We start from the raw sequence: 144,179 nt of genomic DNA on the forward strand, positions 1-144,179 counted from the left end.
GAACCATGCAAGCCGGAGAAAACCTGACTTGCTGCTGAAGGAAGAGGTGAGGTCCAGGAAGCCCAAAGAGTCAAGCATTCCTCAGGAATGATCTCCCTCGTAACAGTAGTGATACAGAGAGAACCACAAGTAAAGTATTCCTTGGGAGTGACCTCCCTCATCTGAGTGGTGATATTAGTCTCCTAAATTACAGGAGTAGTCTGCAAAGTAAAGAGTGTGGCAGGAGTGATCTCCCTCGTCCCGGTGGTGATACGAAAAACCATCAATCTCAAGAGTGCCTCAGGAGTGAACTCCCTCATCACAGTGGGAACTCAACCGTAAAAGATACCAAAAGGACCAATAACTGTCAGGGAGCAATCTCCCCAAAAGTCAAAATATTAAAAAGTCCTGATAAAGAGCCAGCACTAAGAAGAAGAGTTGATAAAGCCTTACCCCTGTCGTTTGCAAATCCTTGGGAGGAAATAAAGAGACTTCTAAAGAACTGTGCAAAAGACTATCCAGGTTAGTCTTTAAAACTCTTGCAGACAGACCAGGAGAAGGGAGTCATTCTCCTGGTCTAAGGAATTGGTAAATCAGAACCTATTGCAAGAGATTGCTGTTAAATCGGCCTAAGACTCGATTGTTTCACCAGGAGAAGGGAGCCATTCACCTGGTGGTTTTGATAAGAAGTTCATCTAACCCTTTTTGTTTTATTTCTTAGCGGCTTAGAGTAGTTTGTTTTGGACAGAGGACGGCATATTGGTTTTTGACTTACATTCTGACGAGCACTTGAGTTAGTTGTGTTGAGGTAGGAAAGACCCCTCTAGAAATAGGAAAAGGCAGGTTCTTTTCTTTATTTGAATAACAGTCTATAGCCAAAATGATACCACTTCATCAGCACCCCTACTCCACCTCGGCACATGTGTCAGGAGTGGGATCCTCCCCAACTGATATAGATTGGAGACCCCATAAGTTTAGCAAGCTGAGTGTTAGAGCCTCCAGCCCAACTGTTGCCACAACCAAATAAATTCTTTGGTTTCGACCTTCACAGCAGTAGCGACATTACCAACTGAGGGAGGAGAATGAGAATTAATTCCCGTGGGGTTAATTCTATCTCCCCCAAAAAGCACATACATCCAGCTGGTCTCCAAGTCAGGGTTGGCCTGGAAACACGGCCTGGATGTTATGCCAGGTGTGATAGACCCCAACTACTGGGGAAACATACAAATCCTACTTCATAACAATGGGAAGCAAGCATATCATGTAAGAACAGGTGAAAAGATTGCACAAGGGATTCTGGAGTGTGCAGTCTTTCCCAAACCCCTCGAAGTTCAAGAGGAGGAACGCATAAAGAGGGGCACCAATGGTTTTGGGGAAGCCAACATAAACCTCTGAGAAAGATCAGGACCCTGAGGACTCAACTTCTTCAGAAACACTTAGACTGGTAGCTGACGAGGCAGAGATCATTCCGGATTTGGCCTCTGCACAGTGCAAGCATCCGATCCTGATGGAAACCTTTTCCAAAGTCCTCTCGGAAGTGCCAGGGTACGACACAAGGTGGACCTTTCTTTTTTCTCAAACAGATGCTCTTATATTGAGGTGATAAAACATCTGAAGGGGTATCTAGATCCCAACTGGTGGTTCTCCATAGCCACAGACGGATAGTCCTAGAAATGGCCCATGACCATTTAAGATCAGTACATTCGGGAATCAAAAAAATGTAAAGTTGTATCCTCCTTGTATCTCGTTTTTATTTGCCTGGCGTTCATGCTAACATTAAGAACTTTGTTACTATGTGTGCCATATGCTAAAAGACAGCTAGCTACCCATTCGGTACCACCAATGCCTTTACAACCCTTCCTATTATTGAGGTGCTCTCCTTGAGAATAGGAATGGATATTGGGGGTCTGTTGAAGTCTTCAAAATTGGGGAATATATATATATATATATATATATATATATATGTCATTTGAGATTGTTGTGAGGATGAAGAAGGAGACTGACAGGGAGGGGTCATCTTGTGGGCTACAAATGTTTATCAAATCAATGAAGAAACCAATCTCTCCCTACTTGTAGGGGGCTTGCCTGCCACAAACTAGGACAGCTTTGATGAGTTGTCAGAATGTCAGTCAAAATTAAATGTTCTCTGTCCTCTTTCAGAAACTGACTAATCTAACCCTAACACTATAAACAAAGACTTTAACTAAAGTTAAATTTGTGTTTCCTTCACCGGGATAATGACTCCCTTCTCCTGTTGTCTTTCTTCCGACTGTCAATGTTCCATCCCAAAGGACCAGGGGAATGACTCCTTTTCTATCAAAGTTCTCCACAGTAGTCTTTGAGCATTCTTCCAGATAACATGGATAACTTCCAGGAAATAGAAAAGCTCAAAGCCTTATTTGGCTTCCATTTACCACTCTTGTGAGGGACATGGCTCCAATTCCACTCTACTTGGGCAGCAGTATTGGGTAGACCACTGTAATGGGGTAGATGACTCCTGACCGGCTGCTTGCTCAGTGGTATTGGGTTGACCACTGCGGTGAGAGAGATGACTCGGTATGCTATCTGCTTGGGCAATGGTGATTGACTGATGTGAAGGTATCATGAAGTAAGACACAGACAACAGGTTCAAGATTGGTTCTCTAAAGACTTATTTAACTTAAAGGTCAGGATGGAGTAAGGCCTAACTTGCCCTATGCTGAGGTGGGATTTCCCTATCCAAAGAAAACTATGGACAGTCTATGTCAAGACGTCCATCTCAAAAGTCTGTCTGTGTCCACAACCTATACTTGCCCTCACAACTAACTGTTCCGAGCTTCTTCCAGCTTCTGGCTTGTAATCAGCTTCCCCTTCCCGAAGTTTAAAATAGTTCACATGGTATTGGGGTTCCCTTCCCCAAGAGGTCAAATATTCCAGCTTTTCAAAACACCAGTTCAAATCTTCCAGCTTTGCCAAACAATACCAGTTCAGATCTTGAAGCTTTCCAGCTCTTTTGTCATCAGTACTTTTCACTGGTTCACCAAAATCGGTCTGTTTTTTTACTTCAAAATCACATAAGCAACTGTTGTAAAACACAAACTCCTTTATGGATACTTTAGTTGGCTGTTTCCATGAAGGGGGGCACTCGGTCTTGGAGCAGTTATCAGACCACACGGTCCACCCATTACAGGTCATGCAACCAATACCCCTATGCACTTTGTTACACTTTATGCCTTCTTTTGGCGCTTGCCAATGCAGGTTTCCTCTTAACCTGCAGTTCCTTGAACTGATTTATCTTTGGCCAATACTTAGTTTCTCATGTTATACCCTTCTTGGTATTCTCTTGGCTTTGCCAATACGTTTATCTCAAACAATTCATTCCATTGTATCGGCTGCTTGCACCACTTTGCTTTTATTCCATTCACAAGTATTTATAACTGACTTTTGCTCTATGCAGCATTCAAAAGTGATTATAACAATTTACAGTTCATTCAGTATTTGAAACCACTTGTTTTGGCATTCAGAATTGCTCATAACAACTTTCAGTTCATTCGATATTCAAAAGGCATTTGTTTCAAGTTCCTGGGCTCTCCGGTATGAGTGTTCCCTGTTTTCACTCACTGGCTTCATACGGCAGCTCCTGTCGGCTTCTTTCAGTTCCTCGTTCGTCTCTCAACCTCCAATACCTCTGCTCTTCCCTCGTGCAGGTCAGAGAGAGGACCACTCACTCTCCTGGAGACCTGCAAGAACTGGAGTGCTTCCGTGCCCCACATCTCCTGCTGCTTGCGCCTGACACAGAGAGCTTGCAAGACCTCCAAACCCTCTTGTGGCGGAAGTTAGCCCGGCATCTTTTTCCCCTGCTTGACACGGCTTCCCCAACCTGTGTGTCCTGCTCCTGTCTCTCCAGTCCAACTCTCTGCAGCCTGCTTTGCTCCAGCCAGCTCCAAGCTCCAGCCTGCTGTCTCTATCCTTTTGTGCTGAGCGGCCCGTATTTTTATATCCATTGCGATTGTTAAATCACTTCAGGTGTGGGTCATTCAGTCCAACTGCCTGACCATAGTAAAGCTCATTAACGGGACATGCCTGGCTGTTCCATCTGAAATCCTGCATAGCCCACTACTTTGTATCAGTACCAGAGAGGTGTTTGGGGACGTTTGAATTTAAAAAAGTGGGCCTAACTCTGTGTTGTCTCCTCCTAGTCTTGGTACTTCACTGATATGTGTCTGTAATAACATTATAAGGCTGATATGTGTCTATCTCACCAAAATGAGAATGTGTCCCCCTAATTGGTCTCTTCCTCATCCCAGTGTTGAGGTGGTGTTTCTGGGGGATATTTTTGAGGGAAGAAAGTGAAAAGGCTGACTGTAGCCTATGAAGGCTTGAGGGATAGAAGGTTCCTTCCGAAAAGGGAATGGGGGATACCATGTCTCACCTAAGGATGTCCTCTTCCTACTCCCTAAGTTCCCACCAACCAGGTGATCCTCTCGTGCATATCCACCCCCAGGGTCGGGATCCAATAGTGACAGCCTTTCCCTGACCACATGAGAGGAGGATTAAGGGGGAAAAGAAGTGATGAAGCCCTCAGGTCCCTCACACTGACAACTGCGATGAGGGAGATGATATCAGTTACACTGTGCTTGAGCAGTGATGTTTGGTTGACCACTGCAACGGGGGAGATGATTCCGGATACCCTCTGCTTTAGCAGTGTTGTTTGGCTGACCACTGCGACGAGGCAGATACTTCTTGGTGCACTCTGGCTCCTTGGCTTGGCTTCCTGGACCCCACCCGGTCTACCTGCCATACCCGTAACCTTGTTCTCTGTTGGGACATGGCTCCAGCTCTTCCTGGGGTCGCAGGTTCCTTCCTCTGTTATGCACATTGTATATGGAACCACAGATAGACCCTTATAGCATGATATAACAGATATATACAGTAACAAACTAAAATGATCAGCTACAGAGTGGTGAGTCGTGAAGAATCCCCTAAGACCCCAGAGCTCCCCTTCTTTGTAATAGAATGAAGCAGGAGATACAACGGCTGCAGGTAAACCCTCTGGGGAAGAAAACCCTGGTATCGGGTACTGCAGGGCTTCGGAATTGGGCCTATCATTTGTGGTACCGCAAATTTGGATGCTAAGCAGGTAGGCTGTTGGAGCGTCTTTCTGCCTGATTGTTCTAATCTTCATGCAGCGTTCGGCTCCTGGAACGAAGCCTGGCCGTGTCACGCTAAGAGAAAGAAATAGCATATAGGTAAGGAACAGAAGACAAGGAATGAAAGGCTAAGGTCGGCTTTCTGCACAGAAGCCAACCGAATGGTTTGCAAGTTCAGCGTCATGCGCGATATGGACGGAGATCTCTAAGGCTCTGATGGGGTTCTAAACGAGGAAAGAAGAAGGGTAGTAGATGTAATGAGCAACAGAAAACAGGTAGGTATAGAATCAAGGATACAAAGAGTAACGAACTTATGGACCGTCCAGAGAAAAGAGTAGTGACGTGCCGGGTCGCTGGAGGAGACTGCATAAGACTTGTTCTGATGCTGGAACGAGGGGAAACCAGGAAGTCAGCTGCAGAAAAGACTAGACCTGCACATGGCACAGCAAGTGCCATCTTGGGTGAAGGCAGACAAACGGCCTGGATTCCTCTCCACCTATTCCAAACAGAATGCCGCCATACCAGGATGCTACGTCCTCTGCGAGTTCTCACCTGGCTGGCTCCGCGACAGGCTCCAGCTGGTGGTCTCTGTACTGTTTCCAGACCTCACGGCTCACCTTTCTGTAGTCGCGCCACCACATTGCTTCTTCCTTCTGTTGAGTTGGCTGCCAGCCGGCTCCTGGGATGTTGTACCCACGTCCCCTTTTTTGCAGCCTCCGCCTGAAGGAACAGTCTCTCCATGTCCCTGGTCCTCCCGGTTTGAAATTCCCGGGTAGCACTTGGGTGCTGCTGGCTTCCACTGTGAGAAACCAGTGGAAGCCAGCAGCACTCAAGTACTTCCCGGGAAGTAGAATAGTGTGTTCTTTTTTTTATTTTTATTTTTGACTCATCCCTCATGTAACATCAACATTTCTTCAAAAGTCTCTTTGGCACGCTTCCTGCCTCCAGTGAGACACCATGTTACAGTACTTGGCTGGTTTTGCACATAACTTCTTAGGTTCTTCTTTGTCCCAGTATGATCTACATTTGTCACAGTCATTGCTTTACAATAACACATGGTTCCACTATCAATGGTGGGAGAAAAGGGTGACCGTGAGCATAGGGGGTTTTGTGACAGGGTTGCAGGGAAGCTTTTTCCGAGTTGGACGATCCCCAGGATGGGAGTCCCTCCCTATGAGGTTTTCCCGCATATTACCACCCCTAGGGTGACTATTGGGTAGCAGTCTCATCTTCCTTGACTTATAAGAAAGGGCTCTGCATCATCTTACTTCCAAGATGGGCACTTTGCCCCTGAGCTATCCTCCCAAGACATGCTCAATGGTGAAACAAAAACATTAAAGGTCTGAGAACCAAGGATTTATCGAGGGTTTATATCATTTCTTAAGCTAAACCATGTTAGAGGAGAACGGTTCGTCACTAATTTGACATTAAAACCAGTTAGATAATATTGTAAATATCCTGCCGCCCATTCGATGGCAAGGGCCTCCAGTTCAATGGTGGCATTGTTCTTTCTTCTCTAGGGAGAAAGAGCTTTCTACTTGTATAACGAACCAGATGTTCTATGCCATCATATTCCTGGGAAAGCAACTATGGCTGCATCGGACTGTAGTGTAAATTGTTTAAATTAGGAAGCTTCAAGACTGGCTCACTACAGCGGATCTGTTTTAAAGTGTCAAAGCTGGACTAATGTTCTTTTTGCCAACGCAACTTTTGGAGCTCTGCATTTTTCAACTTATTGGTTAAGCAGGATGTTAATAGCCAAATAGTTTGGGATTCATTTTCTATAAAATCTGGTGAGCCCCAAAAATGCCCGAAGATCTCTCTACAATTTCTGGGAGGTGTCTCTTGAACTGCCTTGACATTTTCAAGTTGGGGTTGCACCAGACCTTTGCCCACAAGGGACCCCAAGTTCTTCACAGCTGACTGTGCCAAATAGCATTTTTTTGGGTTGGTGGACAAATCGGCTTGTCTAACGGCGCGTGTGACTTCATATAAACGGAACAGAGATTTGGCTGTGGATCAACATATCATCAGGGTGTGCATCACAGAAATGTTGAAATCAATCGTCGAAATGTTGCACATGTGCCATGAAGCCAGAAGAGAAGGACTTTATCTGCCTGATTCATGGAATTATTTGCATGAAAAACGCAGATTTGCACACCTTTATGCACGAAAATCCACATACTTCAAACAGGGATTTTTGGCCAGAAAGGCACGCAAATCTGCGTTTTTCATGCAAATAATTCCATGAATCAGACTGTAAATTGGAATAATCGCGGGGAGTGGAGAAAGCTGTTTTCTCTTTATCAGTGGGATTCAATGGTACCTGCCAATAGCCCTTTGTCAGATTAATCGTGGAAATAAATAGAGTAACAGCCTCTGCCAATTCATTGCAAGCAGTAGTTCTTATAGCACAATTATTTATTTATTTAGATGAATATACTTACAGCAATTAAGCTTTGCATATACGACATAAAAACAATAGTGCATTATTAAAAACAAGAATAAATATGTAAGTTACAACATACAATACTATATAAAAACAAGCAACATTAAAATCCGATATCAACAAAATTCGTAATCATAAAATCTCTAATATCTCTTTGTACTTCCAATAAAATTTTACAATAAAATACATAGGATTTGGGTTATTTTCCTGCATAAATTGTGACTATATTAGAGACTAATCAGTGCAGTCAATTTGATTGTTAAACGATTTCATATAACGATAGCACAAGCCCTTTGGGTATTTCTGTGACAGTCTGGAAACGGTTATGGCAGCAATCATTTGGAGACCAAACCCGTGAAGCCTGGAATGCTCGTTGTTGCAAATGCTCTAAAATTGAGTCCTGGAGAGGAACGTCCAAAAATAATGTCTTCAAATGTGTGCCTTTGCCCTTCAACCTAGTCTCTGGCTGGTGACAGCAAGCATATGCTTCTTTCTATTGGCCGAACTCATCCTGACAAACACGTGTCTGCCATCAGTAAAGCCATTTTCTATTGGTCCTTCTTTGGGCTGCCATGTCAAGAGTTCACAGTCCATGGCTGAGGGCTATTTGCGGTCTCTGCCGTGCATGTACAGCTGTTGTGTTCATGCACGTGTTGCTCAACGCACCCGTGACAGGAGGGAAAACATAGATTGTTCGTGTAAAGCAAAGAAGTGAGGCTTAGCCCTTAATGGAGCGGGCCTTCCTCATTCGCTTGCGTCTACATCTGGGTGACTGCTGAGCAGGTTGCGTCCTGACTCTTGAGAACGTGGTGCACTTTCCACTTTTGAAGCACCATACATGAGTACATTTGGAGGGGAGCATTGCACTTTACATGGCAAACACAGCAGAGGTAACACTACTAGAGTGGACACGGCAGGCTGCTGAGCCCTGTAAATCGGCCCCAGACAGGGCAACGATGAGCCATATTTGGGCAACCTTCTAAATTGAGCATATATGAACATCCTGTAAAATGTAAATATCTTTTGCCATGGAACGGGTGTCTCTTGCAAAATAGAGCTGAGAAAAACATGAAACACACAAATAGGTATTCTAATATTATTCTTAATTACTAGGTTTACACATACATAGCCTTTTCTGCACTAGTGCATAGGCGGCCCGGCTGAGGGCTGTTTACAGCATTAACACTGCGGGGGACTCTGCTGTGCACTCACGTGCTCTGCATTCTCCTCTTGACCCCTGGTCTTTACCCTGAGGTCCCTCTGGCACCCACCCACAGTACTGCTGGCCGAATGGCAAGGACTGGCTGAAGGTGGCCTCCATGAGATGGGCCAGTTGGCGGCCCTAGGCCCTGCAAACCTCTCCAATGTTTCGACAGTAAATACTTTGCATTTTGGGAATGAGGGACCAGTGCTCTTTAATCTTTAATTGTATTTTAACCCCCCTCTCGCACCACCAAGCACAGAGCCTCGTCGCCCTCTCCTAGACACTCCTGATGTCCATTTGACCCTCGACCCCTCCCATGCAGGAGCATGTTGACTCCTAGAGCAGGGGTCTCCAACCTCTGGGATCCAGATTTTTCTGACTTTTACTCTTCGGGCCTGGTTCAGAGAAGCGTTTTATAATGGCGCAATCCCATTGAAAAACGCTCTGTAAATCAGGCCCTTAGTCTGCACCGTCAAGATTGATTGATTTATTTTATTTATTTATAATAATTTATGTAACGCGTCCACTGACCGGGGGCTTAAGGGCGCTGACATAAACAACAAACATGTCCAGGGACGGAAAAACCAAGTAAGGACAAAAGAGAGACAGGAGAGAGAATAGAGTTTAACTCAGGACAAGATGTTGACAAAACGCATTAGTTAAACAAGAGAGTTTTTTTAAAAAAAAACCTTTTCTAAAAACTCTGCTAGAAGTCTCTTCTCTAAGTTTGCTCTGCAGATTGTTTCAGACAATAGGAGCTATTGAATAGAAGGCTCCAAATTTGACCTGTGAGAGTCTGCAGGCGGGAATAGTTAACAAATGGCCTTTATTAGATCTAAGACTGCATTTGTTACTTTTAGTCATCAATTCATCCTTGAGATAGCCAGGGGCAGAATTTTGTATGCAGTTAAAGGATATCGACAGTAGTCGAAACAAAATTCTTTCTCTAATAGGAAGCCAGTGTAGTTCCCTTCTGGCGTCTGAGATATCATGGGATCTCTTACGGTCTAGAACGACTCTGACTGTATTATTTTGCTGCACTTGCAATCTGTTAAGATCGCAGTTAGATATACCGATCAGAAGACTGCTGCAGTAGTATATTCTTGAATTTATCAAGGCCCTTGCTAGTGTTTCCCTACTACTTTGAGGTAGGAAGGGACGAGCATGGGACAATAGTTTAATGTAGTATGTCGATGATACCAGGAGGCTGTTGATCTGCGCCTTCATGTTAAGATTACAGTCCAGATAGACTCCCAGTGTCTTGACCTTTTTTTTATTTCAATAGGACAATCACCAATTAGAAGTTTAGTATACTCAACTTCAAGCTTACGAATTTTAGGGGTAGTACCTACAAGCATAAGCTCGGTTTTACTAGCATTCAATGCCAAACCATTGAGGCACATCCAGTTTTGAATGAGATCATAGATCCTATTCAAATTCATTTCATCATTTGAAAAGACACCTTTAATAGGAATGATACATTGGGTGTCATCGGCATAGTTTGTAAATTCTATGCCGTTGCTGTTCAAGAAATCTAGAAAAGGCACTGTGAAGAAGTTATAAAAAAATAGGGGGGAGACAGGCTCCCTGTGGAACTCCCTGGGTCAGTTCCATGGCGTTAGCATCTGTCAGATCACTGATTAATGAGAGCCGTTGGTTGCTGTCCCCTGTCATAGAAATCTGTACATATAAAAGGGGCGGTGCGTTACCTGAGAAACGGCGCGTGATGTTTTTATGCCTCCATTTCACGTACTGCTCCACTTTGGAGCAATAATGAGAAAGAGGAGGGGCAGGAAGCGGAGATGAGATGAGACCTGCTCCCGGGGTCATTTTATCAGAAATCAAAAGTACATGCAGGGGACAGCCAACATTAACACTCATGTGCGTGCAATTTTAAGGTCCACCGTCCACGAGACAGAGTGGACAAGGAAAGAGTTAAAGCGAGGTGAACTTTCTTTTACTCTGTCCATTTGCCACCCCGTCTAGTGGAAATGTAAACGCTGCTTGCAGTGTAAATGCTTTGCAGGAGGTGTTTATGAAGGGATTCCCTATGGAATCTACCTGGTCTCCACCATGTGCAAAACCGCTGTGGATTCCGTAGGAATCCATTCGTTGTGCACCTGCATTAAAATCTTATGCAGACGTGCAAGGAGGCTCACGAGAGAGGAAGGCAGAGAGCTTATCTCTTCTCCCTGCCCTTCCTTAGTCTCGTGGAGACCTTATCTCGTCTCCCTGCCCTTCCTCAGTCTCGTGGAGACCTTATCTCGTCTCCCTGCCCTTCCTCAGTCTCGTGGAGTCCTTATCTCTTCTCCGTGCCCCACCTCCTTCTCCCGAAGATGTTATCTCTTCAACCGTGCCCCTCCCCCATCTCATGGAGACTTTAACTCTTCTTCTTGCCCCTCATCAGTCTCGCAGCGACCTTACCTCCTCTCCCCACCCCTCCTCAGTATCGCGATGAATTTATCTTGTCTCCCTGCCTCTCATCAGTGTCACAGAGACCTTATCTCTACTCCGTGCCCATCATCAGTCTCATGGAAACCTTATCTCTTCTCCCTTCCCCTCAACAGCCTCGCAGAGACCTTATCTCTTCTCCCTGCCCCTCCCCATTCTCGCAGAGACCTTATCTCTTCCCTGTGCCCCTCCCCAGTTTCACAGAGACCTTATCTCTTCTCCCTGCCCCTCATCAGCCTCGCAGACACCTTGTCTCTTCTCCCTGCCCATCATCAGTCTTCCGGAGACCTTATCTCTTCTCCGTGCCCCTGCTCAGTCTCCCAGAGACCTTATCTCTTCTACCTGCCCCTCCTCTGTCTCCTGGAGACCTTATCTCGTCTCCCTGTCCCTCATCAGTCTCCTAGACACATTATCTCTTCTCTGTGCCCCTGCTCAGTCTCCCAGAAACCTTATCTCTTCTCAATGTCCCTCCTCAGTCTCCCAGTGAACCTATCTGTTCTCCCTGCCCCACCTGAGTCTCGCAGAGACCTTATCTGTTCTCCCTGCCCCTCACCAGCCTCACAGAGCCCTTTTATCTTCTCCCTGCCCCTCATCAGTATCGCAGAGACCTTATCTCTTCTCCCTGCCCCACCTCAGATTTGAGGGGTCCTGATCTCTTCTGTCTGCACCTCCCCAGTCTCACACAGACCTTATCTCTTCTCCCTGCCCCTCCTCAGGCTCGCAGAGGCCTTACCTCTTCTCCATGCCCCTCCAGAGTCTCACAGAGACCTTATTGATGTATCCTGCCTCCTGCAGGATCTACCCTGAGCCAGTAATAACAAGGAGCAGGAACCAGGCTGACTCAGGTATGTAGAAAATAGGAAGTACGCTTTATTGTCTTAGTTACAGGTTCAGTTCAGAGTATAGGAGAGAGAGACCATCAGTAGCTTCTTCCCTGGTTCCCTGCCCAGCTCCAAGTCCTCAACCGTCTCCCTTGGAATCCCCAGGTGCCCCAACACTCCAAGCTCCACTAGCATTCCATCACAGCTCTTACACTGACTCAGACCCCACTCATACATATGCAGGATATAACACATCCCTCCCTTTTCCAATCAAAAGAAAACGCACAAACTCTCAACCATGCTAGGACTAGCAACCACAAAATTACTATTGCTCCTTCCACCTTGGCCTGCCACACCAAGGTCTTGGTGCCGCCACCACCAAGCACAAACCTTGCCACATGGACAAACAAAACAAAACTACAGACATCGACCCTCCTAAACTAAACACCTTCCGCCAAGACTGCCACTCTTGGCCTCAAGTCTGCCACACTTGAGCACAACCCAAAACGCCCCAAAAATAGGCTAACTACCTTGCCAAAACTGTGTAGCCACGAATATTGCAAACTTACACAGGGCCATCACAATGGTCCTAAACATGCCAACAAAGATCCCATTGCACTCTAACAAATATCCCAACAGCATGCCTCATCCTTCTCTCCTAAAGAAAACATGAAAAAGGAATGAAAAACCTAGGAAAGAGACATACAACACAAAGATCACAGAAAACACAACCACAAAAGAAGAGTTTGTGGCTTAAAAATTGTATAGCAAGAGCTATGAAAAATGTTAACATGCAATTACTACCAAATGACAAAATTAGTAGTGCATTGCACATTCACCTTTGCAAAAAAAACAAAAATTGCGATGTAAAATTGTTAACACTACCAGATGAAAAGAAACCAGTAGTGTAGTGCAATTTCAAAATTTTGCAAAACCCAAAAGCTCCGACACACCACTGGGATGAAAAATCAAATGGTGTGACCTGAAAACATTGAAAATATTGAAAAATGTAATTCAAACTGAATTTTAAATCCAGTAACCCATGCCAGTGTATTGTCCACAACTACAATACTAAATAAACACTGGCTAAACACTGTGTGCCCTCCACTACTATTAAATACCACTTGCAAACTGGCGTGCAAAAACAACAAATATCCTCCTCTCACATGCACCGCCTGGCATCACAGAACTAACTAGGGAAAACCCTAAACTTAACAAAAGGAAGCATCTTGCCGTGCGGTTACCTACAACGCAGACAAACTAGTGTAGCCCCGATTATGTAAACATACACTACTAGAGAGAAAAAAAAAATCTCCTTTCCCTTCCTTTTACGCACCACTGCGTTGTAAATCCACATTACAACTCCGAAGAGGGCCCATGCCCTTAGGTCAACTTCACTGGAACACCCTTCTGTGTCCAGCCTCCTCAAAACAAAACTTGGGGTTCCTCCTGAAGGTTTTATACTACTGCCAATACACCTGGCCAGGGTGTATAAGCCTAAACCCCATTGCATGCATGCAAATCCCATTTTTGCGCAACTACTCCAGTCCAAAACATACACTTCCACACAACTTCACATGTAACTACAAACATGCACACATCAGCTACCCGTGCACCACTACTAACACGCAATTGCACTCCAATTGCTAAACCTGCTGCTTCTCGTACGCACACTTGCGTCACATACTCCCACCCAATCACACTACATTTTGTGCTAACATGTGCAACTCCCAGTGTGTTGTTCACAACACACAAACTTTAACACTAAAACTTGCATTAAAACCTCCATCTTCTTAATTAAATCATGCTGCGCTACCAACCATGGTGGTGATCAGTCACCATGCTGGGGCGGTTTGAAATTGCATTTCCTCTCTGCACATGTCAACATCCCTACAAGAATGCATATTATATAGAAACATTTATGGACAACTCACTCAGTTTAAAATGTTTTCCCAAAATTGTGCTCACTAAAGCAACCACTTCATTAATGAATCAAAAGTTCATTTTGAACACTTCGTCTCCTATAATTCGTATAATTCGTTTATAAATAATTCCATTGCTAGCCTCCATTTATCAGTAACACTCACGCCGCACTACGCTCCTATATACCCTTATTTATCTGCCAAAATCTCCAAAGATAAAACCTGTTAATAATGCATTTTTCATAATATTGTAATGCAGCTGACAATGCAGTGTTACAACGTCCTCCTATAAGAATGTAAACGTTGATACCACATGAAACGTTTCAATTTCGACTTATACCAGTCACATACTATGCCAGTAGCAATATGCCAATATCAGGTTCTTTGCGAAACTGTCATCCAAGCATTGACTAGATCAAAACAAATGCTTTGATTAATTAATCCCAAAAATACGGTGCTCCAATCTGTAAAACAAAATTCCAAATGTTCCTTAAACCTTGAGCGCGGATCTCCTTGCCTCCCAAGTTTTCTTTTAATGTAGCAGCGATGGTTAAATAAATCACAGTATCATTTCTTCCCAAATACGTTTCTATAATTCGTCACCTTACATCCAAGTAACTCCGGTGGGAAACACGGCCGCCTGATTACCATGTACTTCATTTGCTTTAATATATTCACCCCCACATTCCAAAATGTATGTTACGAGCCGCTGCATTCTTAAATCAAATATTGCTTTGCTTTCATTAAGTCGCCTTATTCACTCCGCTGCACAGGGGCACATTTCCATACAGCAGCCCTCCCTGCATACGTTTATGTGCAAGTCCTCATTCCGAAATCACTTGCACAGTCAGCGTCAACATAGAACTCCGTCTCTCCATAAAGACGGATGGCTGACGTCCCGGTGGACTGGATTTACTTCCTCCATGTGCGTCGTCACGGCAGGGCACGTTGAGAGGGCCTTTCCTCTAAGCAGTGAAGGTAGCTCCGGAGCTCCGAACACGGAAGAATGAAAGCACAGGGCCGACTCCATGCGTTCCAGCAACGGCGCGGCTGGAACGCAGGGGTGCTACTGGGCGCGCGCCACCCAGGACCCCTTGGGACCCTCAAAATCCACCCAGATCACTGCGACCAGGGGTTTTTTTTTTTTTTTTCACTGTACCTGGAAAGCCACTCTGCTCGAACACCGGACTACAGGTCCCATAAGCCCTTTCTGATGTGAGCGCAACGGCGCTCGGCCCATTTGTGATTGTGCCAACAGATCACAAATGTCTTCTTCCTGCTATGCAGCCCCAAACCTTCACCAGGGCTGACTCTTCTCCAGCCCCATGGGTGGGCCATAAACTCCATTGTCCGTGTGATGCCTCTGATGCCACAGCCATCCTCTTAATCGGCACAAGCTTTAGTTTACGCCGCCGGATCAACAAAGCAGCTCCTCTCCCGGCTGTTATATGGCATCATGATTCACTACTCCCTCGCTCTCCTACCAAGCTCTTAAACATCCTCGTCGCCAAATGATGTATCCTGCCTCCTGCAGGATCTACCCTGAGCCAGTAATAACAAGGAGCAGGAACCAGGCTGACTCAGGTATGTAGAAAATAGGAAGTACGCTTTATTGTCTTAGTTACAGGTTCAGTTCAGAGTATAGGAGAGAGAGACCATCAGTAGCTTCTTCCCTGGTTCCCTGCCCAGCTCCAAGTCCTCAACCGTCTCCCTTGGAATCCCCAGGTGCCCCAACACTCCAAGCTCCACTAGCATTCCATCACAGCCCTTACACTGACTCAGACCCCACTCATACATATGCAGGATATAACACTTATCTCTTCTCCCTGCCCCTCCTCAATCTCATGGAGACCTTATCTCTTCTCTGTGCCCCTTCTGATTCTCACAGAGACCTTATCACTTCTCCTTGGCCCTCCTCAGTTTCCCAGAGACCTTATCTCTACTCCTTGGCCCTCCTCAGTCTCGTGGGGACCTTATCTCTTCTCCCTGCCCCGCCTCAGTCTCACTGGGCCCTTATCTCTTCCCTGTGCCCCTCATGAGTCTCAGAGACCTTATCTCTTCTTCATGTCCCTCCTCAGTCTCCCGGAGAATTTATCTCTTCTCCCTGCCCCTCTGGAGTCTCGCAGAGACCTTATCTCTTCCCTGTGCTCCTCCCGAGTCTCGCAGAGACTTTCTCTCTTCTCCATGTCCCTCCTCAGTCTCCCGGAGACCTTATCTCTTCTCCCTGCCCCCATCAGTCTCTCGGACACCTTATCTCTTCTCTGTGCCCCTGCTCAATCTCATGGAGACCTTATCTTTTTTTCCATGTCCCTCCCCAGTCTCCCGGAGAACTTATCTCTTCTCTGTGTGCCCTCTCAGCCACGTGGAGATCTTATCTGTTCTCCCTGCCCCTCCTGAGTCTCACGAAGACCTTATCTCTTCTCTGTGCCCCTCACCAGCCTCGCAGAGAGCTTATCTCTTCCCCCTGCCACTCATCAGTCTCGTGAAGACCTTATCTCTTCTCCCTGCCCCTCACCAGTCTTGCAGAGACCTTATCTCTTCTCCCTGCCTCTCCTCCATCTCATGGAGACCTTATCTCTTCTCTCTGCCCCTCGCAGAGACCTTATCTCTTCTCTGTGCCCCTCCTGAGTCTCACAGAGACCTTCACTCATCTCCATGTCCCGCCTCAGTCTCCCGGAGAACTTATCTCTTCTCCCTGCCCCTCCTGAGTCTCGCAGAGACCTTATCTCTTCTCCCTGCCTCTCCTCCATCTCGTGGAGACCGTATCTCTTCTTCCTGCCCATGCAGAGACCTTATCTCTTCTCCGTGCCCCTCATCAGTCTTGCAGAGACCTTATCTCTGTCCCTGCCCCTCCTCAGTTTTACAGAGACCTTATCTTTTTTTCCACGTCCCTACCCAGTCTCCCGGAGAACTTATCTCTTCTCTGTGGGCCCTCTCAGCCTTGTGGAGATCTTATCTCTTCTCCCTGCCCCTCATCAGTCTCGTGAAGACCTTATCTCTTCTCCCTGCCCCTCATCAGTCCCGCGGGGACTTTCTCTTCTCTGTGCCCCTCCCCAGTCTCACAGAGACCTTATCTCTTCTCTCTGCCCCTCAGTCTCACAGAGACCTTATCTCTTCTCCCTGCCACTCCTGAGTCTCGCAGAGACCTTATCTCTTCCCTGCGCCCCTCCTGAGTCTCGCAGAGACCTTCTCTCTTCTCCATGTTCCTCCTCGGTCTCCCGGAGAACTTATTTCTTCTCTGTGCGTGCCCTCAGCCTTGTGGAGATCTTATCTCTTCTCCCTGCCCCTCCTCAGTCTCGCAAATACTTTTTCTTCTCTGTGCCCCTCCCCAGTCTCACAGAGACCTTTTCTCTTCTCTTTGCCCTCCTCAGTCTCACAGACTCACAGCGACCTTATCTCTTCTCCCTGCCCCTCCTCAGTCTCACAGAGACCTTATCTCTTCTCCCTGCCCCTCCTCAGTCTCACAGAGACCTTATCTCTTCTCCGTGCCCCTCCTGAGTCTCAGAGAGACCTTATCTCTTCTCCCTGCCACTCCTCAGTCTCGCAGACACCTTATCTCTTCTCCCTGCTCCTCATCAGTCTCACAGAGACCTTATCTCTTCTCTGTGCCCCTCCTGAGTTTCACAGAGACCTTATCTCTTCTACCTGCCCCTCCTCAGTTTCACAGAGACCTTATCTCTTTTCTGTGCCCCTCCTCAGTCTCCCAGAGACCTTCCCCCTTCTCCCTGCCCCTCCTGAGTCTAGCAGAGACCTTATCTATTTTCCCTGCCCCTCTTCAGTCTCCTGGAGACCGTATCCCTTCTCCCTGCCCCTCCTGAGTCTCACAGAGACCTTATCTCTTCTCCCTGCCCCTCCTCAGTCTCCTGGAGACCTTATCTCTTCCCCCTGCCCCTCCTCAGCCTCCTGGAGACCCTATCTCTTCTCTGTGCACCTCCCGAGTCTCGCCATTGCTCCACAATGGGGCGGCACGTTAAATGGAGGCGTAAAAACGTTACGCCTCGTTTTACACCTCCATTTACTACCCTGCCCCGTTTGAAAATGCGGCTGCCCGTCTTGTCAGTTCCACCAATTAATGGCAAAGGAATGGGGAAGGCAATTGGCCACCTTACGTAGCCCTTTTTCATTTCCAATCTTGCAAAGCTTCATAACAAGTGCTAAGGTTGGGACTATTACCTGCAATGAGCCATATGCATTTTAAAGTCTTGCAGCTCACAGCACCTGAATAGTTAATTTGGAGAACCCAAATGTACAGAGCTGCTGTTCATATAACGCAATTCACATGATGAAACAAGGACGCTGCCTTGATTGATAACACCCCCAGGCCACAGCAGGCTATGCAAACATGTCTTGTTGTCCCAGTGTTCCGTGTGAAGAGACATCTAGCCCCGCCTCCTTTTCTTGTTTTGCTCTGCATTTATAATAGACAGACCTAACTAGTAGCACCAGAATGTGCGCACAGCTCTGGGCGCGCCACTCACACCTGACCCGCGGCATAGTTACATCGCTGGCTTAGAGCTGTGGGTGATATGAGGCGATTGCCACCTAAAGCACATCACACAGCAAATAAATAAATAAATCCGCCCGAGGCACACACCACCATTTTAGTTGTGATCTGCTCCTTGACGTGTGAATGCCGCAGATGACGCAAGAGGTCTAGGGTCACGTGTGACCTGCTCATACAGTCCTGTGCATTGTGACACCTATAGTGTGGGTCTAATAGCAGAATGTGCATATATGCATACAGGAATGCAAAGGAACACTGCGCCTGCGCAAGACCTCCACAGATCACCTTTGTGTAAGGTGACCAGACGTCCGGGTTTTCCCGGGACAGTCCGGGAGTTTTTTCATGGTTGGGTGGCTACGGTGATTAAAATCCCAATTATTTTTCACAACACTTCAAGAATTTTGAGGATGGAGGTTTGACTCGAACCCCCAACCTATCAGGTATAAGTCACAACACCTACTGACTGTGCCACAGAGACTGACTTGGAAATTGCTGCACAGCAAGCCATGTGATATCAATTAGAGCTCACGCTCCTTTTGAATTAACATTTTATTTTATTTTATTTTTTACATTTGTATAGCGCGCAGGCAGCCCAGGGGCATTTTGGCGCTGTTACTTGCAGAAAGCTTAGTTACATTATGCATAGGTTACATCATTTGGCATTGACATTTAGGTGTAACAGATATTATGCATGGAGGCATACAAAGGTCAGGTATACATGTGGCGAGTGTAGGTGATAAACGGTAGGGAATCAAGCAAACAGGGTGGTTTTCAAGGTTTTGCGGAAGGTGGTCAGGGAAGGTTCTTAGACAAAACTGCACAAATGACATCATATACAGTTCATAGAAAGGAGAAGTGCTGGAAATATGGTTGGGGTTGGGGGATGGGCGTGTTGGGGGAGGGGCGGTAATTGGTGGGCTGCGATGGGGTAGTCCCTCTTTTATGTTGTTGGTCGTCCCGGTTTTTTGTTTTGGAAATCTGGTCACCCTACCTCTGGGAGAAGAAGAGTTCTTCCTGCGCCGGCCAGACAACACCACTGGGCCGCCTTCTGCCATCAGGCCCACAGACACTGCCTATCCTATGCCACTGCACACTGGCCCGCAGACGCAGACGCCTGGTCCGCTCTGGCCTTGAACTGCAAAACAGCTCTGCAGCTCAGCGGCTGCACCACCCGGCCTGCAGGATTCGCCCAGGCCGAGGGCAGCGGCCACCTACCTGGATGGATGTCTCTTCTGGAGGGCAGTAGCTCATCCACTGCTGCCCCCTCCCAGCAGCCAAGACTACCTCGTTGCCAGTGAAGTAATGAGGTTCTCAGGCTCACACAGCACGCAGGAGTCAGGAGGAAAGATTAGTGTGAGTTTGATATTGATATTGATATTTTATTTGTATTGCGCTTGTACAAAGTGTTTCAGAGCGCGGCAAGGGAGGGGGACAGAGGAGAACAAAACAGCGATCTTACTAGGCCCAGTGACATTGAGAACGCGCAAGTGCCTGGGAGAGGGGGAGGGGAAAAGTGCATGGAAGGGGGGAGAAGTGGAAAGTGCGAAGCAGAGGAGAAACAGATGAATAACAATAAATAAATAATAAAGGCAACAAACAGTGGTAGTGCAGCCAGCAATTTGCAAGTGCTAGGTTTAAGGCAAAGATAAGATTAATGGACAGAGTAACTGGAGCATGCATCCCAGCCAGCACAGCAACTCTAACTGTCACTGTCAGAGCACATAGAACCCAGTCACTCACCAACACTCCTGACTCCATGTGACATCACACCATTCTGCACTCACACACAAATGCACATTACAACACACTGCACATATTTCAGAGGTCAGTGCAAATGAAGTAGTGAAGTTCGGTGACAAGAGCGTCCACTGGTTTCTCAACATCACTGGCCTTCAAAATGGCCTTACAGAGAAGCTACTTTGTACTTAGACTACTATGCCACTACGCAAGCCAATGTAGTCCACCTCACCATATTGCTAGGTGGGAAATGTGGTCAGAGGTTTCTGGCTATTGTCTGCCCCTGGCGGTAGGTTATAAGCCAATAGGCTGTGATCGATCCTGCATGACCGGAGGGGATAGGGACTAGTAGATGGCATTTTGTCGAAAGCAAACCTTTCGCACGAGTATAGTGGCAGATCAGAGCTCATTTTTGAGTCCCCCATATTTTGGCAGCGTGGACCTGTTACGTTTGCACTTTTACGTGTCCCCACCACCGAATCCTTCTTATTCGCACGATGTAGTGTGAAAGGGGAGAGTAAAAAGGCGATTTACATACTTGTACGCCACCCTTTTGCACTCCGCCGTGCAAAATGAGTAAATGTCGCCTGCCATGTACGCATAGCAGGCAGCGTTTACAATAGATTCCTATGGAGTTCGTCTGCTCTTAGCTGGTGTAAAAAGGCAGAGGACTCCACAGGAATCCACAGCTTTTGTGCCAGCATGCAAATGCATGCTGGCACAAATGCTAGTGTATTTGTATGGAGGAGAGGAAGGGAGTGGCGGAAAAGCTCCTCTTTGCCATTTTAATATATGAAAATGAGCCATGATGTGAATGAAAGGCACGAAAGCCTTACACAGGGTCTTCCCACCATTCATTAATGTTACATTTATTTATTTATTTATTTGTTTATTTGGATTTTTAAAGCGCGCGATCAGCCCGAGGGCATCGTGGCGCTGTTACAGTCAGGAAGACACTTGTCTGGTTACAGAGAGGAAAGGTTGATTAGGGTACAGGCATTTTGAATTACAGTCTATGCATACAAGGTAATATTTACAAGGCATTGCGTTTACAGTAGCGTTACTTTGTTACACTGTATTTGTTGCATTTCCGTCAACAGAGCGTTTGCGGTACAGCTTAGGTGGGGGTGGAGAGCGCCAGTTAGGTAAAGAGTTTGGTTTTGAGAGATTTACAAAAGGATAGCAGGAATGGTTCGGCTCTGAGAGAGATAGGGAGGTCATTCCAGAGCTTGGGGGCTATGTGTTGGAAGCCAATGCCTCCAGCTTTAGCTCTTCTTATAGAGGGAACTTGGAGTTGGTTGTCATATTGGCTTCTTGTTGGGCGGAGCGCGGATTTCCTGTTTATGGTTTCTGATAAGTATGACGGAGCAGTGTGATTGATACATTTGTGAGTGAGGGTGAGTATTTTGAAATTGATTCTTTCCTTGCCTGGAAGCCAGTGCACGTCTCTCCGGGCCTGAGATACATGGTCGGATTTAGGGATGTGCAGGGCAGCGCGGAGGGCATTGCTTTGCACTATTTGGAGCTTTTTTAGATTTTTTGCAGATGTGCCGGCTAAGAGGGCGTTACAGTAGTCTAATTTGGCTCCTATGGTTGCTCTAGTGACGGAGAGGCAATTAGGCGTGGTGAGGTAGGGTTTTATGGCAAAGATGAGTTTAGTGGTCATGGCGGATGAAGAGGAGATGGCATTGACTTGTCTTGACATAGAGAGTGTGGTGTCCAGGTAGACTCCTAGAGTCTTGACGGCAGTAGAGACCGGTATGTTGATGTTATCAATGGTCATGTGTGAGTATTCTTGCCTGAGTCTGGAGAGAATTTCGCTGGGTGCTAGGATGATGATCTCCGTTTTGTCACTGTTAAGGCAAAGACCATTGATTGCCATCCAAGTCTGGATTGTGGAGTAGATGTTGAGGAGAGCTTCTGTGTCTTTGGCATAGTCTCCAGAGAGTGGGAGTAGGACTTGGGTGTCATCGGCGTAGTTGGTGTAGGCTATGCCGAGAGCATCCAGTAAGTCAAAGAGGGGTTTAGTGAAGAGGTTGTAGAGGGTCGGTGCGGTGCAGGAGCCTTGTGGGACTCCAGGAGCGTTGGCCTGGTCAGAGTAGACTTTCATGGCCCTGCCTTCAAGGAATGAGGTGATCCAGGTGGTTGCTTTGTGGGAGAAGTGGGCTGCATTGGAAAGGTGAGAAGTGAGGATGTTATGGTCGACTAGGTCGAATGCTGCGGAAAGATCTAGTAGAAGGAGGAGAGCAGGTTCGCATGTGTCCATTATTTTGGTGATTTGATTTTTCAGGTCTAGAAGGGCAGTTTCAGTCCCATGTCCTTTGCGGAACCCCGATTGCCTTCTGCCAAGGATGGCGTAGGTTTCAAGGTACTGCTGGATACATATTCATTTACAATGAGCTCCTAGGAGTGGAGATTATAAACAGACCCCACGTTTTTATTATCTCTGTGTATCATTGTATCATTAATGTGTTATGATTATTTTACAGGCTATTTGTTTATTGACCTCATCGACGCTGTGTCCTTCATATCAAGAATTGAATCGGTGCGCGCGCGCATGTGCGGACACCCACACACACTCGCGCGCGCGCACACACACACACACACACACACACACATACACACACTTCTCTCTCACTTTATATCACTCAATCATTCTCCACTCCTTCTCTTTATCAATCTCTTTATGCGCAGCGAGGCCAACATTATTGGCAGAAGGGCGCTATATAAGTACAATTTGCCTTTCATTACTCTCTGTGAATCTCATACTGGGAGTGAGTATAGGAACAACGTCTCCTCCCACTCCGCGACACGGCCACCCACACCACCGTGATCCATCTATCAGGTGCCAGTACACCCCGGCACTCAGGGAACCTTTCCACCAATGATCCCCCTCTCTTGGTAAAACCCCTGGATGAGTGATGTCACTCCTCTCAGCGCTATGAATATACTCCTAGTGCTAGATTGAGACTCTCCATGGGGAATAGGAGAGTGCAGGAATTCCTGGAAACTCTAAAGCTCTCAGCTACTCACCAGGGGCGAGGATGGAATAGTTTCTCCATAATCCACCAAACGTGCAAATATTAGCTCACAATTTCCGGTACACAGTGATTTTAACTAATGAATACAAAATAAAGAATACAGTTTAAAAGAAACAAAAATAATGAGAAAATACTGAATTAAAAAAATATATATATGTGGGGGTGGGGTAAGGGGTTAAATCTGGTGCCGAGGGGGTTGGGTGGGATTTTAAACATGGAGAAATGGGGGCTTGGATGCCCCCCCAAGATTATTTTTCCTTGTTTTTGTTTTGGTAAAAATTAATTCTTTATTTTTTTTATTCGTTTAAGTCACATAGAACCCACTTTCCAGTGGCTCAGGCACCCCCAAGGATAGGGCCCGCGCCGGAACTCTCGCAAAGTATGGCCATCACGGGGAGCAACTGGCTGTTCCCCCAGTAAAGCCACATACCGTTTGAGCAAGCCTTACAATGGTCTTTGGGCACAGGCAACACAAGCATGTTTTACTTGGGTAAGGCTGGCATATATTGTTTAGACAGAATGGAATAGAGACACACTGCTGTTCTCGCTCTGCCTGTTCATGAGTGCAGCATGCCCTTCTGACAACAGAAATGAGTTTCAAAATGCAGCCAGAATGACTGGAGGCCATGCCAGTGACGTCATCAGAGCAGACCCCGTGTAAAGCAGTACACCTCAATTAATGAAATGACGTCTTTAAGGCAAAACGTGACCGCCTCGTGGATCTTAAGCCCTCTTTGAAGGTTAGCAAAATCATTTCGGTATTTTTGGCCACAAGAATACTTTTGCAACTTGCCAACTTTCTAAGACATTCAGACTAATAAAGTGTACGAGAACTAAACACACTAAATGTAAGTAGAAGCAGATTTAGGAACTCCTGCTGTGCTCCTGCTCTTCCATCACAGACATAATGTGATTTTTACATGTTATGCGGTCCAAGCCTTTAAATCAGGTTTGTGACACACGTGACCCCCTGGTGGATCATATCCCCAATTTCATGAACCCAACGGCTCACCTCGGTGTGGCACCTTTTCATATTGGTGAGAGCCGCCAGTGTGCCACCTGCACACCCACAGAAGCAGCTCTGCGTCTCGCCCCTCCCCCGTACCTTCACTTGTTACCTTTGGGTCAATCGATGAACTCCTTCCTGCTTCCGGTACAGTGTAAATGGCGGCTGCCATCTCCCCTGCAGATGGAACTTCCCCATAAGCCCCCTCACTGAAAAGGTCTCCCCGCCACTGGGTGGTGTAGGGAAGATGACGCTGGCTCACCTCCAATCGGCTGAGCCGGCGCCTGTGCTTCATCTCTTCCTGTGGTGGCCTTTTTAAAGTCCGGTCAGGGGTCTTCAGGTATAATTAAGGACTCCAGTTTTCCGTTTTTACTGATTTATATTCACAAGTACAGACGGAAATCAATCTGCTTTCTTTCATATACTTTTTCATTTATAAAAATTGAAAAGTATGATGTCATTCGTGCATCGCAGGCCGATCACAGGGGCATTGCTAGGGGGGGCTTAGGGGGTTATAGCCCCTGATCTTTTGGTTGTAGCCCCGGATAGAATCTCAGGAGCCACAGCCAAAAGACTAGCCATCCCCGAGTCCCAAGAGTTCTGACATCAGCGTAGCCCCGGGTCTTTTCCAGACCTAGCAACTCCCCTGGCCGATCACATTGAAGATTGGCAGCACGGAGAGTGTAAAAGTTGTATAAAAATAACATTAAAGTTCTTCAAATTGCTGACAGCGTATATCTCAAAAACAGCTATCTAGAGCTACAGAGTCCTCTTTTAGGGGCTGTATGGATGAGGACAAATTTGCACAAAATATACAATATCCCACAGACCAGCCTCCTTCCTTTCTGTTACTGGTGAGTTCTCAAATGCCTCTAGACATCGTCATGTCCACCCCTTTACCACGAATGAGGGCACGTTACCATGGATTATCCAAAAATATATACATATTTTAATATTTATCAAAATCACATCAATTGACAATACATTTGTTTAAAAACAACATGATCATAATTCATCTATACATTCATATACACATAGACGTATGACTCGTATGACAAAGAAAGAGGCACATCTAATTCAGCCCCTTTGTCGGGGGGAAATTCTGCCGGGGTCGGCCGGGCCGTCCGCAGACCTCTGGGCAGGGAGGCCCCAACTCCTCCCGTATATCCCAAAAGAGATAGAGTATGAGACACACGCAAGAAGCAAGGTGACTCTGCTGTTTATTAGACAAAACGGCAGGGATGGGTCAAGGAGCGTACGCGTCCGTCCTGACACACACACAATCGTGGGGCTCGCAGGCCCTTTTTACCTTAGTATGACGCACTACTTGCGTCACTTGGAAAGTTTAGCAAAAAACCTATCTCCACTCTGGATTGGTTACTCGAGTGGTAGGGTTAGTATAGCGCACATATAGAGAACGGTGTTAGTGGCTGAGGGTTAGTCAGGTGGTATACCTGGGCTGTCCCTTCAATTTGATACATGAAAATTGTTACATGAAGACCTCTGAGGATTGGTCAATGTGAATGGCGTCAGTGATAAGAACCCCATGTTCTAATTGGTCCGCTCGCGAGCCTCCCAGTCTGGGACTATCGCTGTTCCCAGCTCGCGGTGCACCTGTCATTTGCAACAATGTTTTAATATGGGTAGGTGTAAACAATGTGAGGATTTATTCATATGTTGGGAGGTCGAATACTCCCACTGCTGCAGATGTCCAATGAGTCTTTTAATTGTATCTGCCTGTGTCTTGAAACGTGGGATTCAGGCGTCTCCTTCCTCCTGGGCTTGGCATCTTGTCAGGTTTGGCTTTGTCACGTGAGGTGGGACCGTGTTTGAGGCAAAATTTAACACAATTAATATTGTTTTTCCTACTGTGTGCCTGGTTTATCTTGCAGGTGCGACCTTGGCGTTGGCTTGCAGCGTGCGAGATTGCAACATCGTGCCCTTGGCGGTGTGCTTTCGCCGGGCTCATTTTGCAGGGTCAGCAACCCAGTTCTTGCTCATTCGATGTTCATGGAAGCTTTTGCCTGCGGCCTGCTTGGGCCTGGTGCATAGGTGGAACCGTTTGATGCAGGGCGCTTTAGGTTACGGTATCATATTGCTTTATCCTCAGTATCGTGTCCCCGTTATATTCTTCATTATGGTACATGGCTCTTAGAAGAAGCGTGAGCAAGCCTTTTTATATAAGTTCATGATGCGTCTTGCGTTTCTGCATTTTGAGAGCCTATGTGGAAAATAATAAAGATGTACGTCCGTGAATATGTCTGTCGCCTACGTCATAGCACTGAGTATATTCTTCGTGTGGATTGGTGTGGGAGTGTCCGGTGTGCATGTTTGCACGGGTGTGCTGACCGTTGGCTAGGTTATCATGGCATCTCTAACGACGTGTAGGTTTAGTCGAGTTGATCCGTGCCGCAGGTGTCGGCATGGACAGGGCGGGCTGCTGGGCAGGTAGATGGGCACATCCGTATGTTCCTGTACCAGGGTATTTGGTCGTCTGGCAGATAGGCAAACTCCTCTCGTGGCGGATGTCTAGGCCGTGATCCTCTAGGCCAAGCGCGAGAGGGGAAGGGCGGGAGCCTGTTCTTCCATTCTCCCACTTCAGTCCCCCCTCTGGTCGACTTGTCGACCACAAACATATCCTTTTCTTTATCTCCTCTTACTCTCCATATTTTAGTTATTCCTCCCAAATGTCCATAGTGGTTAACATGGTCTTCAAATGACCAATACATATATTCACATGTTCCTCCAGGAGTGCAGTATACCCATTTCCCTATGTAGCTCCTTGGGTTTCTTGGGTTTTCGAGCTTCACAGATGGTGGGTCCAGGTGGTTGGTGATGATCTGGTTGCGCAACTTCTCTCTCTCCTTTATGATTGTGCCTGTGTGTTGGCCGTCATCTGTTGGCATCAAGAGGTGTATACCAACCATTTCGATCATCTCGTCTGTGGTGCGTGCCTTCCGGGCCTTCCAAAATCTTATTATGATCAGTGCAGCTCCAGCCAAAATAGTGCATCCAACTATAATCTTCAGTCCATCTGACAGCCAAGATGGCATCCATGACCATAATATTGAAAACCAGCTCTCATCCTTTTTGTATTTGTATTTGTATTTATTTATTTATAAAGCGCAGCCAGGCCCAGGGGCATACGGGCGCATAAGTTAGATCTGGTTACAGTTGCAATTGAAAGCAGTCAATAAGGGTTACGTTACATTGCAGTTACAGGTGGGTACAAACTTAGTCGTGCAAATGCATATATACATAGTCTAGTATAAGTACATTATTTACAAAAGTGTGCCAGTGACAGTCGATCATGCTGGGATCAGGCGGTTAGGGTGTCAAAGAGTCCATGTTGTGAAGCCAACACTTCGTGTTATGTTTAAATAGGTTAAATGAAGGTTCTGCACGCAAAAGCGCAGGTATTGTGTTCCATAATTTAGAGGCTTGTACAGGGAAGCTAGCACCACCCGAGTTATGAAGTTTAAATCTCGGTATGGACATAGTGTTAGCTTGTGCTGCTCTAAGTGGTCTTGAAGAAGTGTGAGGTGTAAGTTGGTTGGTGAGGTAGGCTGGTGCAAGGTTGGCCCTGGCTTTATGTGTAAGGGCCAGAGTTTTAAGGGATATTCTGTGCTTGACTGGAAGCCAACGTAGTTTGCGTCTGGTCTCCGCGATGTGCATCTTTTTGGGGATGTTGAGGGCAGCTCTGATGGCATTATTTTGAATTACTTGCAGTTTGTTGATATTTTTGTGGCTAGTGCCTAAGTAAAGGGCATTACAATAGTCTATCTTGGATAGGACTAATGCTCTAGCAAGAGTAATGCAATTGGGTGAGGAGATGAACGGCCTACATGCAGTGATCAGCTTGCAGGTGTAAGCGGCTGATGATGCTACTGCATTAGTTTGTTTGGAGAAGGATAAGGTGGCATCGATGTAAACCCCAAGGGTTTTGGTGTTATTTGACACGGGGATGAGATTGCCATCTATGGTGAAGGATTTAAATGCGGGATTGAGATTTTTGAGTTTGGCGTGAGTGCCAAGGATGATCAACTCGGTTTTTTCGTCATTGAGACAAAGTCCATGATGTGCCATCCATGCTTGAATTACTGAGTAGATTTCATTAAGGGTTTTGCGATCTGTTTCATAGTTCCCCGAGATAGGAATGAGTATCTGGGTGTCGTCCGCGTAATTGGTATATGTGACACCCAGATAGTCAAGGATATCAAAGAGGGGCTTTGTGAATATATTATAGAGTGTCGGGGACACGCAGGAGCCTTGCGGGACTCCACAGGGTACTGGTGAAGGTTCAGCAGAATCAGTGGGAGAGAAGACCCTCATGGTTCTGTTTGCCAAAAAGGAACTGATCCAGGCTGTGGCTGCGTCTGAGAAGTGTGCTGCAGTTTGCAAGTGGTGACATAGTGTTTGATGGTTGACCAGGTCAAAAGCTGCTGACAGATCAAGCAATAAGAGGAGTGCAAGTTTACCATTGTCTTTCAGGATTTGGATCTGGGTAGTGAGATCTATTAATGCAGTTTCCGTACCGTGTCTAGGTCGGAAACCTGACTGCCTAAGTCCTAGGAGATTGTTTGATTCTAAGTAGGCCTGTATTTGTAAATAGGCTGCTCTGTCCAGTATTTTTAATAAGAAAGGTACAGTTGTTATCGGTCTATAGTTAGACGGGTTGGCTGGATCAAGAGTAGGTTTTTTAAGGAGTGGGATGACCCACGCATCTTTTAGGTTATCAGGCACTACTCCAGTTTTGAAGGAGGCATTGATGAGGTTGGTTATGAATGGTGCCAGGTCGTGCGCAGCAGCTTTGATGATCGGGGCAGGGCAGGCATCACCTTGGCAATTTGAAGGTTTAAGTTTCCTGATGATGTTTTCTACTTCCCAGATTGAGAGGGGTGAGAAGCTGAAAGGTTTACAAGTTGACTTAAAGGTAGGTGATTTGTTAGGTAATTGTTTGTAGTCCGAGTCAGCAAGTAGCAGGGATTTTTTTGCGTTGATTTTAGATTGTAGGCGAGCTATTTTATCTAATAAGGCCTTCTGAATATTACTACACCATAGTGCATCTGTAACATATTTGTCTATGGGGGCAATGGGGGATTCTAGTTCTTTCAAAATCTTAAAGAGTTCCTTTGTGTTGGATTCCGCTTGTGTAATCCTTTTGTTATATGTGTCCTTTTTAGCAATAAAGATGGCTTCTTTGTAACTAGAGGAGGCTAGGGTTAGCTCAGTCTTATTGGATGCTGTGGGATGTTTTTTCCAATGTGCCTCAGCGGTTCTCTTGGTTTTGCGTAATTCTCTTAGCTGCGGCGTGAACCAAGTGTTAAGGTGACGCTGTGGTTTGGGTTTCCGCAATTTTAGGGGGGCAATGGTGTTCAGTGCTTTAAGTATAGCCTGGTTGTAGATATCCACTGAGACTGTGGGGTCAGCCTCTGAGTCGATATGTTCAGGATGGGGAGTAGTATGGGTAAGAGTTTGTCAGGTGTAATATCTTTCTTATTTCTCGTGCTGGTAGCTGGGGCGATGATAGGCGCCAGGTGAGGTGTATTGGCTTTGATAGAGAAGGTTATTATGTGATGATCCGACCAAATGCATGGGTCATTGGATAGAAGGTCAATAGAGCAATTGAGGTGAGTGATCCAGTCCAGTGTTCTGCCTTTGATATGAGTGGGCTCGTGAATAATGTGCGTGTGACCCAAATCCGATAAGGTGTTAGCTAGGTCATGGGCGTTAGTGTTCTTAGGGTCGTTAAAACCAAGATTAAAGTCCCCAAGTAAGATCGTTTGAGAGCTGGGTTTGGTATCTGTGGTTATGAGTGATGCAATGTCCTCTATAAAGGAGGAAATGGGACCTGGTGGTCGGTAAATAAGGTGCAAAGATGCCGTGTGGTTAGGTGATAGAGGAAGCTTAATAGACAAGGATTCAGCAGAGGGGATTTGAGAGTCCTGGATGACTTTGATGTCGAATGTATTTCTGAATATGATGGCGAGTCCACCTCCCTTCGTTTGAGTGGTGTTTCTGTCGCATCTAATAATAGCATAATCATTAGGTATAGCAAGGGCCAGAGATGGACCGGAGGCAGCATTAAGCCAAGTTTCCGTGACTGCGAGGAGATCGAGCTTTTCGTGAGATATAAGGTCAGCGATGTCGAGAGCATGGGCAGGAAGAGACCTAGCATTCACCAGAGCTGCTTTAATGAGTTTGTCTTTTTGGGAAGATTTTTCAGGTGGTACAGGTAGGTGTGCAAATGGGTATGGGCTAACTTGACTGAGTCAGTGGTCGAATTGGCAGGGTTGTGGTCAGTATGCAAATGTTTCATGCTGCGGGCTCTTAATCTAAAGTTTCTGGTTAAAATGCTAGGGTGGTGGGAGCATGGAAAGGTAGGTGGGCTAGTTCTAGAATTCAATCTAGTGTTTCTAATGACCGTAGTACAAGGTTGGTTAGGTGTTGGTCTGGTAGCAAAGTGGCGTATCCAGAGAGCTGGATCATCCAAATACGGGTTAGCAGGTGTCATGGTGATAGGCCACGAGGTGATGGTGGTGGTTAACATGAGTGTGTAGGTGTGAGTGTCTAGACTAGGAAATGGGTTAGGTAGACTAGTCCAACGTCTAGTGTAGATATACAGTAGGTGGATGAGAGTAGATAGGCACCAATACATGATGTGGGCAGTGTTGCTAGTAAGCAGGGGTTGCAAATGTGGTCTATTGGCGACCATAGGCACAACACAAATCAATCAAATGTGGTCTGTAGGCGACCATAAGGCACAACACAAATCAATCAAATGTGGTCTGTAGGCGACCATAAGGCACAACACTAATCAATCAAATGTAGTTTGTAGCGACCATAAGGCACAACACAAATCAATCAAATGTGGTCTGTAGGCGACCATAAGGCACAACACAAGTCAATCGAGTGTGGTCTTGTAGGCGACCATAAGGCACAACACAAATCAATCAAATGTGGTCTTGTAGGCGACCATAAGGCACAACACAAATCAATCAAATGTGGTCTTGTAGGCGACCATAAGGCACAACACAAATCAATCAAATGTGGTCTTGTAGGCGACCATAAGGCACAACACAAATCAATCAAATGTGGTCTTGTAGGCGACCATAAGGCACAACACAAATCAATCAAATGTGGTCTTGTAGGCGACAATAAGGCACAACACAAATCAATCAAATGTGGTCTTGTAGGCGACCATAAGGCACAACACTAAACAATCAAGTGAAGTTTGTAGGCGACCCTAAGGCACAACACAAATCAATCAAATGTGGTCTTGTAGGCGACCATAAGGCACAACACTAAACAATCAAGTGTAGTTTGTAGGCGACCATAGGGCACAACACCTGATGCAGTGTGGCAGCATCTAAGTACAGAATAATACGTAAGCTGAAGAGGAGTTAGGCATCGCCTGGGTTCGGGTAGGACCCTTAAGCTAATAGTGCAGGAGGGCAGCAACTGAGTTCCGAGTCGTGCCTAGAGCTGCAAAGCTAAAGTGTATTCTAAAGGTAGTAAGCCTAGAGTCTAAGGACTAAAGATATATTGGGTCTAATGGCACAACTGGCTGATCCATGTGGTGTGACAATAGTTGCTTGTTAATTCTTAGCAACAATATAATACAGCATACTATGTAGACATCACATTGATCAAGTGTGGGTAGGTCACGCTCCTTTAGCAAATACACATCGGCAGGTAGGTTTTGTCTGATTTAAGATCAGTGAGTACATTCACACAATGTCATAACACTAGAGTTGTGCACATGCATACAAGTCATGTGTCTATTAGGTAAAGTTTAGCATTATGAGCAAATGGAATGTTCATGAAGGTATGAGGCATAGTATTTCTTTTTCAAGCATGTGCTTTACACGAATAGACTTGCGCTTAAAAGCGATCGGTTCACACCTTTATTTTCATCCATCATTTTTGAGTGCATCTGGGCCAATTGTGACACAGCTTCCGTGAGGGTACTATTGTCAGCATCGTTAGCAGGAATGAATGTGCAGCATGATTGTCCTATCTTTGCGCAAACTCCTCCTTCCATTGCTGTGAGGAGGTCCAGTACATATCTGTTCTGTAGTGCAACCATTCTTACTGCTCGCAATTCCTCTTTTATTGCGTTGAATCCATTTACTGTAGAGTTAATTGTCATCATTAGTTCCCACCTAGTTATCTGGAGCCATTTCGTGTTTGCGTAGGCCTGCAGTCCAGGATGTATTATTGAGGAGAAGAACATGGCTGCTCTGCTGAATAGTCTGTGTTCCGGCGGAATTGAGGTGAGTGCTGTTTCCGACCTTCCCCACAGGTAATTTCCTGTCAGAGGTTCTCCTTGTCTTTTCCTTCTGTTGAGGACAGTGTTGTTGCCGTTGCGTCTGTTCTCTGGCCCTTTCCGAGGCTGTGCAGATCTCTTCTTCCTTTTGTTTCCTTCATCCATCTTGGGGAAATTCGCCATATTGACATGCTTCTGGGGTACCACTAGTGATGGTACATTAACGTGTACTATAGTGCATACACCATTCCACAAAGGGGGCAGTGTGTGATACGCCTTGTCTCCACAGGCCCAGTAATGGTCCATTACTACTGCTGTTCCTGCTCCCCCCTCAGGTAACTCCATCACGCTTTCACAGTTGGTGTTGTATCCTACATCCACCTCTCCTTTATGTTGGTAGCATACCTTAGGCGCAGTTAGCGGCAGTATTGTTATTGGGTCTTCATCCTTCTCCATCCACGTAAGCATGGGTACGTACTTGATCCAAGTCATCCAACATCTATGGTTATGTCCATCAATAGTTGAAATATTTCTCTTGTTACCATGTTGCTGCCAACCACTCCTATGTCCCATTTGTTGTCCATGTACACCTTCCCTGTTATTATCATCAGTGGTCTTTCCCAACATCCGTTTTTACCAGGGACTTCAGCGGCGTACCAATCACATGGTAGGTACTGCAGTGTTACTTTCTTTGTTTCTCCTTTTTCAGGACCACTTGTTATGTATCTGAATCCTTCAGCATGTAAACTGCTCTTGTGGTAACTCAAATAAGTCTTAAGGAAGTTGTTTTCATATGGATATGTATCTCGTGTTTTCCACACCAGATGCACCACTGTCCCTTGAAATCTTCCTTTCGTCTGGAACAGTGCCAGGTATATTAGACATCGTGCTATTTTTCCATCCATCTCCGTAGCAACAAATGTTCGAGAAGCGCTCATGGCGTATGGGATCAATGAGCAAACGTAGCAGCTGTCTTCTGTTGTCTGCTTGCCTATTTTGGTGATGTGTTGGTACCACATGTTGTTAGAGACGTGTGCTGAATCTTGTACATAGTTGTCAATGCCTTTATTATCTGAGTATGTGCTGCGTTTAACTCTATTTTCCTGGTGTGGGGTTTTACTAGTACCACTTGACGTAACACCTGTTGCAGCTGGGGGTGGGGGTATATTAGGTTTGGGTACATCAATAATATCAATAGCATAGCTGTACTGCCATACAGAGGCAGCCAAGAACCCGGTGATCATTAAAATCCCTATCAATTTTATTACAAATGCTAATTTCACCGGCATTTTGCTCTTACCTTGCGGCAGTCCGGCAGCTTATTCTTGCGACGTTACAGTTACCCGCCTGAAAATTCTTAATATGCTCGTTATTAAGGTTAGTTATTGTTATTAAGCTCTCCCTATCAAGTAGTCATTCAGTGCCCAGGCGAAGAGCTGTTCCCACGCCAATCTAAGCGATCTATCTCTTAGGGCAGGCAGGTATGGTTGGAGGTGGGGCATTGTGTAGTAGACACGTACCCTCCTTCCTTTCAGGTACGTTGGCCGTTTTATTTCATATACAAATTGGTGTGACAATTCTTCCAGGTAATTATCGTCTGAGGGTACCATCTACTCCTGGGAAGTGAATTAGTTAGTTATCTACTTTCTTAACAGTACAATAATACGCTTTACCTGCATGTGCGAGAGAAAAGAAAGAGAACATTCAGGTGTTTACATGTGTATATGTGCAAAACAATGTCCTTCAGTTCAGTTATTACTACAGTGGGTAGGGGGTCAATGGGCAGAGGGTTTGGGGCTCAGCTGGCGGAAGTCTCTTTACCCTTTGATTGTGTAACCATGGGGTGGGTGGTATGGGGATCACCCCTTTCTTTTCTAATAGTTGTCTCTGGGGAATCTGGGGGGTGGCAGGGTATAGGGACACTTAGGCCGTTAGTTGTGGTAGAAGTCTCTTCCTCCGTTGGTGACGCTGTCGTTGTTCTTCCAGTGGCCCTGTCGGTGGCGCTGGGGCGGGTCTGGAGTTTGTAGATCTTTACGTCGTGTAGGTGGTTCCAGGCACGTTTGTCCTATAGCTTTACTGCTCTCGTTGATACCTCCTCTACCAGATGGGGGCCAGTGAATCGTGGACTGTTCCACTTTCTGTTGAAATTGCGAAGTAGTACGTGGTCACCTTTAGCAACTTTGCACAGTCTTTCCTTTTCCAATTCTTTATCCACGTCTTCTTGTTGATCGCTGTTAGACCCGCCCCGCGTGCGCTCGAGCTGTTGAGACACAAACGCTACACTAGTAATCAAAGAAGACACATATTGGTACATTTCATCACCAAGAACACTCGCAGTACTCTCGTGGTCGGTAAATGCTCTTGATGTTGGCGTTAGGGGAAGGCGCATTTGACGTCTGGTAACCACCTCGTGAGGGGTGAGGTGGTGGTCGGACCCTGGTCTATTCCTTAGCTCAAATAAGGCTAATGGAAGGCAATACAACCAACTCTTCTTTGTTGTTTGCTGTATTTTTGCAATTGCCTCCTTTAGTAGGCCATTCAGGCGTTCACATATACCGTTGGCCTGTGGGTGGTATGCGCATGCAAATTTATGCTTGATGTTCAGCAAGGATGTAAGTGTTGGAACATTTCGTTTGCGAAATGTGGGCCATTGTCTGACCTTAATACCTCACACACTCCCCACCTGGGGAAGACCTCCCTCACTAGAAATTTAGCTGCTCTAAATGCATCTGGGTGTGAACAGGGCCCTGCTTCAATCCACCTCGAGAATGGGCATACTACTACAATCATATACCTATTTCCTTGACATACGTTGATCATATCAACATAGTCAATATGGAGATGTCGGAACGGTCCCTCTGGCCGGGGTATAGTACCTCTTATCACCTTCAGAGTGTGGCCGGCCGTAAACTGTTGACATGTGAGACAATTGCTGATAAAATTTGACACATGAGAATTTAACTCGGGGCAGAACCAGTCTTCCCTAATTCGTGCTGCAATTACTTCCTTGCCTGTGTGGGCTGGGTAATGTAGTTGGCTCAGGGCGGTGTTCAAAAGTGCCAATGGTATTACAACCTTTCCAGTGTCACCCTGGCGCCATAGTGCGTCGGTTGGTGACATTGTGCATCCTCTTTTTACCCATATTTCTTTTTCGGCCATTGGTGCAGCCGCTTGTAGCTCCGTAATCTGTGTGGCTGGGAGATGGGTTTACCCTTCTCTTATCAACATCTCCTTAGCCATTCCCCTCCCTCTCTGTGACTCTGGGGGGTTCCATATCTCACCAAAGTATGCAGCATACTTCGCATGTGCGTCTGCTGCTGCATTCCCTTTTGAGATGTGGTCTTCACCATTGGTGTGTGCGGTGCATTTGACCAAAGCTAATTCTTGGGGGTCATTTATTGCTTTAATTAGTTCAGCCAATAGGAGGGCATGTTGCACTGGAGTGCCATCAGCTCTCCTAAACCCTCTTCTTCTCCATTTCGACAGCCCTGAGTGGACAGTGGATGTAACATACGCGCTGTCGGAGTATATGGTCACTCGTTTGTCAAAGCTTTCCTTCAACGCCAAGATCAGTGCAACTAATTCCGCTGCTTGAGCGGAGTAATGCTGTGGTAATTGTACACATTTCATGGCCACACACACCGGTACCTCCATCATTTTTACCACTGCTGCCCCAGTCCTCCTTACACCATCCATTTGGTCGATAGTTGATGACCCATCAATGAACAAGAGCTCACCTCCCTCTAGCGCGTTTTCTTCAACCTTTCTAGTACATGAGTACATGTCAGTTATTTGCGTACAGTCGTGGGCATAATCTCCCTCCTCAATTACTTCTGCTAGGAACCTTGCAGGGTTGACCGTGCTACATCTAACAATTGATAGTTCAGCTCTGGATAAGATGATCTCATAACCTGATGCCCTTTGTGTGGTTAGGGTGGACTTAGGTTTATTCAATATGGCAAATAGTGCATGTTCCACAAACAGTGTAGTTGGGCACCCCATGGTGATTGCTGATGCTTTCTCTACCGCAAAAGCAGCTGCGGCGAGACCTTGTTCGCAAGGGAAATGACCTAGCATCACAGGATCTAAGTGGCCGCTGTAAAATGCTACTGGCTTGTAGCCCATGCTTGTTTTTTGGGCCAACACTGCTTTCATTACTGCTGAGTCGCAATGTGAAAATATAAAAAATTGTCGCTCATAGTCTGGGGATGCCAGTACCGGAGCAGTTGATATCGCATCTTTCAATTCATCAAAAGCCTCTTTCATTTCCATCGTCCACCCCAGCTTTTTCTCCCCTTTATTAGCTTCCTTTAACGCCTCAAGCAGGGGTCCTATGTATGAGCTGTAATCAAATACCCATGCTCTACAGTAGTTGCACAGACCCAGGAACTGCTGCAGTTCCCTCACTGTTTGTGGGATTGGCGTTTTTGAAATGGCCTGTGCCCTTTGTGGTGCAATCTTTCTTCCATGTTGGGATATGAGCTGACCAATGTAAAGTACCTGTTCTTGACAGTACTGTAGCTTTTCCATGTCTACCTTGTAACCTTTCTCAGCCAATATTGTCAACATCTTTAATGAGTCCTCTCTGCATGTTCTTTCGTTTGTACTGCAAATTATTATGTCATCCACATACTGCAACACTGTGCTTTCCACTTCAATGTTACCCAAATCCATCTGTATTACTCTGTTGAAAATTGAGGGTGATTCGCAATACCCTTGTGGCAATCTGGTGTGTTTCCACTTTGTGTTTCTGTAAGTGAAGCTTGTCAGATCTTGTGAGTCTGGGTGCAATGGTATTGAGAAAAAAGCATTTTTAAGGTCGATCACCGTAAATCGTGATGCTTCCGCTGGAATGCCACACAATATTGTGGCCGGGTTTGCGGCTATGGAGTATTCTGCTTCTACTATGTTGTTCAAGGGCCTGAGATCCTGTATGAAGCGCCAAGACCCCCCTTTAGCCTTGCTCACTGGGTATACAGCCGTGTTACATGGTGATTCTGAGGGGACCAATATGCCATTATTTATAAGGGCCGTTATGGTTTCATATATGCCCTCATCTGCCTCTTTTGATAGTGGGTACTGTTTCACTCTGGGGAGTATTGCACCTTTTTTCAATTTTTATCCTTACTCCCCCTATACTTTTTATGCACCCCACGTCATAGTCCCTATCCTCCTTAAAGAAGGGGACTGGGGTGCATGCGGGTGCCTCAAGTGCCATTGCAATTTTCTGTGCTACTTGTTTGTACGCCACTCTTAGCCATATTTCCACACTCATCATAAACACCATTTCACCTTCCTCCTTTTCTTCTGAGAACAGCTCCTCATCTGACACCTGGGTGAGTCTACATCCTTCTGCTAGTGCTATCACTGCCCTCCATGCTCTTCATTCTCTGTCTTGGGCATGTACAGCAATGTAATCAGCTGTTGCTATAATGCTCTCAATGTCCACTGGAACCACCTTTTCTTCTGGTTCATTGACTGGTGTTTCTGGTCTGAACAAATAGGCTGCTGGCCTCCTCCAGGTCTTTCCCTCTATCCCTGGCATCCATGCAAATGCCATGTCTGTCCCGTACTGGAAGAGTTCGCCATCTACTGGCTCCGCCCTAATCGCTGTCTGTCTGCAGTATGCTTGCATAATCTGTCGTGCTGTGAGCATGTTAATCCCTGGAGTAGAGCAAATTATGCCGTCCTCAGTAAAGGAGATCGTCATATTCAACCTGTTCATTATGTCTCTCCCCAGTATATTTACTGGTGAGGCACTATAATATAGAAGTGGAACTGACAGGTCATAATCTCCTATAGATAAGGGAATGTTATCAGTAAAAGGAACAAACCCTCTAGCCCCAGAGAATCCTTGGGTGTTCATGGCTTCGCCTGACATCTTAAATTTACCTTCCCTTATGCAAGACCGGGTCGCCCGGTTGTCAACAAGGAATGATAATTTTTTGTCACCTATCGTTACCTCTATGCGTGGTTCCTCCGCACTATTAGGTGTTACTGACAGGATGGGACACACCAAGGCCGTCTGTGGGCTGTCCTATTGAGGGTACAACGATTGGCCATTTCCTGTGTAAGGGTTGTGTCCCAGGACCGTCACCCTACCCAGTTGTGTTTGTTGTACTTGGGGTTGTTGTGTTATCGCTACCTGTTGTTGTGGCAGTGAATGTGTCTGTGGCTGTTGTTGTGTTATTAGTTGTTGCTGTTCATTTCCCTGTTGCAACGTCTGCTGTTGCTGTATGCCCTGCTGTTCCTGTGAGGGCCTTGGTTGTCCCTGTTCACTCCATGATGGTGTTCCTGGTCTAACTCTACACGTGCGTGACATGTGCCCTAATAATCCACAACTCCAACACACCAGTGGTTCCCTACTCTGCCATGGAAAGCTCCCTGTGTTGTCCTGGTATACTGGTTGCCCTGTGGGGTAGGAATTTCTAAGTCCTCCCACCTGCTGTTGGGTGTTATATCCGTATCCTCTCCCTCTCATAATTCCTCCTCTCCCCCTGTTATAATTATAATACCCAGCTCCTGGCATTGGGTATCCTCCTCCCATGTTGGTCGTGTATGGTTGGAGTGGCGGTACCTGTTGTGTTATAGTCTGTGAAGGTGGTATTTGGGAGGAATCTTGTGCAGCCACTACTTGTGTGGGGCTTTGGGTCATTGTTGTAGGCGTAGTTATTAGTGCCCCATCCATTGTGTATTTAGTAAGCTTTTTCTGTACTAGTTTAGCCTCTTCCGTTTTCCTGTCCTCTTCCTTTTGTTTCATTTTTCCTTGCCATGTCCTGCAATGATGCACTATAGTCAGTTGTATTTCTGGCCATGCTTTTGCTTCCATTCCCACTACTTTCTTTAGTTGTTTCTGAACTCCTTCTGGGAGCCCTTGTACTAGTATATGATAAAATATTGCTGGTGTTTTGTCCCATTGTTCTCTAGTTTCCATGCGCCACTTCTCTTGGATTTCCTGGATATAATCAACATGATCTTCGTTCTCACGCATCTTGCGGGAGGTAATTGCTCCTATGTCTGATGTGTCTGGGTACTGTACCCTCAGTGCCTGCCATAGTGCATGTCTGCAGTTTGCGAATGGTGCCCCATCATGCAATGTGTTCGTTATTGTTACCCCAGGGAATCCCGCTCTCTTCCAAATGTCATCCGCTGCATCCCCTAATATCGATATTAGAAGGCCCTTTACATCTCCTACTGCCAGTTTCTGTCCTGCGGTGTGTTTTTCCATTTCATATATCCACTTACCCGCACCTCCACTTAATGATGGGAGCCTGCATTTTATATTTTCTTTGTCTGTATGCTTCCAAGGGACATACTGTGGTCTAACCCCTCCCCTCTCCAGAAGTGGCATTAAGTTATGCCTCGTTTTACCCTTTGTGTTCCATAAAATCGAGTCCTCACACCCTTCCTCTTCTTCCCTTTCTTCTACATCGTCAATTTCATCCGTATTTCCCCTGCTCGTAACTCTTTCTTCTCCATCTTTTCCCCTTCTTCCATCATTTCCTGTATTTAATGTGGGCATGTGTATTCGTCTTTTCTGCCTGCGTCTAGGGAGGTCTCTAAGCCGACATGCATAGGGTGTCAGTTCGTCTGTGAAGGGCGCAAGTTTTATTGTGCGTAACGAGCGTGAGGTGGTTGAGCATGTAGGGTGCGATGGGAGAGGGCGTGATGGGGACGGTGCGGCCTCATGTGTCTGTCTTTCCGCTATTCCTTGCTCTCCCTCCTCACTTCTCTCCAGCTCATCCTTTCTCCTACGGATCCATGGTGAGTCTGTGTTGGTCCGGGTGATGTATAGTTTATCTAGGCTTTCCCTTTCACTGTTTCTTCCTTCCTTCTCCACTCCTTCTTCTTCCTCACTACAAAAGTCAGTCATAAATGGCACCCCCCACTCGGTCTTTTTCCCCTTGATTGTTACTGTTTGTAAGTCTATTAGGTCCAGTTCTCCTTTTTCTCCTTTATCAACCGCTCCCCTTTGCGCTGATGTTGTTGCTACTTCTGTGTCTCTATATACATCCCCCCATACTTCACTCTCCTTTCTCCTATCTTCTCTTTCTCCTTCATTTCTCTCCTCCATCTCCCTACCATTTTCCTCCCTTTTCCTTTTTAATTCCTCCATTACTTCACTACTCATCTGTTCCAGTATTCTTTCATCCTCTTTCTTCCTTTCCCATTTCACCCTTTCCCTTTCTAATATACTCTCTATCACCCTCCCTTCTTTGTATTTCTTAGTCGTTTCTGATAGTAATCTCCTCTTCCACATTGCCATTTCTCTTTCTTTCTCTTCTTCTTCCCTTTTCTTTTCTCGCAGCACTGCTCTTGATACCCTTTCTGCTGCTGCTTTTACCCTTTCAGCTTCTCTCCTTTGCTCCTCAGTTCGTTCCCTTATTTTTTCCAATTCGTTCTTACCTTCTTTCCTTTTCCTCGCTCTCTCTCTTTCCTCCCTCTCGAGCTGTTTGATCGATTCATTCTGCTCATCCCTTAACTCTGCTAGTCGTTCCTCCAAAATCTCTTCCTTTTGTCGTAACAGCTCTTCCCCCCTCATTTCACTCTCCCTAGTATTATCCTCGTCTGTTTTCCTTACTACCTCCTTCTCTTCTCCTGTTAATGAACCTCGTAATTTTAATAGTATCTGTGCAGCTACCCACTCATCATTTCCTATTTCCACAGTTTGTTCTTCTCCAGTCCTCCCCTCCCCTGCTGGCATCTTCCTATGAGCCACATATGGTGGAGGGCTGTATGCCCGGTTCGAGTACCCCTCAGCCGCCCTTAACTGACCTCTTCCTATTTCTCCTAACTCCCTTAAAGGGTACAACCCCCCTCCCTCTGTTTTCACTCCCTTTGCTAGGGGTATATCGTTGCTCGGTTCCTTTTTTATTTCATTTGATGTATTATTCTTTTCTCCTCCCTCTTGTCCGTTCCCCGTGTTCTTTGGGTCTTCACTCCCCTTTTTCCCATCCTTTCCTTCCTCCTTAATCTCTCTTTCTTCCGGTATTTCCCCCACAGTGAACATTCCATTTGGTCCTGGTCGGGACCCTTGGAACATCCTCCATAAGTTAAACACCTCCACGTGGTTTGCCAACTTCTTCCCTTTGTATGTATTATGCAGATGGTTTAATAGTGAATGTTGGGCATATGGATCGAAGCTACCATTAGGCGGCCACGGTGTTATCATTTTGTTGTCCGTCCCCTGGGTCCATTCTATGCTATACTTAATCAGTTTCTCCCTATGGGGTGACAGTGTGGTACATATGTGTTGTAGTGGGGTAGTGAGGGTGTTCCCCCACCCTCCCGATCCTGTCCCGTATGACATAGTAGCGCTCCACTTGTTACCCTTCCCCTATCTGGTAGCGGTTATCTCACTAGCAGTTTACAATATACAGCCTTATATCGTTACCTGGCCCCGTAAGTTTGGGGACTTGCGATAGTCTGCTAAGGAAAATTATAAAAATATAGTATTTACATTTTTATATTTTCTTCTGTCTTTCTTCCTTTACACAACACCCTTACGGCCCCCTGCGGCCGAGGCGCACGTAGCCCCCTGCGGCTGCGTACCCCTTATGACGTTCTTATACAGTCGTCCTATTTTCACTTGCTCCTCCTCCTTCTTCTACACTTGCCGTGGCCGGCGTTCTCCGTGCGCAGCCACGTCCCCTGTTTCACCTTTCCCCGATCAACTCATTACCGTTTATCTCCGTTTCCACTCCCTTACCACAGTTCTCTTCCCCACCACTCTCAGAAAGAAAGATGCCTTGTGCTCGGGATATCCTATGAAAGCCCTACTGGTGACGTCACCGATCTCTTTGAGCTACTGGTAAGTTCTTCATATATTCTTTAAGTTCAAAATACACTTGCAATCTACCCCAGTTAACCTCACAGCTGTCTTCCTGTCACTCCTGGAACAAGGTAATCAATAATATAATCGGACTGCGCACGCTGCGTCGCCTCGCATTTGATACGCCCGACAGGAGGGCTTAACCAGCCAATTATCTTCCGTATTGGGCAACTAACTAGCTACCGCCTACAGGGAAACGTCATCTACCTATCGAGTTTCTTGCTCGAACAATAGGGATCCTCATCTACTCATTGATCAATAAATGCCAAATCGTAGGAAACCACACACACACACACACCCTTACACGTAGTTGCGACCTAGGCCAATCAGTGTCTACGAGCGGCCGCACGTGATGTTTTCGTGCTCCATCCCCCTCTCTCGCGCAACGTAGCCGACTGCTCTCGCACTCGTTCGGCTACCATTCATTCCATTGCCAACACTAAATTGTCAAACCTTCGCCGCGCACCTGTGCAACACCTCCCACCTCCCGTATTTAATTCCTCCCCCCTCCCTCACAATTTCACATTGCTTGTTGTGCGTGGCATGCTCACCAAGTTCTCTTGATGCGGGGCCGCTCGACTGCGTGCACCCCTCCAAGCGGCTCGCCACCTCCCCTCGTCTGGACCACGTCTGGACACTCGCCAACCGCGGGCGGGATACTTCTCAACCGGCTCCCGAGGGCCAATATCCGGATTGCGCTGTCCGGTCTTCTCGCAGCTCCGCGATGGTCATGTAGTCCTCAGAAGGGGGCAACGGCAGAGGGGGCCGCGCCGCCGGGCCTCCTGGCAACGCGATTACCTGGACAAAGTAAAAATAAAAAAGCAGATCTTAAACAGATCTCAGCAGTGCCTCCAACTTGTCGGGGGGAAATTCTGCCGGGGTCGGCCGGGCCGTCCGCAGACCTCTGGGCAGGGAGGCCCCAACTCCTCCCGTATATCCCAAAAGAGATAGAGTATGAGACACACGCAAGAAGCAAGGTGACTCTTCTGTTTATTAGACAAAACGGCAGGGATGGGTCAAGGAGCGTACGCGTCCGTCCTGACACACACAGAATCGTGGGGCTCGCAGGCCCTTTTTACCTTAGTATGACCCGCTACTTGCGTCACTTGGAAAGTTTAGCAAAAAACCTATCTCCACTCTGGATTGGTTACTCGAGTGGTAGGGTTAGTATAGCGCACATATAGAGAACGGTGTTAGTGGCTGAGGGTTAGTCAGGTGGTATACCTGGGCTGTCCCTTCAATTTGATACATGAAAATTGTTATATGAAGACCTCTGAGGATTGGTCAATGTGAATGGCGTCAGTGATAAGAACCCCATGTTCTAATTGGTCCGCTCGCGAGCCTCCCAGTCTGGGACTATCGCTGTTCCCAGCTCGCGGTGCACCTGTCATTTGCAACCATGTTTTAATATGGGTAGGTGTAAACAATGTGAGGATTTATTCATATGTTGGGAGGTCGAATACTCCCACTGCTGCAGATGTCCAATGAGTCTTTTAATTGTATCTGCCTGTGTCTTAAAACGTGGGATTCAGGCGTCTCCTTCCTCCTGGGCTTGGCATCTTCTCAGGTTTGGCTTTGTCACGTGAGGTGGGACCGTGTTTGAGGCAAAATTCAACACAATTAATATTGTTTTTCCTACTGTGTGCCTGGTTTATCTTGCAGGTGCGACCTTGGCGTTGGCTTGCAGCGTGCGAGATTGCAACATCGTGCCCTTGGCGGTGTGCTTTCGCCGGGCTCATTTTGCAGGGTCAGCAACCCAGTTCTTGCTCATTCAATGTTCATGGAAGCTTTTGCCTGCGGCCTACTTGGGCCTGGTGCATAGGTGGAACCGTTTGATGCAGGGCGCTTTAGGTTACGGTATCATATTGCTTTATCCTCAGTATCGTGTCCCCGTTATATTCTTCATTATGGTACATGGCTCTTAGAAGAAGCGTGAGCAAGCCTTTTTATATAAGTTCATGATGCGTCTTGCGTTTCTGCATTTTGAGAGCCTATGTGGAAAATAATAAAGATGTACGTCCGTGAGTATGTCTGTCGCCTACGTCATAGCACTGAGTATATTCTTCGTGTGGATTGGTGTGGGAGTGTCCGGTGTGCATGTTTGCACAGGTGTGCTGACCGTTGGCTAGGTCGTCATGGCATCTCTAACGACGTGTAGGTTTAGTCGAGTTGATCCGTGCCGCAGGTGTCGGCATGGACAGGGCGGGCTGCTGGGCAGGTAGATGGGCACATCCGTATGTTCCTGTACCAGGGTATTTGGTCGTCTGGTAGATAGGCAAACTCCTCTCGTGGCGGATGTCTAGGCCGTGATCCTCTAGGCCAAACGCGAGAGGGGAAGGGCGGGAGCCTGTTCTTCCATTCTCCCACTTCACCTTCTGTGCCTTAGCAGAGAGCCACTTGATGTCTCTACCCTGCCCAATGGTACCCCCTTAATTTAAGAGGGCAAAGCAATGTGCTTACACTTCAAACAATGTGTTTCTAGAACCAAGAGTCATTTTTGGAAAATGCACGTAAATCAATTCAAATTACATTCCTTATTGGCGCTGTCTTCAGGGCACTTATTCTTTTTTTCATCTGTTCATATTCATCCTATGACATCACAAGATTTAGCCATATTCCCAACATTCTACAATAAACAAAACAAAGAAAATGGTCTTAATACCATGGTTACTGTAACTTGTGACATGTCAAAACTCTTGAGGCACCATCACACCTTCACCTTTATACAATTCTAAACAGAAGGATTCATTTATTTCTAGTATCATCAATACCCGTAGGGGAATGTTTCCCTTGAGTTACTCTATTCAATAGTTTCAAAATTGGAGGCACACACTATTCCTCTAGCATTTTTAATGTACCATTTTACTAATTGTAACTATTTAATGTTACCGCTTGTGTCAAGGTGCTACCATTCATCATTACCAATTTTAATCCAGCAATGGCCTGGTGTTTCCTTTCCTCACGAATACTCAATAGGAATAGCTTGATTCGTTCAACCACCCCATTGGAAAGTACTGCGGAGGGAAAAGAGCCACCAATTATTTTGCGTGAGAGTCAAACTCACTATCCCCAACTACAGAACCACACTGAGTCAGCAAACAGATGCTTACGCGCTATGGTCGCTCAGGCGGGGACTCTTTTGTTGGCAGCGAGGCGTGCAAATCGCTTTGCTGCGTATCGCAGTCGAACGTCTTTGGGACGCACGTCTTCTGGGAATCTTATCCTCAGAAAGCCTGATGAGACATCCGTAAAATGGGGTTAAACCTCAATACTTCAGATGCATAACGGCAAGAGAAAATTGCGTGCTTGCGCCTCACCTGCAAACGGCCGATTACTCCACCAGCAGCTCGCTTCCTATGGCAACGTGTCACCTGACTTCGCGAATCGCGTGACGTTCTAAACTCCTAGCGTGATGCTTCAAATAGCGTGTTCCGTGATGACGTGAGGACGGACCATGCATGTATTGTAGGTGCCTGTCTCTAACGACGCATCTGCGCCCACCATCTTGGAAAGGTGGACAACTTAATGTATTCCCAATCACATGAAGTTATAAATATGTTCATCTGTTGAACTTGGGGCGTCAGATCCATACAGTATTGGATCCATTGGGTGTAGATGCAATATTTTATAAAGGGCAAACGATGTCCATGCCGCGTTTGTAAATACATATTTGCAGCGTGTGAACGCCCGCCTTCTTGGAGCAGGGATAATACCCTGCGTCTGTTGTATCTGAGATATTGACCCCATACAAAACAGTACAGATGGGTTTCTCAATTATTTTTTATGATGAATGAACAGCGCCCAGGGCTTTAAGTGGGCCGGGGCCTGCCGGGGCTGGGCCCCGGCAGGCTCCGAAATTTCGTTTTGAGGCGGGGCCCTGCCGGGGCCCAGTAATCTCCCCTGGCAGCCCCGGCCACTACACGAAAAGGCATTTTTTTCTACAGCCTGAAGCGCTTGCTCGTTTGCGAGAGCTTCAGGCTACAGAAAAAAATGGCTTTCAGCCATAATGGTGGCGCCGCAACCTGCGAGGCATCCCTTTAATCAAGAGATGCCCGTCGGCCGGCGCCACCATTATGGAAAAAACGTGAGGCCGCTGAAAGCAGAGGCCTTGCTTTCTAAATACTGGAGCTGCCGCGCATTCGCGGGAGTTTCAGTATTTAGGAAAAAAAAGGCCTCTGCTTCCAGCGGCCTCAGCCTTAATGGTGGTGCTGCCCCTCCCCAGCTGGCGAGGGGCAGCACCACCATTAAGGCTGAATAGGCAGGCGCTGTCCTCTGCCAGGCAAGCCTACACAAAATAAATGCAGAGATCAGCACCCTCTCCCCCATAGGGGAGAGGGTGCTAATCTCTACAAAAGGCTGCCTGGCAGGGGTGCCAGTAGCCCATTGAGCCGGGGCTCGTCAAGGGGGCGTGGCCTAACGGGCCATCAAGACCCCCGCTGTTAGGCCACGCTCCCTCGATGAGCCCCGGCTCGATTTGTAGTGCCACTTAAGGCACTGACAGCGCCCATTCAATGGAGATATTCAAACCTTCTTTAACAGTGTTTAGAGAATAAATCCATTTCTGTTCTGCCTGCATCAAATTAGGTCCCTATTGCCCCCTCTGGGTTGGGTAAGAATAGTTTCAATAATGAACCAATGAATGTCATCTGAGCTGTTTTGGGCAGACCTAAAATGTGCTACTAGAGGTTTCTCCGCTACGCCATTCTTGACGCAGGACCTATGTTCGCAGATCCTCTGCCGGATAGGTCTCATATTTTTTCCAATGTACAGGAGACCGCATGGACATCTTATGGCATACACAACCCATTTTGAATTACAGTTGGTGAAGCTTTTAAGTTCCATCTTCTACCTTTCAAGTCAACACTCTTCAAGTTGGTAGTAAGATTGCACACCAAGCATTTCCCACATTTAAAATGGCCTACCACAGGTAGTAAATTCCAGAGCGTCAGTTGAGTGTTTGTCACGACCCTCACCCAAAACCCCTCTGGCAAACCCATTGGCCAGGAGGAGTCAGGTCTCGGGCCCCTAGAACCCTATTCAAAAGCCCTCCTGGGGCCAGTCCTGGCGCATATGGCGCCAGGCTCATACACCATGAAAAACAATGTGCTTGGGAACTGCTTTATTGTATTGTCAGCCAACATGGAGGCATCCACATAGCTTGGTTGCTAGGAACCAAGCTATGCGGTCTAGTGTTTTGGGTGTGGTAGCCTAGGGACTACTTTACCTGGACTATTTTGTTGGGGCTATTTAAACCACACCCGAGCAAGACAACACGCTTTGCGTTACTTAGCAGCTTGCAACATGACACTCACTGTGTCCAGCTATTCCCTCGAACCTCGGAGAAGCAGAACCTGCAAGGAGACAAAAGGAACATCATTAGCAGCAGCATCTTACCTGCAGTCTTCATCTTTAAACACTTGCAGCTACTGAGAACAGCTTCCTCGAATCTGTACGCCTCCCGGACAGAACGACCTGAAAGAGGAAGATAGAGGCAACATTAAAGTAAGCAGTGGAGACATTTTCAGAGTACGAACTGCTCAAAAGGCTTACCTGGCTGGTCGCCTCTCAGCTGGCACCACTCCGGACATTCCACTCGCGCTGAAGAACACCGCGAACTACAAGGAAGGAAAACACAGGTTAGCAAAGGCAAGACTTCGCAGCGCTGCGCATAGCGCTTACTTACCGCATCATAGCGCTCTTAATGCGCCATCATTTACCAGCGGGGCTCAACCAAGCCAGTTCGCCGCGCTGAAGCTCCGCATATCTAAGGGAGAAAAAGAGACATTTTAAAACAAAGAAAGGCATGCAGGATAGCAACAATACTAAAGAACAGCAATAAGACCTACCTAAACAATATCAAACGGGCCGGCGTCAGTGAAGTAACTGGACCGCACACGCCCACGAAAGACAACTCGCCTTGCAAGAAGGCAGGACGGAGAGCACGCCTAACTCTACCACAAGGTGAGGAGAGGGCCCCAGAGGGGCTGAAATCATACGGGGGTGGAGGGAGGCTACTCACCCCGGTCAGTCTTGAACACAGTCCTCCTGTAGTTTCAGGCAGAACCTTCCCCGCAGACCACATCTGGGCAAAGCTGAGAAATATACCAGCGAGTAACTCAGCTGGGTAGCGTCCCTGTGGATCCCAGGTGAGCGTAACAGTGTTGCCGCTCCCATCCCTGGTTGTTCTATATGTATGGACCAATTTATCTCTTAAATTAGGCATACGCCTGAACGCAAAACGTGGCTTGTTAATAGCAAACTCTTTGGTGTTAATCATATTCCAGTGCTTAAGTATGCATTTGGGAAGGTCGTTGCTGATGGGCGAGAAAGTGGAAACACATGTTATCTTATTTTCCTTCACTCGTGGTTGTGTCGCCAGACAGTCCTGTCTATTGGTATTCCTTGCCCTTTTCATAGATCTGCGGACAATGTCCGAGGGGTAACCTCGGGCCTTTAATCTGGCAGACAGATCTTTGCTATTTGTGTCAAAGTCCTCTTTCCGGCTACAGTTCCTTCGAATGCGCAAGAACTGCCCGAAAGGTAAATTTTGTCGTAAACTTTGCGGATGGAAACTTTCGAAGAGTAATAAGCTATTTTTGTCTGTCACTTTTCTGAATAGTGTGGTGCCAAACTTGTTGTTGTCATCTTTATAGATCTCAAGATCTAGAAACTAAATTTTGTTGACACTGGAACTCATTGTGAAATTGATACACGAATCTTGATTATTTATCCAAGTCAGGAAGAGTTCCAGCTCAGATTGATTACCTCCCCATAACATAAACACGCCATCGATGTATCTCACCCAGGTTTTCATCAGGTGTTTGAATGGATTATGTTCCGCAAAGACTGAATGCATCTCCAGATCATCCATAAAAAGGTTAATCAGATCTGTGGCAAAGGTCGAGCCCATACTCGTACCATGCTGTTGTAGGTAGTATGTGTCCTGTTCTATAAAGAAGTTATTGGTGAGAGCAAGTCTTATACATTCCAAAATGAAGGCTGAATGGTTGCTACTGGCGTGTCCGCATGCCATGGTGGCCCGGTTGGCGGGTCTTGCCTCGTCTGCCCCGGTTCTGAAAATGGCCTCTCTGTGATTGCCCTGTATCAATTTAACAATGAGTTCGAGTGTTGACAAAATTTTGTTTCTAGATCTTGAGATCTATAAAGGTGACAACAACAAGTTCGGCACCACGCTTTTCAGAAAAGTGACAGACAAAAATACCTTATTACTCTTCAACAGTTTCCATCCGCAAAGTTTATGACAAAATTTTCCTTTCGGGCAGTTCTTGCGCATTCGAAGGAACTGTAGCCGGAAAGAGGACTTTGACACAAATAGCAAAGATCTGTGTGCCAGATGAAAGGCCCGAGGCTACCCCTCACACATTGTCCAGAGATCTATGAAAAGGGCAAGAAATACCAATAGACAGGACTGTCTGGCAACACAACCACGAGTGAAGGAAGATAAGATAACATGTGTTTCCACTTTCTTGCCCATCAGCAACGGCTGTCATGATGCCTACCCCCGGACATCCAGACCAAGTCCATCAGTCCAGGGAGCAGGCATCCAGACACCTATTGAAAACCCAGCTACCCCGGCTAGGGGCTATCTGGGTTCAGTCCTGGCGCTGTAGGCGCCAGGCTCAGATATGGGATCAGTCCTGGCGCCATAGGCGCCTGGCTCATATGGAGAAACCTACCTCATGCAGACCATGCTGCAAAGAATCCAAGCCAACGTGAGGCCTGGAAGGAACTACTTTGTTTCAGGGACTATTTTTTACTCGGGTGTGGTCTTGGGGAACTTCTTACCTGGGACTACTTTGGAGGCTATTTAAACCACGCCCGGTGAACAGCACACGCTTCGCGTTCTTCTGCATCCTGCAGCGTAACGCTCACCGTGCCTGTCAGTACAGCATCCAGTCTTCTGCCAAGCCCGCCTCGAATCCGGAGCTCCTAGAAAGAAGGGAAATAAGAAGAAAAGGTTAGAGCAAGAACATTACCTTCATTCTTCATCTGATCCTTGATCCTTCGCGTATCCGAACAAGGAAAAAGACTTTATTTTGTGCGTGTCGCACCACCAGCTGCAGCGCCGCGCTATACTTACCAGTCTTCACAGCACCTCCTCGACCCGGCGCTGCTCCATCATTCATCGCCAAACTCCCGGCACCTAAGGGAACGAAGAAAGACAATAAGGTGAGCCGAGAAAACCAACAAAGACAATTTCTATTATCACTGTAGACTTACCGAGTTACCGCCGGAGATATTATTCTTCTACACGCCACATCGTCATACGCTGCACCTGTAAGGAGAGAGAAAGCAACAGGTCAAGCACTGGCATTTTTTACCGGACAGTGTTGGGTAACACAGACTCTTACCTAAACGCAATCAGCTGCTACGGGACAACCTCCTCTCGAATCAAGCTGCAAGACAAAGGAAGGAATTGGACAAGAGTGAATAACAGACATTTTGAACTCTTAAGAACCAAATACTTACGGCTCCTCGCCACTTACCTCGGAGTCAATATTCGTCTGGAACTCACCCAATTCCTTCGGACCAGTGAAGTAACTGGTTATCTACGCGCCCCTGCACCCAACGCAGGATGGAGAGCTCATCATTCAAAAACATAAGGTGAGACTGGTGAAAGGGAATGTCAGAGGTGATTAGAGGGAAAACGGTGGGGGTGTGCTCGCTCAATCCACTGGTGGCTAATTCCTTTTCTCCGCTTTCAGGAGAATACTCCTATGGGTCAAGCAGACGAAATTGAGCAGGCCAGTCCTGTCAGTCATCTCTGCACTACAATTCATATTGGTGGAGGCCGCAGCTATCCAGTTCCTACCGTCGCCCCTGTGGGAGCCAGGAGAGCGTAACAGAACGCGAAGCCTCCCAACAAATTCCCACCCGGGCGTTATGGAGACCTCAGAAACTGACCAACTGGCCCAATTATTAGGGGAACTTAGGGCAGAAGTACATTCCGCCCGCCAAGAAACTAATGCTCTCAGGAGAGAACTGATTGTGTCTCAGGAACGCACTGATGATCTTGCTAGGCAACTGCTGCAAAACCAAGTTGGGCAAACACCCTTACCTGGACTCGGGGGGAACCCAACTCCTGCTCCATCAAGCAACCCTGTGCAAATAGTTTTACCTGGAAATATTCCTTTTGCACCACCCGAACGCTTTGCAGGAGACCCAAAAAGTTTTGCCGTATTTATGAACCAGTGCCGCTTGCACTTTTTATGTAGACCTGGAGCCTTTCCGAACGATCAAGCCAAAGTAGCCTTTGTACTATCGTATCTCAGTGGCAGCGCAGCTGATTGGTCAATTCCTCTAGTCAACCAGGATGATCCTCTTCTTCGGGATTTTCAGGGCTTTCAAACAAGCATGGAAAGACTATTCGCCCAACATTTACAAGGACAGGCCTTGGATAACAAACTTTTGTCCCTACGACAGGGTAACCAGGATCTGCTCACCTACATCGCAACCTTTAATAGGTTGGTGGTGGAAACCGGATGGCCTGAGGCAAAACGAATTACGTTATTTCATCGTGGACTCAGAGGAGAACTCAAAGATGTGTTAGCTCAAGTAGTGAATCCACCCTAGGATTGCGCTGAATATGTAGACTTGGTGGTCCAGTTAGATCACAGACTTCAGAATAGAAAGGCTGATCTAGCTAAATTTGAGAATCGGGTATTTATCAAACCCAACGTTACCCCCAAGGGAACAGATGCATCAGAATCCATGCAGATCGGGGGGGTTAAAGGACCCTTGACTCAAAAGGAAAAAGAAAAGAGACAACAATTGCAATTGTGTCTGTACTGTGGAACTTCGGGACATTTTCTGCGAGATTGCCCTTTTAAACCACCCAAGAAGATGGTAGGAGTCGCGGACAAAAGCCACATAGAGCCTGACTCGGGAAACGACCACGCCCGACAAGCGTAGAGGTCCGCTTGCTGAGCTTAAAAAAGGACACTCAGACCTCGCACCTAATTGTGCCAATGGTCCTTATTGATCCAAGGCAGCCATCACGTATGCACGCAGTGAGAGCATAAATTGATGGCGGGGCCATCGGAAACTACATGGACCACGAATTGGCTACAAGGATGAACCTGCCTCTTTGCAAAAAGACCAAAACTGATGTCATCACCACTGTCGATGGGACTGAAATTGCCTCTGGGCCAGTAACTCACTCCACTACAGAGGTGAAGCTATTGGGTCAAGATGGGCATCGAGAAAGCATTGTGTTTGACTTAATCAAGGCCCCGCAGTTCCAAATAATTCTGGGAATGCCGTGGATGGAAACACATAATCCTTGTATTGAATGGCGAGAGAAGAGAATAACCTTCCCGGATTGTGCACACACCTGTTACCCGGAAAAAACCTTGAATAAAGGCTTGTTGTTACTCTAATTGCGCAGTTACCTCAGGAATATCAAGAATTTCAGGATGTTTTTCAGAAAGAACAGGCAAACACATTACCGCCTCACAGATCATACGATTGTCAGATCGATCTTTTACCCGTTTCACAACCTCCATGCAGTAGGATCTACGCCCTTACGGAGCCCGAAACCCATCATCTACGACAATACCTGTATCAATACCTTGATAATGGATTCATTCGTCCATCCAAGTCCCCCGCAGCCTCAGCTTTATTCTTCATGCCCAAAAAGGAAGGTGACCTTAGAACATGCATAGATTACTGCGCATTAAACCAAATTACGATTAAAAACCAATACCCATTGCCTCTGATCCCCAAATTACTGGACCAAGTAAAGGATGCTTGTATCTACACCAAGTTAGATCTCCGAGGGGAATATCATCTGGTACGTGTAAAGAAAGGCGACGAATGGAAGACTGCCTTTCGCACCAGGTATGGATTGTTCGAATATCAGGTGATGCCTTTCGGGTTGTGCAATGCACCGGCAGCCTTCCAGTATTTTATGAACGATGTCCTTCGAGAACTCATTGACGTCTTTGTTCTGGTATACATAGACGATAACCTTGTGTACTTCTCCTCAGAATCAGACCATGTTAAGCATGTTCGTGCCGTTCTTGAAAAACTACGCCAGCATAAATTATATGCAAAATTGGAAAAATGCTTTTTTCACTCTACAGAATTTGAATTCCTTGGATTTATCCTGACCCCAAAAGGAGTTTGAATGGACTCTCGAAAGGTGGACGCAATCCTCAAGTGGCCATCACCTAGTTCAGTTAAAGGAGTACAAAGCATGCTTGGATTTGCAAATTTCTACCGCAGATTAATTCCAGAATTCTCACATATTGTACACCCCATCACAGCACTCTTGCAAAAGAAAAAGCGCTTCCTATTGACCGAAGAGGCTGAAAGGTCCTTCCAAGAACTAAAAAATAAATTCATGTTGCACCTGTTTTAAAGCACCCACGCCCTGAACTTCCATATGTAGTTGAAACTGAAGCATCCAGTTTAGCCATGGGGGCTGTTCTTTCCCAGAAGGATCCTGAAACCGGCCAACTTCATCCAGTAGCATTCTGGTCAAGAAAATGTTCGGCACCCGAAGTAAACTATGCAGTTACCGATAAGGAGTTATTGGCCATCAAATCTGCATTCAAGGCTTGGCGGCATTATCTTCTCGGTGCCAGGCATACCATCACTGTAATCACTGATCACAGTAATTTACAATATTTGAAGACAGCCAAGGCCCAATCATCACGTCAACTTAGGTGGGCCTTCTTCTTCGCGGAATTCGATTTCGTGATTACTTATCGACCAGGTTGTAAATGGCAAAGCAGATGCCTTATCTCATATAGGAATGGGAGAAGCATATTCGAACCCTGAACCGGTGCCTATAATTTCGGAGAAAAGAATCCTTGGTATAACTACTTTACAAACTCTAGAAGACATTCATTTAAAGATCAAACAACTTTTCGATCCAGCTGCCTTCCAGGAATGGCTAAAGAAAGGCCAAGATTATTCAGTCATCGATGAACTACCTTACTATCAAGGTAGTCTATTCCTACCACACAAGGAACTACAAGAACTAGTTATCTCCAATTATCACGACGCTTTGATTGAGGGACACCCAGAAATTGCAAAGACAGAGGCCAAAATTAAAAGACAATTCTGGTGGCCCACCTGGCGAAGAGACGTAAAGTCATTTGCGCAATCTTGTGGTATCTGCGCCCAAAACAAGAGTCTGAAGAATAAAACGAGCTGGTCTTTTACAACCTTTGGATATTCCGCCTACACCATGGCACACCTTGTCCCTAGATTTTATTACTGACCTTCCCTCATGTAATGGATTTAACACCATTCTAGTTATAGTGGATCTTTTTTCCAAAATGGCTCACTTTATTCCTTTAAAAGGATTACCTTCAGCTTCAACTTTGGCCAAGGAATTTCTTGAAAACATTGTCCGAATACATGGATTTCCTTCTGTGTTGGTCTCTGACCGAGGTAGTCAGTTTATTTCGCAGTTTTGGAGGAAATGCTGTCAATTGGCGCAAATCGACATGAGGTTATCAACCAGTCATCATCCCCAGACCGATGGTCAAACCGAGAGGACCAACCAGACTCTCGAGCAATACCTACGTTGCATGCTACATCAAACCCTAGGCAATTGGAAGGATATTTTATGGATTTCCGAATATGCATACAACAACTCTGTACATTCAGGAACCAGACAAAGCCCCTTTTATACCATATATGGGCATCATCCTCGGACCTCAGAACTCGACTCGCCCCAACACTTGGAAATGCCCGCAGTGAACCATCTACACGCTACTATTACACAAGCCTTTAAGGAGGCAACTGAACATTTGAAACGAGCAAAAGAAAAATACAAGAAAAATGCAGATCAACATAGAAGTGAAGCCCCACAACACCAGGTTGGGAATCAAGTTTGGCTAGCTACAAGAAACATACCTCTTAAACTAACTGGGACCTTTAACCCTAGATATTTGGGACCTTACACCATTAAAGCCATTATCAACCCGGTGGCCGTCAAATTGGAATTACCTTCCAATATGCGAATTCATCCCGTCTTTCACGTTTCACTTCTGAAGCCAGTACAACCCGGAACCAGGTTAACCAAACCACCCGACCCCATTCTAATAGACGGGGAACCCGAATTTGAAGTTAAAAATATTCTGGATTCTAAGATGGTCAAATCACAACTTTTTTATTTAATTGACTGGAAGGGTTACGGGCCACAAGAAAGGTCATGGGAGCCTAGTGACCAAATTCATGCACCTCGATTGGTGGAAAGATTCCATCGGAATTTCCCAGACAAACCAGGACCAAGGGGAAGAACAACCTTAGGAGGGGCGTTGGGGGGGAGTGCTGTCATGATGCCTACCCCCGGACATCCAGACCAAGTCCATCAGTCCAGGGAGCAGGCATCCAGACACCTATTGAAAACCCAGCTACCCCGGCTAGGGGCTATCTGGGTTCAGCTCTGGCGCCATAGGCGCCAGGCTCATATATGGGATCAGTCTTGGTGCCATAGGCGCCAGGCTCATATGAAGAAACTTACCTCATGCAGACCATGCTGCAAAGAATCCAAGCCAACGTGAGGCCTGGAAGGAACTACTTTGTTTCAGGGACTATTTTTTACTCGGGTGTGGTCTTGGGGAACTTCTTACCTGGGACTACTTTGGAGGCTATTTAAACCACGCCCGATGAACAGCACACACTTTGCGTTATTCTGCATCCTGCAGCGTAACGCTCACCGTGCCTGTCAGTCCAGCATCCAGTCTTCTGCCACACCCGCCTCGAATCGGGAGCTCCTAGAAAGAAGGGAAATAAGAAGAAAAGGTTAGAGCAAGAACATTACCTTCATTCTTCATCTGATCCTTGATCCTTCGCGCATCCGAACAAGGAAAAAGACTTTATTTTGTGCGTGTTGCACCACCAGCTGCAGCGCCGCGCTATACTTACCAGTCTTCACAGCACCTCATCGACCCGGCGCTGCTCCATCATTCATCGCTGAACTCCCGGCACCTAAGGGAACGAAGAAAGACAATAAGGTGAGCCGAGAAAACTAACAAAGACAATTTCTATTATCACTATAGACTTACCGAGTTACCGCCGGAGATATTCTTCTACACGCCACATCGTCGTACGCTGCACCTGTAAGGAGAGAGAAAGCAACAGGTCAAGCACTGGCATTTTCTACCGGACAGTGTTGGGCAACACAGACTCTTACCTAAACGCAATCTGCTGCTACGGGACAACCTCCTCTCGAATCAAGCTGCAAGACAAAGGAAGGAATCGGACAAGAGTGAATAACAGACATTTTGAACTCTTAAAAACCACATACTTACGGCTCCTCGCCACTTACCTCGGAGTCAATATTCGTCTGGAACTCACCCAATTCCTACGGACCAGTGAAGTAACTGGTTATCTACGCGCCTGCACTCCACGCAGGATGGAGAGCTCATCATTCAAAAACATAAGGTGAGACTGGTGAAAGGGAATATCGGAGGTGATTAGAGGGAAAACGGTGGGGATGTGCTCGCTCAATCCACGGGTGGCTAATTCCTTTTCTCCGCTTTCAGGAAAATACTCCTAAGGGTCAAGCAGACGAAATTGAGCAGGCCAGTCCAGTCAGTCATCTCTGAACTACAATTCATGTTGGTGGAGGCCGCAGCTATCCAGTTCCGACCGTCGCCCAAGTTAGCGTAACAACGACCTTCTCAGATGCGTACTTAAACACTGGAATATGATTAACACCGAAGAGTTTGCTATTAACAAGCCACGTTTTGCGTTCAGGCGTATGCCTAATTTAAGAGATAAATTGGTCCATACATATAGAACTTCCAGGGATGGGAGCGACAACAATCAACTGACGCTCTGGAATTTACCACCTATGGTAGGCCATTTTAAATGTGGGAAATGCTCGGTGTGCAATCTTACTACCAACTTGAAGAGTGTTGACTTGAAAGGTAGAAGAAGGAACTTAAAAAGCTTCACCAACTGTAATTCAAAATGGGTTGTGTACGCCATAAGATGTCCATGCGGTCTCCTGTACATTGGAAAAACTAAGAGACCTATCTGGCAGAGGATCTGCGAACATTGGTCCTGCGTCAAGGATGGCGTAGCGGAGAAACCTCTAGTAGCACATTTTAAGTCTGCCCAACACAGCTCAGATGACATTCATTGGTTCATTATTGAAACGATTCTTCCCCAACCCAGAGGGGGCAATAGGGACCTAAAATTGAGGCAGGCAGAACAGAAATGGATTTATTCTCTGAACACTGTTAAAGAAGGTTTGAATATCTCCATTGAATGGGCGCAGTTCATTCATCATAAAAAATCATTGAGAAACCCATCTGTACTGTTTTGTATGAGGTCAATATCTCAGATACAACAAACGCAGGGTATTATCCCTGCTCCAAGATGGCGGGCATTCACATGCTGCAAATATGTATTTACAAATGCGGCATGGGTATCGTTTGACCTTTATAAAATATTGCATCTACACCCAATGGATCCAATACTGTATGGATCTGACGCCCCAAGTTCAACAGATGAACATATTTATAACTTCATGTGATGGGGAATACATTAAGTTGTCCACCTTTCCAAGATGGTGGGCGCAGATGCGTCGTTGGAGACAGGCACCTACAATACATGCGTGGTCCGTCCTCACGTCATCATGGAACACGCTATTTGAAGCATCACGCTAAGAGTTTAGAAGTCCTGCGATTCCCGAAGTCAGGTGACACGTTGTCATAGGAAGTGAGCTACTGGTGGAGTAATCGGCCGTTTGCAGGTGAGGCGCAAGCACGCAATTTTCTCTTGCCGTTATGAATCTGAAGTATTGAGGTTTAACCCCATTTTACGGATGTCTCATCAGGCTTTCTGAGGATAAGCTTCCCAGAAGACGTGCGTCCCAAAGACATTCAACTGCGATACGCGGCAAAGTGATTTGCATGCCTCGCTGCCAACAAAAGAGTCCCCGCATGACCCACCATAGCGCGTAAGCATCTGTTTGCTGACTCAGTGTGGTTCTGTAGTTGGAGATAGCGAGTTTGACTCTCACACAAAATAATTAGCAGCTCTTTTCCCTCCGCAGTATTTTCCAACGGGGTGGTTGCACGAATCAAGCTATTCCTATTGAGTATACATGAGGAAAGGAAACACCAGGCCATTGCTGGATTGAAATTGGTAATGATGAATGACAGCACCTTGACACAAGCAGTAACATTAAATAGTTACAATTAGTAAAATGGTACATTAAAAATACGAGAGGTATAGTGTGTGCCTCCAATTCTGAAACTATTGAATAGAGTAACTCAAGGGAAACATTCCCCTACGGGTATTGATGATACTAGAAAGAAATTAATCCTTCTGTTTAGAATTGTATAAAGGTGAAGGTGTGCTGGGTGCCTCAAGAGTTTTGACATGTCACAAGTTACAGTAACCATGGTATTAAGACCATTTTCTTTGTTTTGTTTTTTGTAGAATGTTGGGAATATGGCTAAATCTTGTGATGTCATAGGATGAATATGAACAGATGAAAAAAAGAATAAGAGCCCTGAAGACAGCGCCAATAAGGAATGCAATTTGAATTGATTTACGTGCATTTTCCAAAAATGACTGTTGGGTCTAGAAACACATTGTTTGATGTGTAGGCACATTGTTTTGCCCTCTTAAATTAAGGGGGTTCCATTGGGCAGGGTAGAGACATCAAGTGGCTCTCTGCCAAGGCACAGAAGGGGCTGAATTAGATGTGCCTCTTTCTTTGTTATACGAGTCATACGTCTATGTGTATATGAATGTATGGATGAATTATGATCATGTTGTTGTTTTTAAACAAATGTATTGTCAATTGATGTGATTTTGATAAATATTAAAATATGTATATATTTTTGGATAATCCATGGTAACGTGCCCTCATTCGTGGTAAAGGGGTGGACATGACGATGTCTAGAGGCATTTGAGAACTCACCAGTAATAGAAAGGAAGGAGGCTGGTCTGTGGGATATTGTATATTTTGAGCATATATCTCAAGGCAGCAGCAGTCACAGGAGCAACCATTTGCTTTGGTTTTAGCATTATATGTGTACTTTTATAAATACATATTTTAATTCAGAGTAAAGGTAGAAGAATACAGGTTGTGAAATTATCTTTTTACATGACAAAAAAATAAATGTGGATAAATACAGAAAAAAAGGCCCAAAAATAAATATGGATAAATACAGACAGAAACGGCAGAAAAATAAATGCCATATAACCAGGGACATCATTTCACCAAAATGCTAGAGGTAGCGGAAGTGACATCACACAACCCATGACCCCCTGATGACATCACAGGAAGTGATATCATTTGATCCCACCCCGAAGTGATATTGCGGGAAGCGATGGAACACGACCTTTCACCCGTTGACAAAACAGGAAATGGCATCACATAGCATTGTACACTACGAAAAATATGGTTACAATATCACTATAATGTGATGTACATTTCATACAAGAATGGATCGCATTATGTATCGTTAAGATCAGTGTGAATAGGCCCATATTACCAAATTACTGTGAATGCAAGCAGACGTCCATGACCAAATGATAATGATGTGTTCTTATATAGCTCTTATGCTTAAGTGCTTTACATAGAACAAATATACACACAATATCACCCAACCTGTGTTGGTACCCATCTATCGACCTCACAAGGATGAAAGGCTGAGTTGAGGTGTTTAATAAAAGACTAAATCAGTGACTCAACCCCTGAAGTGTGCCTGAAATACATCTTTAATGTATCCAGCAATTATTGTATAGAATTCCAGAAAGAGACATTTTTTGGCATTCCTATTCTTTATTTAGGTTCAGTGCTGAAAGTGTTGGACTTGTGGCACTCCTGTTCTTATTTTTCTTCTTTTTTTTAAGGGGCCTGAACAAGAAAGCTAGCCACTCCAGAATTAAAGAGCCATGTGGTGCTGGCCACAGCCCGGGAGCTTGCATTGCAAAACCTGCGACCTCTGGCGACCCCCAAATGACATCCCTGCATAAAAATGGAAGCCTTGGGTATAATGTGCTGTCCAACAGTAATGAGTGTCAGCTATGCAGGCCATGGGAGATACGATTCTAGCGTTTCCGCTTGAAATAAATCATGGCGATGGTTCTCTGGACTCAGAGGGGTTCATTCATTTTACACTGGGTGCAGCAGTAAAATAAAGGCGTACATGCTCAATGAGACTTTCCTGCAGGCGTAAAACCAATGGATGCTTCTGGAATCTGACTCCCAGCTGCTAATGAACAGGCAGACTCCCCTGGAGGTCCTTAATAAATGCTGGCTGCAAACCTTTTGGGAAAAATTCATAAAATTAAAGAGTAAAAGCGATTGTGCCTTGTTAGTTTTAGCCGAAACTATTCCACTAGAGATGTAGAAAAATGGTATGTGAGGTGGGATGCAAAGCTTGTAGGTATTGTTTGGTTTATTGGGGGAACTGTCACTTCTTAGGAGGGGCTGGGCTTTGCGAAAGAGAGGGCGGAGCCAAGGGGCATGGCCCCGGAGCAGGTTGTGCAACACAGTACTGGGCTTAATTATGAGTCCGGCGGTAACCCTGCCGGTGCTACCGGCGGGTTGCCGCCAGACTCGTAACATTTTACCTGCACCTGACTTCCCAGTGCCACCAGGAGATTACAAGTCCGGCGGCCCGGAAATTCAGGCACCATTCCTATGGGAGTGGGGACTCAGAAGCGCCGGCATCGTTATGCCGACGCTTCCTTGGAGAGTCTGCCTATAGGGGCCGCTGCGCCCGGCAGGGTCAGACCTTTTGGGCGCATCAGCCCTGGCAGGCAAAGGCGTAGTTTTCCGATCTGGAAACAAGGGTGGCGGTGAGCTTACCGGCACCCTGGTTTCAGGACCAGCAAACTTGTAATGAGGCCCACTATCTCTATATAGAACCCAATCCTGGCAATTTGCATAAAAGCAAAGAGCATTATGGGGACAACATAATGTCCACAATTTTAAATGTTAAGCATATCTTACAGTATTTAGTAAGAAAACCTTTTAAGCGAATAATGGACTCTTTTGTTTATATTGGTCACAACATTCACCCTAATAAAGAGATGTCTGTAAATTAAAGGAGTCTGGAATGGAGGAGGGGGAGGAGGTGATGCTGAATCGGTTGAGGATATGGCATGTGGGGCTGAATGACTGTCTGTTTCGAGTGGGGAAGCGTGAGTTGAGGGTCTGTGCGGTGTGTGGGGTGCCTGAGACTGTGGGACATTTTTTCGCTTAGGTGTGAGAGACATGTTGAGGAGAGAGAATTGATGAAGGTTCGGATGTCTGCGCTGGGTGTGGCTGAGCTGAGTGGGAGGGCTTTGCTGGGAGGTGACGGGGTGAGAGGCAGGAGGAGGAGCAGTGTGATGTTGGATTTTGTGAGGCAGACGTTGCGGTGGGAGGAGCTGTGAGTTTATGTGAGCTAAGTATTGATTGGTGGGTCTGGTGCACATCATCCTTTAGGATGGGGAAGCGCCTGCGTGGCTCCGCCCACGCCTCCGATAATTAAGAAGAAGAAGAACAGCCGTAAAACTGTACGTCAAGCATCATCATCGTTTTTTTTCTCCAGATTGCTCAGTAAGACACATGATCTTGCAGCACTCTGGCAAGATGTGTTTTGCAGGAGCGCTGCAACCCATCCCCATGCTGGTTTGGTTATTTGCCCACCCATTGACTGCCCATGGCCATGCAAATCCCTATGGGCATTCCCAACCAGCTCCTGCCCAAAACAACTCCTCATGAGAACGCTTTGAGCTCACTTTAGTCAAGCCTTACCATCAAATTTTGAACTAGAAGTGCCTGTCAGTGTTTTTTGAAAGCAGTCTTCTGAGAGTTAATAACTGGATTGGCATTATAAACGTGCAACTCGTATAATAAAAATGTCTTACCCATGTCTTCCTTCAACTATGCGATTAATAAGAACCATTTGTGTCCTTCACTGAGGTGTTAGTAAAAAACAAGTATTGGCAACGCCAACAGTTTGGCTTGCGTAGTATAGGTACTAGGCATTTGCCAGGCACTGTGTTGTAATGTGGGTTCTGCTAGCATGCTAGAAGAAGGTGGTGATGTCATCTAGGAGTGTTGGGAAAGTGTCAGTTGGTGTCTGTTGGTGGTGTTTGTGCGCGCCTGCCTGGATGTGCCAGTGTTATTCCGTCCTGTCTGCCCAGTTCAGCACCAGTGTCATATTTCCTGGCGAAGCAATTATTTATTTATTTGATTGCTTATTCAGCGCCACATGGCCGTTGGCCTTTGGGCGCACTTACCTGCACGAGGTGGACAATAACCCTACCTGTAACTTGAGTGTGTCCTGGTGCCTCATTACCTATGCAGGTACTTCACACTGCTATTACATGCCCAGGTACTCGCACCAGCTACCAACAATGGCCAGTTAATAACAATACGGCAGTGTCTGCCACGTGCCGTTCCCATGCCTACAGAAAAACGCAAACATTTGGCATTGTCAATGCTTGTTTTACTCTTTGCGTTTGCACTCTGTCTTGCAAAAGTTGAAAATCGCATGCACTTGACCAGCAAACCCTAATTGCATGTATTAGTGGTAACCGGCATGCATTTAGTACATGCCATAAAAATGACCCCCCTGCGCACCCCACCCGAGTCTCAAAAGCAAATGTTTGCCAGTATTATTTGCTATCAGGTTAAAAACAAAATAATGCAAGCTTACAATAAAAAGAAAGAAAAAGAGAGTATTCTATTTTAAATTAGAAGGCGAGATAAAGCGCATTGAAATAGTCGATTGAAGATGATTCTAGACACGTTATTATCATCCCCTGATCTGGGAAAGTAAAACGATGCCAAACCCAATCCAGATGGTGGATTTGGAAAAGGCTAGCCTGGCCCACATCTGTAATGAGGGGAACAAAAGAAGGCCAGCGGGTGCTTCCTTCCGAGGTTAGTGTGGAGTTGCACCCGACTCGACTGGTCACGTGCGAGCGATGGGCCTACCCCACGTGACAGGACGATGAAGGGGCGGAGATAGGAGAATAAAGTAGCGCGCACTCTGGAAGCGGGGCAGTTCGCAGTAAGATACCAAACTGGTTGCCTGTGTTGTATTTATGCTCCTCCAGACAACTGATGCCCTTGTCAACCCCCGTGCCCTGGCCTGCCTCGCCTCACATCACACTGGCGGCGAGGCAGAGCGCTACCCTCGTGTGAGCACCCGCCCACCACTACACCCCGGTTGTGCCGCTGCCGAGGCTGTCACGTAATACCAGGCAGCCCGGCCCATCCACCCCGATGCAGGCCTCGGTAACAACAAACTGGCACAAGTCGGGAGGACCACAAAGCGGATGCTCAGACCGTGGTCAGGCGGTAAGGCGAGCCCCTCCATCCCAGCCCCTACCGTGTGCAACGCACGCACAACATGCTTAGGCCTGCACAGCTCTCCGACATGTGCAGGAGGGAAGAGGAGACGCTCCCCTAGCCCCTGCTGTGTGCAACCCACATTCACCCCGCTCATCACTCTGACACGGGCAGGAGTACTAAGAACAATCAGAAAACCTGCACGGTACCATCCTGTCAGAGAAAAACCTACCCCTTGACAGGATACTAACCATGGGCCAATAAAGGGAACAAACAGACGAACGGGCCACAGCAATGGAAGCCGCCATGAATCGACTACCCATCTATGACCCAAAAGAAACTGAGAACATTGCAGCAATCAACTCCCGGCCAGAGCGCAAGAAGGCCTCCCTGGCCACCAGGCAAATGACAAGACAAATGAAAGTGGCTCGTGGGTGTGAGGCACATGGTTTAATCCTGCCCAGCTTGAGGGGTCATGGGCCAGAAATGCAAGTGTTTGAACCACTTTGCAGCTGTCTGCCTTAATCCCCCACCGCCAAACGAGACAAAACAGGCACCTAGGATCGCAAATAACAGGTGAAGTAAAGGGAACGCGCAAGCAGTGGCAGAAAGCCAAGAGGCAACGAGTGGAAGTGAAGAGGAGGATGCCTCTGAAAGTGACTCATCTCAAGACTGGCAAACAAGGCGACCAAGGAAGAGAAATCAGTGAGGACACCTGATCTCTGCAGTCAAACCAAATGGGAAATCGGTGAACAAGAGGCAGACAATCCGACCAACATGCTTAGTTGTAGCAGACGGAACCCCCACAAAAGTAGTAATTGACACGGGGGCAACAGTGAATGTGTTGCCCCTAACGAGGTTCAAAGAAATAAAGCCAACTCCACAGCTACGCGACAAGAAGATGCAGCTTTTCACATACGGGTGCAAAAAGCCTTTACCCGTAGTAGGCTCTTTCAAATCTGACCTGACACACAACGGCACCTCATGCAGAACACGCAGATCATGCTCATACACTTTTCATTCAGCATCAACCCACCAGAAATCAACAAACTACTAGAAAAGCACGGCAAGCTATTTCAGGGAATAGGATGCCTGAAAGGACAAACTGTAAAACTGCACATCGACCCAACTGTTGAACCAAGGGCAGTAAGGCACAGGAGGGACCCATTCCATCCATGAGAAGCCGTTGAAGCAGAGCTAGAGAAACTCAAATGACTAGTGATCATTGAGAAGACATCATGCCCTACTTCATGGGTATCCTCCATGGTGGTGACTCAAAAGTCGAAACAACCGAATGCTGTGCGTATTTGCATTGACATGAGGCTACCAAACGCTACCATATGAGCTAATAGTACACCTGCCACAGTTTTCAGCAACCTCAACCTGCGATCAGTCTATCATCAAATATGACTGGAACGAGAATTCAGATATATCACAACATTCTCTTCGCACCTCGTCCTCCGATGATATTGCGGGCTCAACTTTAGAATTTGTTTGGCAATGGAAGCATTCCAAGATGAAATTCGGAGTGTACTACAAGGACTAGCGGGCACCACCAACGTCAGTGATGACCTTATATTAATGTGTGTGTTGTGCTTTCTGTTGCCACCAGGAACACTCTTGAGTTATTCTTCACAGAGTCTTTTGGCTTACTGTTTTACTGCACCCAGCTAACAAAGACTGGTTGTACACTCATAAAACTTTAATTAATCTGGAAGTATATTGCTTCTGTCTTGGTAATTGCTATCTCGTGCCTTCATTCCGATGTTCAAATCCTCCCCTTTGAGAAAAACAGGTACTGCCCAATGACAGTATATAACTCCTTGCTGAAAAATAGTTATTGAATGTATAGAAACCCTGAAGAGAAGTGCTGGTACTGTATCATTGAAGGTAGCCATCGGTTGAAAGTACAGCAGCCTGTGAAGGCATCATGAAGTAAGATACACCCAACAGATTCAAAGTTCAAAACAAAATGGTTTATGAAATGAAATGTCAGGATGGTTGAAGGCCTAACTTGCCCTATGCTAAGGTGAGGTTTCCCTACCTGAACAAAACTAAGGAAAGTCTGAGTCAAAGAGTTCAACTTACAAGACTGCCTGTGTCCCAAACCTATCATTGAATTCCCTACTAATGCTAAACAATAATTAGGGATGTCAATAACGAAAGAAACAGCGATCAAACAAAGTTCAGAGCTTCTTCCAGTTTATAGCTTCCTTCTCAGCTCCCCTTCTCCAAGTTCAAGAAAGTTCCACTAAAGTCTTGAGATTACCTTTCCCAAGTTCACACAGTTCCACAGCTCCTTGGGGTTCTCTTCTCCAAATTCAGCACAACACAGTTCCAAAGAAAAGGGGTCTTGAGGTCCGTCCTCAAGACAACATTGTAGTTCATCAAGCATCAGGGCTACCTTCCCCAAGACTCCAGCGTATCACCTTATACTTGGTTTCAAACTTCCAGTGTTCAACACAACTCCAGGTCAACCTGACACTCCTTCTGGATTGCATTAACAATTCATGTAAGGTGCTCCTTCTTGGTTTTTTTCACAGTGTCTTTATCTTCACCATTGAGGGTTCCCCGGTCTAGGCGCAGTTGGCCGACCACACGGTCCACCCAACACAGGTCGCGCAACCAGGATCCCTATGCTCTCCAGCCCACACAGGTTTGTCCATATTTTCCTCTGTGTGCAGATTCACATTCACTTAGATTCTCCTTGCAAGGTTCTTGGCTGCATGTGTAGGTTCACACTCTCCCGGCATCTCCTGGTCAGCCTCTTGGCTTTGCCACAATGTGTCCCACAACTTCTGCCAGTCTTTGGTCTTGCCACATGGTAGTTATTGAAAAGGATCACTTGACTTTGCCAATTTGCTTTGTGGTGGTCTTATTTATTCCCTACCTTTCTCTTAAGCTCTTTCCCATTTAATGCTGTTTTAAATGTCCACTTTCATATTTGCTTTTCATCATCTCACAGCTTTGCCAATGATGTTTTCATTCAGTTTGGTATTCAATATTTGCTTAACATTTCCTTTTTCAAGTATTCACTACTTGTTCAATATTAGAAAATGTTCACTTCGTTATCCAGAACTATGTTCAATTATTTTCAGATCATTCGACATTTATAGTTTTTTTTTTATTTCAGTTCATTCGGCAAAATACATGGCAGCAGTAGCAGAGCACTCTGGACAGAGTGTTCCCTTGATTACACTCACTGGCTCACTAGTTATGCACAACCACTCTCTGCAGCTTCGCCGGTTCCCTTCGGCGATCCTCCTGGATGCACAAGGTTTGCCTCCATTGTGGCGGCAATCTAGAGATTGCCTCGCTTTTCAGCTTGCCGCAGCGGCTGTGGGCTTCAGGTGGAGCACAGCCTCCTGCTGATGCCATCGGCAACAGGAGCTCGGTCAGAGATTTAGAGCCTCACCTTCTCCGTCATCACACAGATCCCAGTCCTGGCTCTGACTTGCTTCTCTCCAGCCCGTTTTGTTTTGTCCCCTGCTCTCCCGGCTCACAAACAGGTCTCCAAACTCACACAGGTGTCTGAATTCACAAAGGTCTCTCCCGATGGCATGCAGCCCCACCTCTCATGCTCCCTAGGAGTATTAAGGGCCCACAAGTGTGGGTCAGTAATCAATTGCCTGACCTCCAGTCAACTTATTAGTGGGACATGCCTGACTTCCACAATGGTGTGCATTCACAGTCTTCTTCTTCATCTCAGTACCAGAGTGGTGAAAATGCCTATTGGTATTCACTACTCCTAGTCGCCTCTTCCTCGTCTCAGTACTGTGACAGGTCAAATGAGGCGAGATGTCTTACAATAGCTCATAAATGCTAGGGGAGGGTTAGGTTGTTTTTCAGAGGAAAAAGGGGATACTATGTCTTGTCTGTGGGTACGGCACTCCAGATCCCCAAGCACCCTCCTCCCAGGTGACCCTCCTCGCTTCTCCACCCCCAGGGTCAGGATCCAAAAGCTATGTCCTTTCCTGGCCACGTGAGAAGAGGAACCTGGCAGAGTAGAACTGAGGATACCATCAGGTTTCTCAGAAGCCCCACTAAGAAATACTGGTATGGCCCATTGAAGTTATAAAAGTCCCTGCTGAGAAACATTGGTACCATCCATTGAAGGTGTGGCACCCATGCTGAGAAATGCTGGTGCTACATCCTTAAAGGTACCATATATTGAAAGTACAGAGGCTCCACTGATAATATTGGTATTTTTCATTGAAAGTATTGAACTACTGGGTCAAAAATAATGGAAATGTGTATTGAAGGTATAGAAACCCGGAAGAGAAGTGCAAATACGGCATCTTTAAAGGTAACCATCTATTGAAAGTACAACAACTTTGCTGAGAAATACTGGCATTGCCCACTGGCAGTATGTCACTTCCTGCTGGGAAATATTTGTACTGACTATTGAACGTGTAGACACCCTGAAAAGAACTACTGGTACTGTATCATTAAAGGTAACCATCGGTTAAAAGTGCATCAGCTCTACTTAGAAATACTGGTGAACTGGATGATCTCCAAACAGCCCTTTAAGATGGGTAGCAGTGCCCTCGAGATAGATGGGGAGGCAGATTCATACTCATGCATCAAATAATTAGGACAACTCAATAGTTTGGCAAAGTGAGTCCGTTTAATGACAAGTTCATAAAACGAGGAGTACAACGAACATCAGCAATCACTCGATCTTCTAGCTCTCTTTACTTTTAGAAAAAACACAATATTTATAGCAAAAATGCATCATTGCTGATGTAAACCTGCCACGTACTAACGTCAATCTACGTGGCAATCTTAAAAACCTAACATGCAATGTGATTGGTTGTAGGAAGGTAATTTAACATAGGTACTATATCTGTATATGGTAACAGGGAGAGGGGATTGGATAGTCAATGTCAGATGGGGCAACTTAGCCCTCCCTTCAAAATGGCCACTATGAACGTCACTAAAAGTACGACATCCCATTGGCTCTGCTCACTATAGGACCCTAGATTACATGGTCCACTATGATTGGGTTGGCATCAACCCCACTCATACTTATCCACCTACGTCTAGCAGCACGCAGAAAGAACATCCAGGTGCAGAGAAGTGCGTCTGCACCCCAGCTTCCCAGCAATTATGCTACAATAAATCATCACCTCAGTAGTCATGGGTCAATTACTTCTTTGTAGTTTGGCCTTGAGTCTGCTCTGTGCTCTGAGACCTTTCAAGGACTATGGGCATGGCAGGGATCCATGCCTAGGTGTGAAAGTTTCACCCTTCCAGCCTGCCTTTGTCACGTGACTGGACACTGTGAAATCGGCTTTTCTCCATGTAACTTCATATATTTGATTTAATTCTACCAGTTTTCTGATGTCTGTGGTTTATCTGACCTTTCTGAACAGAATCCTCTGTTCTCTTCTCCCCTTAATTGTATCCGATGTCGGCTTATTCCAGCCAGATAAGACCTTGGCTTCTTGGCATGGTCATCGTTAAGCTGAGTTTTGCTCTGTCTTGATTCTCGATTTTCTTACTGCGACACACTCCATCTGAGGCCTTTCGTAACCTTTGTTCAATTCTGCTCATATGCGTAGTGGACTTGCATCCATACATAAAGTGCTTCTTGAGGTATATCTAATCTATCGACTATTTAGCAAAAGCAAGCTTCAAGATTTCTTTGCCTCTTGCAGTTACTTGCATCTGTACACATTTAAACTAACTAAATATCTTCATCATGTATGTGGCATAAGTTTCTTCATCTTGACATCAACTTCTTTACCTTGAACTCAAGATGTCACTTATCTATGGCATCTTCTCTATATTCATCTCTTGTCAGTGTTCTCAGGTCATTATATCTTCTATATGTGCATCAGTCTGATTTATGACGTCACCATTCATCTTCCTTCATTATCTTTTTTGCTTCTTCGGGTATTTTATTCAAACAGTCGTCATATTGTTTAGAATGTAGGTATGGCTTTTTTAAAGGATACCGTACTGTCCAGGTTTTCTTAGGTGTCGGTATATTAATAAGTGCTGATATTCTGATAGATACAGGGAAGAGCCCATGTGCTGCTCTCTGCTGATTTAACTGTTCGTCATACGTCACATACTTTGGTGTGAACTCAATAGGTAATGGGAGAGTGGCAACTGGAGTGGGGACAATACTCGACACTTCCTCTTCACTCCCCCCTCTGGGTGATTCATCGACCACTCTCACTTCTTTCTTTGCATCCACTTTTTCTTCATCCTTCACTTTTACTTCATCCTCTGGATCCAGTCATTTTGGTCTGAAGAGATGCTTCCTTGGGGTCCATATCTTTATTACTCTTTTCAAGCATCCTGCTGTTCTTACGTTCTCATCCTTGTTCCATGTCATCAGTTGACATTCTCCACTTGGACTGCAATAGATCCATCTTCCCACATATTTTCCATGATCTCTTGGCTACAGGAACTTGGTTACCTCTGGTGCATAACTGCTGGCCTTCACAAAGTCTATTATTTCTTCATCAGTCAGGTCTTTGGGCTTCCATCCTGACTCAACATCAATCATGATATTTATCCCTATGGCTTTCTTTGCAGTCTTCTGGCATTGTCAGGTTTTTAATTTGATCACACAGAATCCATGTAATATCATCACCAACAGGGCTCCTAGGAACTTGAATGCATCCACAATCCATTGCGGAATCCATGAAAACAGTGCTCCAAAACAACTGTCATCATCAACTTCGTCAGCTTCATCTATCATCTGATTCTGTAGTTTTTTCAACATATCTATGGCCTCTGTTAAGGTTCCATTCTCATCGTCGTGTGAAGAACCCTGATTCTAGATAAAGGCAAGCCAGCCCTTCTGCTCCTCCTAGACCTCTCGGCGGCATATGATTTAGTCGATCATGCCATCCTCACGAACCATCTCACTCAGGCCGCACATTACTCCAAACAAGCCACAAACCGGATCACCTCCTTCTTCGAAGGAAGAATGATGAAAGTGTTTTCCAATATAGCTAACGCAGAGCCTATCACCATCAGGTATGGAGTCCCTCAGGGCTCATGCACGGCTCCTACCCTCTATAATCTTTTTACCAAACCTCTCTTTGATAAACCTGACGCACTTGGGATCACATACACCAACTACGCTGATGAGACCCAAGTGCTCCTCCCACTCACAGGACTCTACCATCAGGACGCAGCCACCCTCCAGAATATATACGCCACCATCCAAGCATGGATGGCCACGAACGGCCTATGTCTTAACAGAGATAAGACCGAAATTCTCATCCTTGGTCAAAAATCCACTCTCACGAACCTCGACCCACTCTACACCAACTTCTGCATGGACAATTGTGTCATCCCAGTTCTACCTTCTGTTAAAACACTAGGAGTCCACATTGATACCTCACTCTCCATTGTTTCTGCCTCCGCCCTGAGCACTAAGCTCATTAATGCCATCAAACCTTTCCTAACCAAAGATAACTGCCTTTCTATTGCCAGACCAACTAGGCAATGCCACACCAACCAACTTAGGGTCCCACGCATCAAACGAACTAGAGCAGGTGGAATAAGTTTCCCCTACATTGCCCCTAAGCTTTGGAACGCACTACCTAGCACGCTCAGAGCAGATACCTCTCTCACTGCCTTCCAAAAAAACCTGAAAACCACCTTGTTTAACTAACTCTTCTTCTTTCGTGTTGTTTAGTCTCTTCTCCTCCTCTCCTGTAGCTACTACTCTTCTCTTGCAATTAAGTAATGACTTCACTGTATCTACAACAAGTCATTTTCATTTCTGTAACAAGCGCCACGATGCCCTCTGGGCTGCCTGTGCGCTAAACAAATGCAAATAAATAAATAAATAAATAAATAAGGTATAAATGTGCAACATGATTTTCCGATTTTTGCACAAACACCTCCATCCATAGCTGTGATCATGTCTAAGACATATCTGTTCTGGAGTGTCATCACTCTGATTGCTATCAACTCTTCTCTGATTGCATTGAATCCTTTTATGGTTGTTTTGATGGTCTGTAGTAACTCCCATCTGGTTATCTGCAACCATTAAGTATTTGCTCCAACCTGAATTCTTGGCATCAGGATCATCGTAAACACTGATGAGGTCAGGCTGAACAACCTGTGTTCGTATGGGATAGCATCGAAAGCTTCTATGGATTTTGCAGAGAAGTAATATTCCCTCTTCATTCTCTTCATAAGCTCCAAGGAGCTCTTCTTTCTCAGGTGAGCATCTGCTTTCGGGAATTTGTCAATGTTCACATCACCTTTTGGAATTACCAACATTGGAACATGGACATTCACCAATGTACATATACCTCTACAATTTTTCGGCAATCTCATGTATGCCTGGGATCCACACGCCCAATAGTGATCCATGATCACTGCAGTACCATGCACCATTTCTGGAAAATCAAAGACTCGACTACAATTGCGATTCCCTCCTATTTTTCTTGTGCCATTATTTCTGAAACAGAATTTTAGGCTCTCCAGTGGTATTATCTGCAAGGGTCCTCCTCTGTCCTCGACCCATGTCAGTAGTTTAACAAGCTTTGGCCATAATGGCTTGCATCTATTTTGCACTATGTCAATGGTAGCCTGGTAACAACCGATCACTACCCATGCTCTGCAGATTACTACTCCCTTCTCCCATCTGTCTGGTGAAAGCACTGTTCCCCAGATTTGCATCTGACCTCTGTTCTTCTATCTGCGAGATTCTTCTGAAGTCTTTCCTGTAGCCTCCAATTCCTTGTTCACTTCTCCTCTGATCTCTGCTCCTTTTACTCCAGGTTTTTCATATCTGATCACAATATTCTTCGTTTTGGCATTGTTAGTTGTCTTTATGTCTTGAACATAATCATCTTCATCTGGATCTGTTTTTCAGTTGCCCATTTTAGAGAAGCATCACTTCCTATGAACTGACCTCTGGTTTTAAACATTTCTATGTTTGACAGACAGTGGGCCTCATTCCGGGTTTGGAGCGAACCATGGAGTAATTTGCTCCACGGTTGCCTCCGAAACCATCCTAAATCCGGCATGGTGAATGGAGTAATTACCGGTCCATTCCAGGGTTGGGAGGGAGGGACTGGTAATTCCCCATTCACCTTTTGTCCTTCCCCATTCCCATTTCTGCCCCATAGGGCTCAATGGGAATGGGGAAGGAGGTAATTACGGCACCATAATTTACGGTACCGTAATTACCTCCAAAGTACCTTTGTGGGTCCCGTACTTAACTCCTGCTAAAAGCAGGAGGTAAGGAAGGACCTGCAAAGGGACCTCGGAATACGGAGGTAAGGGATTACCGGCATCGGCACCGTTACCGGTGCCGGTAATTCCTTACTTCCAACCTCGGAATGACCCCCAGTGTGCTGTCTGAACATCATCCCAATAGCTCCAAAGATTTTTGACTTTCTCATGCTGTAGGGCAGAAGTGCACATACCAAGCATTCCTCATCCGAAGTTCGTCTTCCAACTTCCTTCATATGTTGGTACCATATGTTGTTTGCCAAATGTGTTGTGCTATCCAGCTAATCATTCAATTTGTTATTGTCGTCTTGCGTGCTTTTTCTGGCTCTTACTCTTTTGATGTGAGCTTTAAAATGCATGTCACGTAATGCTGCTGTATAGCTCCTTCTTGCTGGAGGATTCTCAGGCATCTCCATCAATGATCCGGGCGTTTCCATTTGTGCTGTTCGAGAAGGAGATTGTGCAATTTGCTTCATGCTTTCAATATACCAATTAGGCATGTAAATGTCTTATAATTTCTGTCTGTGTCTTCCCTCCAGGCACTGCCCTGATATCATGTCTCGCAGGATCAGGTGTGCTTGCAGGTGTTGTCTCTATTTGCTTATTCTTTAAAGCCTTTTGTCTCCTTAAAGGTTCAGCTTTCTCCATTTGTCTCTCAACTTCTCTTGGTGTGAAACTTCTCATTGTTGTTTGTCCAAACTTCCCCCATTCTCTGGAATGTGATTCTGAAATCATTGCCACTAGACCAGGTGTGTTTGTACTCATTATCTGTGTAGGTGCAACTTTCATCAATCCCTTGTCTGGTTTACTTTGCCGACCCTGTTTCCGGCATTTCAACTCATTTGCTAGAACAAGTGTTGTGTGTGTGCCATTGCTTACCACATCCATTTCAAGCTCAGTCACTCTATCATTCTTTCTTGGAACAGGAATGACTATATAAGGTCTGGGTGCTCTTGTAGGTATCATGCGTACATCATCAGGTGGATGAACAGGAACAACACTTTGTGCACCTATAATCGGATCGTTAATGACAGCAATATGATTATGAATATAATGCATGTATATATAATGCTTTTGTGTGTCGTTTTACAGCAATTGTTTCTTGGGCAATATGAATGTCTCTCCTCCTGAGAGAGGTCAATGCTGCTGCTTCCACTTGCCATCTCAATCATCTAAGGAAGCAAAAACTGGTTCTTTAATACATTTCCATTATTATCATTATTTTATCTGGGTTCTGCTGTCTCTGCTTCACGGATCAATAGTTCTGGACCAGTTGTTCTCTGACTCTGGATAATGGACTGTCTCTTATCTCTGGAAACAATTTTGTTTTGCAATATAATGTTCCAACACTGAACAAGGACCTTGGCAAGTCTATAATATGCGTTCCATATAGACCAGTTCCCAGTCTATACCTCGAATCTGCTTCACTCCAGATGACATGTTGCTTCCCTGTCAGCAAAAAGTGTATTTCTTGTCAACACTTCCACAATCTGTCCCTCGAATGAAAGTCTCTACACTCTTCTGTGATATTGATGAGAAGAAAGTGCATCCTGTATTATTATGCTATGTAGCAGCATACTTACGTTTGTAGTGTTGGCTGGATCACAGATTAATGTGAACACGGTATCCAATTAAAATTTCGAATAAATAATTTTGAATGTCTTTTGGTTGAATGTAAAAATGTGGAAAAAAAATGTCGAAAATATATTTTTTTATTTTATATGTTTTTTTGGGTTTAGTTAGTACAAAAAGGGTAAATAAAAAACATTTTTTTCCGACATTTCTGATTAGAAAAAAAGGCATTCGAAATGATTTAATTCGAAAATGTCACTATAAACCTGTGAGCACATCAACATTTGCATGTCTCCCAACATGGTCTGGAAAGTCTTCAATTGAACGAAAAAACACTGCATTTGCCAGTCTGTGATTCTCTGGTGATAGGGACATTTGTTTTGTCCTTGCTGTACTCTGGAAGTAAAAGAAACAGTTCTGCGATCACTGTGAGCAGTCTTCTTACTATTTTTTCGTTATCAGGATCTTGCAAAAACTCTGTTATGCTTGTAACTCTCCCTACCAATGACGGGTAGGAACTCAATACCAATTCGAAATAGGTCAATATGTTCCTGATGAGGTCACTATTGTGTGACACCATAAGTTAGTTCAAACAAGGACTCTGTATTGAATGACTCGGGATACTGTATTCTCTTCCAATTTATATATCTTCAAAATTTGGCATATCCTTTCTGATCAAGGCTTCAATGTGCCTCTTTTCAAAGTCAACAAGCTACTTGTGGCTCAAATGAATGCAATTCTCTTCTTTTACCCTGCAAATAGGATGCACAGAGTGTTCGTATTTTTTTCCTTTTTCCTTTATTTTGCTCAAAGGAAATGTCTTATAACTGGGCCACAACCTTATCACAAAGGTTCCTTGCTTTTTTCCCTTGACTGGCCCTGCATCCTTCTTCCTCATCATAGATCTCATCTGCATGTGCTGTGGTTCTTCCCCGTTGTCTTTAGTTTCTCTGGGTTGGGGTGCAGGTAGAGGGGTCTCTCCGATATATGGCTTGATGTCACCAAGGTCTTCTTCCCTGTAACTTGACTGCATATGGCGTTATGTTTTATACAATAAAAGGGCCGTGGAACCTTGGCTTGTCCCACTTTTTCCTTGTGTGATTCCGAACTAGGACATTATCCCCAGGGTATAGTTGGGGTACACGTAACTCCGGAACCTTGTCTCTTGTAGTATCTCCTTCTGTGTTCTGTACTGCCCTACACCCTCTGTGTCGCTGCAGCTGTCCTGAAATTACAGAAAAACTGGAAGTCATACAATTCAGGTAGTTTTGCATTTCCAATCCTAGCACTTCTCCTGTTGGCTGAGCATCAGATCTAGCTCTAGTTTGAGTCATTAAAGACGTCCGCATTCTTCTGCCCATCACAATTTCATGTGGCGTAAAATGGTGGTCAGAAGCAGGCTGGTTTCTAAGTGCATACAAGGCCAGTGTAAGGCAGTGCAACCATCCTTTCTTCAGAGTAAGCTTCAACTTGGCTATCCTTTCCTTTAACAAGCCATTGAGCTTCTCGCATATGCCATTCCCTTGCAGATGATACACCGCCGAAAACATGTGCTTTATACCAAGCAACAAGCTGATCTGTTCAAATACTGCATTAACAAAATGAGGACCATTATTTGACCTCATCACTTCACAAACTACCCATCTGGGAAACACTTCCCTCACCAAGAATTTGGCCACACAGGTAGAGTCTGGGTGTGTACATGGACCTGCTTCTATCCATCTAGAGAATGGACATACCACAACAATTAGATACCTGTACCCAATACATACTTGAATCATTTCGACATAGTCAATGTGCAAGTGCTGCAAAGGACCATTAGGCCTTGGGATGACTCCTCTGATCACACGTAGTGTATGCCCAGCCTAAAAGTCTGACAGACTATGCAATTTATCATATAAAAATGCAACATGCTCTGCTAGGTTTGGTACAAACCAGTCTTTGGCAATGGTTGCTGCTAGATTCTCTCTTGTTACATGTGCTGGATAGTGTAACTGTTCCAGTGCTATTTTCAGTAGGGCTATAGGCATTACTGGTTTACCAGTCCTGCCCTTTCTCCATAAAGCCTCAGAGGGGTTTAAAGAACACCCTCTTCACTTCCAAAGGTTATTTTCCTCTTGTAGTGCCTCCCCTTGGAGCTCCATGAACTGTGAATTTGCTCACTCCTCAACAATCATTTTCTCATACACATCAGGCATTCTTACATCCATCATTATTTCATCTTCAGTTGCCACACACTTAGCTTCAGTGTCTGCTGCTTGATTTCTGTGTGAGATAAAAATCTGTCCCTTTTGTGTGGGCTGCACATTTCACGACTGCTATGCCCACTGGGAGTTGTAGTGCCTTAATCAGCCTGTCCAATAAGGCGGCGTGCTGTACTGGCGTGCTGTCCACTCGGAGGTAGCCCCTCCTTTTCCAGCGTGCTAAGCCTGCATGCACTGTCGACGTCACATAGGCAGAGTCACTGTACAACGTTACTTCCTGGTCTGCGTGATTCTCAAGCGTGAGTATCAAAGCCAATATTTCTGCAGCCTGTGCTGAATAATGAGAGGGTAAACGTGCACTAATAAGTACTCGAAATTTCCCATTTGCCGTGTGCTTCACCACAGCGGCACCTGTATATCTTTGTCCATCATTTTGATCGATCCTAGAAGAACTGTCAATGAAGACGATTTCTCCTTCTGCCAATGCATTTTCTTTTACTTTGGGGATCTCATCATAGAATTCTTCATAGTTTGTGCAATCATGTATTGGCTCTCCTTCAGTAACTGGCTCTGCTATAAACATAGCTGGGTTCACTATTCTGCATCAAAGTATTTTAATTGCTGGATTTGATATGACCACTTCAAAAGCATGAGCTCTTTGTGATGTCAATGTACCTTTTGTTTTCACTAAAATGGCAAATAATGCATGCTCAACGAATAACATCATTGGGCACCCCATTAAAATGGTTGTAGCTTTCTCTATGGTGAACGCACCGGCAGCCAAACTTTTTTCACACGGGAAATGACCTCTCATTACTGGGTCTAAAATCCCACTGTAGTATGCCAGCGGCTTGTACCCAAACGTGGTTTTATGTGTAAGGACTGCTGTCATAACAGTACCATCTGTGTGTGAAAATAGGTAGAATTCCTCTGCATAATTGGGAATCCCTAAAACTGGTGCTGTGCAAATGGCCTTTTTTAGTTCATCAAACCCTTCCTCCATGGCCTTAGTCCACACAATTTTTTCTTTTGTTGCCTGTGCTTTCTTTAAGGCTTGTAATAAGGGCCTGGTATAAGAGCTGTAGTCAAAGAGCCATGTCCTGACGTAATTACATAATCCTAGAAAACTTTGCATTTGATTTACTGTGTGTGGCTTAGCTGTTTTCAAAATAGCTTCAGCTCTTTCAGGAGTGACCTTCTTTCCCTCATGTAAAATCAATTGGCATATGTACAACACCTCTTGTTGACAATACTGTAACTTCTCCTTGTCAACGTTATATCCTTTTTCAGCAAGTGTAGTCAATAGCTCAATGGAATTGTGTCTGCACTCTTCCCATGTTGTACTGTAAACCAGAATGTCATCCACGTATTGCAAAACAACACACTCTAATGCAATGCTGCTCAAGTCCATCTGCAGGAGTCTATTGAAAACCGAAGGGGACTCCCAGTAACCTTGAGGCAGCCTTGTGCTTTTCAGACAAACCTGTCTGAACGTGAAAGATGTCAAGTCTTGTGAGTCTTTGTGCAATGGGATTGAGAAAAATGCATTTTTCAAGTCAATCACCGTGAAATAACGTGCCTCAACAGGTATGTTACATAGAATTGTAGACGGGTTAGGGACTAGAGGGAACTCGGCCTCTACTATCTGGTTTATCGGGTGTAAATCTTGTATTAAATGCCAAGACCCTCCATTTGATTATTTGATCGGATAAACCAAAGTATTGCATGGCGACTCTGACGTCACTAAAATGCCTTGATCCATGATGGCAGAAATTGTTTTGAAAATCCCATTGTCTGCCTCCCTAGACATGGGATATTGTCGTGCTCTTGGTAAAATTGCGTTTCAATTTAATCTTCACTTCTCCAACTCCTTTCCATTTTTGTGCTAACATCATCATCTGGGGCACCTCTCTTTTAATCATTTTCACCCAATAAATGAGGTTTACCTCAAATGTCATCTCATCCTCACCTAGTTGTTCTTCAAACAGATCGTCATCAGTGACGTCAGTCAATCGGTAAACTTCCCCAATGGCGATTATTGGGCACCATTGTCTGCCTTCATCATCACAGCCATCAAGCAAAGCCATCTCTCCTTGCACTATGGCTGTTTGTATTGTTAAGGGAAACACTTGTCCCTTTTCCTCATGCATAGGTATTCTTGGTCTGAACAGAAACTCATCTGGTGTTCTCATTGTTCTGTCTGCAAGACCTGGTAGCCATGACATTAATATGTGCACTTCATATGCAAATATTTCAGGTTCTAATGAAATGGCTCTCATAGCCATTTGTCCTGCGTATGCTCTGATAATTTCACACACATTTAAATAATGCATTCCTGGAGTTGAACACACTATGCCCTCTTCCGTGAACAAGATCGTCATATTTAACTTTGTCATAAAATCTCGTCCCAATATATTGAAAGGCATCTGTCTCAAATACAATAGTGGCACGTTCATGTCACATTCTCCTATAGAAACTGGAAGTTCTTTGTGAAAGGAACACGGCTTGTGGCTCCTGTAAAACCTTGGGTATTCATGGCATCGCCAGATAAAGAAAACTCGCCTTCACGTATACACGTTGCACCCGTGTCCACTAGGAACGAATATTCTTTATCCCCTATAGTGATATCTACCCTTGGTTCCATGTGAGGGTTTGGTGTCACTGATAGGATGGAACACATCCGGTCTCCCAGTGAGCTGTCCTAGTCCATGTACAATTTCGTCCCACAGTTAGTGATGTCCTCCATCACCAGTGGCATTTCGTGCTCTAGAGTTCAATACCTGCCCTGTGCCTGTAGTCTGTAGTAGTTGAATCGGGGACTGTTGAGAATGCCCTTGCGAGAAATTGGTCACAGTCTGCTGTGGTTGCAGGTTTTGCTGCACTCTCAGCACTTGCTGCTGTACAGTTTGATTCTACGCAAATCAATCTCCATCCGGCTGCGGAAACGCAGGTGGATTCATCATCCCCCTCTTGTAAATTGATCATTTTGCTCCATCCCTTGACTTCTGCATATATGCGCTAGATGCCCTGTCATCCCACACGTCAACACGTTGATGGTGGTCTGATCATTTGCCCATTTTGCATATTCTGATTCCCGCCTTGCATATTCTGAAAGCCTCCCTGATTATTTTGCCATCCCCTTTCTCGGTAGCTGCTTCCTCTTGGGCTGAACCCATTATTGCTTTGATCGAACTGTCTTTGGTTATTGACCTGCTGCGTATTGGATCTATCTGTGCTAGTTAACATGCCCTTTCAATGGCATATTTTGACAAATTGTTCTGCATTAATGTGGCCTCTTCGCCTTTCCTTGCATCATTCTTCTTGCAATTGTTCTCTTGCAGCAGCCTGCAATAATGCACAATGGTCAGTTGTATTTCTGACCATGGCTTAGCTTCAATTCCTACCAACTTCTTGAGCTGCTTCTGTACCTGTTCTGGCAGCCCTTGACATAATATATGGTAAAACACAGGTATAGATTTCCCCCAGTATTCACGAGTTTCCAGTACCCATGTATCTAGAAACGTCTGAATGTAAAGCAATGGATCATCTCCCTCTTTCATCTTATGCGTCATTATAGCTACCATGTCAGAAGTATTCAGGTATAGCACTCAAAGAGCTTTCCATACCGCGGTTCTGCAATTGTTAAATGGCGCGCCGTCATGCGTTGTATTAACTGTAGTCACACCAGGGTAACCAGCAAGTGTCCAAACATCGTCAGCTCTGTCACCAAGTATGGTGATCAAAAGACCCTTGATATCCCCTATAGCCAACGTATTACCTCCCGTTATTTTTTCTAACTCACACTATGCCCCATGGCTCCCATCCCCAACCAAACACTATGCCCCATGGTCCCCTCACCCCCAACCAAACACTATGCCCCATGGCTCCCCATGGCTCCCATCCCCAACCAAACACTATGCCCCATGGCCCCCTCACCCCCAACCAAACACTATGCCCCATGGCCCCCTCAACCCCAACCAAACACTATGCCCCATGGGCCCCTCACCCCCAACCAAACACTATGCCCCATGGCTCCCACCCCAACCAAACACTATGCCCCATGGCCCCCACCCCCAACCAAACACTATGCCCCCTGTCCCTCACCCCCCAAGCAAACACTATGCCCCCTGTCCCTCACCCCCAACCAAACACTATGCCCCATGGCCCCCTCACCCCCAACCAAACACTATGCCCCATGGCCCCCTCACCCCCAACCAAACACTATGCCCCATGGCCCCCTCACCCCCAACCAAACACTATGCCCCATGGCCCCCACCCCCAACCAAACACTATGCCCCCTGTCCCTCACCGCCAACCAAACACTATGCCCCATGGCTCCCAACCCCAAACAAACACTATGCCCCATGGCCCCCTCACCCCCAACCAAACACTATGCCCCATGGCCCCCACCCCCAACCAAACACGATGCCCCCTGTCCCTCACCCCCCATGCAAACACTATGCCCCCTGTCCCTCACCCCCCAAAGAAACACTATGCCCCCTGTCCCTCACCCCCAACCAAACACTATGCCCCATGGCCCCCTCACCCCCAACCAAACACTATGCCCCCTGTCCCTCACCGCCAACCAAACACTATGCCCCATGTCCCCCTCACTCATACACATCCGACACCCCCCACCTCAACATACACTCAAAATACATTCAAACACAAACATTCATACACATCCGACACACCCCCCCACCCCCGCATCTCAACATACACACAAAATACATTCAAACACAAACATTCATACACATCCGACACACCCCCCACCCCCGCATCTCAACATACACACAAAATACATTCAAACACAAACATTCATACACATCCGACACACCCCCCACCCCCGCATCTCAACATACACTCAAAATACATTCAAACACAAACTTTCATACACATCCGACACACCCCCCCACCCCGCATCTCAACATACACACAAAATACATTCAAACACAAACATTCATACACATCCGACACACCCCCCCACCCCCGCATCTCAACATACACACAAAATACATTCAAACACAAACATTCATACACATCCGACACACCCCCCCACCCCCGCATCTCAACATACACTCAAAATACATTCAAACACAAACATTCATACACATCCGACACACCCCCCACCTCAACATACACTCAAAATACATTCAAACACAAACATTCATACACATCCGACACACTCCCCCACCCCCGCATCTCAACATACACACAAAATACATTCAAACACAAACATTCATACACATCCGACACCCCCCTCACCCCCGCATCTCAACATACACACAAAATACATTCAAACACAAACATTCATACACATCCGACACCCCCCCCGCATCTCAACATACACTCACAATACATTCAAACACAAACATTCATACACATCCGACACACCCCCCCACCTCCGCATCTCAACATACAATCAAAATACATTCAAACACAAACATTCATACACATCCGACACCCCCCCCACCCCCGCATCTCAACATACACTCAAAATACATTCAAACACAAACATTCATACACATCCGACACCCCCCCCCCACCTCAACATACACTCAAAATACATTCAAACACAAACATTCATACACATCCGACACAGCCCCCCACCTCAACATACACTCAAAATACATTCAAACACAAACATTCATACACATCTGACACCCCCCCCCAACATACACACACAAACATTAGGCAAAACAAACCCGACACACAAACACAAATAGAGCACTTAACGGAGACGTGCTGGAAGGGAGGCAGGCAGGTAAGCTGGAAGTCGCTGGAATCGCACTACGGCTGGCGTGGTCCAAGGCTGAAACGCCTTCCGGCATCAAGCCTTATGGACCACACCAGCCGTAGTGCTGGCCCTCCATTGGTGCAGCACACACGCATTACGTGGCTCGTAGGAGCGACGTGATGCGTGTGTGTGCTGAGCCAATGAGGGCCAGTGTTTTCACCGGCCCGGAAGACAACAAAGACTTTCCTAATGGAGGGCGGCCGCGGGCCACCCTCCATTAGGAAAGTCTTTGTGCCTCGCGGGCCGGTCAAAAGGGCATGGCGGGCCGCAACTGGCCCGCGGGCCGTATGTTGTGCACCCATGGTCTAGTTCCATCTCATTTAATATTCTATCGATTGTCTCTTCGATACTTATGGTGTCGAAAACATCTTCTAGATTTACTCTAGACGTGCTTAGTACTGAATCGTACTCAGGAAAGAATTCTTCTATATCTTCCCATTCTACCACTGGATCAGGTTTTCTAACCTCCCTTTCCAGATACTCGAGATCATGCGTTCTCTGTCTTCGCTTGCGTTCTATGTCATCATCAATTTCTCTATGCTTCCTCGCTTCCTCTCTAACCTTGTCTTCCTTCTTTTTCCTAGTATCTCTTCATTCATTTGCCCTTCGTATTTCCTCATCTTTCCGTCATTTTATTCTCTTCTCTTGTATCTTTTCCTCTTCTTCTTCTATTCTCCTTTGTTCTATTTATTCCTGATCATCAGCTGTTCTCTGCTTATTATCGCGTTTTCTTTGTTCTTCTGCCTTTTCCTGTTTTCTGGCCTGTTCATCATGATATAACTGCTCTTGTTTTTGCCTGTCCTTTTTTCTCGCCCCTTCATCTCTCAATCGTCCTTTCTCCTTATCCTTTCGTCTCGTTCTCCCCTTCGTCTCATGTCCTCAAAGCCTTTACCATCGAGTTTCAATAAAATCTGACCTCCCATGCCATCTCATCAGTTCTATCTCATCTCATTTCCATCTCTTTACCTCTATTCCTGTACCTAGAAATGTACTTGCTTGAGCTTGATCCCCTTTTTCCTTTTCGTGTCTCTCCTTGTCCCTCGGGACTTTGGAGCTAATATTGCCTTCCCTGTCTTTCTCTGGGCTTTCGTCACTACTTTGCATAGGTGACTCATATGACGGGTTGCTATATCCTGTTGCTGCTTTAAGTTCTGTTAGTGGGTAAAATACTTGGGGCCTCATTCCGAGTATGGCGGTAAGGGATAGCGGCCACCGCTAACGAGAGCGGTGGCGGTAATCCCTTACCGCCATACTCCGAGTTCCCTTTGCGCCATGGAGGTTTTAACACCTGCTTTTAGCAGGTGTTAAAAACCATGGCGCTAAGGGACCTTGATGTTAATTACGCCACCGTAATTTACGGTGGCGTAATTAACGCCTTCCCCACTCCCATTATGCCCTATGGGGCAAGAATGGGAATGGGGAAGGGTAAATGGGGATTGGGGAATTACCGCCCCGCCAACCTTGGAATGGGGCGGTAATTCCGCCATCCACCAAGGCGCTGCCGGTCCGGGTACGGCGTCAACCAAGGCGTTAATAGCGCCATTGGTTAGCGCCATACTCGGAATGAGGCCCTTGGTCTTTACTAGCTTTGTTTTTTATTTCAGACGGGGCGGGTGGCACAGAAGGCTCTTAACCCCCCTCTTTGCATATATTCAGTATCCAATCGAACGGTGGCTCCTCCTCCCTTTCTTCCTGGTACATCTTCCAAAGTTCTAAACTAGCCAGGCGCTTGTCTAACTTTTTGCCAGTGTACGTGGCATGTAAATATGTCGTCATGTGCTGCAGGACCGTTTTAGATAGCGATCCACCTTGGGCCACGGCATAAACATTTTGTCCATGGTCCCTTGAACCCATTCTGCACTGTACTGTTTAAGCTTAGCCGCGTGTTTTGGCAACTGTTTGTACATGTGTATTAACGGAGTAATGTCTACCACACATAACTCGTTTATCCCTTATTCATATTACACTTGCTTATTTTTTCACTTCACACTTTATTACAAAGTCTCAAAAATCGTCTCAAAATTGTGCCTCAAAAATCAACAATATGAGCGAGCACCAATCATCGCGAGCTCCAATCCCGTTTGTTCAACAATATTTTTTACGTTAATCTTGCTAAAAAACAACCATCAATCCATGTCATGCAATAATTTCCTTCTATGATCGTGCAATTTTCAGACCTTTTTTTCACATAGAAACTGTTTTCGACTATGACATTACGATTCTATTCAAACACATAAAACATACAGACAAACTCTGGCCGGCCACATAAATCTTATGCCGTCTGCTCTCTCAAACGCATCTTACCCCTATGTTTATTCCGACATGGAATTTAAGCCCCTCTCTTTTGGATTGCCTTTAATCAATCCGGTCTCCTACGTCACCCTATTAACAGGACTTTAGATAAGGACCTCTACTAGCATTCTTTAAAATCTAGGAACTGGCCGCATACTCTTATCGCGGCCACACTCACGATAACTCTTTATATTGCTCGGCCACACTCGAATAAATTTCTTTTTCCTTATATATACATTACACTCTTATTCTGACGTTATTTTTATCCCGCCTCCCTCCGTTACCTTCCCTTACTTGTTTTCTAAGCCATACATGCTTGGCCAAAACATTCAGTCTTTTTTACTCACCGTTCGCATGTCTTTCATCTACGGACACTTGGGATCACTGCCTTCGTTACTGCGTCTCCATGTTGCTCGTCCGATCCGCTACTTGTAGAAGTGGGAGGGGTTTTGGGGGGGAAAGCAAGGAAACTTTTACCTGTAACCTGCAGGGTGTTTCAATTAATCTATCCACTATCTACGGGGAGCTTCTTGTTCAATCAGCCGGATGGCAAAGGATGTGTGATATTGCTGAGGACCCGAGGTTACTTATGTCGACGGTCGATGGGTATCTATATCTAATCTAACCATCTAACTCTGCTACCAAGTGAACTGGATGATCTCCAAACAGCCCTTTAAGATGGCTTGCAGTGCCCTCGAGATAGATGGGGAGGCAGATTCATACTCATGCATCAAATAATTAAGACAACTCAATAGTTTGGCAAAGTGAGTCCGTTTAATGACAAGTTCATAAAACGGGGAGTACAACGAACATCAGCAATCGCTCGATCTTCTAGCTCTCTTTACTTTTAGAAAAAACACAATATTTATAGCAAAAACTTGTCATTGCTGATGTACAACCTGCACACGTACTAACGTCATCCTACATGGCAATCTTAAAAAAATAGCATGCAATGTGATTGGTTATAGGAAGGTAACTTAACATAGGTACTATATCTGTATATGGTAACGGGTAGAGGGGATTGGATAATCAATGTCCGGTGGAGCTACTAAGCTCTCCCTTGAAAATGGCCACTATGAACATCATTAAAAGTACGACGTCCCATTGGCTCTACTCACTATAGGACCCTAGATTACATGGTCTACTTTGATTGGATTGGCATCAACCCCACTCACACTTTTCCACCTACGTCTAGCAGCACGCAGAAAGAACACCCATGTGCAGAGAAGCTCGTCTGCACCCCAGCTTCCCACCAATTATGCTACAATCAATCATCACCTCAGTAGTCATGTCTCAATTACTTCTTTGTAGTTTGGCCTTGAGTCTGCTCTGTGCTCTTAGAACTTTCAAGGAGTATAGGCATGGCGGGGATCCATGCATAGGTGTGAAAATTTCACCCTTCCAGCCTGCCTTTGTCACGTGACTGGACACCGTGAAGTCAGCTTTTCTCTGTGTCGTATATTTGATTTAATTCTACCAGTTCTCTAACGTCTGTGGCTTATGTTAACCTTTCTGAACAGGATCCTCTGTTCTCTTCTCTCCTTAATTGTATCCAATGTCCGCTTATTCCAGCCAGATAAGACCTTCTTGGCATGGTCATCTTTTAGCTGAGTTTTGATCTGTCTTGATTCTCGATTTAATTACTGTGACACACTCCATCTGAGGCCTTTTATAACCTTTGTTCAATTCTGCTCATATGCGTAGTGGCGTTGCATCCATACATAAAGTGTTTCTCGAGGTATATATTTGGAAACATTGGTGCTTGCTGCAATCTATCGACTATTTAGCATAAGCAAGCTTGAAGATTTCTTTGTCTCTAGCAGTTACTTCCATCTGTACACGTTTAAACTAGCTAAATATCTTCATCATGTATGTGGCATAAATTTCTTCATCTTGACATCAACTTCTTTACCTTGGGCTCAAGATGTCACATATCCATGGTATCTTCTCTATATTTCGTCTCTTGTCAGTGTTCTCAGGTCATTATATCTTCTATATGTGCGTCAGTCCGATTTAAGACGTCACCATTCATCTTCCTTCATTGTCTTCTTTGCTTCTTCGGGTATTTTATTCAAACAACTGTCATATTGTTTAGAATGTAGGTATGGCTTTTTTAAAGGATACCTTACTGTCCAGGTTTTCTTATGATTCAGTATATTAACAGGTGCTGTTATCCTGATAGCTACTGGGAAGAGCCCATGTGCTGCTCTCTGCTGATTTAACTGTTCGTCATACGTCACATACTTTGGTGTGACCGCAATAGGTAATGGGAGGCAGGCAACTGGAGTGGGGACGATACTCGACACTTCCTCTTCACTGGTATTGCCCATTGAAAGTACAGTACTCCCTGCTGATAAATACTGGAAGTGGTTATTGAAGGCATAGAAACCCTGCAAGAAGTGTTGATAATGGCTCTTTGAAGATACCATCTGTTTTCCCGATGGGTGTTTCAGCGGGTGGACCTCATGGGGAGGGATGCCCTTCATGGGACCTTGGGAGAACCCAATATTCCCCACCTTCCTGTCACTCCCCTCCTTCCTTTCACCCCATGCAGTGGCCTGTAGTCCCCCACACATCCATCTATCTATGTAAAGCTGAGGAGTCCAAGTTACCTAGAAGTACTGAGACGAGGAAGAGTGGTACTGAACTCTATGGTGATCAGCAGTCCAGTACTGAGATGAGGAGGAAGGAAGGAAGGAGTAAAAAGGAACACCTATGAGAACCAAACCATGCACAACAGCGGGAGCTGCGAGAAGAGGTCCGAAGGTAGCACAGAGCGCTGGAAGTGCCCGAGCAGGACGCCACAAAGTGGAAACCAGAAAACAAGGTAGGAATGCTGCCTGGGTCCATGAATTGGGCTGGGAAACCAAGGAGGGCAAACTGAGGAGGGCTGGTACTCAAGTAAAGAGGCTGATGGAACATGGGTCCTGGGCCCTAATGTACAGATAAGGACACAGATTTACACGGCATCCGTGGGAACTTGGCAGGAGAGTAAACCAGGTGTCCCAGAACGTCAAAGGCTAATTGAAACTAATAAGATACAGGTTGAGAACCCTAAGAGAAATATCAGGAAATAAAAATATGCTGCACCGCTGGACACTTGGCAGGAGAGTAAAACAGGTGTCGTGGAAGACTGGCACAAGAGGGTCTGGTACCCTGAGAGTATCAGACAGAGAGAAAACTCAGGAGACGCCTGGCAGAGGCCAATATCCTCCTGGGAGAAGAAAAAGGATAACCAACACATCAGAAAAGCTGGAATAGACATTGTAATGCATCCGATGTGGAACTAAGCCGGTCAAGTGGCACAGCAAGTAGAGCGCTCGCTTTGACACCTGTGCAGAGCCTGTTAACGCAGGTTCGAATCCCGGGAGGGTTCGCAGCGCTATATAAATGCCTAATTATTATTATTAACGGTACCTGGCAGGAGAGTACACCAGGTCTGTTCAGTTAGATTTTGAGTGGAAAATGGCTGGACTACCCAAATCAGCAAACCATCAAGTCTGGGACCCATTTGAAGTTGGGAAGGCCACTCGCCTGGGACCCAAACAAGAGTGAAAACATAAATAACCAAAGGGCGGAGGCCCAGAGCAAGTCAGAGACGGCCAAGAGAGATTTGAAAACTATGTGGAAAAGCGAACAGTAATTGTAAAAAGCTGAAACCAAGGGTCAAGGACCCACTGCCAAATGGAAGAGACATTTTCAAAGGGCAACAGCCAGGTCTGGAAGGATAGTGCACCAGATTTGACGCCACAGTTTTGTGTTGGAGGAAGAAACCAAGGAAAGAGGCTTCCCCTTTTGGTGCATGGAACTGTATTTTCATGCTATGACCTGAACTCTAAAGGGTCCATATCCAGAACAAGAGAAGCCTTGTTTTGTTTGTTTAATGGGTTATTTATAAAGCGCTTAATGCCCAGAGATTTCTAAGTGCAGACCCGGGATTGAACCTGTGCTACTCAGTGTTGTCATGCTTCTAAAACGAGCGTCTTGCCCGTGAGCTATCCTTCCAAGACTGAATCAAGAAGACACCCAATCGTAGACTTTTATTTTTCCATAGGTGCACAGATTTTAATTTTGCACATGGTGGAGAGCGCCTTTGGGCTAGATTTATGGTAGGTGAAAATATCTCGCTGTGTTTAGAATTACCAAGCTTAAAAAAACTTTATATGGCATGCTGGAGCCTCGATTAACAACGCAGGAGTTATACATTCAAATGCCTTCCCCAAGATACAGAACAATGATAACATGTTCTAACATACGTGCATTTTAATCATTTGTAATCTGTTTTATTTATTTATTTATTTATTGGCCTTTTGTATGGCGCCTATACACACGTGTTTCTGGGTGACACAAGACGAGAAGGGGGGTGGGGGAGGGAGCATGGGATATCATTAAAAAAACAGCAGCAAGAACATTATTTTGGCCTTGTGACAATGGTATTGGGCGAGTGCTTGGCAAGGTGATAAGTGCAAGGGGTCTGGCGGTAGAGGGAGAAGTGCAAGAGTGTAGAAGGAGAAGTGAAAGAGTGGTGGGACCTCACTGGGGGGGGGGCAGGCACGTGCTATTCAGGCCAAGGCGGCTAGTGCCAGGGGAAAGATAGGGGGTGTGCAAGGAAAGGTGCAGTGGACAGGAGGAGTGAGTTAGGATAGTCCGGGAGAGGGAGCGCGAGGGCACGTGCTGGGAAGGACTGGTAGGGTGTGGTGGTCTGGTCCCTGTATGACTCTGAAGGGACCAGGCCCCAGTCGCAGCGGCAGGTGGAGAGCTTAGCAGAGAAGGGAGAGAGGGAAGGAAGAGGAGAAAAGGAAGGTCTTGAGAAGTTTCCGGAACTTAAGAAGATCTGGCTCAAGTCTGATGGCGATATGGTTTGATTTTAAGCAATTAACGTACTCATTTTTTGGACTACGGTCTCCTTTTTCTCTTGCAGATTTTGGAATTAATAACAAGTAGAGGAAAGTTATATATGAAGTGTATACGTTTGTAATATGTGAGTGGGTGTTTAGGTTTGAAATTTTATTATTTTTTTTGTCGGATTGTGTAAAGTTTTAATGTTAAACCAAATCACAATAGAACATTTAAATGAAATTGCCAAGCCACCACGGGGTAAGTGACTGGTGGTTCAAAGGGTATGAAAGTGTGCATGCAAGGTTGGGGGCCAAGCAAGGGTCATCGAAACATGGAATTTTTGTTACTTGTTTTATTGGGATTTTTGGGCAAAATCAACTTGATGATTGTAATTAGATGGAGGGGAGTTTGGGACGGTGGTTTATAGCAGAAGGGGCAGGAAGACTAGACATTTTCTGTGGCGTAGCATTTTTGACTCGCATAAGGGGCAAGACTACATTCAATGGGCTTTCTTACATGGCGGGTGGAGGCATTTGTGCAGCCAAACAAGGAACTGTTTCCTTACTGTAGCATTGCATGTGTTACTGCATTGAGGGCAAAGTCCACTTGAAGAGTGTTCTTACATGGTGGGTGGAGGTATTTGTGCAGCCAAACAAGAAACTTTTTCCTTACTGTAGCATTGAATGTGTTACTGCATTGAGGGCAAAGTCCACTTGAAGAGTGTTCTTACATGGTGGGTGGAGGCATTTGTACAGCCAAACAAGGAAAAGTTTCCTTACTGTAGTGTTGCACGTTAGCTGGCGTTGAGGGCAAAGTCAACTTGAAGAGTGTTCTTACATGGTGGTGCTGGAGGTGGCCAAGCATTTGTGCAGCCAGCAATATCGTGTTATCTTCCTGTGTGTTAGGACACCTACCTGTACTGGGCGGCGGGGCTCTGGGGGGCGTGCTGGTTCCTGGCGGCTGTACCCACGTCTCAGATTGTGGAGACGACGCGCCGCCCCGGGCACATTTCCCCGGCGGATTTGCTCTGTCCTGGCCCGTGTGGGGCACGGTTGTCGTTCACGCAGCTGTTCGAACGTGTTTGCGTTCCAAACCTCGTTCGCGAGGCGACATCCATTCGCGCATGCGCATTGCAGCGCGGTTCAAGCCTCGTTTTCACACAGGACCGCTACTTAAGCGATCCGAATTGTTTTCCCATCGCGTCTCAACGCGGTTGGTTCCCTTCCGCTTCGCTCCCTGGTTCTGAGGTCCTGGGTCCTGATCCTGTGCCTGGGCTGTGTCCTTCCTGCCCCTACCCTTGTCTGGCTCCCCTTTCCCTTCCCTTACCTGTCTTCTTGTGTACTCTGGTCTAATTCCCTGGGGAATCCTCCTGTTTCCTTCCTTGCCTGAGTTGCCCACCTCCTGCTGAGTCTCCTGTGGTCCTGGTCTGCTTCTCCGGCTCTCCTGCATTGGTACCTTGGACTCACTGCTTACCTGTACCTGTACCATAGACTCTTTGCTTACCGGCATTGGTACCTTGGACTCCCAGCTTACCTGTACTGGCTACTTTTGTACTTTCACTATCCTGGATAGCTGCTTGGGGATACTTTGCCGGTACCTGCCAGAAACTTCTACGACCTTCCCAGTCAGTGCTTGCACTGTTCTGACGCCACGTTAATATTGGGAAGCGTCATTCGTGGCGTCAGGAGCCGGCCCCAGTTCAATCCTGTATTACAGGACGGGTCCGGGGTTGGTTCTTTGCGTCGCTACTCTTCATTTGCGAAGACTTCATCAGCTACGTGTCTACCTCTACCACGACCTGGCTACCTCGGCATGCAAGACTTCTGGAGATACAGGTACGCCCCGTCCTCGGGACACACAACTTAACAGATTGAGACGCCTTATCCCCAGTTCTGAGACGGAGATGGAGGAATCCCAGGAGATCCATGACGAAGTCAGAGCCTTAAGAGCAGAAATGGCGGTATTACGTCAGGAGAATCTCAATCTCCGCCAGATGGTCATGCAAGGAACCCCTGTTATTCCACATGCGGAGACACCAATGGCTTCTACCGCACCCATGAAGTTTGATGGTGATCCTAGGCGTGTGGCAGAATTCTGCAACCATTGCAGGATACATTTTTTGTTCCGGGCATCACATTTCACACAAGAAAAGGCTAAGATTGGCTACATCTTGGGAAATCTAACAGGAAGTGCTTTGGCTTGGGCTTCTCCCTTGGTATTGGCTAACAGTCCCATTCTTAATGATTTTGTGGCATTTGAGAAAGCATTTTTGGAGGTATTTCAGTCTCCCAATTTGGCAGTTACGGCACAGAATCAGTTGATGGATTTAAAACAAGGACCCAGTGATATTATCACTTATATAAGTTGGTTCCGTCAATTGGCTACGGACTCTCAATGGCCCGAAGTAACGCAAAAGACTCTGTTCAGACGCGGCCTAAGAGAAGAATACAAGGACGAGTTACTTCACATACCCGAACCTGAGACTCTGCCGTTACTCCAGGAGCAGGTCCTACGTATTGATCATCGCCTGGCCGAACGAAGAGGTGAGAGACGTCGGTTAGAGAGGTTCCTTCCCCGACCACTTCCTCAGGCTGGAGGCGCACCTGTCAGTTCGGAGATGGGTCTAGAACCAATGCAGCTAGGAGCACTCAGAGGACCATTATCGGAGGCTGAGAAAAGACGCAGGAGAAGTCTCCGTCTTTGTTTGTATTGTGGTACTGCCGGACATTTTCTCAGTGCTTGTCCATTGCGACCAATCAAGAAGGTGGAAAACTAAGAGGCCTGTCGCAACGGAGGAAGGCAGTGACAGGCCCTTCGATCTCTTCAGTCCTTCCCATTCCTGTGACGACCCATCCACCCATGACTCCGGTGGCCCTTATGGCTCTTCAGATCCGGGTTACCTGGCATAGCAAATCAGTGATTGTATTGGGTCTTCTGGATTGTGGAGCCTCAGGTAATTATGTGGACTTTGAATTTTCCAAGAAGAACGGGATACCTCTGCTTGATAAGGGTTGTGCTACCCTGGTGGAGGTAATTGATGGAACCCCTTTGGCCTCCGGTCCGGTTCGCCAACATACCGGAATACTACAGTTACAGATAGCTGAACAACACGAACTGATTTCTCTTGATGTGATTAAATCACCCTCATACCCGATAATTCTGGGGTTGCCGTGGCTATTACATCATAACCCCATTATTGATTGGGCTTCCCGTAACCTCACCTTCGCTTCCAATCGATGTAGTCGGGAGTGTAACACCTTCGGACCTAGTACCGGATCTTCCACTATTGCCACTCAGACAGAAGGATCAGGACCGCTCCACGTGTGTACCTTGTCTTCGGTACCCTCCGACTACAACGATTACCATGAGGTATTTTCTGAACCTGGTACCATTCCTTTGCCACCTCACAGAGACTTTGATTGTGCCATAGAACTACTACCCGATGCAGTAATTCCTCATGGCAAATTGTATTCCTTATCACCTCACGAGAGAGAGGTCCTGCAAGAATACTTGGATGACTGTCTTCAGAAAGGTTATATAACACCTTCTAAGTCACCTGCGGGATTCCCTTTGTTCTTTGTGAAAAAGAAGGAGGGCACTTTACGGCCTTGTGTGGACTATAGGCAATTAAACGACATCACACGAAAGGATCGATATCCGTTGCCCTTGATACGCAACATTATGGAGTCTTTGCGGAATGCCCGTATATTTTCTAAATTGGATCTCCGAGGGGCATACCATTTAGTACGTATCAAGCCGGGCGACGAATGGAAAACGGCCTTTAAGACCCCAGCAGGGCATTTTGAGTATCGTGTAATGCCGTTTGGTCTGTGCAACGCTCCAGCCGTTTTTCAACGTCTAATGGACGACATTTTCTCGGATTTGATTGGTGTATCCGTATGGGTATATCTCGATGATATTTTGATATTCTCCAAAGAGAAAGAGGAACATCCACGTCATGTGAAGGAGGTTCTTGGTCGGTTACATCACAATCACTTATATGCCAAAGCTGAGAAATGTCACTTTCATCAGAGTAGTATCGAATTTCTTGGATATGTTATAAGTGAATCCGGAATACACATGGATCCTGCCAAGGTACGGGCGATTCAGGAGTGGAGACAACCTTACGATTTGAAATCTCTTCAGCGTTTCTTAGGATTCGCCAATTTTTACCGGCGTTTCATACCTGCCTATTCGGAAGTAACCGCGCCTTTGTCAGATTTGACCAGCAACAAGACTCCGTTCAGATGGACTGCAACAGCAACCAGTGCTTTCAAGAGACTGAAGGAGGCATACAGTACTTCCCCGATTTTACATCATCCTGATGAGAACAGGCCATTCATCGTGGAGGCAGATGCTTCCGATTTTGCTGTTGGGGCTGTCCTTCTTCAAGACGATCCACAGACAGGGTTGGAGGTTCCTGTTGCCTATTATTCCCGGAAGTTAACATCCAGCGAAAGAAATTATGCAATCATTGAAAAGGAGCTATTGGCCATAAAGGTTGCATTTGAGGAATGGCGTCACCATCTTCTGGGGGGAAGATTCTCAGTGGAAGTACGCACTGATCACCGGAACCTACAGTATCTACGCTCCTTACAGTGTCGTACTTCTCGTTTGGCTCGTTGGGCCTTGTTCTTTTCCCAATTTGATTTCACGATTTCCTACATCCCTCAGTCACGCAATTTGAAGGCTGACGCTCTTTCTCGCTCCCTGGAGAACAACGTTGAACTAGATCATCGAGCTCAACAATTACTTCCTTCCAAACACTTCTTGTTGGTTATATCTCAATGCTTGGATACCATCCTACAGGACACTCAAAAGGATCCCAAGTATTCCTTACTTCTCCAACACCCTTCAATTAGGGAGAACGGTGGCCTACTCTTCTTTCACAATCGGTTATACCTCCCCACTGAGGTACTTCGGACTGCCGTCCTGCAAGCATTACACGATTCTAAGATTGGGGGACATCGCGGCATTCGATCCACTCAGGAACTGATTTCTCGCCAATTTTGGTGGCCAGGATGGGCTAGGCAGACAAGAGAATATGTGGAATGTTGCCCAGTGTGTGCCCAGGTCAAGATTCCACGAAAGAAACCTATTGGACTTCTCCAACCCACCGAGAGAGCACCATATCCTTGGCATACTATTGCCACCGATTTTATTGTGGACCTCCCTCCCTCGGAAGAATATACATGCATCATGGTGGTCATCGATTGTTTTTCTAAGCTAGCCCATTTCATTCCATTCCGGAAGGTACCTTCAGCCGGTAGTATGGCTCAGGCCTTTTTACATTCTGTTTATCGCTTACATGGGCTTCCTGAGAAGATTATTTCAGACCGTGGATCTCAGTTCATTTCTGCCTTTTGGAAGCAACTTTGCCGTCACTTGGGTGTCCAGCGTGCTCTCAGTTCCGGCTATCATCCACAATCCAATGGCCTGACTGAGCGGACAAATCAGACTTTGGAGCAATACTTACGCTGTTTTTCCAATGCTTCTCAATCCAACTGGGCAAAACATCTGGATCTAGCTGAGGTGGCTTATAACAATTCTAAACACTCAGCCACTGGAATGAGTCCTTTCTATTGTTCCTCGGGTCTTCATCCCAGGTTGATTCCATTTCATCCTGTTCCTTCCAGTACAGTTCCTTCCGCGGATCAGATGGTTGCTGACATCCAGAAGAATCAGATCCAGGCCATGGGAGCTCTCGCCAAGGCATGTGAAAGTATGAAGGCACAGGCTGATAGGAGAAGGAGTAGTGAGCCAGCTTTCCAGGTTGGGGACATGGTATGGCTCTCTTCTAAGAATCTACCAGTACACAATCTCCCGACTAAATTAGCACCCCGTTTTCTGGGACCTTTCCGGGGGATAAGACGAATCTCCTCTGTGGCATTCAAGTTGGATTTGCCGCAGTCTTGGTGGATTCACCCCGTCTTCCATGTGTCTCTCTTTAAACCGTTTCGGTCTGATCCGTACGGTCGTTTGCATTCTCGACCCACGGCCATTGATGTGGGAGGCACTCCGGAATTTGAGGTGCAGGAGATTTGTGACTCCCGTTTCTTCCGGGGTAGGCTTCAATTTTTGGTGGACTGGAAGGGTTACCCTGCTTGTGATCGGACTTGGGAACCTTGTGTGAACATTCATGCCCCCCGTCTACTACGGGAATTTTTTCGTAGGAATCCCTGGAAACCGGGTGCTCCGGGTCTTTCTGGTGGGGAGCATAGTGTTAGGACACCTACCTGTACTGGGCGGCGGGGCTCTGGGGGGCGTGCTGGTTCCTGGCGGCTGTACCCACGTCTCAGATTGTGGAGACGACGCGCCGCCCCGGGCACATTTCCCTGGCGGATTTGCTCTGTCCTGGCCCGTGTGGGGCACGGTTGTCGTTCACGCAGCTGTTCGAACGTGTTTGCGTTCCAAACCTCGTTCGCGAGGCGACATCCATTCGCGCATGCGCATTGCAGCGCGGTTCAAGCCTCGTTTTCACACAGGACCGCTACTTAAGCGATCCGAATTGTTTTCCCATCGCGTCTCAACGCGGTTGGTTCCCTTCCGCTTCGCTCCCTGGTTCTGAGGTCCTGGGTCCTGATCCTGTGCCTGGGCTGTGTCCTTCCTGCCCCTACCCTTGTCTGGCTCCCCTTTCCCTTCCCTTACCTGTCTTCTTGTGTACTCTGGTCTAATTCCCTGGGGAATCCTCCTGCTTCATTCCTTGCCTGAGTTGCCCACCTCCTGCTGAGTCTCCTGTGGTCCTGGTCTGCTTCTCCGGCTCTCCTGCATTGGTACCTTGGACTCACTGCTTACCTGTACCTGTACCATAGACTCTTTGCTTACCGGCATTGGTACCTTGGACTCCCAGCTTACCTGTACTGGCTACTTTTGTACTTTCACTATCCTGGATAGCTGCTTGGGGATACTTTGCCGGTACCTGCCAGAAACTTCTACGACCTTCCCAGTCAGTGCTTGCACTGTTCTGACGCCACGTTAATATTGGGAAGCGTCATTCGTGGCGTCAGGAGCCGGCCCCAGTTCAATCCTGTATTACAGGACGGGTCCGGGGTTGGTTCTTTGCGTCGCTACTCTTCATTTGCGAAGACTTCATCAGCTACGTGTCTACCTCTACCACGACCTGGCTACCTCGGCATGCAAGACTTCTGGAGATACAGGTACGCCCCGTCCTCGGGACACACAACTTAACAGATTGAGACGCCTTATCCCCAGTTCTGAGACGGAGATGGAGGAATCCCAGGAGATCCATGACGAAGTCAGAGCCTTAAGAGCAGAAATGGCGGTATTACGTCAGGAGAATCTCAATCTCCGCCAGATGGTCATGCAAGGAACCCCTGTTATTCCACATGCGGAGACACCAATGGCTTCTACCGCACCCATGAAGTTTGATGGTGATCCTAGGCGTGTGGCAGAATTCTGCAACCATTGCAGGATACATTTTTTGTTCCGGGCATCACATTTCACACAAGAAAAGGCTAAGATTGGCTACATCTTGGGAAATCTAACAGGAAGTGCTTTGGCTTGGGCTTCTCCCTTGGTATTGGCTAACAGTCCCATTCTTAATGATTTTGTGGCATTTGAGAAAGCATTTTTGGAGGTATTTCAGTCTCCCAATTTGGCAGTTACGGCACAGAATCAGTTGATGGATTTAAAACAAGGACCCAGTGATATTATCACTTATATAAGTCGGTTCCGTCAATTGGCTACGGACTCTCAATGGCCCGAAGTAACGCAAAAGACTCTGTTCAGACGCGGCCTAAGAGAAGAATACAAGGACGAGTTACTTCACATACCCGAACCTGAGACTCTGCCGTTACTCCAGGAGCAGGTCCTACGTATTGATCATCGCCTGGCCAAACGAAGAGGTGAGAGACGTCGGTTAGAGAGGTTCCTTCCCCGACCACTTCCTCAGGCTGGAGGCGCACCTGTCAGTTCGGAGATGGGTCTAGAACCAATGCAGCTAGGAGCACTCAGAGGACCATTATCGGAGGCTGAGAAAAGACGCAGGAGAAGTCTCCGTCTTTGTTTGTATTGTGGTACTGCCGGACATTTTCTCAGTGCTTGTCCATTGCGACCAATCAAGAAGGTGGAAAACTAAGAGGCCTGTCGCAACGGAGGAAGGCAGTGACAGGCCCTTCGATCTCTTCAGTCCTTCCCATTCCTGTGACGACCCATCCACCCATGACTCCGGTGGCCCTTATGGCTCTTCAGATCCGGGTTACCTGGCATAGCAAATCAGTGATTGTATTGGGTCTTCTGGATTGTGGAGCCTCAGGTAATTATGTGGACTTTGAATTTTCCAAGAAGAACGGGATACCTCTGCTTGATAAGGGTTGTGCTACCCTGGTGGAGGTAATTGATGGAACCCCTTTGGCCTCCGGTCCGGTTCGCCAACATACCGGAATACTACAGTTACAGATAGCTGAACAACACGAACTGATTTCTCTTGATGTGATTAAATCACCCTCATACCCGATAATTCTGGGGTTGCCGTGGCTATTACATCATAACCCCATTATTGATTGGGCTTCCCGTAACCTCACCTTCGCTTCCAATCGATGTAGTCGGGAGTGTAACACCTTCGGACCTAGTACCGGATCTTCCACTATTGCCACTCAGACAGAAGGATCAGGACCGCTCCACGTGTGTACCTTGTCTTCGGTACCCTCCGACTACAACGATTACCATGAGGTATTTTCTGAACCTGGTACCATTCCTTTGCCACCTCACAGAGACTTTGATTGTGCCATAGAACTACTACCCGATGCAGTAATTCCTCATGGCAAATTGTATTCCTTATCACCTCACGAGAGAGAGGTCCTGCAAGAATACTTGGATGACTGTCTTCAGAAAGGTTATATAACACCTTCTAAGTCACCTGCGGGATTCCCTTTGTTCTTTGTGAAAAAGAAGGAGGGCACTTTACGGCCTTGTGTGGACTATAGGCAATTAAACGACATCACACGAAAGGATCGATATCCGTTGCCCTTGATACGCAACATTATGGAGTCTTTGCGGAATGCCCGTATATTTTCTAAATTGGATCTCCGAGGGGCATACCATTTAGTACGTATCAAGCCGGGCGACGAATGGAAAACGGCCTTTAAGACCCCAGCAGGGCATTTTGAGTATCGTGTAATGCCGTTTGGTCTGTGCAACGCTCCAGCCGTTTTTCAACGTCTAATGGACGACATTTTCTCGGATTTGATTGGTGTATCCGTATGGGTATATCTCGATGATATTTTGATATTCTCCAAAGAGAAAGAGGAACATCCACGTCATGTGAAGGAGGTTCTTGGTCGGTTACATCACAATCACTTATATGCCAAAGCTGAGAAATGTCACTTTCATCAGAGTAGTATCGAATTTCTTGGATATGTTATTAGTGAATCCGGAATACACATGGATCCTGCCAAGGTACGGGCGATTCAGGAGTGGAGACAACCTTACGATTTGAAATCTCTTCAGCGTTTCTTAGGATTCGCCAATTTTTACCGGCGTTTCCTACCTGCCTATTCGGAAGTAACCGCGCCTTTGTCAGATTTGACCAGCAACAAGACTCCGTTCAGATGGACTGCAACAGCAACCAGTGCTTTCAAGAGACTGAAGGAGGCATACAGTACTTCCCCGATTTTACATCATCCTGATGAGAACAGGCCATTCATCGTGGAGGCAGATGCTTCCGATTTTGCTGTTGGGGCTGTCCTTCTTCAAGACGATCCACAGACAGGGTTGGAGGTTCCTGTTGCCTATTATTCCCGGAAGTTAACATCCAGCGAAAGAAATTATGCAATCATTGAAAAGGAGCTATTGGCCATAAAGGTTGCATTTGAGGAATGGCGTCACCATCTTCTGGGGGGAAGATTCTCAGTGGAAGTACGCACTGATCACCGGAACCTACAGTATCTACGCTCCTTACAGTGTCGTACTTCTCGTTTGGCTCGTTGGGCCTTGTTCTTTTCCCAATTTGATTTCACGATTTCCTACATCCCTCAGTCACGCAATTTGAAGGCTGACGCTCTTTCTCGCTCCCTGGAGAACAACGTTGAACTAGATCATCGAGCTCAACAATTACTTCCTTCCAAACACTTCTTGTTGGTTATATCTCAATGCTTGGATACCATCCTACAGGACACTCAAAAGGATCCCAAGTATTCCTTACTTCTCCAACACCCTTCAATTAGGGAGAACGGTGGCCTACTCTTCTTTCACAATCGGTTATACCTCCCCACTGAGGTACTTCGGACTGCCGTCCTGCAAGCATTACACGATTCTAAGATTGGGGGACATCGCGGCATTCGATCCACTCAGGAACTGATTTCTCGCCAATTTTGGTGGCCAGGATGGGCTAGGCAGACAAGAGAATATGTGGAATGTTGCCCAGTGTGTGCCCAGGTCAAGATTCCACGAAAGAAACCTATTGGACTTCTCCAACCCACCGAGAGAGCACCATATCCTTGGCATACTATTGCCACCGATTTTATTGTGGACCTCCCTCCCTCGGAAGAATATACATGCATCATGGTGGTCATCGATTGTTTTTCTAAGCTAGCCCATTTCATTCCATTCCGGAAGGTACCTTCAGCCGGTAGTATGGCTCAGGCCTTTTTACATTCTGTTTATCGCTTACATGGGCTTCCTGAGAAGATTATTTCAGACCGTGGATCTCAGTTCATTTCTGCCTTTTGGAAGCAACTTTGCCGTCACTTGGGTGTCCAGCGTGCTCTCAGTTCCGGCTATCATCCACAATCCAATGGCCTGACTGAGCGGACAAATCAGACTTTGGAGCAATACTTACGCTGTTTTTCCAATGCTTCTCAATCCAACTGGGCAAAACATCTGGATCTAGCTGAGGTGGCTTATAACAATTCTAAACACTCAGCCACTGGAATGAGTCCTTTCTATTGTTCCTCGGGTCTTCATCCCAGGTTGATTCCATTTCATCCTGTTCCTTCCAGTACAGTTCCTTCCGCGGATCAGATGGTTGCTGACATCCAGAAGAATCAGATCCAGGCCATGGGAGCTCTCGCCAAGGCATGTGAAAGTATGAAGGCACAGGCTGATAGGAGAAGGAGTAGTGAGCCAGCTTTCCAGGTTGGGGACATGGTATGGCTCTCTTCTAAGAATCTACCAGTACACAATCTCCCGACTAAATTAGCACCCCGTTTTCTGGGACCTTTCCGGGGGATAAGACGAATCTCCTCTGTGGCATTCAAGTTGGATTTGCCGCAGTCTTGGTGGATTCACCCCGTCTTCCATGTGTCTCTCTTTAAACCGTTTCGGTCTGATCCGTACGGTCGTTTGCATTCTCGACCCACGGCCATTGATGTGGGAGGCACTCCGGAATTTGAGGTGCAGGAGATTTGTGACTCCCGTTTCTTCCGGGGTAGGCTTCAATTTTTGGTGGACTGGAAGGGTTACCCTGCTTGTGATCGGACTTGGGAACCTTGTGTGAACATTCATGCCCCCCGTCTACTACGGGAATTTTTTCGTAGGAATCCCTGGAAACCGGGTGCTCCGGGTCTTTCTGGTGGGGAGCATAGTGTTAGGACACCTACCTGTACTGGGCGGCGGGGCTCTGGGGGGCGTGCTGGTTCCTGGCGGCTGTACCCACGTCTCAGATTGTGGAGACGACGCGCCGCCCCGGGCACATTTCCCCGGCGGATTTGCTCTGTCCTGGCCCGTGTGGGGCACGGTTGTCGTTCACGCAGCTGTTCGAACGTGTTTGCGTTCCAAACCTCGTTCGCGAGGCGACATCCATTCGCGCATGCGCATTGCAGCGCGGTTCAAGCCTCGTTTTCACACAGGACCGCTACTTAAGCGATCCGAATTGTTTTCCCATCGCGTCTCAACGCGGTTGGTTCCCTTCCGCTTCGCTCCCTGGTTCTGAGGTCCTGGGTCCTGATCCTGTGCCTGGGCTGTGTCCTTCCTGCCCCTACCCTTGTCTGGCTCCCCTTTCCCTTCCCTTACCTGTCTTCTTGTGTACTCTGGTCTAATTCCCTGGGGAATCCTCCTGCTTCCTTCCTTGCCTGAGTTGCCCACCTCCTGCTGAGTCTCCTGTGGTCCTGGTCTGCTTCTCCGGCTCTCCTGCATTGGTACCTTGGACTCACTGCTTACCTGTACCTGTACCATAGACTCTTTGCTTACCGGCATTGGTACCTTGGACTCCCAGCTTACCTGTACTGGCTACTTTTGTACTTTCACTATCCTGGATAGCTGCTTGGGGATACTTTGCCGGTACCTGCCAGAAACTTCTACGACCTTCCCAGTCAGTGCTTGCACTGTTCTGACGCCACGTTAATATTGGGAAGCGTCATTCGTGGCGTCAGGAGCCGGCCCCAGTTCAATCCTGTATTACAGGACGGGTCTGGGGTTGGTTCTTTGCGTCGCTACTCTTCATTTGCGAAGACTTCATCAGCTACGTGTCTACCTCTACCACGACCTGGCTACCTCGGCACGCAAGACTTCTGGAGATACAGGTACGCCCCGTCCTCGGGACACACAACTTAACACTGTGGCAGGAGATTTTTGCTGGCATTAAGGGCGACACCAACAAGAGAATGTTCGTACATGGGGATATTGGAAAAGCCAGCATGAACATGTTTTCTTATGGTATCATTACTGTGCATAATATTACTGGCCACCCACAAGTTGGCAGGTACATTTGGGTTCTCAGACCCAGGCAAAGCTCCCTTGTTTCTACGCAAGTTGGAAGATTTAAGGTGAAGCATATTTATTTATTTCACTTAGGGCAGTGCACGGCACGCCCCTGTAGCAGCATGATCATCATGCGGCGTGCACATGCGTGGTGGTCCAGGCCGGCCGGAGTGTGGCACAGACCGTGCTTTGTTGCTGAGGTTGGGGGGTGCGGGCAGAGGCCACGCTTAGAAGCGCAGGTACTGCCCTGTTCACAGCAATAGCTGAACATGCATGGGGAAGTCTTCATGCGGATTTGGAGTACTCATTTCAAAAGCACAATTTTAGCATCTGCCACCCTTTTCGGCGCAGAAGATAACCTCATGTTTCCCTTCAATGGTGCCGAAAAGATGCCAAGAGGACTGGGGAGAGAACGCTGCATGTTTAACGATGACAGCAACAGCACAGAGTAAAGGCCCCTTCTGAAACAAGTGGAAACACAGTGGCGGACTTAACGGTCGGCAGACAGACAAATGGCGAGCGGGCCCCTGTGCCCAGCCCCACCTCTTCCCTTCCCAGTCTCTCTCTGAGACACACGTTGCAGACAGACCCGAAATTCAGCAGATGGTCACAGTGCACTGTAATGGAGGCAATCAGGGGCGTTGCTGGGGGGGGCTAAGGGGGCTATAGCCCCTGATGTTTTGGTTGTAGCCCCGGATAGAATCTCAGGAGCTACAGCCAAAAGACTAGCTAACCCCCAGTCCCAACAGTTCCGACATCAGCTTAGCCCCGGGTCTTCTCCAGACCTAGCAACTCCCCTGGAGGCAATGAATCTATCAATGGGCGTTAAACGCCTGCCACGTGGTGCACAATGCCCACTATTACTCTTTGTTAATCACTTCCCAGTTGTTCACTGCAGCTGGGTCCAGGGTGCTCTGACTGGGCAGTTTACTTCTCGCCTTATCCCCTCTCCAGAAACGCACGCTCCTCTGCTCTAGCAAGTTTTTAATGTATTATAGTTAAGAAATAATGCAGGTTTAAGCAGACCTGAATTCTGCTTGTTGTAATATTAGTTCAGGGCTGGATGTCTGCACTCGGACCTTTAAAATCACAACTTAAATAAAATGAATCATGTGTCCCTAAAGTTCATCTTTGCGCAACTCTGCCCACTTTGGGGCCCCGCCTCCAGGACCCGCCCACTTGGGGGCCCTCTGTAATTTTTGCCCACGGGGCCCTTTGCCTTAAATCTGCCACTGTGGAAACATACAGTGCAGTTTAGTGAAATGGCGGCTCCTCACTGCAAGAGTTGCCGCCTAAATGAGAGGTCCCTCAGAGCAATGGGTAGTAATATTCCGCAATGCATCACCAAAGCGTGCAGCAATTATTCCACCTAAGCACCGCTAAGCACAGTGGAACTTACCTAAGCACCGCTAAGCACAGTGGAACTTGCCCCTGGGTGCGAGTAATGGTCCTGCACTTGTACATAAATAGAGCGCCCACGAAATGATTAACTGACTGCAACAGAAGGCGTCGCTGTTTAACACCCGCCTGTCGTAACACGTGCCTTTAACACCAATGTTTACAATAGTACTTTAATACGATCCAGCTGCCCTTCTGCTCCCAGCCTCATTGCTACACTGTACAGACCGTCTCCTTAATGGCTACACGTGTTATACAGCATCGCTACCCTTTTGGTAGACACCGGAAAGTCACTGATTGGTGGTAGCTACTCATTAACCACGCAGGTCCCCTACAGAATGAAGCCCTTCTTTTCACATGATAACTCTATAGTCTAGCGGCATGAACACTTTCACAAACTCCAGCCCTACCTCTCGACCCCTTTCTTACCGATGCCGATAGGTAAGTATGCAGGAAGCACACACATCACCCCTCGAAGGACGCGTCATGGCGCTAAGATCCTAATTCCTTAATACAGCTAGAACAAAACGAAGGTTCCTAATTACCCAGGGAGCTAAAAAAAAATGCAGGTTGCGACAATATGAGTTTAATTACCCCCCTTCACCCTTTTCTCCCTCTGCTGCCTTTTCTAGTCTCTCACAGACCAAGGCCTGGATACCCCATGCGGGTGCGCAACATACCACTCTCCAGAACAAGCGCCTCAGTGTTTAAGCGCCTCAGTGTCTGTTATAGTTCGGCCACTTTCTATGGTGACTGGCACAGGATGAAAAAACTCTCTGCGTAAATGTACATATTAATTGCTTTTATTTGCAATTCATTTGGTGACTGCCTTTCGATGTACTTCCTTCATTCCACCTTGTGACTGTTGATGTTGGGAAGGGAATCTGTCACGTGTTTAAATTCCAAAGAAATCATATGATATGAGCTGTTCTGAAGTGTTGGTAAGTTAAGATGTTGTGGGGGGGGTGAGGAATTCGAACATACGCACGGGGAGTGTGCGCTCGCCTGGGCATTTTTGGACGTTTTGTAATTAAAATGAATGATGGGAGATCAAACTCAGAAAATGTGTGGAGCTAATCTGCACACATCTTTCTATGCTCGTCGCACATCAAACAACATAGTCATGTGTACTCCGAGGGGGGGGACACAGCCAACAGGTGCAGTCCTCCATGTCATGTTTAGCTGGAATTTGACAGCCATGGGTACATCAAAGCATCTCAAGAAGGGGGAAGGTGAAACCTTCCTCCAGCCATGGTCAGCCTAATTAAAATATCAAAGTTTCCATGGATCTGCCCTCTCTATTGTGTAAGTCTGCTGGTGGAAGTGCATACTGATGGAATTTAATTGAACCAGGCCTGCGACAGGCTTGATTGCAGAACTTACAAAAGGGGCAGGACCGAACACCTCTTTTGTATGCAATGCATCAAACTGAAGCTAGCTCCCACTCCTCTATATGAAGGGCAGTGAATGGCATGTCTTGGACAACTGTTTACAGTAGGGAACCCCTGCAAGGAACCCCTCTTCAGGTGGAAGAAGTATGTGATGGAGACAGAAAGTCTGTTCCCGCCACAAACTACATGGGAGACCTGAGCTTTGATCAGGAGTCACAGAGAGCTAATTTAACCAGAGAGACACTTTGATCCACAACAGACAGGAAGATGGGTGGGACTTAGTAATACATGTTGTCACCCCTTACCTTTCCTGTTGCAAAGCACTCTTCTTATGACCTCACGCTCTACAGAAGATTGTTGGTGGGGACTTGGTTCATTAAGGTAGGCTTAGCCTGCACCAATCACTGGGGCCCATTTGGAATTAAAAGAGGGCTGAGCCCCTCACTTAGCAAATCACACGACGACTTTGAAAGGAGTAAGAAGAAGGACTCAAAGGTACAATCTGCCTTACAGCTTCTGCCAGTGAAGGAAGGGCAGGATTTTCAAGAGGGAAGCAAGATCCCTCCCCTAAACATCTCCCAGGGAACAGAGGGAGATGCCAGACTCAGAGGACCCATCAGCTGCTTCAGAATGGTACCCAACCAGCACAGAGCATGCCCTTCTAGGTTCTGCCAGCAAGCTTCCCAGGTGGGAAATGCCAGAGAGTTTCTGAACAAAGGACAAGGCTGTTGCCTGCAAACACTCTCCTCAGCTTAGGGCCGCCTGCCTTAAAAGATAACACAAGCCCTGCGAAGAAGCTAGGAGGAATACCACAAGCATCAACCACCATCAATCTTTTACTGACATTTCCGAGACAGTCGAACCCTCGAACCGTGACGAGCTGCACCACTGACTGTTTTCACGCTGAAGTCACTAAAGCTGTCTGAGAAGCCTCGACCAGTGTTCCAGATCCGCCAACCAGCACAGAGACAACGATTCTTGACCCCGAGCCACCGTGTAGGCCAGCCTGCAGCCGTCCATCCAGCCTCGCTTGTCACGCTGCCTGCTGCCAGGTACCGGCAGCTGTCTCGCATCTTGTACTCTGTCGCAGAAGCTGCAAAGCGTCCTGGCACTGTCTCGACGCGGTCGAGCATCAAGATCATCTCAAGCACAAATCTGTTTGGATCCCTTCTGGTGTACTAGAGGTGTGGTGCTGATTGATGGTTTAGAAGCCGATATTCATCCCAGCACCACTGGTGCCCCGGAAGTTGATATGTTACAGGTGGAAAGTTATATTTCTTTTTGATAGAGGCCCCGGACATTGGATACCTGAAGTGGTTTAGCATCACAAGAGCCAATCATTTGTAAGTGCAATCCAAATCTATTGATTACAGGCAATGCTTGCACTCGAGAGTCTTCTGTTGGAGCATGCACAATTAAGGATTGCTCAGACCGCACTTTGAGAGACTCTCGAGTGCACTTGGTGAAGGCCAGTCAGCCGCCATCTTCGGATCTGGACAGTTTATATCGTTTGTTACAATGGGGCATTCTTTCCTAGAAGAAGCGCGTAAGGAAGTGGTGTCCCAACACCTCTCACCTGAGGAGGTGGCAATCAGAAGCAGTCAGGGGAGACCATCGATCCAGAAGGAGAACATCACATGATCACCTGTGCGAGACAGGAACTAGAAGACAGACTCAAACCGTGTACACAGGCACCCACTGTTTGGACCTGGTGTCAAAGGTTATCTGGATTAAGTATGGGATTGGACCACCGGTATACTTTAAGGTCAGGTGAGTTGGAGGGTGGGTTGGCTCAGGTGTTTGGGCATAGTGGGATACTGTCTGTTTGTAGGCTTGCAAGTCTACTAAATGGGACCGGATTTGTCAATTCCTTTTCAAGCTTCTTAGTTGTCTCATTTTCTGTATGACGATGTAAGTGACATTACAGACAGAATACTTCATTGGCCTTTTAAACACATTCTTTTCCTGCCTCTTAAGGGTTATATTTCCGGATGCCAGGATAGAGTTGTGTCTCGGGTGTGGGCGAGAGGGTCTGAACTTGTCTCTTTTTTTACTGGTCTGTTTTGTTCTGGCAGACCTGAGACTCAGGGTCCTAGGACACTCTGGGGGTCATTAGGAGCCTGCCGGTCTGGGAACTACGGTACCGGTAAGCCTACCAGTACCGTAGTTCTCAGACCGGCAGGCGACGAGTTGTGCTCGCGGGTGCCTTTCATTCCGCCAGGTCTGACCTGGCGGAATGAAAGACACCCGCGAGCACAGCAGGCCTGTAGCACCGGCACGATAATGAACCGTGCCGGTGCTACAGGCATCCCCATTGAACCCTATTGGGCTCAATGGGAATGGGGAAGAGTTTTTTCTGGTGCCCTGGAATGGACAATTACCGGGTCCGCCGGGGTTGTAATACCCTGGTAAAAAACGACTCCGGCAGCAGCCACGGCTACCGCCAGGGTTGTAATGAAGCCCTCTGTATCAAACATGGAACAATTCAGTTCACTCTGGTATTCAGTTATTCATTTGCCACTGGGAGGGTTGTGGGGGGGAGGGTGGTTGATGTCTGCTCGCATGGGAATGATTGATGGGTACGTTTGTTGAAGGAGCAGCAGTTACATTAACAATAGGCATTGTTTTACCGGATATATGGTTTGACACCCAATCGTAGACTTTTATTTTTCCATAGGTGCACAGATTTTAATTTTGCACATGGTGGAGAGCGCCTTTGGGCTAGATTTATGGTAGGTGAAAATATCTCGCTGTGTTTAGAATTACCAAGCTTAAAAAAACTTTATATGGCATGCTGGAGCCTCGACTAACAACGCAGGAGTTATACATTCAAATGCCTTCCCCAAGATACAGAACAATGATAACATGTTCTAACATACGTGCATTTTAATCATTTGTAATCTGTTTTATTTATTTATTTATTGGCCTTTTGTATGGCGCCTATACACAAGTGTTTCTGGGTGACACAAGACGAGAAGGGGGGGGGGGAGGGAGCATGGGATATCATTAAAAAACAGCAGCAAGAACATTATTTTGGCCTTGTGACAATGGTATTGGGCGAGTGCTTGGCAAGGTGATAAGTGCAAGGGGTCTGGCGGTAGAGGGAGAAGTGCAAGGGTGTAGAAGGAGAAGTGAAAGAGTGGTGGGACCTCACTGGGGGGGGCAGGCACGTGCTATTCAGGCCAAGGCAGCTAGTGCCAGGGGAAAGATAGGGGGTGTGCAAGGAAAGGTGCAGTGGACAGGAGGAGTGAGTTAGGATAGTCCGGGAGAGGGAGCGCGAGGGCACGTGCTGGGAAGGACTGGTAGGGTGTGGTGGTCTGGTCCCTGTATGACTCTGAAGGGACCAGGCCCCAGTCGCAGCGGCAGGTGGAGAGCTTAGCAGAGAAGGGAGAGAGGGAAGGAAGAGGAGAAAAGGAAGGTCTTGAGGAGTTTCCGGAACTTAAGACGATCTGGCTCAAGTCTGATGGCGATATGGTTTGATTTTAAGCAATTAACGTACTCATTTTTGGGACTACGGTCTCCTTTTTCTCTTGCAGATTTTGGAATTAATAACAAGTAGAGGAAAGTTATATATGAAGTATATACGTTTGTAATATGTGAGTGGGTGTTTAGGTTTGAAATTTTATTAGTTTTTTTGTCGGATTGTGTAAAGTTTTAATGTTAAACCAAATCACAATAGAACATTTAAATGAAATTGCCAAGCCACCACGGGGTAAGTGACTGGTGGTTCAAAGGGTATGAAAGTGTGCATGCAAGGTTGGGGGCCAAGCAAGGGACATCGAAACATGGAATTTTTGTTACTTGTTTTATTGGGATTTTTGGGCAAAATCAACTTGATGATTGTAATTAGATGGAGGGGAGTTTGGGACGGTGGTTTATAGCAGAAGGGGCAGGAAGACTAGACATTTTCTGTGGCGTAGCATTTTTGACTCGCATAAGGGGCAAGACTACATTCAATGGGCTTTCTTACATGGCGGGTGGAGGCTTTTGTGCAGCCAAACAAGGAACTGTTTCCTTACTGTAGCATTGCATGTGTTACTGCATTGAGGGCAAAGTCCACTTGAAGAGTGTTCTTACATGGTGGGTGGAGGTATTTGTGCAGCCAAACAAGAAACTGTTTCCTTACTGTAGCATTGAATGTGTTACTGCATTGAGGGCAAAGTCCACTTGAAGAGGGTTCTTACATGGTGGGTGGAGGCATTTGTGCAGCCAAACAAGAAACTATTTCCTTACTGTAGCATTGAATGTGTTACTGCATTGAGGGCAAAGTCCACTTGAAGAGTGTTCTTACATGGTGGGTGGAGGCATTTGTGCAGCCAAACAAGGAAAAGTTTCCTTACTGTAGCGTTGCACGTTAGCTGGCGTTGAGGGCAAAGTCAACTTGAAGAGTGTTCTTACATGGTGGTGCTGGCCAAGCATTTTTGCAGCCAGCAATATCGTGTTATCTTCCTGTGGCAGGAGATTTTTGCTGGCATTAAGGGCGACACCAACAAGAGAATGTTCGTACATGGGGATATTGGAAAAGCCAGCATGAACATGTTTTCTTATGGTATCATTACTGTGCATAATATTACTGGCCACCCACAAGTTGGCAGGTACATTTGGGTTCTCAGACCCAGGCAAAGCTCCCTTGTTTCTACGCAAGTTGGAAGATTTAAGGTGAAGCATATTTATTTATTTCACTTAGGGCAGTGCACGGCACGCCCCTGTAGCAGCATGATCATCATGCGGCGTGCACATGCGTGGTGGTCCAGGCCGGCCGGAGTGTGGCACGGACCGTGCTTTGTTGCTGAGGTTGGGGGGTGCGGGCAGAGGCCACGCTTAGAAGCGCAGGTACTGCCCTGTTTACAGCAATAGCTGAACATGCATGGGGAAGTCTTCATGCGGAATTGGAGTACTCATTTCAAAAGCACAATTTTAGCATCTGCCACCCTTTTTGGCGCAGAAGATAACCTCATGTTTCCCTTCAATGGAGCCGAAAAGACGCCAAGAGGACTGGGGAGAGAACGCTGCATGTTTAACGATGACAGCAACAGCACAGAGTAAAGGCCTCTTCTGAAACAAGTGGAAACACAGTGGCGGACTTAACGGTCGGCAGACAGACAAATGGCGAGCGGGCCCCTGTGCCCAGCTCCACCTCTTCCCTTCCCAGTCTCTCTCTGAGACACACGTTGCAGACAGACCCGAAATTCAGCAGATGGTCACAGTGCACTGTAATGGAGGCAATCAGGGGCGTTGCTGGGGGGGGCTAAGGGGGCTATAGCCCCTGATCTTTTGGTTGTAGCCCCGGATAGAATCTCAGGAGCTACAGCCAAAAGACTAGCTAGCCCCCAGTCCCAACAGTTCCGACATCAGCTTAGCCCCGGGTCTTCTCCAGACCTAGCAACTCCCCTGGAGGCAATGAATCTATCAATGGGCGTTAAACGCCTGCCACGTGGTGCACAATGCCCACTATTACTCTTTGTTAATCACTTCCCAGTTGTTCACTGCAGCTGGGTCCAGGGTGCTCTGACTGGGCAGTTTACTTCTCGCCTTATCCCCTCTCCAGAAACGCACGCTCCTCTGCTCTAGCAAGTTTTTAATGTATTATAGTTAAGAAATAATGCAGGTTTAAGCAGACCTGAATTCTGCTTGTTGTAATATTAGTTCAGGGCTGGATGTCTGCACTCGGACCTTTAAAATCACAACTTAAATAAAATGAATCATGTGTCCCTAAAGTTCATCTTTGCGCAACTCTGCCCACTTTGGGGCCCCGCCTCCAGGACCCGCCCACTTGGGGGCCCTCTGTAATTTTTGCCCACGGGGCCCTTTGCCTTAAATCTGCCACTGTGGAAACATACAGTGCAGTTTAGTGAAATGGCGGCTCCTCACTGCAAGAGTTGCCGCCTAAATGAGAGGTCCCTCAGAGCAATGGGTAGTAATATTCCGCAATGCATCACCAAAGCGTGCAGCAATTATTCCACCTAAGCACCGCTAAGCACAGTGGAACTTACCTAAGCACCGCAAAGCACAGTGGAACTTGCCCCTGGGTGCGAGTAATGGTCCTGCACTTGTACATAAATAGAGCGCCCACGAAATGATTAACTGACTGCAACAGAAGGCGTCGCTGTTTAACACCCGCCTGTCGTAACACGTGCCTTTAACACCAATGTTTACAATAGTACTTTAATACGTTCCAGCTGCCCTTCTGCTCCAAGCCTCATTGCTTCACTGTACAGACCGTCTCCTTAATGGCTACACGTGTTATACAGCATCGCTACCCTTTTGGTAGACACCGGAAAGTCACTGATTGGTGGTAGCTACTCATTAACCACGCAGGTCCCCTACAGAATGAAGCCCTTCTTTTCACATGATAACTCTATAGTCTAGCGGCATGAACACTTTCACAAACTCCAGCCCTACCTCTCGACCCCTTTCTTACCGATGCCGATAGGTAAGTATGCAGGAAGCACACACATCACCCCTCGAAGGACGCGTCATGGCGCTAAGATCCTAATTCCTTAATACAGCTAGAACAAAACGAAGGTTCCTAATTACCCAGGGAGCTAAAAAAAATGCAGGTTGCGACAATATGAGTTTAATTACCCCCCTTCACCCTTTTCTCCCTCTGCTGCCTTTTCTAGTCTCTCACAGACCAAGGCCTGGATACCCCATGCGGGTGCGCAACATACCACTCTCCAGAACAAGCGCCTCAGTGTTTAAGCGCCTCAGTGTCTGTTATAGTTCGGCCACTTTCTATGGTGACTGGCACAGGATGAAAAAACTCTCTGCGTAAATGTACATATTAATTGCTTTTATTTGCAATTCATTTGGTGACTGCCTTTCGATGTACTTCCTTCATTCCACCTTGTGACTGTTGATGTTGGGAAGGGAATCTGTCACGTGTTTAAATTCCAAAGAAATCATATGATATGAGCTGTTCTGAAGTGTTGGTAAATTAAGATGTTGTGGGGGGGGTGAGGAATTCGAACATACGCACGGGGAGTGTGCGCTCGCCTGGGCATTTTTGGACGTTTTGTAATTAAAATGAATGATGGGAGATCAAACTCAGAAAATGTGTGGAGCTAATCTGCACACATCTTTCTATGCTCGCCGCACATCAAACAACATAGTCATGTATACTCCGAGGGGGGGGGACACAGCCAACAGGTGCAGTCCTCCATGTCACGTTTAGCTGGAATTTGACAGCCATGGGTACATCAAAGCATCTCAAGAAGGGGGAAGGTGACACCTTCCTCCAGCCATGGTCAGTCTAATTAAAATATCAAAGTTTCCATGGATCTGCCCTCTCTTTGTGTAAGTCTGCTGGTGGGAGTGCATACTGATGGAATTTAATTGAACCAGGCCTGCGACAGGCTTGATTGCAGAACTTACAAAAGGGGCAGGACCGAACACCTCTTTTGTATGCAATGCATCAACATGAAGCTAGCTCCCACTCCTCTATATGAAGGGCAGTGAATGGCATGTCTTGGACAACTGTTTACAGTAGGGAACCCCTGCAGGGAACCCCTCTTCAGGTGGAAGAAGTATGTGATGGAGACAGAAAGTCTGTTCCCGCCACAAACTTCATGGGAGAAGTGAGCTTTGATCAGGAGTCACAGAGAGCTAATTTAACCAGAGAGACACTTTGATCCACAACAGACAGGAAGATGGGTGGGACTTAGTAATACATGTTGTCACCCCTTACCTTTCCTGTTGCAAAGCACTCTTCTTATGACCTCACGCTCTACAGAAGATTGTTGGTGGGGACTTGGTTCATTAAGGTAGGCTTAGCCTGCACCAATCACTGGGGCCCATTTGGAATTAAAAGAGGGCTGAGCCCCTCACTTAGCAAATCACACGACGACTTTGAAAGGAGTAAGAAGAAGGACTCAAAGGTACAATCTGCCTTACAGCTTCTGCCAGTGAAGGAAGGCCAGGATTTTCAAGAGGGAAGCAAGATCCCTCCCCTAAACATCTCCCAGGGAACAGAGGGAGATTCCAGACTCAGAGGACCCATCAGCTGCTTCAGAATGGTACCCAACCAGCACAGAGCATGCCCTGCTAGGTTCTGCCAGCAAGCTTCCCAGGTGGGAAATGCCAGAGAGTTTCTGAACAAAGGACAAGGCTGTTGCCTGCAAACACTCTCCTCAGCTTAGGGCCGCCTGCCTTAAAAGATAACACAAGCCCTGCGAAGAAGCTAGGAGGAATACCACAAGCATCAACCACCAACGATCTTTTACTGACATTTCCGAGACAGTCGAACCCTCGAACCGTGACGAGCTGCACCACTGACTGTTGTCACGCTGAAGTCACTAAAGCTGTCTGAGAAGCCTCGACCAGTGTTCCAGATCCGCCAACCAGCACAGAGACAACGATTCTTGACCCCGAGCCGCCGTGTAGGCCAGCCTGCAGCCGTCCATCCAGCCTCGCTTGTCGCACTGCCTGCTGCCAGGTACCGGCAGCTGTCTCGCATCTTGTACTCTGTCGCAGGAGCTGCAAAGCGTCCTGGCACCGTCTCGACGCCGTCGAGCATCAAGATCATCTCAAGCACCAATCTGTTTGGATCCCTTCTGGTGTACTAGAGGTGTGGTGCTGATTGATGGTTTAGAAGCCGATATTCATCCCAGCACCACTGGTGCCCCGGAAGTTGATATGTTACAGGTGGAAAGTTATATTTTTTTTTTATAGAGGCCCCGGACATTGGATACCTGAAGTGGTTTAGCATCGCAAGAGCCAATCATTTGTAAGTGCAATCCCAATCTATTGATTACAGGCAATGCTTGTACTCGAGAGTCTTCTGTTGGAGCATGCACAATTAAGGATTGCTCAGACCGCACTTTGAGAGACTCTCGAGTGCACTTGGTGAAGGCCAGTCAGCCGCCATCTTCGGATCTGGACAGTTTATATCGTTTGTTACAATGGGACATTCTTTCCTAGAAGAAGTGCGTAAGGAAGTGGTGTCCCAACACCTCTCACCTGAGGAGGTGGCAATCAGAAGCAGTCAGGGGAGACCATCGATCCAGAAGGAGAACATCACATGATCACCTGTGCGAGACAGGAACTAGAAGACAGACTCAAACCGTGTACACAGGCACCCACTGTTTGGACCGGGTGTGAAAGGTTATCTGGATTAAGTATGGGATTGGACCACCGGTTTACTTTAAGGTCAGGTGAGTTGGAGGGTGGGTTGGCTCAGGTGTTTGGGCATAGTGGGATACTGTCTGTTTGTAGGCTTGCAAGTCTACTAAATGGGACCGGATTTGCCCATTCCTTTTCAAGCTTCTTAGTTGTCTCATTTTCTGTATGACGATGTAAGTGACATTACAGACAGAATACTTCATTGGCCTTTTAAACACATTCTTTTCCTGCCTCTTAAGGGTTATATTTCCGGATGTCAGGATAGAGTTGTGTCTCGGGTGTGGGCGAGAGGGTCTGAACTTGTCTCTTTTTTTACTGGTCTGTTTTGTTCTGGCAGACCTGAGACTCAGGGTCCTAGGACACTCTGGGGGTCATTACGAGCCTGCCGGTCTGGGAACTACGGTACCGGTAAGCCTACCAGTACCGTAGTTCCCAGACCGGCAGGCGACGAGTTGTGCTCGCGGGTGCCTTTCATTCCGCCAGGTCTGACCTGGCGGAATGAAAGACACCCGCGAGCACAGCAGGCCTGTAGCACCGGCACGGTAATAATATGATATGATATGATATGGTATTTGTAACGCGCCTATACACAAGTGTTTCAAGGCGCGACGAGGCAGGGAGGGAGGGAAACAAGGGGAAGACAGACAAACGATCCTACTAGGCCAGGTGTCATTCAGATCGTGCAAGTGCAGAGGTAAGGGGAAAAGGAGAAAGTGCAGGGGGAGGAGGTGGGGGGGGAAAGTGCAGTACAAGGTAAGTAGCGTAATAAAATAATAAATAATAAATAATAAATAAAAGGGCCAGCTGGTGGCAAGTGCGAGGTAAGTGCAGAGCAAGTGCTGGGAAGGGGGCTGTAGGGATGCAGTGACAGTCCCACAGTGCAGGAGGAGCCAGGGAGGCAGTGCAAGTGGAGAGTGGCTGGGCCCTGGACCGAGGTCACAGAGTGGCCCAGATGCAGGTTTAGTGCAGACTTCAGTGGGGAGTTTAGCAGGTTTAGCAAGGGAGAGGGAGAGAGAAGGCACCGTGCCGGTGCTACAGGCATCCCCATTGAACCCTATGGGGCTCAATGGGAATGGGGAAGAGTTTTTTCTGGTGCCCTGGAATGGGCAATTACCGGGTCCACCGGGGTTGTAATACCCCGGTAAAAAACGACTCGGGCAGCAGCCACGGCTAGCGCCAGGGTCGTAATGAAGCCCTCTGTATCAAAAATGGAACAATTCAGTTCACTCTGGTATTCAGTTATTCATTTGCCACTGGGAGGGTTGTGGGGGGGAGGGTGGTTGATGTCTGCTCGCATGGGAATGATTGATGGGTACGTTTGTTGAAGGAGCAGCAGTTACATTAACAATAGGCATTGTTTTACCGGATATATGGTTTGACACCCAATCGTAGACTTTTATTTTTCCATAGGTGCACAGATTTTAATTTTGCACATGGTGGAGAGCGCCTTTGGGCTAGATTTATGGTAGGTGAAAATATCTCGCTGTGTTTAGAATTACCAAGCTTAAAAAAACTTTATATGGCATGCTGGAGCCTCGACTAACAACGCAGGAGTTATACATTCAAATGCCTTCCCCAAGATACAGAACAATGATAACATGTTCTAACATACGTGCATTTTAATCATTTGTAATCTGTTTTATTTATTTATTTATTGGCCTTTTGTATGGCGCCTATACACAAGTGTTTCTGGGTGACACAAGACGAGAAGGGGGGGGGGGAGGGAGCATGGGATATCATTAAAAAACAGCAGCAAGAACATTATTTTGGCCTTGTGACAATCGTATTGGGCGAGTGCTTGACAAGGTGATAAGTGCAAGGGGTCTGGCGGTAGAGGGAGAAGTGCAAGGGTGTAGAAGGCGAAGTGAAAGAGTGGTGGGACCTCACTGGGGGGGGGCAGGCACGTGCTATTCAGGCCAAGGCCAGGGGAAAGATAGGGGGTGTGCAAGGAAAGGTGCAGTGGACAGGAGGAGTGAGTTTGGATAGTCCGGGAGAGGGAGCGCGAGGGTACGTGCTGGGAAGGACTGGTAGGGTGTGGTGGTCTGGTCCCTGTATGACTCTAAAGGGACCAGGCCCCAGTCGCAGCGGCAGGTGGAGATCTTAGCAGAGAAGGGAGAGAGGGAAGGAAGAGGAGAAAAGGAAGGTCTTGAGGAGTTTCCGGAACTTAAGAAGATCTGGCTCAAGTCTGATGGCGATATGGTTTGATTTTAAGCAATTAACGTACTCATTTTTTGGACTACGGTCTCCTTTTTCTCTTGCAGATTTTGGAATTAATAACAAGTAGAGGAAAGTTATATATGAAGTGTATACGTTTGTAATATGTGAGTGGGTGTTTAGGTTTGAAATTTTAATATTTTTTTTGTCGGATTGTGTAAAGTTTTAATGTTAAACCAAATCACAATAGAACATTTAAATGAAATTGCCAAGCCACCACGGGGTAAGTGACTGGTGGTTCAAAGGGTATGAAAGTGTGCATGCAAGGTTGGGGGCCAAGCAAGGGACATCGAAACATGGAATTTTTGTTACTTGTTTTATTGGGATTTTTGGGCAAAATCAACTTGATGATTGTAATTAGATGGAGGGGAGTTTGGGACGGTGGTTTATAGCAGAAGGGGCAGGAAGACTAGACATTTTCTGTGGCGTAGCATTTTTGACTCGCATAAGGGGCAAGACTACATCCAATGGGCTTTCTTACATGGCGGGTGGAGGCATTTGTGCAGCCAAACAAGGAACTGTTTCCTTACTTTAGCATTGCATGTGTTACTGCATTGAGGGCAAAGTACACTTGAAGAGTGTTCTTACATGGTGGGTGGTGGCATTTGTGCAGCCAAACAAGAAACTGTTTCCTTACTGTAGCATTGAATGTGTTACTGCATTGAGGGCAAAGTCCACTTGAAGAGTGTTCTTACATGGTGGGTGGAGGCATTTGTGCAGCCAAACAAGAAACTATTTCCTTACTGTAGCATTGAATGTGTTACTGCATTGAGGGCAAAGTCCACTTGATGAGTGTTCTTACATGGTGGGTGGAGGCATTTGTGCAGCCAAACAAGGGAAAGTTTCCTTACTGTAGCGTTGCACGTTAGCTGGCGTTGAGGGCAAAGTCAACTTGAAGAGTGTTCTTACATGGTGGTGCTGGAGTTGGCCAAGCATTTGTGCAGCCAGCAATATCGTGTTATCTTCCTGTGGCAGGAGATTTTTGCTGGCATTAAGGGCGACACCAACAAGAGAATGTTCGTACATGGGGATATTGGAAAAGCCAGCATGAACATGTTTTCTTATGGTATCATTACTGTGCATAATATTACTGGCCACCCACAAGTTGGCAGGTACATTTGGGTTCTCAGACCCAGGCAAAGCTCCCTTGTTTCTACGCAAGTTGGAAGATTTAAGGTGAAGCATATTTATTTATTTCACTTAGGGCAGTGCACGGCACGCCCCTGTAGCAGCATGATCATCATGCGGCGTGCACATGCGTGGTGGTCCAGGCCGGCCGGAGTGTGGCACGGACCGTGCTTTGTTGCTGAGGTTGGGGGGTGCGGGCAGAGGCCACGCTTAGAAGCGCAGGTACTGCCCTGTTCACAGCAATAGCTGAACATGCATGGGGAAGTCTTCATGTGGATTTGGAGTACTCATTTCAAAAGCACAATTTTAGCATCTGCCACCCTTTTCGGCGCAGAAGATAACCTCATGTTTCCCTTCAATGGTGCCGAAAAGATGCCAAGAGGACTGGGGAGAGAACGCTGCATGTTTAACGATGACAGCAACAGCACAGAGTAAAGGCCCCTTCTGAAACAAGTGGAAACATAGTGGCGGACTTAACGGTCGGCAGACAGACAAATGGCGAGCGGGCCCCTGTGCCCAGCCCCACCTCTTCCCTTCCCAGTCTCTCTCTGAGACACACGTTGCAGACAGACCCGAAATTCAGCAGATGGTCACAGTGCACTGTAATGGAGGCAATCAGGGGCGTTGCTGGGGGGGGCTACGGGGGCTATAGCCCCTGATCTTTTGGTTGTAGCCCCGGATAGAATCTCAGGAGCTACAGCCAAAAGACTAGCTAACCCCCAGTCCCAACAGTTCCGACATCAGCTTAGCCCCGGGTCTTCTCCAGACCTAGCAACTCCCCTGGAGGCAATGAATCTATCAATGGGCGTTAAACGCCTGCCACGTGGTGCACAATGCCCACTATTACTCTTTGTTAATCACTTCCCAGTTGTTCACTGCAGCTGGGTCCAGGGTGCTCTGACTGGGCAGTTTACTTCTCGCCTTATCCCCACTCCAGAAACGCACGCTCCTCTGCTCTAGCAAGTTTTTAATGTATTATAGTTAAGAAATAATGCAGGTTTAAGCAGACCTGAATTCTGCTTGTTGTAATATTAGTTCAGGGCTGGATGTCTGCACTCAGACCTTTAAAATCACAACTTAAATAAAATGAATCATGTGTCCCTAAAGTTCATCTTTGCGCAACTCTGCCCACTTTGGGGCCCCGCCTCCAGGACCCGCCCACTTGGGGGCCCTCTGTAATTTTTGCCCACGGGGCCCTTTGCCTTAAATCTGCCACTGTGGAAACATACAGTGCAGTTTAGTGAAATGGCGGCTCCTCACTGCAAGAGTTGCCGCCTAAATGAGAGGTCCCTCAGAGCAATGGGTAGTAATATTGCGCAATGCATCACCAAAGCGTGCAGCAATTATTCCACCTAAGCACCGCTAAGCACAGTGGAACTTACCTAAGCACCGCTAAGCACAGTGGAACTTGCCCCTGGGTGCGAGTAATGGTCCTGCACTTGTACATAAATAGAGCGCCCACGAAAGATTAACTGACTGCAACAGAAGGCGTCGCTGTTTAACACCCGCCTGTCGTAACACGTGCCTTTAACACCAATGTTTACAATAGTACTTTAATACGTTCCAGCTGCCCTTCTGCTCCCAGCCTCATTGCTACACTGTACAGACCGTCTCCTTAATGGCTACACGTGTTATACAGCATCGCTACCCTTTTGGTAGACACCGGAAAGTCACTGATTGGTGGTAGCTACTCATTAACCACGCAGGTCCCCTACAGAATGAAGCACTTCTTTTCACATGATAACTCTATAGTCTAGCGGCATGAACACTTTCACAAACTCCAGCCCTACCTCTCGACCCCTTTCTTACCCATGCCGATAGGTAAGTATGCAGGAAGCACACACATCATCCCTCGAAGGACGCGTCATGGCGCTAAGATCCTAATTCCTTAATACAGCTAGAACAAAACGAAGGTTCCTAATTACCCAGGGAGCTAAAAAAAAATGCAGGTTGCGACAATATGAGTTTAATTACCCCCCTTCACCCTTTTCTCCCTCTGCTGCCTTTTCTAGTCTCTCACAGACCAAGGCCTGGATACCCCATGCGGGTGCGCAACATACCACTCTCCAGAACAAGCGCCTCAGTGTTTAAGCGCCTCAGTGTCTGTTATAGTTCGGCCACTTTCTATGGTGACTGGCACAGGATGAAAAAACTCTCTGCGTAAATGTACATATTAATTGCTTTTATTTGCAATTCATTTGGTGACTGCCTTTCGATGTACTTCCTTCATTCCACCTTGTGACTGTTGATGTTGGGAAGGGAATCTGTCACGTGTTTAAATTCCGAAGAAATCATATGATATGAGCTGTTCTGAAGTGTTGGTAAATTAAGATGTTGTGGGGGGGTGAGGAATTCGACCATACGCACGGGGAGTGTGCGCTCGCCTGGGCATTTTTGGACGTTTTGTAATTAAAATGAATGATGGGAGATCAAACTCAGAAAATGTGTGGAGCTAATCTGCACACATCTTTCTATGCTCGTCGCACATCAAACAACATAGTCATGTGTACTCCGAGGGGGGGGGGCACAGCCAACAGGTGCAGTCCTCCATGTCACGTTTAGCTGGAATTTGACAGCCATGGGTACATCAAAGCATCTCAAGAAGGGGGAAGGTGACACCTTCCTCCAGCCATGGTCAGTCTAATTAAAATATCAAAGTTTCCATGGATCTGCCCTCTCTTTGTGTAAGTCTGCTGGTGGCAGTGCATACTGATGGAATTTAATTGAACCAGGCCTGCGACAGGCTTGATTGCAGAACTTACAAAAGGGGCAGGACCGAACACCTCTTTTGTATGCAATGCATCAACATGAAGCTAGCTCCCACTCCTCTATATGAAGGGCAGTGAATGGCATGTCTTGGACAACTGTTTACAGTAGGGAACCCCTGCAGGGAACCCCTCTTCAGGTGGAAGAAGTATGTGATGGAGACAGAAAGTCTGTTCCCGCCACAAACTTCATGGGAGAAGTGAGCTTTGATCAGGAGTCACAGAGAGCTAATTTAACCAGAGAGACACTTTGATCCACAACAGACAGGAAGATGGGTGGGACTTAGTAATACATGTTGTCACCCCTTACCTTTCCTGTTGCAAAGCACTCTTCTTATGACCTCACGCTCTACAGAAGATTGTTGGTGGGGACTTGGTTCATTAAGGTAGGCTTAGCCTGCACCAATCACTGGGGCCCATTTGGAATTAAAAGAGGGCTGAGCCCCTCACTTAGCAAATCACACGACGACTTTGAAAGGAGTAAGAAGAAGGACTCAAAGGTACAATCTGCCTTACAGCTTCTGCCAGTGAAGGAAGGCCAGGATTTTCAAGAGGGAAGCAAGATCCCTCCCCTAAACATCTCCCAGGGAACAGAGGGAGATCCAGACTCAGAGGACCCATCAGCTGCTTCAGAATGGTACCCAACCAGCACAGAGCATGCCCTGCTAGGTTCTGCCAGCAAGCTTCCCAGGTGGGAAATGCCAGAGAGTTTCTGAACAAAGGACAAGGCTGTTGCCTGCAAACACTCTCCTCAGCTTAGGGCCGCCTGCCTTAAAAGATAACACAAGCCCTGCGAAGAAGCTACGAGGAATACCACAAGCATCAACCACCATCGATTTTTTACTGACATTTCCGAGACAGTCGAACCCTCGAACCGTGACGAGCTGCACCACTGACTGTTGTCACGCTGAAGTCACTAAAGCTGTCTGAGAAGCCTCAACCAGCATTCCAGTTCCGCCAACCAACACAGAGACAATGATTCTTGACCCCGAGCCACCGTGTAGGCCAGCCTGCAGCCGTCCATCCAGCCTCCCTTGTCACACTGCCTGCTGCCAGGTACCGGCAGCTGTCTCGCATCTTGTACTCTGTCGCAGGAGCTGCAAAGCATCCTGGCACCGTCTTGACGCCGTCGAGCATCAAGATCATCTCAAGCACCAATCTGTTTGGATCCCTTCTGGTGTACTAGAGGTGTGGTGCTGACTGATGGTTTAGAAGCCGATATTCATCCCAGCACCACTGGTGCCCCGGAAGTTGATATGTTACAGGTGGAAAGTTATATTTTTTTTTGATAGAGGCCCCGGACATTGGATACCTGAAGTGGTTTAGCATCGCAAGAGCCAATCATTTGTAAGTGCAATCCCAATCTATTGATTACAGGCAATGCTTGTACTCGAGAGTCTTCTGTTGGAGCATGCACAATTAAGGATTGCTCAGACCGCACTTTGAGAAACTCTCGAGTGCACTTGGTGAAGGCCAGTCAGCCGCCATCTTCGGATCTGGACAGTTTATATCGTTTGTTACAATGGGACATTCTTTCCTAGAAGAAGTGCGTAAGGAAGTGGTGTCCCAACACCTCTCACCTGAGGAGGTGGCAATCAGAAGCAGTCAGGGGAGACCATCGATCCAGAAGGAGAACATCACATGATCACCTGTGCCAGACAGGAACTAGAAGACCGACTCAAACCGTGTACACAGGCACCCACTGTTTGGACCGGGTGTGAAAGTTTATCTGGATTAAGTATGGGATTGGACCACCGGTATACTTTAAGGTCAGGTGAGTTGGAGGGTGGGTTGGCTCAGGTGTTTGGGCATAGTGGGATACTGTCTGTTTGTAGGCTTGCAAGTCTACTAAATGGGACCGGATTTGTCCATTCCTTTTCAAGCTTCTTAGTTGTCTCATTTTCTGTATGACGATGTAAGTGACATTACAGACAGAATACTTCATTGGCCTTTTAAACACATTCTTTTCCTGCCTCTTAAGGGTTATATTTCCGGATGCCAGGATAGAGTTGTGTCTCGGGTGTGGGCGAGAGGGTCTGAACTTGTCTCTTTTTTTACTGGTCTGTTTTGTTCTGGCAGACCTGAGACTCAGGGTCCTAGGACACTCTGGGGGTCATTACGAGCCTGCTGGTCTGGGAACTACGGTACCGGTAAGCCTACCAGTACCGTAGTTCCCAGACCGGCAGGCAACGAGTTGTGCTCGCGGGTGCCTTTCATTCCGCCAGGTCTGACCTGGCGGAATGAAAGACACCCGCGAGCACGGCAGGCCTGTAGCACCGGCACGGTAATGAACCGTGCCGGTGCTACAGGCATCCCCATTGAACCCTATGGGCCCCAATGGGAATGGGGAAGAGTTTTTTCTGGTGCCCTGGAATGGGCAATTACCGGGTCCGCCGGGGTTGTAATACCCTGGTAAAAAACGACTCCGGCAGCAGCCACGGCTACCGCCAGGGTTGTAATGAAGCCCTCTGTATCAAACATGGAACAATTCAGTTCACTCTGGTATTCAGTTATTCATTTGCCACTGGGAGGGTTATGGGGGGGAGGGTGGTGATGTCTGCTCGCATGGGAATGATTGATGGGTACGTTTGTTGAAGGAGCAGCAGTTACATTAACAACAGGCATTGTTTTACCGGATATATGGTTTGAGCTTGTGTTATAGTCAGCTGCTTCTCCCTTATTGGCTGAAGCATGCAGGGCCTGTGATGTCTGCGTGTAATGTTTTCTCGGAATCCCTGCGAGTGAGATGATTGAGGGTACAGTTCATACCTTCATGTTATTAGCATACCTGCAAACAATAAAACATACCTTTACATTGACTCCTGGATCCTATGTCCTCAGTATCTACTGGACCTGGTCCTTTGAGCCTGAAAGGGTGAAGCATGGCTGTAGGGAACAAGGAGTGGTGTTTGGGCACAACGGGGAGGAAGATAACCTGAGTGTGCTGCACAGTGCACATGTGGTGTTGGCGTACTGCTACTGGAAATGAGGAGCACTCTTCATGCCCAAACGAAGATATAGAGCACGGTGAACGCTCACGCGCGGCTACCGTGAAAGACTAGGAAGTGGTAAAGGCGGGTGAAGCTGCATTATTGCGGCCCTGGTAGGGTGCGGCAAGTCAAGAAAGCAGCTTCAAGTTGAGAACTATTTGCTTCAGAGTTTCGCTGCAGTATGATGACCAATAGCAAAGCATGTTATTCCACCATGCATTGAGGTCATGCCGCACAGTTGCCAGGCAACTAGCCCCACTCACTGCATTCGCCAAACAAACAACTATTACTGAGAGCAAACTTCGAAATGCAGTATCATTTCCCTTATGAAGTTTGTGTTATTTACTTTAGCTTATAATTCAGTCATCTTTTCTACAAGTTGGTTTGTTTCTTTCTGTTTACTTCACTGTTTGTTACCCTCTATATCATGTATGGGATAGCGTTCAAGCACCACAGTAGGCTCTGGTTAGCAGAATGTTTTGGTGTCTGTGTCAATCATGCTGGCTCATGATGTCAACGATTTCCTGAACTCTGGTGTTTCTTCCCTCACCTGGAGCTCCAGCCATCAAATGGCAAATTTGGAAGGAGGACTTCCAAGATGATGACCAAGCGGTACATGGCTAGACCTACATGATGGAGAGGAAGAAAGCCTTGCTTCTTCACTGAAAATCCTCAAAAGCCATACAGAGATTGGGCAAAATGCTGGAGACGATGTGGAAGAAGAGGGTATAAGACAAAGAAATTAGAGTAATGGAGACTGGCTATATCAAAGCTGAGGCGGCAAAATGGCGCCTTGTATTATTCACGTGTGTTGTATTATTCTTCAACAACAATAAGATAGGTGCACCTGTGAATTACAAATAGATAACTTCACAGGGAATAGACAACAACAGATAAATCACATCCATCCCGACCGCAATATTTGAGTCACTATTTCCATTCAACTGGGCCAAAACGTGAGAAGGCCCAAGGACTGAGTTCTGGTCAATTTTAAATTAACAGCAAGAAATGCTGAAAGACATTTTTCTAAATTAGACGTTCTACATTGACCTGGAAAATGTTGCAATGTAGCAACACTTTCTGGGGAAATAAAGCTTCACATTGTACAAGGCTTTGCTTTAATCTTGCAGTGTATTTCATTTCAAAATTATGCAACTGTAAATAGAGAGAGATCTAAGTTAAATGTACTAAATGTCCATAATTACATGTCAGATTGTTATGTCATTCCTTACTGTTTAAATCTGCATGGCCAGATAGCAGTTCTCATTTTGACTTTCCCAATGCTTGCCGTTGCTTGTTCTCAACTGTCTTTGATAAGCTACATTTCATGAAAACATATTCCTGATGGGTGAATGCCCAAGGCTCCAGGGATTAGCTCAGCCTGCAGGAGAAAACAAGTCTCTTTATTTATTTTAATAAAAGGTACACAATGAGTTCAGGTAAAGCTCCAAGTCTTCCCCTACATATATGGGCATGTTTTCAGAGAGTTACTCTTAGAGATACAATAAAATTAATTCAAGTAAATGTAAGTGCATTGTTCTCTAGATGATAAAAAGCTGAAGTATTCACTTGACAGATAGGCCTGTTTTCCAGAACCTGAGCTCAAAGAAATATTATTGCTCTTAAGGTTTCACCTCCTGATATTAGCTCTCCCCATGAATCCCATCAGATGCTTTAGTAATGGAAGAACAACCAAAAGCAGCTTCTGGTATTTATTCATTAAGACATTTTCAGATAGTCAACTGAGGAATTGTTTTTTGATATGGTTCATGCAGTTTTGTGTATTTATTGCATGTTACTGATCTTGTATATACAACATATTAAATGTTTTAAGGTTTATGGTACATCAATCAAAGCGTAATTTAAGAAACTCATTTTTTGTATAAATAATTAACTGAAAGCAAGCCCGGCCATGAGCCGGCACATACCCAATTTGAATGAAACTTAACATACAAAACAAAACTTTGCCTAATCTTCACAACAATACGAGCCCAAGAAAAAGTGTTCTGAAACCTAGTGAGTCCCTTCTACAAAATGAGACCATGTATGCCATATAACTATTTATTAATAATTGGCAACGTCATATCATTTAATAACTGTCAAAATTAATGTTACATACTCATGTCTCATGTCATTGAATTTGTGAGGAAGGGGCAAATCTAGAAATCCATATTTCATCGATGTGTAAGAATGCTACTAGGAGATATGGAAGAAAATATGATTGTGAGCCCAAAGAATCCCCCCCACCCTGCCACATGTGCAAAAATATGATAAACCTATGAAAATTAATGATGGATTGTGTGAGACAATGGGAAGAGCCACACAATAAGTGATGTGAATTGTGTTATGACATACTGTGGGGGAATTATATAACCAGAATCACACATGAAGTGAGAGTGAGCTCTGGGATTGCGAAGGCTTCAGAAAGTCAAATATCTGTCCTAATGGATGCGTGCTGAGCTGGGATAACATCTGGAGATGAGAGAGACAACGATTCTTGTACAAGAAGAAGCATGAAGCAGATTTGACCTGTGTAGGCCTGTGGTGGATAAAAGCAGACAGTAAAGGGGCTTAGCTAACTGGGAGAATACTCGTAAACTCTGAGGGTCCATGCTGGCTTTGTGCCTTAAAATAAGTATCCAAATGTGGTTATATGAATTCCACAATGCCATAAGGTGTACATTTTCTAGAACCATTTCCTTAAGTACGTAGAATGGGGGCCACGAGGGGAGGACGATTGCAAATAAAATGCATTAGTATTTTAGTGAGAAATGCATCTTGCCTTCTCACTGTATTTAAACCCAAGTGAGATTTGATTTAGTGCAAAACAGATAACATTTTCCTGTGCACAGCTTTGGATGTATGCCAAATAATAACTAATTGAATGCAAGTAGAATGTTGTAGAATGGCAGTGTGAAATGATTCCTGCTTTCTGGGCATCCTCCAAGCCAAAGGGATGGTAGGTTAAAATTAAACCCAATGGTATTTTTGCAGAGGGTTTGCAGTACCTTAAAACCAAAAACAAGTAAATTGAACCCTGGGCATTTTCACAGGTGTAGTCAATACCTTAGAAAGTAGATTTCTGCTGCATAGCCTTACAGAGAATTCATAAAGTAACACCTGTGTAAGGCTAGGTATTTAAAAGAAAGATTGGGATCAAAGGAAGTTTTTAACTGAACCACTTCCATTTCCGCAGAGAATAATGCAATTTAAAATGAACAGTAAATGATGGTGTAAGAGACTCCAATCCCAAAGATGGGGTGTGAGGCCAGAGGACCTAGTGAGGGGTACAATCCAGGAGATAATTCACAGGGGAGAGTATCACAAGGTTCATTGGTTGTGAAGCCAAGGAGAATTCCTGGTGTGGATCTAAGAACCAGGTGGTCCCAACTCTGTCTCAGAGCCTGCGACAAAATACTTGACCAAACCAAGGAGAAATAGGCTACTCTAAGACTGGCATGTCTTGGGATGGAGCCTAGTGCTTTCTTTCATTTCCAAATTTTCTAAGCGGTTTAGAACTAGGCAAGATTTCTGTTAACTGTTTTTTAAGCACTACAAGAGTCCAGGGGGGAGGAAGGTCACTAAATAAAGATAGTTTGGATTGAAATATAAGTGCAAACAACTAAGCAGATGGATATATATTTGTAAAATTGTTACATTGTTAATTAGCTTTGCTCAAAGCACACAGTAAAGTGAGGCTGTGCTGAATATAGACTACAGGCAGGCTAGAGAGCACAAGGTGGCTGAGCAGCTGTTCCTGTCAATCACAAGCCAATGGAGACTAAAGATTCAGCACAACAGTACTAGATAAACAAAGGTTTTTAATGAGAAATACTGGACCACATCAAATATAATTTTATGGAGTTAATGTTGAGAGAATGGCGTGAAGATGGGTTTATGTATGAATGTTTATAACATAGTAAATTATGCTAATCAAGAGCGACAAAGTATTCCTGCTAATATAGCATTATGTTAAGTAGGGAACCTGGCCATGCACACTGGAGACACTGAAAGCATCCCTTGTATTGCAAGAAAGACACGCTTGGAGGAGCTCTACTGGTATCCAGTGACCAAGTGAAGAGTATTTAAACCCCAGTCACAGCACCATTATTCAGGACCTGGGAGTCAGCGAAGGACAACAACAGAATGCTGGCCTGGAATGGCAGAGTCACCAGCCATTTCCCTAATCCTCATGATCTCTAAAGATTAAAGTCTTGTTATCACCTGCAAGATAGACTCATGGCTTTTAATTCCATAGAGAGGTGCATTTACTCTGGTCTATGGTGATTATAGGTTCCCTGTATTTAAGGGGTGCACCTGTAAATTAGGGTTTGCTGTCACATGCAACCCCAAGGAGGGGAAGCTTGAAAAGACATTTGTTCTTCTGATTTGAACAGTGCCACTGGGCAAGTTGACCCTTTGTTTTGATAAACAAATATCGGGCTGGGGTCTGAAACCAGCCACCATTCCTTCCTTTTGGGAAGAGGTGTCACAGGTGCACCAGAAGTAAGACTTGTGCCCTGGAGGATGATATGCGTTCCTCCATATCTCACCCCTACAAACAGAGTGAATCGCAATGCTAAGGGGTGAAGTCCAGCGAAAAGGTGAATGTGGGATTGCACAACTTTCTCCCAGGCTACAAAGAATCAAGAACAAGGTTACTCACAAGAAGGTTTGCCCAAGCTCCCTCTTCTCCCATCTGCAGTTCTCCCCTTCTGCTACCTTAAAGAGGCATGCAAAAGAGCGAAACCATACCTCACTAGATGTTTGCGGGAGTCCACAGGCCAGATGTCCCGCCTGATGGTAAATTCTGCACACAAAGCATAGTAAGCATATCTCAATAGCCCAAAGGAAAAATAGTCCAGAGGAATGACCCGGACGGAACAAGGTTGCAAGCTAATTAGGGTAACAAAGAAACCCCCTAAAGGTGTTATCGGAAGAGGCCTTGAAAACAGGAACACTGGGCCTCAATAAACATGTTAACCAAAATCTATGTATCCCTGTCTATCATCTCAAAAGGATAAAATAAATTGCTTCTGATCACATCTCCTAATCTTAAGGAGTCTATGGAGAAATTAGTCTGACGAAAGTCACCCACTTAATATAAGAGTGATTTTTTTAAATTAATGATATTTTGAATCAATTCATGAATGCTTTTCTTGTACATAGTTAAGAGAAATGTTAAATGAATACATGATCCCAAAGAAATTACCATCTAAATGTGAATGAAACTTATTCCTAAAAGTGGCAAATTTAAATAAAAAAAACAGAACGAAACTTCATCCAAAAAGTGACAGATTCAAAAAATACCCAATGTTAATTAACAATCAAATATGACTCTTCAGTACTCATGCTACATATGCTAAATAACAATATGTATAGCATGAAACAAAAACATAATCAGTCCAAACAAATGTTAATTCTTTTACTATTAGTGCTGTACAGAGGGAGGCCTACAACCAATGAATCCTACAGTTTTTAGACCATATCCCAACTTAGTAGACCATTTTGCAGGGTCATGAAATGCAAGCTATCTCTGCCTTGCCTTGCAAGCTAATTAGAGCACAGGTACAGAACAGGGACCCGAAAAAATACAAAAACACACTTACCACAAAAGGATCCAAGGAAAGCAAGTCAGGTTATGCCACAAATCAACAGTGTTAATTCAAGGGCCAGATCCAGTAGAAACAAGCAAAGTGGTTACCGGATTGATATATCTAAATGCCGTGAGCCAACATGGTTGATCCAAGTGACCATCCTGGGGGACCCTTGAGGTCGGGAAGGATAGGTTTCTGGTTGGTGGACACTCCCTTGCTCCACATCCCTGATCCATCAACGAACTCCTCACTACTACAATCTTGCATCGATACTCCTCCAACACTCCTCTAGACGACCTCTCGGTCTGGTGTACTTAACAGGTTCAGAGCTATCCATCTTTTATCAGCAACCATTCTGTCAATGTTTGCACTCCACAGTCCCATATGGCTAAAATGCACGGTCGGTAGCAAAGAAATACGACATGGAGATTTTCATATCACCACACATGTAACAAGTACTTCTGACCCCTGCATCTATCAACACCAGCGGGTATCTGTATCTGCCTTTCTTCTATCCGACTAACACACCCTTACGCCCACATTTCATACCGAGCCATTCACAGTGAAGCCAACATTATTGGCAGAAGGGCACTATATAAGACCACCTTACATTGCATCACTTCAAGGGCCTCTAGGAAGGAGAGCATACTCTTCAACCTCCTTCTTCATGAAGCCTGATGTCCACACATTCCACACAACACCAATGTTCTATAAGCTGGCCCAACCAATCTTCCGCACACCTGACCCAGCCCATCCCATATGAGAGTCCTTCTTTTGTGTCAGGCGGAGTGATCTGACTGGGCCTGGTGCAAGAGCACCACATCCAATACCCAAGGAGTAAACATCAGCAGGCGGCAGTTGTTCGACATCCACGTTGACGCCACCGCGGCTCATTGAGTTTAGCAAAAAGCTAGGAGGCACTGAGGCCGAATTAGGTCTATTATGTGTCACAGTGTAAGGTGACTGCTCTGCTCTCTAACCACTTTCTTTCAAGACCCTTCCCTGCACAGATACCACGCACCACCAATGTTCCACAGGCCGGTCCCATCCCAGCTTCAATGCACCTAAACCATGAAAGGTGCTAAGAAGGCAACATTACTTGCAGCCCAAGAGGCAGTAAGTACTGGAACCCCTGTAAGAAACAGAGACAATTCAAAGCAAAGCCACCAATGATAGGATTTATGGGGATGGTGACATCATGTGAAAGCCTCGGTCATTCCCTAGAGCCCAATAAGCAGGGGTTAAGCGCCAGTCTCGGGTGGATAGCTCAGCGGAAATGCGCTCGTCTTGGAAGCAAGACAAAACTGAGCAACACAGGTTCGAACCCCGGGTCCGCGCTTCGAAAACCCATTACAATTACAAAAGCTAGAACAGATCAAGTGTTGGGGCAGTGGCAAGAAGGAGCAAATCCGAGAAACCCTGTTTCAGCAACTCTGGGGTACAGAAGAAGACAGAATAGCTTGGAATGAAGAGCCAGTAGTATGAGGTTTAAAAAAGCAGGTGATACGTTATTCCTATTATATTAATATTACTATCTATCATAACTGAAAGCTCTTCGAAATACGGAGAACTGGACAGGCCTGAAGTTGTGAAGGTCAAGAATACACAGATTGGCAGTCCTTACTACAAGATGGAGACAATTTGTTAAGAGGTGATCTTTGTTTTTAGTGGTGCCACTGGACACACTGCCACGACACTCACATGTGTGTTCAGTCAATTCATCCACCCTGAATGAGTGCGGCGACAAGGTTGAATCTACTGGCATTTGGCAGCTGCAAATTACAGGTGTGTGCTGCATCTGTGTGCTGCAAGATTGTTCGAGATGCTCCTCGGCCGAAGGTGTTCCTTTGTGAGGTGTCCTTGTGTGACATGCTCCTTCGAGAGGCACTCGGCTCTGAGGTACTTGTGTGTGAAGTGCTCGCGTGGGTAGCACTCCTGGGGTTAAATGCTTCTGTGTAAAGTGCTCCTGTGTGAAATGTTCTTGTGCAAATTGCAACTGAGTGAGGTACTCTGGTGTCAGTTACACCTGTGTGTGTCTTTGAAGTACTGGTGTACAAACGTCACCTGTGTGAGATACTCCTGTGTAAGATACTCTTGTGTGAGACATATTTGTGTGTGGAGTGCTCCTGAAGAAGGTACACCTGTGTGAGGTACCCAGCGATGGACTGATGCTCTGTGAACAGCTTCTCTTTGAAGTGCATAACTGTGAAGTACTCCTGAGCTAGGTACCTTTTTGCGAAGTGTTCTTGCACTAGGTGAAGAACCTATGACCTGTGTGAAGTGCTCCTGTGTGAGGTGCTCCTCTGAAAAGTTATTTTCTGTGTGAAGAGCGCCTGTGTGAGCTGTGTATGTGTGGGGATTCTCTTCGTGGTGCACTGGCCGCCTGTGAGGTGCAATTCTGTGGACTACATCTGTGTGAGGGTCTCTTGCCAGCGAGGTTCCTCACTGATATGCGCCTGTTTGGATAGCTCTGTCATGGTGTAAGCATGTGTTGGGCGTTCACGCATGAAATGCTCCTGTGTGAGGGCCCAGGTTTGAGGTGTTCCTATGTGAAGTGCTCCTGTGTGAGGTGCCTCTTTGTGACATGATCCTCTGGGACATTTCCTAGTCAGAGGTGCTCGTAAGGTTGTGTGAGATGCTCTGTATGACGTATTTATTTATTATGTGTTCATTTATTCTTATTTATTTCCATAGCACCTTCGCCAAGGCGCTTTACAAAATGAATGAGTTGATACAATCAAAGCAGAGATGACAAGTAATCAAGCGTGGCACCAGCCACCGGCACAGCCGCGATAACACCTGCGACAGCCGAGAAACCAGGTGGACCACAGTGGACATGGCCCACTCCTCCACAGCCCACCATAGCCCCGCTCACGTCCACCACACCGACGGTGACCGACAACAGCCACCTCTGGCTGCGGCACCCCACGCGCCACAGCAGTTCCTCAGTCCGGAGCAGCAGCGGTGCTCACCGCCGCCATCTTGCCTGTGTGAAAAGTGAAAAGTACTCACGTGTGAGGTGCTCATGTGTCAAGTGATCCTTTTCGAAACACTCGAAAGTGAATTATTTCTGTGTGAAGTGCTCCTGTGTGCAGGGCGGCCATAGATTTGCCAACGCCCGGGTTGAGTCAACAAAATATGGTGCCCGCATCCCCTTCCCTTGGCGACTCCAACTAAGGACTCTGCGGTGGGATTGGGGGGGCTCAAATTTAGTCGAATCGTTCCAGGAGCTGCAAAGCTAAAAAGCCATCAGTGGCGCTCTATTTAATTGTGCAGGAGCGGGGAGTTAATCACTTCAATAGAGCGTGGCTGTCAAAGCAGCATTCATGAAGTCATAAAAAGCACCCCGCTCTCCTGCTGGCATGCAGGGCGGATTTCAGTACACTAGGGTGTCTGTAGTGTCTTCACCCACCATGCCATTGCTGAGGAGCTCTTGAAAGACTCCTCTGAGCTGGCATGGCAGACGGGCTAATCTGGTGCCCCGGGCGGTGGCCACGTTGGCCCATGCCTAAGGCTGGCCCTGACTGTGGGAGGTACTTCTGTGGGATGTGTTCCGCTGTGCTAGGCAGAGGAATCACACACTTGACAAGCTTAGTAGGGTTGTAACAAAACCCCACTTTATTTGGCCACTATCAGCAAGGAACGAGTTAGAATAACACCTATTGGTACTTAAAAAAAGAGTTCCTAGAACTTATAAGGGATCGTCTAATGTAATGGTACTAACAATGGGTTAAAAAAAAGTGGGGTTTTCGTAAAGTATTCTACACCTTGATGTTTCAGAGGTAATACAGTTCCAATAATGTCCTGAGCCTAAGGTTCCTTGCCCCCCTGACCTAGTCTATAAATCAAGTGCCCCAGCAAAGGGGCCAACAGAATGATTCCAAACCTACTATTTGTCATTACCTTAGCCCTCAGGCTATCCTATACCAAAAAAATAAATGTTCCACACATGGCCAACACAATAATTTGTAGCCTATTCTTAGAGTCCATCTGCATGCTATTGCAAAAAAAGGAATAAAGAAAGAGCAATTCCTGGGAAGTCTCCTTCTGAAGTCTGGACTCAACCTCGGCCGTCCCCAACCCCTCCACGATTCTGGATCTGTCCCGGGAATGTATACCCACTGCTTCTTAAGGCCAGGGCCTGAACACCGTTATTGGCAGGTTTCCCCTGCTGGGGTTCTCCAGATACACTATAGACTCATCCTTGATCTTGCAAGCTTGGACTTACAACAGGTTCCTCCTGGACTCGGACCACCTTAAGGATTCTCAACAGCTTCCTCCTGGACCTGGACCACCTTAGGATTCTCAACACCTTAAGGTTTCTCAACAGCTTACTCCTGGACCTCAGCTTTCACAAGGTTTCTCAACGGCTTCCTCCTGGATCTCTGCTTTCACAAGGACTCCCAACAGGTCCCCCATGGATCTCTGCTTTCTCAGGGTTTGTCACAGCTTCCGCTTGGCCCTCAGCTTTCACAAGGACTCCCAACAGGTCCCCCGTGGATCTCTGCTTTCTCAAGGTTTCTCAACAGGTTCCCCTTACACTTCAGTTTGGCGGCCACTTGAATGGGCATTTCTTCCCCTCGGTTGGGTACGCGGTAGCTGGTTTGTGCATGGTTGTGACAGGTTCTTCTGGGCTGCTTTCAAAGACCGTCGGTTTTCCTTGGGCTAGTCGTTCCATTGCTGGAATTGCTCTTCGGCTACATTGGACATTCTGGACCCTTGAGTCCCGGCACTTGGGTGAAGATTTGATTTATTTCAGTGAATCATTTTAAAAAATGATTCTACTTGCTCACTTCTAGTCCTGGGTGGTGTTCATTTACTCACTTGGTGTTCTCACAACTGGTTGTGCACGCAGTAGCTTAAGGGTCCTCCAGGGAAGACAGTATAGGGCATGTTTCTGTGGGGATAGCTAGCTGGCGGGGTCCCTCCTCATATACCGTCCGGGATGCACATCGCGTAGTGGCCGCACCAGCACAGTCCCTGGAAGCACACTTCCCCCACAACGAAGGACATGGAGTTCAGACAACTCACTACATTACTCATGTGTGAAGTTCTTCAGTGTGAATCACTCTTTTCTTTGGTGCGGCTGTGTGTGGAACTCCTGTGTGATGTGTTTGTACGTGAGCCTCTGCTGTATGAAATGTTCCTCTGTGATGTGTTCCTGTGTGAAATGCCCACGTGAGAGTTAAGCAAGTGCAAGGCATTCATGTGTGAAGTTCTCCTGTGTGGGATACTCTTGTGGGAGTTGTTCCTCTTTGAGTTACCCGTGTGCAAAGTCCTGCTATGTGAGGTTATCATGCATGAGGTGCTCATGTGTGAAGCCCCCCTGCTTGAGTTGCTCATGAGTGAAGTGCCCCTGTGTGACGTACTCCTGTCTCTTAGGTGTTCCGCTCTGAGGTACTCATGTGTGAAGGGCCTCTGTGCTAAGTTCCTCTGTGTGAATTCCTGTGCAAATTGTTCCTGTTTGAGGTAGTCTTGTGTGAAGGGCTTCTGTGTGATGCGCTCCTGTGTGTACACCACTTCCGTGTGAGGCGTTTCTTAGTGAAGCAGTACTGTGAACTGTTCCTGTGTGATATGCTCCTGTGTGAGGTGCACCTGGGCCAGGTAGTCCTTTTAGATGGGCTGCTGTGGTGAAGTCACTACTGCTTACCACACACTACTACTAAACTAGCAGTGATCCCAATCAAAGGTTAAACGGGCATCGCCCGGCAGGTAAACCTACAGCATCTCTTGGGGTAATGCAGGCTGGAGGCAGGCTATACGCTTCAGGAAGGGTGTGAGCTGGTAAAGAAGCAAACAACACAACACTAGTACTGTAGTACTAAAATAAAAGAATGTTCAACCAAGGATCTATAATATAATAGGGGTAAAGACCGTCTTTTTTGTTATTGGGGGGGGGCTGACTCATGAGGGACAAGTCAATTGAGAAACATTTGTAAGCGAGTTCAGGCGACTCCACCCTTTAACACAGTGAGGTAATGATAGCGACCAACAGAAGGATTGAGATGCAGATCCCTCTGTCGTTTTTGATCAGGTAACAATCTAGGAAGCCGATAAAACAAAGTTTATACACAATTAATAATGCACCAATATTGAAATAACACATAAACATATATCCACAGCATAACTAATATGCTAAGTCTCAATAACACAGCGGATAACAACATTAAAAGAGATAAGGTGTGGTTAGTACCTAATGTGATTTTGTGTACTCTATGATTATCAGCACTTTTCATTGGTCGACACATTTGTGCTTCCAGCTCGGGGGTGACTCAGAGTAGTTTCAGTTTGAATGTGTAATCTATCCTCTAGGCTCTCTTCAGGACACTGATGCTTAGAGCGATGTGATCTTATTGTGAAATCCCTTGAGAGTGGAGAGATTCCTCAAGTCTAGATAAAAACAAATAAAATATGGTGTCGGAACAAGACGTGCATTACATGAAAACTGATTTTTTTTTTTAAAGGAGCGGAACGTTGGGCTCTTCTGGCTGTGGACCACTACCCGCCTACAATTGCTTCTTTGTGCACTGGGCTATTTGATGCAGAACTGGCACCACTACTGCTGTTATTCTTTTATAGTTACCGCAGAGAGGGGCGAGAGAGGACAGCATGTTCCCCGTTACTTAATAGCCCAATCTGCAAGGTTTTGTTTCATTGACAATACACAGATTAGAAAGATAGTTGCATAGTACCTGATAGCGTAGTTGACCAGGCAGTGCATTGAATTGTAGTGGCTGAAGTGGTGGGGCGATCCTCACACAGAACGTGGTAGGACTGTGAAAGGTAGTTCCTCTACAAAGGAGAGTACACATTGCATATGGATGTTTGATATGCTAAAAGGCCTGTATACATGAACCAGCGTGAACATTAATCAGGGGCTCTCGCCAACAAACAAGGTAAATTTCAATATATGTTGCGGAACACAATTGCAGAAAGAACAGGCGAGTGCACTATAAACTAAACATTCAGTGAAAGGTGGCTACCAATTGGTGTAACTGTAATCTACCTCTTCCTCATCCTAGTGCTTGTGTATTTCAATAGGGGAATGGGATTATGGGAGTTGTAGTGTTTTGGAGAGGCACCATTCGTATTGGGTTTTAGAGATGATCTTGAGTTCCCTTGTTGTTTTCTCCTTTTCTGTAAGGGAAAGAACTGGGGGGAAATGGGATTTTGGTGGCTATATCCCATACAGACTGCTGGGATCTCAGGTAGGGGTGCATCATAAAAATGGGATACCACATCTCGCCCAAGGCCACTCCTCTAGCAGTCTCCAAGGACCCCCTGCCTAGGTGATCCTCCCTCGCTCATCCGCCCCCAGGGTTAGGATCCAAAAGCAATGTCCCTCTCCTGGCCACCCAAACAAAGGATCCCGGGGAATACCATGGGAGAAACGCCACAGGTTTCTCACAGCGATCTCATGCGTCTCTCTTCTGCTTCCCCTCCCTTCGCTCTTGTCCTTTGCTTCGCTGCTCCCCTTAAGGCCTTCCATTTCATTGGTTGGTCCTGCTGCTTCTCCTGTTGTCTTCCCATCTAGCTTTAGAGAATCCGTCCCCCCATTGTAAGGAAGGCATGGTATCAAAGTAAGACAGACACAAGTGATCACAGTTCAAGGGTTTTTATTAAACAGTGCAGTGGGTGAGATAATCGCCTAATCTAAACCTAAATCTAAGATGGGAGCAACCTATGACCATCAAATAATAATAATGCAGGCCTAGTGGAATCTAGTCAAATGAAAAGGGCCTAGACTAAGAAAACCTATTGCCAATCCTTACCGCTATGCTACAAAAGAGTGTGGGATAGTGTTCACAAGAAAAGAAAGAAGTGTTCACAAAATAGTAAGTCAGGACGTTATGGCCGGGGTATCCCTTCCCTACGTTTAAAGCACAGTAGAAGGCGGTACTCTTAAGCACAGCACACTCCTGGGCTTTTCCAACGTGTGGCTACAGTTCCTTTTCTCTATATCAGGACCTTCTGGGTCCAAGTCTCTTGCTTCTGAGGGCCTGATATACCAAAACTAGCAGTATAAACAGTTCTTTCTGGTAACCTTCACGTCAAGTGATTACTCTTCACCCTAGGATCCCCCTCAGCCAGGCTCCAATCCTTCTCTCAGCGTCAGCCTCCAGCAGTCGGGCTCAGACCAACAACTCACTGTGAACATCCCTCATTGGGGTTCACACGTCCCACAGTTCACAATTTCAACATCTCATCAGAAAATGGGGCTTCCCTTCCCCAAGCTTTCTTTTGGCATCCCCCCTTAGAGTTCACATTGGCCACAGTTCGTATTTCAATAAAAGTCCTACCGCCCGATCTCCCTCCTAAATATAGATGTTAAGATCCTAGCTAAGGTGATGGGTAAACGGTTGGAGGGGATAATGCCCAAGTTAGTACACAGGGATCAAGTGGGGTTCGTGAAGGGCAGGCAGGGCTCGGATAATATCAGGAAGACTATAGACCTAATCCACTATGCCCAGGAATCAGACCTAGAGGCGAGTTTGCTTTCCTTGGACTCTGAGAAGGCATTCGACAGGGCCGAGTGGAGGTACATGCAACTCCTCCTCCGTCGAATGGGATTTGGGCCTCACGTCAGGACCTGGGTCTCCACCCTCTATGGAGCCCCAACAGCGAGAGTGCAGGTGAACGGGGAACTCTCCGACTCATTCCCCCTCACGAGGGGAACACGACAGGGGTGCCCACTCACTCCGTTAATCTACGTCCTGACGATGGAACCTCTGGCCATAGCAGTCCGGGCCCACCCTGACATCAAAGGGATCAAAAGGGGAGAAGTAGAGTTCAAGCTCTCCCTGTTCGCTGACGACATCCTAGCGTACTTGGTGGAGCCCAGCTCCTCGCTCCCCCCCCTCCTGCGTCTGATGACAGCCTTCGGGCAGTTCTCGGGACTAAAAATAAATGCAGCAAAGTCAAAGCTCCTACCCATGAGGGTCCAGGACCCGTGGTTGGACCCCCGGGACAGGTGTGCGGGGATTGCGGTGGGGAGGATTCCATCAGGTACTTGGGGGTAACCCTGACTAGAGATCTCTCGAGATTGGCCCCGGTGAACTATGGGCCTATCCTGGCGGGGGTTACGTCTGACCTGAGGAGATGGGATGGTATGATTCTGTCCTGGTATGGGCGCATGACAGCGATAAAGATGAACGTACTGCCGAGATGACTATATTTATTCACCGCGCTCCCAACGGAGATCCCCGCCCAGTTGCTCCGTGATCTACAAAAAGCAATCCGCGAGTTTGTATGTCAAGGGAGGGCCCCGAGGATAGGAAAGGCCACCCTAACACTACCCAGAGAGGAGGGCGGGTTCGGACTACCGGACTTTCTCCTTTACTACCGGGCCGCCCAGCTGCGGGTCTTGCTGGAGCACATGAAGGAGGGGATGGGCACCTACTGGATATACCTGGAGGACATGGACGCCCACCCTCTGAAAGTGCGCGACCTCCTGTGGCTGCCGCGTAGACTCATCCCTAGCAAACTGAAAGCCCACCCAACCCTGGGAATACTTTGGACAATCTGGAAAGAGGGACCCACAACCTCATGCCTCACGACATGGCCCTCTCCAATGTCTTCGCTTTGGGGCCACCCGCTCAAACTAGGTAGCAGGGGATTCAGGAGTGCCCAGTCCTGGTCGGACGGGGGTCTGGAATGGGCGGGACAACTGTTCAAAGAGGGCGGGTTCCTCGAATACGAGGCCCTGCGAGATACACTGGGGCGGGAGTCCCTTTCAATCTTTGAATATCTGCGCCTGAAGGGCATCCTTTGTGACCAAACATGGGGCCAGAACCTACGGAGACAGCTGACCCACTTCGAAAAGTTCCTGGACACGGCCACATCAAGGAAGGGGGCGGTCTCCAAAATGTACCAAATACTGAACACTGTTAACTTGGAGGGGAGAAGAGGGTTTCGAGGGTTTTGGGACGACCTGGCAGGAGAACCACTCACGGAGGAGGCGTGGTCCAAAGTCTTTAAGATAGCATTTCATGGGAACCTATTTACATCGGACATGGAGCACAACTTCAAGATTCTACAGGGCTGGCACAGGGACCCGTTGAAACTGTCCAAGATGTTTTCGGGAGTGTCCCCCAGATGCCCAAGGGGTTGTGGCCAAGTGGGGTCGAGGGGGCATATGTGGTGGTCCTGCCCCAAGGTGCAGGAGTTCTGGGAGAAGGTACGGGGGTGGATGGCCGAGGTCACCGAGGAACTAATCCCACTCAACCCCCTAACGATGTTGCTGGGCCTCCCCCCGGAGGACACTGAACTGTATAGGTACCCAAGAATGTGGGAGACGATGTTGCGAGCGGGCAGAGTGGCCCTGGCACAAAGGTGGAAGAGCCCAGAGACCCCATCCAAGGAAGATTGGCTTAAGAAACTCAAAAACATGTTCTTAATGGACAAATTGACGGCCATGGTAAATAACGAATTGGGCTCCTTTCAGGCTAACTGGTATGGGGTCTATGGGGCATGGGGTTGGGACCCCCACTGACAATATGAGAACACTCTGGCAGGATGGCGGGGGTGGGTTTGGAATGCTTTACTCAGGGATGTAGGAGTAGCCCAGGACCAGGGAGACAGCGGATCTCACTCAGCCAATTTGGACGCGAGAGTATAGCATACCTCTGTGGCAACGTACAACGAGCGACGATGACAGCTCCAGCTGTTCGACTTTTGAAGTGACACTGATCTGGGGGGAGGGGAGGAGTTGGGGTGGGGGGGGAGGGGGGAGAGGGAACCTGGGGGTTTTATGACAATGTTAAAAGTGATGAATACGACGCTCCCAGCGTTGCCGTTTGTATTTTTCTTCTAAAAACTACCAATAAAACCAAAGTTTAAAAAAAAAAAAAAAAAAAAGTCATTCTAGACCCCTTAGGTTCTTCCCTTTTCCTAAATCCGGGTCTCAACCCAAGTCAGGCTTTCCCTTAAGCCCACAGTCGGGCTTTCTCTTAAGCCCCCAATCAGGCTTCACACAGTTCCATTCACACAAGGTTCGAGGATGCATTAGGATTCACCCCAGTGTGCAGGCATCATTCAGTCGGGTTCATGTCTGCCTCTGCACTGTGTCAAAGACTTTCGATTGTACAAGGGGGTTTGCTTGAACCACGTATGACCACCTTGACACCACACGCCGGCCTCCCCTAAGGCCTCTTTGTATTTCTTGTTTATCTTGGTTCAGGTGAGGGGGGTGCACCAGCCAGAGACCTTCCAGTGAGCACACACGTGGTGCTGGACCACTCTATCTCTGGTGCCTGGTTCACTCACAAAGTTCCCAAGGGTCTCTCTCTGCTGGGCTCTGACTCCACGTAAGGTTCACAAGGGTCTCCCTCTGGCGGACTCGGACCCCCTCACAATGTTCATAAAGGAGACTTCCCTCCACCGGGCTCGACTCTCTTCTCACACCTTGCAGTTTTCAAAAAGAGTTTTGGGACTTCCAGTTGCAGAATGCACTGTTAGTATTTTGCTCCCTTTTCTCAGCTCCCCAAAATGGCATTTGGAACTGCAGGAGCTAAAAGGGGAACTTTTTCTGCAGCCAGGGTCTCTTCTGCTGACCCAAAGAGACCTGGGTTCACCTGACTGGCCCAGGGGTGGAGTCTTGCTGTGGGTACTGCCAGGCAACCCTAGCTGCCCCTGGATTTTGCCTTCTGGAGGTACAAAACCCTCTGCACAGTGCAGGCTCCTCTGTACTCACAGTACCAGTGTTGGGGCTGTTTTGTCCTCCTCCAGCTCTCCCAGGGTCTCTACAGCTCTTGTGACCTTTCTCCGGCTTCCAACATCCCCAACACGCTCAAAGTGTGCTTTCCTGCCCCACCTTTTATACTTCCTGGGAGTAGTGATTGGATTCAGGTGTCAGTGGTTGGAAGGGAATGCCTTAACCTGCCTGTCCTCGTTAGCGAGACAATATGGCAGTCGTCCACATAAGTTAATGGCTCAGAGATTCCTATGGGTAATCCTTATCCTCCCAATCTCTCTCTCCTCTTCGTCCCAGTAGTTTTAGCGAAAAACAGTGTGGGTGGATTCTGGGACTTCTAGATTTTCCAAAGAATACCGGATTTTGTCAGGGTGAAAAGGGTACCTGTAGTGCTGGGCTCAAATGTGTTGTTGTACGGCATGGGGTGACAAATGTACTTTCCTTCTCACGGTTCTTTTATGCTTTGCACCCGGTTTGGTATCTGTTGTGATTGGGGGGGTTTAACGGTATGAGTTCTGAAATGGTGTATGGTAACAGAGGGAATGTCGGGTAGGGAGGTGTTAATCCATTGTCACTCACGGTGAGTTGTGCATGAGAAACTGTCTATGTCTGAAGGGGGGGCTTGGGTTTCTAGATACCCTACTGGGTAGGATGGGGAAAAGGTGTCATACGGTAGAGTATACTGCGTCTTGCCATCGGGTGCCCCTATCCTACTCCCTGGGGATCCCTCTCTCAGGTGATCCTCCCGCACTCGTCCACCCCCAGGTTCTGGATCCAAGGGCGATGGCCGTGCCCTGGCCATCTGAGAAAGGGATTCCCAGGGTTCAGACAATGAGACACCCTCAGGTGTCTCACACTACCCGCTCGTTCATTGCTATGCCCTCTAGCCCGTCCATCGTGCTGTTCGGCACTTCACTGCTCGTTCCCTTTTCGCTGATTGTTTGCCCGATTCCTTTCTGCCCCTCCTCCTTGGTATATGGTGGTGGTTGAAGTACTGGGTTTGAATGGCCCTCTGCTGCTTTTACCTCCCGTAGTGGGTAAAGCCCTTATTCATCATCTGAGTCCTCAGCGTTTTCGCTCGCAGGAGAGGGACGGGGAGCGGAGGGTGGGGATGCTGGTCCTGGTGCCTCCTGTTAGTTCAGCATCAGGAGAGCGAGGGGGAAGTAGTGAGGCGTCAATACGCCCTCCTGAAACATCCACCACAGCTCAAATATTGCCATGCGGTTGGCTAACTTCTTCCTCTTAAAAGTGTCCTGTATGTGTGTCAGTAGTGATTGCTGCACATTTTTGGAGGGACTTCCAAATTGTTTAGTCAATTTACTCTCTGTCCTTTTTGTCCATTCCGTACTATATTTACAAATCTTGTCCTTATAGGGTTTTACATTAAATAAGTGCTGTAGGGGTGTGTCACCCCCGCACTTCCCTTGATACATTGCATTAATTCTTACTTCAAGTCGAGAATTTTGACAGTCCGCTGTTAGGGATAAAACACAATAGAGCGGCAATTCTTTCAATTTTCTTCGAGCCTCTCTGGCCCCACTGCAATCTGTCAGGCGTGTTCCGCACACCGCCCTCCCACAATTCTCCACCTCTTAAAGTACACCCACCAATCTTGTGCATGCTGTTAGGGATAAAACACTGCGTCTTCCGCGCATCGCCACTGGACATCCTCCTCTGTCAATGTAAGGGATCTGAACACTGTGTCCACAACACCTCGTGCTTTCCAAGTTCTATGCAAAAACCTACAGGGTGATGTCACCAACTCACTAAGCAAGGTAGTGCTGAAGATCACTTACAGCGCGCACAATGCTAGAATCCCGTTGCCCAGAAATACACACAACCCCAACATGAGCGCTTCCTGCTTCCTAGCAGGGGATAATAATATTCTGTTGTGTTCGATCTGTACCCACAGCGTCGCCTTGTAGATAAAGGGTCTCCGGGAGTTAACCAGACGAATCACTTTCCGCAATCTAGACCAGCTCCCTTTTCTAAACCTTACGGGGATACCATCATCTATGACCCAAGCTAAAATGCCCAACGCACAGAAAATCCAATATTCACATAATGTCTGTCATCCATGCCCTTGAGACAATAGTCTAGGTTGTTCACCAGAACCTTCTACCTCGAAACTGAATGAGCCCTAACCACAAAAATGACATCTACCTCTGCTCATGTCCCTACTATGCTTGATAATAATCAACACTGCTAGACAATACTCTACTCGATGATACTCACCAATACTCAATACCACCCTAGAACCCCCTGTTACTTTCCCATTCCCCTCAATTGCCGTGTGACTAAGTCAATACTTACACTCTATGATCTGCTGACGCCGCTCGGCTGCCGCATCGCCCAATGCTGCCACCCCCCCCCCTTCTGGTCTGCTGGACTCCTCACGGACTGCTTGCAGGATATTTCCCAGGCTGGCTTGTGATGTCTTTGCACAGGGCGTGCTTTCCCTGTCATCTCGAAACCTGCTAGGTGTCCCGCAGCCCTCCAGGCACTGCCGCGGTAGAGTCGGCTTCGTGCCGGACTGGCGTAGCCCAACCCACTCCTCTGCTACCAACTTGCTGGTGAGAAAACCAGGTATACCAGAGGTCTGGGGATATGTCTCCCGAGGGCCCAACAACCCTCTCCCCAGAATAATAGAGGACTCAGCCAAGGGCAAGTCAAACAGTTGTTCATCACAAAATAATGACAGGGATCATACAAGAAAATCACAATTCTCCAGTACTTCTCCGCTCCCCAAGACACGCCCCACAGTTTTGACCTCAAAATACGTCATTGGCTGGGCCCTCCCCCAAAAACCTATCTCCCCGACTGATTGGGTGCTGAGAGTGGTATCACCTATGGCTAGTCCATATAGAGTTTATTCTACTGGCCCTCGCATGGCTGACCTGCCGCATCCCAACAAACTATCTATTACTTTGTTTCAGGGTTTTAGACATACCATCAGTGGTCGAAGTGAGCAGGAGCGGTCGGGAGCGGTGCTCCTCTACTTTTTTAAATTACGTTTTACAGCTCCTATACTTTTATTTTAAACAGAAACTGGTCAGGAATGGTTTTGTTTTAAAATAAAAGTGTAGGAAGACATTGCAGCTTACACTTTCAGTGCACTGCACTGACGTTCCCTTAAACAGCAGGTGCAAGTGTTTGGGGGGGTTTGTATTGTGTGTGGGGGGCGTGGTGATGGGGTTTGTGGGGAGTGGGTGGAGGCCAGCAGGGAACATTGTTCCACTACTTCCTTTCGTACACTTTGACCACTGCATACCATTGGCCCTTGCCTTCTTCCATCTACCCCTCGATATCTGTCTTTTGATTGGTTAGATCTGGTCTCCCCACCTGGGACCCAGTTTGGTTCTCAACCCTCTGTGCACCTCTTCAAGGTGATGTGAAATGACAAAGTGCCCCAATAGTATCTGGCAGTGTACCACCTTTTCCTATGAGAGTGCGCTCCTCGTTGCAACATTAATTTCACTTCTCGTCAGGGTTGTTGAGAATTGCTCGTCTTGCCTCTATGGGTGAATGCCCATTGTCTAGTTTGGCTGCAGCACGTGGATGTGGACCGCAAAATGGAGCGCTTTGGGACTGAATTCATGAGGATTTATTCCGTTTTCCTGCAGCTGACCCCTTGTTGTTTGTAGCTTGGAATGCACTTAGTTTAT

The sequence above is a fragment of the Ambystoma mexicanum genome, chromosome 1p (genome assembly GCF_040938575.1).
Source record: "Ambystoma mexicanum isolate Mex_15411 chromosome 1p, UKY_AmexF1_1, whole genome shotgun sequence".
NCBI classification, from domain to species: domain Eukaryota; kingdom Metazoa; phylum Chordata; class Amphibia; order Caudata; family Ambystomatidae; genus Ambystoma; species Ambystoma mexicanum.